Source organism: Mus musculus, chromosome 15 (genome assembly GCF_000001635.26).
Source record: "Mus musculus strain C57BL/6J chromosome 15, GRCm38.p6 C57BL/6J".
Taxonomy (NCBI): Eukaryota; Metazoa; Chordata; class Mammalia; order Rodentia; family Muridae; genus Mus; species Mus musculus.
Genome location: NC_000081.6, coordinates 63,395,390 through 63,539,568, shown reverse-complemented (window position 1 = coordinate 63,539,568; position 144,179 = coordinate 63,395,390). Strand labels below are relative to the sequence as shown.

At 39.3% G+C, this 144,179-nt stretch overlaps 1 long non-coding RNA gene, 1 other non-coding gene and 1 pseudogene across 2 annotated transcripts; all 3 read left to right on the top strand.

Moving 5' to 3' along the window:
* The first annotated feature begins 46,797 nt into the window (after window positions 1-46,797).
* Window positions 46,798-48,805, top strand: Gm4942 (predicted gene 4942; annotated as a pseudogene).
* A 9,487-nt stretch (window positions 48,806-58,292) lies between these two features.
* Window positions 58,293-58,355, top strand: Gm25702. The gene has a single exon (XR_003951668.1). It is a non-coding gene; the product is annotated as a U7 small nuclear RNA (small nuclear RNA).
* A 1,605-nt stretch (window positions 58,356-59,960) lies between these two features.
* Window positions 59,961-125,172, top strand: Gm20740 (predicted gene, 20740). Its single transcript, NR_045279.1, has 6 exons — window positions 59,961-60,005; window positions 90,319-90,495; window positions 122,559-122,619; window positions 123,545-123,597; window positions 124,740-124,786; window positions 124,924-125,172. It is a non-coding gene; the product is annotated as a predicted gene, 20740 (long non-coding RNA).
* Window positions 125,173-144,179: the final 19,007 nt, after the last annotated feature.

Below are 144,179 nucleotides of genomic sequence, written 5' to 3'. Positions count from 1 at the left end.
TCTTTGTCCAATTGTCCTTTATATGCTCTAAGAAGGTAAAGTAAAATGAAATATGCGGATTGGACATATAAAATGAAGTCTATCCACTTCTGTAATCACAGAGTTATTAACTTTTCTGTTTCATGGTGAAATCCCTGACTCTGAGGTCATGTGGGGTGATATTATATGTATAAGTTGTCTGATCATGGGTGGAGGAGTGAAAATCATATTAATAGGTAAACCAGGTGAGAAATGTGTTATGTAGACGATTTTATGCTAGGCACAGGAGTGTGGAGAAAATTCATGTTACTACATGTTCTTGTTGGGTGATGGGGTTTCTAAATTTGGAAAGACTATATGTAGCAGACATAATGGAAGTGAGACTTGGGAAGGACTGTCCAAAGTATGGAACAGAGTGCTATAAGGGACCTGAGCAATGACATCTTTGTCATTAAAGAAATTATCTAGCAGTAAAAGAAATTAGGTACCTTAGACTCAGGAAGCTAACCTGACATTAAGGGCTTAAGGAGTTCATGAAACTCATTAGACTTAGGAGATACAGATAGTCTAAGATTCACAAGGCTCTTCCCCAAGGTTATACAATCAGGCAACACTCCATAGAAGTCAGGAGGTTCTTCATTGGAGGAGCTACATACAAGTTGGGCAGTACACTTCAGGGATACAAAGTTTTGGAGTTGTCATCATACTACAATGATTCTTATTGATAAAGATGCCATTGAGTCTTCAATTCTCTTGTAAATATCTCCTTAGCCATGATCCTAAAAGTAACCCTAATAAATGAATTTGTTCACCAAGTTAGATTTGAATAGATAATGTGGAGAAAATATACACTTATTTATGCCTTTCCAGGGAATGTCACATAACAGGAAGGATGGGCTCTCTACTGAGATGTGGGGATTTCTAAAGATACTGTTCTATAATGTGAAGACATAAAGTCCATAGGTATTGGGAGATAGTGTCTTGATGCTACACAGCATGTCCACATATGAGACAGCCTTTTGCATGTAAGAGGCTCTCAAAGTTTGTTAAATGAGTAAATATATGAAGGGATTTGATTTGAAAATAAGAACCAAACAAGTGGTGATGGGAATCCATTAAGTTGAGTAATTTCAAAGTACTATGTGGGTCATGAGATCGTTAAGTGCTTTCATAGGCAGTTCTGTCCTCATTGCAAAGAACAGACGTTGATTTAATGACTACACTGACTATGATTTTGTATATTAGTTCACCTAGACAGCATCATTACCTTACTTGGGTTTCTGAAGAATATTTGAATTTGAATTAAAATATGGATTAAAGAGAGCTGGGAAAAGTTAATAACTTTTCTATTACCACCAAGGATACTAACCTGGTAGCACGTGTGTATGAGTGTGTGTGTGTTTACTTTGATTCAAACTGTAACAAATAAATGATCAGACAATTCAAATGATCTACCTTTATGATACATGTCCAAGTCACAGGTTTTTTGATTGGGCATTGACTATGCTTTTGATTGTTCATATTAAAAGTAAAAATTCAAGTAGGTCCTAAGTAAATACTAAATATTAACTAGCCAAGTGTTGTATTCTTATTTTCCTATGGTTCCTAGTTGTTATATAGGGTGACTGGTGAATAACAGAGCATGATAGAGCAAGACACAAGGAAAGGGGAGGGGTAAACAACAGGATACACATCTGGAGAGTTTCTTTGAAGGTCTATATTTCTTGTGGTGTTCCGCAGGGCTGCATACAGCTACTGAAGGATCAGACTTCTCACTGTTGGGAAGAGTTTCTCCAGGCTAAGTTTCCATAATTTTACCCTTAGTTCCATGTGCATAGCTGTTGTTAAAGCAGTGAAGTGTTTTGTTTTTGTTTTTGTTTTTGTTTTTGTTTTGTGTGTGTGTGTCTGTGTGTGTGTGTGTTATTTAAAGGGATGGAAACATTCACATTCATATTTACATCTCCCGTGGTGACAGACTTGATGATTCACATCATTAGAACTGATGCAAGGACTTTACTTTTATGGAAGAGTTCAGACCTGACATTGGTTGTATCAAGTTATGGGTTATGTAGGTGTAGGTCTAAAACCCAGGCTTCCAATCCTCACTCATGAATAACAGGGCCATTGTCCTGGAAAGGGTCAAAGTGAGGTGCACAGAGGTCAGATGGCTTGTCTAAATGATGTATTGGTTTCTGTGACCTGGAATGAATTTGTTGTAGGTTGTGACCTATTGGTCTTCCCTTCCCCACCCCACCATGGCCATCTAATGGCTTATCATGAGATCAGCTCATGCCTACTAGACATGTATCCATAGTACAAATTATTGGAAACAACTTAAACCCTAGGCTTCTCAGGCTGAGCTGGTCTTTGTATGCATACATATTCTATGCTGTAGCCCACGCCTATAGAACTGGTGTTCCTGACATTGGCTGTTTAAAAGCACCTCAGCCCTCTAGTTCTGATCTTAGTGAGAACATGCTTTGTGATATGGTTAAAAAAAGAAATAATAGAGTTAAAGTATGTTGGAAATTTGGGTAGAGTTGACCTATGGTTCTTTACTCATCATCAGGTTGAAATGACTAGGTATATGCTTTGGTCTATCTGAGAGCATTCCAGATAGACATAGTACTTTAAAGAACCCAGGAACATTGACTTTGTTTACACACCAGGAAGAAGAAACATGGGTGGCTCTTTAACATCTTTATGTTCAAATATGTACGGTCATTGATCATAACCCACATGTACTGCAGACCACCCAATATGTAGTGAGTATCAATGGAGACAAAGAAAGTTTCATGAAATGAAGACTCGAAAAGCATTACTGAGATAGTTTGTGCCCACAAATATATAGGCTCTCAGGAGGGAGACGGAAAGACCTGGATTTTCAATCAATGACTATAGAGGCAAATTAGAAGAGTTGTGTGTAACAATTACATGTACAGGACAAAGCCAAAGGGATTGAAACCTAACTTTGAAGTGCCTGTGACCTCAGTTTTCTCATTTTCACAAATGGAGATGCTGATGCTGTTTGCATTAGGTGCTGAGAGAACTAATGAACTATATTGTGCACAGCTCCCATATTCAATAATTGTTAGCTATCAACAGTGCTGCTTTACCCAATGTGATGGCTTTCAGAATAATGAAATGACTTTGCTTGCATGCTACATTGGGTGGGAAAGTGTACTCTGATTTTGAAATTATTGATTCTTAGCACAAAGCCACAAGTTGATACTCTGGTGGCACTGTGACATTAGACTCCATAGGCCCCACTTCTTCTCTGCTAGCGACTTTATGTCAGTTTCCATTTATGAGGGCATGAAAAAGTGACCAGAGTGCAAGAACACGAGAGTTAAGTCTACTTTGCCTTCAGTGTGTTGCTGTGCCTGTTAGTGGCAGTGACCCTTCATAGCAGCACCAAGTCACGGTTTCTAGCTCTTTCCAGGATTCTACTTTTCATTGTCAGAGGAAACCTGGGCATATCCTTCCTTAGAGGAGTGGAGTCCTGTTCTGAAGAACTCTTCCTGGAAGATTCCAAAGCATACTACCTTCCCTTCCTCACAAAGCCTTACCTCTTTAGAGTCACTTCTCAATGCCTTGTGTTTCAACAATCCTAAATTCTTGCCTTTGTCCAGCTCTAGGGTAGATTTTTTTTGGTCATATTTTTGTTGTATTATATGATGAGTCCTATGTGATTGCTTAAGTATATTTCACTTTATATTGAGACAAGACCTGCTATGAATTCTAGGTGGGATTTGTACTCATAATCCTCCCATTTCTGCTTCCTAAATGCTGGGATTATAGGTTAGACCCATTCAGTTAGACCTTAAATGCTAGGGTTATAGGTTATAATTATAGATTATGGGTCAGGCCACATTCAGTTCTGGAAACTCTAAAAGTAATTTCTCATATTAAGTTTTCTCTGTTAAAAATAACTAGTATGGGTGTGTTTCCCTAGCGACTTATATGGACAAAACTGCATACCTAGAAGGCATCCTTGAGGAGTTATGTTAGTCTGGCTGTAATCCATGACACCCTTCTCTGCCACCCTTCTTTCCTTACCAAGGTTGCTGTCTCTTTTACTGCTGAAATTTTTGCAGAGTTGATCATTTAAGTATATATATATATATATATATATATATATATATATATATATATCATTTCTGACAATTATAAAGCATTTTCTTGTATTAAAGGTGGGTAGAATGAGGTGACAATTCCTTGTGATGTTTCATGAGTTATGCTCATTACCAGCTTGCTTTTGCTTGGCTCCAGGATTACAGTAGATTGGTCTTAACTATTCTTAGTTCTCCCATCTATGAATTATATACTTATAGCTCACAAAACTCTTGCTGCTGTAACAAAATCCTTCCCTGAAGAAGAGATTCTTTAAAACAGAAAAGCCTAGTGCATTTGATTGAAGCACAGGTGAATATTAAATATTTCCAGGGGTCCTTGTATCATGCACTTGTCCTAAACTGAATGGAAAGAAACACTGTGATTGGCTATATCTTGGCTACAACACTGAGATTATAAAAGGATGCTTCATTAAAGCGAAGTCAGGATGGTATATTCAGGATAAAGAAGGCTTGATTCTGGGCAGGGCAAGATGTTTACTGTCAATGACTATTGGTTATACTATCCAAAGAATTTGAGTATCAGCCCTGTATCTTGGAGACTTTGCTTGCAAGATGGGATACTTTGCTCTGCAGGATTGGAACGGTCACACTAGGAACAACTCCTAAAGACAGCTCACTAGTACTTTTTTTCTCAGCAAGATTCTTGACTTCTAGTTTCCTTTCTGGCATATATTATAGAGATTGACTGACCATCAGTGTTGACTCTGACTTGAGTTTAAATCTTGGCTTTCATCTGTCCACTCTTGAGAGTTTGAGAAAGTTGTTTACTTTCTGTGTGTATCTGGCCAAGAATACCTTCCTTCATCAGTCTTTCTTCTACCATCTAACCGTCTTCATCAGGTTTTATAGTCACCTTTTTTTCCATTATAAAATACTGGAGTTTGAAGTTCTAAAATAGTGCCTGACATATTACAAGTCACTAGTGGGCATTGGTTGGTTATTATCACTCTCACCCCATGGCAGAGATGATTTCCAAAGAGCAGAACCACCATGCACTAGATTTATTGTACAAACGATGGACCAGATTTGTCTAAATCTTCCAAATTGTCTCCCATTGTTCCTCTTTCCTTTCAGGAATGAGTCAAGAGTATACGTTTAGGAGAGAAAAGAAGAAAGGGCACAGAGTCGGGAGGCTTAGAAGATGGAAGGTTCTGGAAGGAGTTGGGAGAGGGAAAAGTATGATCAGAATATATTGTATGCAAATTTCATTTTCAATTAAGAAAAAGAGAGTTCAAGGAGTTTAGGCTGAGGATGCTGGCACTTATATACCCTGAATCTCAACATGTGCAAGGCTGAGCCAGAAGGATCATGAGTTTGAATTCAGTATGTAGTACATAGTGAAAATTAGTCTCAAACTATCATAAACAAATAAGTAAATACTGATAAGTTATTCTCTACCAGTGAAACAAGCCAATTCAAGCCAAATTAAAATATATAAAGGCAGGTTTATTGGGAGGCAGATCTTGGGCAGATTTACTGGTCCCAAGGAACAAGGCCAGAGAAGTTGCCATGGGAAGGGAGACAGAAAGGAGGGGCAAGAGAAATCGAGAAAGAGCATGTACAAGCAGGGAGAGAGAGAAAATGCAGAGGCGTATGGGAGACCACAGTGTGTGGATTATATAAGGAGAAGCTTCTGGGAGAGGGGAAGCCCAGCCCCTGGACTGGAAGGAACTGTTAACAGGCAAAGGCACTGTGCTTAATTAAAAGATGGTTTTCACAGTATGCCAGACATGCTTGTAACATGTAGGGACTGAGGAATCCTGGGAGAACCTGGAGCCAGGTCCTCTTTGACATGTTAAATAGGCACTTCAGCATCCTTTCTGGGTCTGAAACCCAATATAGGGAAAGAAGGTAAGATCAGGAGTCAGGTATTCCTTGGACTCAATCCATATCAAAAACAGTACTAAAATAGTTGTTCTATCAAGTGTTTGGACATTGGCTCAAGCCACGAAGCAGAAACTTCTAGTTTTTGGTTGTATCAGGTGTTAGCCATTGACTTAGTGCGTCATGGGAATGTCAAGCCCTTCTGGTTTAGGGAGATAAGTAGATGTGCGCCTAGTGGGTTTGCACAGAACACAGAGACCTGAGGGCAGCAGCTTTGCTGCTCATATTCTCACTCCATATGCCTCATGGTTATTAATCTGGAGTGTTCATTTAATATGCCATCTCCAAGGGTCACTTATTCTTTTATTCCCCATGTATATATTTTACTTCAATCAGCATTAAATAGGTTATTATATGCAAGTACCAGTAAAAACAGTCTATTGTTAAAATAAGTCTCCCCCCCCCCCCATCCTCAGTGTGTTTCGACTTGGGCTTAAATCCTGTTTCCCTTGACATTCTTGCACCAGATGTCTTAGGTTTTACCTTAAACAGAAAAGAATTGCTCTTCAGTGGGGCAATTGAGTCTTCAGAAATAGGAGCTTATGTTCAGCTTATCAAATTTGGATCCAGCTCCTCCTCCATGATAATTAACATGCAATGATATTCCCGAGTCTTTTTCCCCTGGCAGGGTCCTGGCAGACTTTTCAAGGTTCAAGCTGGTTCTAAATAACACTAAGATAAATCTTTGCTTTTGTCACACTGTTGAGTCGCTAATAAAGAGAGCAGGCAGGCATTGTGGCGGGCTTTCTTTGGTCAGAGAGCCCTTAATGGTGTGTCAGGATTATATAATTCACCCTCCAAGAGCATCCAAAAGAGAGATAAATTGTTTGGTTGGGAGAAATTAACCGCGGATTGATCCTATCTGTTTTAATTTAACACAGGATGGCTTAGACTACTCCTAGGAGCAGATGGGCTATTGATCTGACAATAGGATAATCAGAGCATCAAAGCTGGGGTGGGAGAGCGAAGGGAGGGGCTTCCGAAGCGCTTGGGACTTTGCCAGAGTATTCCTCTTGGAACGAAAGCCATCTTTTAATTGGGCACGCGCCTTTGCCTGCTAACAGTCCTTATGATCAGTAAGAGCTCCCAAGGACTGGACCTGCATGGAGTTTTCCTGTAAAGAGCTTATGCTGGGCGTGCTGCTTGGCAGAGGGATGCAACTTGGCAGTGGAAGGGTGTAAACTGTGGGGGAAGGAAGGGAGCAAGGAGTTGGATACTGTGCTCTGGGAAGCCGCTGCTGAAAAAAGATGGAGACAGAGATAGCAGAGTTGGAATTAGAATCATCTGGTTAAACTCAGAGGCTACACAGTCTTCCTTTCTGCCTTTTTTTTTTCTTTAAATAAACATTCTATTTTCCTGCTACCAATTTGTTTTACTTCTGCCTAATTTACACATACTACACTTATCAATAATCTTCTCCCTGATCTCAAGGGTGAGGTTTCTTTGGGAGCCAGGTAAAGGTGTATATGGAAGCTGAGTGTCTCCAGGGTGTTAGGGTTGGGGCCATGCCCTTCTTTTGTACCTGCAGTTTTGCTTGTGAGTTAGGTGTCTCCTCTGGCTCGTGGACACTCAGTTAAAAGCTCATGGCCCCAGATGCTCCCAGATGGGTCAGGCAGAGTTCTTGGGATGCTATGGTGACTACTAGGTCAGGATGCCCTGACACATAACCCAGTTGAAGACCCAGCCAAGGCCAAGTATCAAAGGGCAAATGCAGTCCAGGGGGTCAGGGAAAGGGCAAATAAGTCTTGTGAGGGACACTTGGGACTTTGACAAGCTGAGTCTGCCTGACTTTGAGAAGAGCCTGCGTCATTCATGTCAAGGGTCCTCTTTGGGGATGAAGTAGTAGTAGTGGCTGACCATGGAGAATCCTAGTTTGCCCTGGGGTTTGGTCCATTAGTAAAGCTCTGAGGGGTGTCCAATGCAGCAGGAATGTGCAGATCTCTCTCTCTCTCTCTCTCTCTCTCTCTCTCTCTCAATCTCTCTCTCTCTTTCTCTCTCTCTCTAGGTGACAGCAAGTCTTAAAAAACAAACTTGAACTGCTCTTGGTAAGGGCAATAAACGGCAACAGTGACATGTACTTAGGTCTTTTAGTTGGGGACAAGGGGAAATGGTGGTGTAGTTTCTCCCTACTCTCTTCTACCTCTCCTGCTGTCCTACCTTTCACCCTTCCAATCTCAGATTTCCAGTGATCCTCCTTATGATTTAGAGCTAGAAAGGCCTTATGTCTCATCAGGATACCCACCAACATCTCCTAAGTGCTCTCTCCACCATGGGAACCTGGAGAGACTGATAACCATATATCAGGTCACATCTATCTGGAGAGAATTTCCTAACTGTGCTGGCAACAACCACACCCACCCTACTATTGCTGAAAACATCTTGGATGTATGAGGAGAGGCAGAGGGCAGAGAAGCCTTTAAGAGAAAGGAAATCATTTATTATTCATTCAACTGGAGGATCTATTACTATAAACTTCTAGGCTCTGTGGAGTTGGTAGTGATTCTGCTGAGTTTGCATCCCAGAAAAGTGAGAGCAGCTACAAGAATCCATTTGAGATATTGTGTGCTAGGAAGATTTATTTTTTTCAGTTTTTGGTTTCTTAAATGTTTTTAACTGAGATAAACTACATTACCTTTTCCCTTCATTTTTTTTCCCACCTGCCCCTACCAGATACCCTCCTTTGAACCTCTCCACATCACCCAACTCAGGTTGATTGGTTCTTTTATTATTCTCATATACATACATATTTATGTGTGTGTATATTCATAAATACATTTAAATACAATCCACAAAGCCCATTTTTGTTGTTTGTGTGTATATGGCCTTAGGGATGACTGCTCTGTGTCAGACAACCAATAAGGGAGCTTGTCCCTAGAAGAGGCTAATTAGTTCCTTGTATTCCTTTGTCTAGGGGTGTGATTCTGCAAAAAAATTTCCTTCCCCTGTTATGATTTCCACTGATATTACTACTGTTCCTTTCTTCTTTATGCAGCTATTTCTAGGAGAGACTATTTTACAGCAGACTTCCTGGTATTCTGGCTCTAACAGTCTTCTGTAATGTTCCATGAACACTGGAGCTGTGATGTAGCTTTACCCATTCGGACTGAGTTCTTCACCATTAGTTGAGCTCTACATTGTTTCCAGTTGTGGTTCCCTGGGATGGCCTTCATTTTCTGTCAAGACAAGTTTCTTTGAATGAGGGATGGTAGCTATGCTTATCTTTGGGTATAAGGACAAGACTTGGAGTGCATATCATGGTGGCAGAAGCTGATTCTTTTCAGAAGTACATGATCTCACTTGCCCTGGGAAGCTGGCTAGGTTACCAGTACTAGATATGATTTACCTCCTGTTGAGTGTCGACAGCTGTTGGGTGTTGAGTGTGTGTGAATGTGAGTGTGTGTATGTACATGCCACTTAACTGAACCTTTTTGCTCATCTTGTCTAGGAAGACTTTTTAAAGTCCTCATTATAATAAGATTTGAGATCTTCATTTCTATGTCAAAATGAAGCTTTAAAAATAAACAAAGCCCCCCCCCCCCCACACCAAGTACTTCATATATTTCTCTTATTCAGCATCAGTTGGTAGGGGGAGTTTATAAATTTGTCTTTTATGATTTTAATTCAGTTTTAAAGGTATGACAAAAGGCCTCTGATTTAACTCAAATATTTCATTTAGATTTTTTTTTTTCATTCAGCTAAGCCTCCTTTTGCTTTCCTTTTAAAGATGCTCATCTTAGGAAAAGCGTATTTTTTTGATGGCTAAAATGATAATGACTTCTTTTTTCCACCTAAGAGAAATACCAGCTAGAGGAATGCGAGACTCTTGCCATAGTGGAAAAATAATAAAGTATATTAATAGCTGAGCAAATGGATCTTGCTGGGAAACATTTTAGACTTTCAATGGTCTCACAGAGATAGAATGGTCCTTGAACTGAAAGTCTTTTCTTCATTATTACCTTTTAGTTCTTTTTGAAAGAGGACAAAAATGCCTTTCAATTAAAATTGCCAAATCATTTGAAGTTGCGCTTGCGAATGCCTGAGGATCAGAGGCCCCTAGTGTGGGGAGTACCTGAGGCCACATGTTGGTGTGTCTTGTTAGAAATCCAGCTTGCCCCCCCCCCCCTGCTTGCCCTGCAATTTCAGTGTGGTCATGCTAACTGGGCTCAGGACTTCGGCAATAAAATTTACACATGTGTGGTAGATGAAGAGATAAAGACTACATTGGATGGTAAGCTAAGAATGAAGAGATTTTCTATTTGCCGATCCCAAGCAGTTTAATTTAGTGGCAAAGGACATTCAAATCTAATCACAGACCTTTGCACAGAGGTTTCTTGTGCAAATGGAGGAAATGGAGAGCTAGGTACAAGGGGCATAGCAGTTTGGACTCAACTAGGTTCCTTTTGTGTTCCAGCTTTGGACTTGCTGGCTAGGTGGCTTGAGCTGTCTGACCTCACACAGGCTGCCTAACTTGGGTGTCTCCATCTACTCTCTTTAATGAGGAAAATTTAGTACCTGGTGAGTTCCTGGGGCTGGTTTTAAGGTTAATGAGGTCATATATTTAAAGCAAATTGCAGTGACTACTGAATGTTAAACATTATGTAAGGTGGGCTGTTACTAACCCTGGATCTTATTTTTTTTCCTCAAGGAAAGAGATTGATTAACATTAATATCTTACACAACCCATGCTGTTCAATGCTGAGAGATAGTGTAGTGTTTTCTGAATATTGATAGAATGAGCAAATGGAAATTAATTTAGTCCATGTAATTTTTTAAAGTTTGAAAATTTCAATTTAGCTGTTCTGATTTTTTCCACTAATTTAATCACAATTCAATTAGTTAAAAAAGATCACTCTCAAACCAAGCCTCAATTTGTAACATTTTAATGTTACTTGTGGCTGGCACTGAGAGTCTCTGGAAAGGATTTGTTATGAAAAATGCTATGCAAAAATCAATACATTGCATTAAAAACAATTATGAAAAATATGACAAATGAGAAAAAACAGCTCATTATTTATTAGTAGACCTGGAAGTTATGGGAGGCCCTTTAGAGATACTTAGAGTTGGACAAAATGGGCAATCCAGTGCCATGTGAACCAGTGTGGCTGAAATATCTATTGTGTCTTTATGAAGTATCAGGGCCTGTACCAGCCTAGGAGCAGAGGAGAGGCTCTGCTTCTATTCTCCCTCCACAGTGACTGCTCAGCTTCAGAGCAAGATTAGAGAATTGCATGTATAGCTATAATGAAGGCAGAATATGAAGGGGTCTACTTCTCAGTGGGGTATCTAGTCTCGGGTTGTTAATATGGAGGAAACTTTAAAAGTGTTTCCACTTAACCTTTCACGCAATCAGAATTTTGTTCCATAACAAGATTCATTTCCAATTTCATGACCCAATTGTTTGTTTGATTTTTTTTTTTTTCTGTGAGTACTCACTGTAGGTCACAGTTGTGGGGGAAACTCAGTTAGCAGGGCATCCTATCAGTCACATGCATTGTTCCTAAGGGAGAGGGATCTTTCTATGCCAGGTCTTCAGCTGATTGGATAGAGTCTGCCTATAGCTTGGATAATAGTCTGCTTTATCCAAATATGTTAATTTAACCTAAAAACCATTTTTGTAAAATAATTATTGAGTGAAATCTTGCTATTATGATCCCCGGCCACTGTTGTTGCTCCTCCAAGCTTCATCACCTAGAATGAGACGTGGAAGTACAAATAGCTTACCGCCTTCTGTAATTGCTATTAAGGATACAGGAGAATTTTGGGTGGTGGAGGTGGGGAAGAGGAAGCAGATAATCTAGCCTGAGGATAATAGAGAGGAGATTTCACAGAGCACAGATATCCAAATTGATCCTGCATGTCATTAGCGCATACAGTTTTTGTCAGATTAAGGGGAACCCCCCACACAACATATGGAGAAAAAAAAAAGAGCTGATGGGGAAGTTTCTCTCTCTCTCTCTCTCTCTCTCTCTCTCTCTCTCACACACACACACACACACACATGCATGCACACACTTGCATATGCAATGCACATATGCTCTTGCACACACACATATGCACTATAATCACAGATCAAATGTTGAAAGTTTCCAGAAACAGCCTGGCTACGGTGATGTGCTGCTATTTTTACTTTAGTTCACATGTAAACTCTAGCAGCAAGTAAGTAGTATTCCATATAGATAATGTTGTCTGTATTGAAATGGCTTTCCCCCATTGCCCAGTTTTCTATTTTTAGCTGTTATCTTCCTTTTAACAGTTTTATGATATGTATACCAATTCAAACAATATGGCATCTTTAAATGACTCCATCTATGTCTAATACACATATATGACATTGTATAAATATTATATTTAGCTCACTAGAATCTACATATCAGATTATTTTGTGTTCATATCAAGAAGTGTGAAGACTGAGAGGCTAATTGTGTGTCCACAGTTACATGGGCATCCTACGGAAATGGCATAATGCCAACCTAGGATTTCTCTCACTCTGAGTATTTCAGCTACAGCAGGAATGCCACAAGAATGTCAGAGTCTGGACTCACACCAAGAAATGAGTGACTGAGCATGTGTGAAGGCACACTAAGCTATGAAAGGCAGGGATGATAGCAAACTGTGTAGTTCATGTCTCATCGGAAAGGGCAGGTGTTACTCCACTCCAGCCAAGTGTTTCTGCTTAGGAGAATAAACTTCTGTTACAAAATCTCCAAGTTCCAAGAGACACTGGAATTCTATTTTTCTTTTTCATTTCTTTCTTCAAAAGTATAAAATATATTTATTTTTAAGTACTGGCTCCAATACATGCAAATACCATCCAGGCCAAATTAAACACATTTTCTGACTGGGTGGTTCCCACGAGTCACCAGTTTTTGAATTTTGGTCTATGCTCTTATTACTCCTGATATGTAAATATTTCTAACACCTTAATATTGTACCACCTCAGTGTGTTTAAATATGTAGCAATAATATTTGTGAAGCTAAATGTGGTCCCATATGACTTTCATCAAACTGTATGAGGTCAAGAGAGAAGAGGTCATTATATTCTTTGAAGAAACAGAGGTTGTGGGATTAACATACCTACCCATCCCAGGGGATGCTCAGATGGAAAAAGAACTTGGACCATCTACCCGAATGAATCCTGTCCTCTTTGTTATGTAACTGCCTTCAGCACTAGCTGAGTTAAAAGTATTAAACTAATGAGAGATCTAGGTTACTGGAAGGGAGAAGTATCAGCTGTGTTTTATAAGCTGGCGTTCAAGGAAATTAAGCTTCTAGAAATGTGGAGCTGGTCAGGAATCAGAACTAAGCTGGAAAGCCAGGCCTTGGGTATTCTCGGCCTTTGGAGGCACAAAATCAGAGGCTCCCTAATGCTGGGCATCAATCATGATTACAATGACATTGGATTGAGAGATATCCTAGAGTCATCTATGATTTATCTGTTGGATATGCAATTACCAAGTACTTGTCATCTTCCACATAACATGTGGCTTCCTACATCTCTCTACTCCTTTCTTTCCACTCTGAAATGATAGCTGGAAGCAAGAGTCCTAAGACAATGGCATGATCAAAAGTGATTTATTCATTTGAAAATATAATACAATTCCTTGCTGTCTTGAATCTAGTCATGGAAATGATTGTTTTGGGGAGGAAATGAAAACATAGGAATTGCATTCTGAAAGCCATCCAATCTTCTTTAGATACTGTAGTACCTCTAGCATCTTTTCATTGACTCTGATGGATTCAAATGAACATATGAGTGTCTCAAAACTTTGAAGACTACATCAAGGACAAATAATTGACTCTACTAATGGAAATTAACTCTAACTCCTGCCTTCTATATAATGTAATTCAGTATTTTATGATGTCATACCAAATAATACAAGATAATATAACAAGGGTTTTGAAGTTCAAAGATATTCTGGGGTCCTACAGGATTGAATTTAGATAAATCTCTCTCTCTCTCTCTCTCTCTCTCTCTCTCTCTCTCTCTCTCTCTCGTGTGTGTTTGTGTGTATTTATATGTGCAGGGATATATGTGTATGTTGAGGACAAAAGTCAGCCTTTGTTGTCATTTCTCAGGTGCTGTCCACATTGTCTCTGAGATAGGGTTTCTCATTGACTTAGAACTTGCCAAATAGGCTAGATTGATGGTCTAGGGAGAACCACGCATCCACCTATCTCTGCCTCTGCTATTCTAGGATTATAAATGTACCACCACACTCATTTGTTTTAACAACATGAGTTTTAGAGGACTAAATTCAGGTCCACATACTTGCAAGACAACATTTCACCCACTGAGCTAACATTCCAGCCCTTAGACTTTTTAGGTGACATTTACTTGGTAGCTTATGTGCTCTGTTCTTGAGTAGGAGTAGACAATAAAGCCTAGTAGGCAAAACACCATGTTATGTGAACTTTTAAAAAGCATAAGCCTGTTGCTGGTTTCTGGGATGCTGGTGGAGCTTCAAGAGCAAGATAAAATGTACAGATTTAACTGTCATTATTTGGTGCCAAGATGTCTGTGTATGTTCCTATGGGTAATGATTCTTGTAGGAGAGAGGAGGGTAGGATGCTGGGCCAGGGAATGGATGTCAGTGGAAGCAAATAAGAGAGATACAGGCATAAGAAAGGGTGAGAGGTTTTGGAATAGTGATGAGCAGGCAGCAGGCAGGGGCTGGGGAGGAGGTGTGGAGATCAAGTGCATTAAGGGAGGGCAGAGGGAGAATAATGTTTCAACAGTAAAGTGACAGACAGCAAGCAAGAAGCCAGGGTCTTCAGATCCCAGAAATGAGAATCTGTGACAGGAACAGAATCCACGACTACAAATAAACAGAATAGCCATCTACAAATGAAGTGGCGCCTGCTGACATCTCCAGAGAAGTGTTCCTTTCTTTACTCCCCTCAGTAGAAGAGAGGAGGAGAGAATCTCTTAGCTCATATGGAGGCTGGTGGGAGCACCTGGGTAACTGGCATCAGGACAAGCACAAGGTAGAATAAAGTGCCCAGTGTTCTTTACCTAGCTTTATTCGAGGCCATGTGAAACACTGTGTGACCAAATGTTTTAGTCAATGACTAGTTTTCTCCTTTAATTCATTGTCACACAGCATGGGCTGTATTCATAATCTACAATACTCAAGCTCAATCTTAAGCATACCTATCTGTCTATCTATCTATCTATCTATCTATCTATCTATCTATCTATCTATCTATCTATCTATCTATCTATCATCTCTCAGTATCTGTAAACAACCCAAAAAATCATGGAAGACCTCTTGGCCTAAGGGTCACTGTTTTCAATTATGGTTCTTGCTTATTGCTCTGCAAAGTCGACTAACAGTCCTCTTCCTGTGTTACTGTAGAGAAAAATGATAGGAACTATACTGGGAAAAATCTTAAAATCTTAAAGTGTGACCAGAGGAGGCAGAGTCCACAACAAACCATGCCTCAATTCTAGCCTCAAGTGTAGTTTTTGTTATATTTAGGCATCTTTCTCTGTGTTGGTGGTAGGAAATCAAAAAGTTGGGGAATGATTAAAATACATTTAGGTGTCTTGAAATCCTTTCTTAGGAAAAATATCCTTTACACAATTAGTGTAAAAACCAGATGCAAATTTTGCATCATTATGCATGTGCTCTGGATGAGGAGGCTCAAGCCCTGAGGATGAATGGAAACAGTACAGCATGGAAGCACTCTGGGATCTGAACTCCCATGAACTGAAGACTCATCTCTATTACTTCTCGAGGTATCATTCTGGGTAATTTGTAGATGTATCTATAACTCTGGGTAATTTCCACTTAGCTTGGGCCATCTTTCCTCCTGTCCTTGGTCCTCCTTCTACCTTTTATCTATCCAGTATATTCAATGTTAGTAAATGAAATCACAATAACCCAGTTGCTCAACTCTGGTCCTCAGATGTCCCTTTTGCCTTTTCTATGTTTTTTTTTCTAATTTTTCCATGATACTCATCAAGTCTTGCTATTTCTTTGCCCAATGAGGTTCGAATATGCTCCCTTCTCTCTATCTCCATCACTTCTAGCATGATCTGTCTTCTTACTTCTCAACACTTTGTGTCATTTTCTGCCTACTAAGTTTCAAAAAATAATATCTAGATTTAGCCACAGGGACCTTTCTAAAGTTCTAACTTAATACTAGCATCTTAAACATAGTCTTTTTTAAAAATAGGTTTTATAATGAAGATAAAGTGAAATCTTTCTTATTTTGACATAAACCTGTTGCTACAGTCTTATATCCATATCCTTCTTTTACATGTTTAAGGAGGCATTCTGGAGTTCTTCCTGTATCATAATTGTGCCATTCACTCTTCCTTACCATGTAATGGTCTCATTTTCTCTTTTATCTATACAGAATGTTCTCCCCATCTTCTTCCTCCTCTTTTCCCACCTCCTCTCCTTTTTCTTTCTCTTAACTAAATTCTATTCATCTCTTGGACCTTATTTTAATCTCAGACTTCAGAGCATCTTCCCCAACTTTCAGCTTGCTTAGGTGTCCCTGTTTTATAATCTGATGGAACTATGAAGTTTTCCTTCCTGATAGTCACTGAACTAAATGGATCACACACCCCAGGCTCAGTGCTTACAGCAGAATATTTACTCAGAACATATTTACTTAGTGGATACATACTTAAATGTGCGTTATTTGAAAACGGGATGGGTAAAAGGGTTGTCTACAAAACAGCATTTGACAGAAGCAGCTCTTACATATACAAAATCAAAGTGCATAGTTAAGATGGTAAACCTGCTTTCTCCAGTTCAAGAAAGTGTGTTCTTTCTACTGCAGTTCCTTATTTATACTTTCTAATCAGAAGTTTGAGTGCCACAGTTTTAATATTCCAAACCTAGTAGATCATAAGCCTCTGATTGATGAGGGCTTTTAATGAGTTAGTTTTTTTTAAGACACAAGGGATCTACTTTTAAATAAACTTCAACAAATTGATTCACCCAGGTCAAGATGACTGGATGCTCAGACAGGCATAGGGAATGACATTGGTGTTTCAAAGTGAGGATGCTGGATGCTGGGGTCATTGGGCCAGTAAAAGTCAAGTCTGAATGTTAAAGTCCATCCCAACAGGCAAAGGTTTTGGTGCAGACCCTAAAGTGAGTGCAATGTTAATTTAGACAGAGCTTGGTGTGTCTGTTCTGTTAATCCCAGCAAGGCTACTTCTCTGACCAGCCTTTTGATTACTTAATTTTTCCATCAAATCTGGCCTTTTATCTACTAGACAAATGTGATATTTGCTAACAAGCAATACCTTAGTTCACCCAGATTCTTCAGGCATAGTCATACTTTTGCTCTATCCTGGTACATAGACATCTGAAAGGATTGGGGCGAGCATATTCTCTCACATGTATTCAGCATTTTAAGCTTATAAATAACCTTTAACACTTCCAAAAAGTTTAAATTATAGAGTAAGGGTGATTTATAATGGCACAGTATTGGTTCATGGCAGACAGAGACAATGGAGCGAATTTGCCATTTGGGAATAAAAACATTTAAAAGAAAGACTGAAGTCATGTTTAACTTCTTAAGAGGTAAGCAGGTCTCAGAGATGATTTCCCCTCTCTGAACATCAACTTCTTCCTCTACCCTGAGCACCTAACTTCCCTAATAACCAAACCAAACCATTTTGAGATTTGGAAAAGTTAATGTATGGGAACTATTTCATAATATTAAAGTAATAACTTAACATCGGACTTTGTGTTTTAGTGATTGTTAAAATTACAAATGATATTCAATGAAATGGTGATGTTATTGTTAGCTAATAGCAATGTGGTGGAATACTACAATCATGAAGGTTAACCCATATTAATCATTCATTCTCATAGAAGAGAGCAGAAGATTACAGCGATCTCCCTTCTAGTATTCAGCAGCCCTTTTAGGCAGGTGTCCCTGGCTCCAGAAAAAAGAAGAGGTTGCCTTAACTGTGGACACTTTGCCTGAATAGTATTATCTGCCTGTGTAAGATCTTGAGCTATCTCATAGCACTCCTGACTTGGGGAGGGTTTTCCTTATAGGCTCTCAAAACAGTGACAAGCAGTGCTTCTGTGAGGGAGAAAATATAAGCCTGATTTTCCTGCACTTACTCCTTTTATTGCATTGGTGGGAGTAGTGGGAAGGGTAGACAGAGATCAGAACCATCACAACTTACATCCTTTCTCATTGAAGGACACAGGGAACTGGAGCTTGGAACACTCCTGAAACCCCTGCTAGTGTTAGTTCACAGTTTAAAAATCCTCTTCTGTTTACATTATAATAATCAGCTTTGGAATTGATTTCATGGGTGATTAGAAATCACATAAACTTTAGTAAGTGGCTCTGGAAAATGTTACTTTCCTGACACCTTTCCCTTCTCTCTCCATCCTTCTTTTTCTTCCTACCTTCCTCTCTCATTTTGAATCCTTTCTTCTTTCTCGCCTACCTTCTTCATTCTCTTGTCTCTCTCTTCTTTCTTTATTTTCAACATAATTTCACATTAATTTGGCCCTAGTGACATCCCCAGTGAGGAGAAATTGTAGGGACACTGTCTTCATTTCTACAGGAGAAGAAAATGAGACACAGAAATGAGTGATTTGCCTCAGATCATAGAAAGTGACCATGGCCAGTTTGCAACAAGACTATAAATCTCTGGCTCTTGGTCCAGGGTCCTTCTCAGTAATCGTTATTTCTCAAACAGTTTGTGGAGTGATGCTTTGAAAGTGAAGCATTCCGTTACTGGAAGTCATGTGGATCTGAAGTAACCTTGATCTTCCCAAGTTTTCATTTACATGCACAGTTTATCTTTGGACCAGAAGATTGCAGCCCCCGGGGTTTGCATCCTCATGTCAGGAGACGAGCTAGAGCTGGATGGCTTAGGGAACTACAGATTCTTGTAACCTATATCACCCTCACTCAAGGGAAATGAATTTTTGGAGTAAATGAAAGGCAGAGCCATTATGACAGCAAACACTTAGAATTTCTTATTGTGTTACAGGGCCAGCTCTAAACAAGTCTGCATGCATTGTCTCACTTAATTATCACAATCACTTGAAAATGCATCTACTTAATTGGTTACATGAGGGGGTTGAGGCAGAGGAGGTTAGGTGTTTGCCACATGTTACATAATTAGCACTCAGAGGGGTGGCATTTGAATCCAAAAACATCTGGCCTTAGGCTTATTTATACATAACCATTGTGCATGAATGTGGCATGCATATGCCTATATGTATATGTGTACAGTTGAGTGATTCTTAGTGTGTAGTTGTAAACCGCCCACAGCCTACATGAACCGGGTACTCCTGGAAGGCAGGCTGGGGCTGAAAGAGAGACTAGAGAGACTAGAGAAATAATGAAGCCAAGACAAATTTTCTCTGATCAAGGTCTGAGAGTTTACTAAGAGACTGTGCTTAAAAGGGGAAAGGCCCATCCCTTCCACCCCCCTGTCAGTCCATCCTTGGTGCTTTGTTGCCATGCTGTCAGCACTTGGTCGCCAGGCTGTTGCTTATTCAGGAATGTCCCAGGAAGACAGGTTCAGCCTTTTGGCAGGTAGCAGCATCTCAGAGAAGAGCAGGGCAGTTGTCACTTCAAAAGGAGCCAGCCAAGTCAGAAAGCTGCACTGCAGGTGGCCCCACCTCAGTGGCTACAAGGTCTGCACTAACCCGCTTCAGACTGGGGGAGGCTACATTAGTGTGTTTGAATTCAACAAATTTTAATGTACTTATTTTACTGTCTATCTCATCATTTTCCAATTCAAAACATAGTTTTGGGATCTTTGAATCTCCCTGAAGGTAACTGTAGTTTTTCTGTATCAGAATTTCCACTATAGGGCTGAAGTAACCTCTCATTTACTTCTGCAACCCTGACAATTCCAGAACTTTTGACATTGTTTTTCTTCTGTCATCTCCTCCCCCAGTCATTAAAGAAAGTTCATAGACACATTTCTGAGATGCCTCGATTGCTGGTAGCAAGCTTGGTTCAAAGGAAGCCAGACTCTCTAAGAAGAGATATGTAACGGATCTCTGACATGGTATTGTTACCTCTGGGTAGTACAGACTATTTTGGAATAAGCAAATGAATTATTAATGTTGTCAGAAAAATCAAATAAATCATCATTGAAGATTCCCATGTCTCAGTTTACTTTCTCAACTGTAAAATAAGAACTTTAGATGGGATGACACTTAACTTTTCATGATCTTAGTTCATATAGATCTTTTAGTCACTCCCAGTTTTGGTATCATGAAGTTTAATATTTGGATAAGGAATAGGCTTCCCCTATTTTTTGCTTCCTTTATTAATGAAGTTTCTGTCTAAGGAGGCATCCAATGTGACTTCTGCCTGGATGCAGACTAATGGCCATTCTTCTACACCCAGGTCTTTTGTCCTCTAATTTGGAAAGTCCCTCATATTGTTCATTCCTTAAATCCATGTACCCACCACTGAATTCTTTACCTAGAATAGGTTTCTTATCACTTCAAGTGTCAGTGCTCCATAAACTTGTCTTTGTTGTTGAACTCACATTTTTGATTACTAATATTTAAAAAATCATACTTACACACTTATCTATCATCTATCGATATAACATCTATCTATTATCTTTCTATGTACCTATGTATTTATCAATCTATGTATCTATTATATATGTATGCATGTACCTGTCTATTTATCTGTCTATATCATCTATTTATTTGTATGTGTGTGTGTGCGCACTTTGGGGGTGGAGAGCACATAACCTGCTGTGCCTGTGGAGATCAGAGAACAACTTGAAAGCATCAGTTTTTCTCTCCTATCATGTGGAGCTTAGTGACTGAACTCAGGTGGTCAGGCTTAGTGGCAAGTGCTTGGACCTGCTGAGTCCTCTCAGTGACTGCGTGAGTAATTGTTTGTTTAACCTGTCTTCCCTATCAGTATGTGTTCATCTGGGAAAGAAGATAGGTCTTTCCTTGAGATAGTTAGGCTTACTGCTTTCATTTCTTAATAATGAGTCTGAGCAAAGTAGGGTCAATGGAAGGAAAGTATTGGCAGCATTGTTTGAATACTTGGGCCCAGCTGTGTTCGAAGCTCCGAACTTCTTGTTTTAATTAACTGAGTCCAACTCACCCTCTTCTTTTTGGTTCATTCTAGATTCAACTGAATTTTTGTTACTTGCAAGTGGAAGACTTCTTGTTTCTGACTTCAAGTAGACCTATTTAGCCCCATAATTAGGCATTTGCAAAGGGATTCTGGAGCAGCTCAAGTCAGGGAGTACAATCAAACCTCAGGAGATATCCTTACCTGCAGGGTACTCAAAGGATGAATATATTGGTCAGCATATTGGCAGCACCTGAAACTCAGTCCCATTAAATGTGAACCTGTATGTTTATAAGTTACCTAGGAAATGTGCTTAACAACATGCTAGGGGAATAGCTGCTAAAAGGACACAGGCAAGGATATTGGTAGGGCCATAAAAGGAGATACCAAAAATATATTTGGAGGGATATCAGAATTATGGAAGTAGAAGGAGGGGCTGTGAGATTCCAGTAAGATAAAGGCTTAGAGGTCAGTGTACAGGGAACTTTGCACACAAGGTTAGAAGAGAACTGTGGGATGAGGCTCAATAAGATAAGATGTGGTATGTGTGTGTGTGTGTGTGTGTGTGTGTGTGTGTGTGAGAGAGAGAGAGAGAGAGAGAGAGAGAAAGAGAGAGAGAGAGAGAAAGAGAAAGAGAGACAGAGAGAGAGACACAGAGAGAGACAGAGACAGAGAGAGACAGAGAGAGAATCACAGGAGACATTTACAGTAGCAACACATTATTTTGAGGGGTCTCCAGTCACATGACATCAGTGACTGGAAACCCATGACAAAGGAAGAATTACTATATGACTTTCAATAGCCATCACCTCAGGGAATGATTTGCTTCCTGGATTTGCTGTGGGTATGGATAGAAAGTGTTACAAATGACCACCAATGTCTCAAAAACACGGGGCTCACATCACAGTCAAATTCCTCCTTTTCCATAATTGCTGGTCTTTACCTTTTAAGGGCTTGCTTTGAATTGATTCATGGACTCAATGGCAAACCTCCATCCTTTCCCTGACGACCATTTCCAAGGGTGTGCTGATGTGAATGTCGGCCAGTGACTGCATTTTTCTGAGTCATCCTCACCATTTTGCAAAGAGATGGTTTGGCAGCAGAGCCCTGTCTCTTTTTCAGTTTCTCTGAACACCACTTCTGAGTCCATGCTGGGATAGGAGAAGATGGAACTTGGTATAAAAATGAAGCAAGATAAGATTACATAAAATTTATTATGTGACAGGGCAGGCTCATTTTGCTTCATGAATAATGGTTAATCACTGTTTGAATCAGAGACTATTTACTAGCTGGTTCTCATAAATCAGGCCAGAGGAATAGAAATATTTATCATGGGCTACTATCATGTGACTGTAATATGGCCAAATATTTTAATAAGATTGAAGATGCTTAGACAGGAATGGTTAAAATGATGGCAGATCTTAAGACATTACGAGAAGAACCTAAAATTGTGAAGGCAAGCACTGCCCTTTAAACATGAAGCTCGAATGGTGCCTGCAGAGTTTGCTAACCTGCCTGCTGTGCCCCTGGCACCTGAGATGTAGCCCAGATTTATGGTGCCTGGGTCATTTTCCTGACTACCTTTTCCATTTTATAAAAGCTATTAAAGATAATTTATGAGAATGAAGAATACGTTCTAAATGTGAGCACATTTACAACTGTGGGGGTGGGTCAAATGAAGGTGGGAGCTTGAGGCAGAGGAGAAAGCCCTGACTGATAAGTCTATAATCATCAAATGCAGTATCAATCCTAAAGCTACCATGTGACCTTGATCGAGTCATTGCTCCTTTATAATCAGTATCTTTAAAATGGAAGGGTCTTATAGTTCTGTTTCCTATTCAACCCCCTATACACTTTGAACACTATCAGGAGACTAAGTTTTAAGTATACACACACACACACACACACACACACACACACACACACTCACATACATGAGGAAGTGGGGTTGGGGATCAAACAAAAGACTTTCTTGGATAGCCTGCAAAATATATTGCTTAGATTTGTAGGGGGAAATGGCTGATATTAGGAAAACTTTCATGGTGAATGTGATGACTGATATACTCACTGTTCAATATCTATCTATCTATATATCTCTGAATACCTGCCTGTTACCTGTAGAGTACATTATAAAGCACTCTAGATCATGATGCGTGTTAACATAGGACCTTTGCTGTAGTAGCATCTACTTTAACAGAAGTCTTCCGGGACTAGAACTAATTCTTCCCTTGAAAAATCAGCAAAGTGCTGTGCACTTGGGTTCTTGAAGGAACTGCTAGCGGGTCAGTTGTCAAGCTAGTAGCTGAAACTCTCTTGCCCAGAAACTATCCCTAGTTTCGGGGAGATCTAACTGTAGAAAGGGATTCCTGGTTTTGTCTTGATAAAATGTAAAGTGTTAGGCAAATGAAATTTATACCCCTAAACACAACAAAAACCACTACTCTTCAGCTGCAGAAAGCCTGAAGAATTCAGAAATTTCTGATTCCTTTGGGATGAGAAAAGCATCTTGGACAGGGTGATGGAAATAGATGTTACTGAGTAACTTTCAAAGCTGCTAGTCATGGCAGAAATAGCATTCCTTTGTTGTTATTTTCAGAAGTATGAAAAAAAGTGGATTTCTAAATCCTCATCAAACGAATCATCACAATAATTCACCTATCCTCCCCTACTGGTAAAGCGATGGTTGTTCATTCATTCTATGCCTGATCCCAGATGTGTCCATCTCAGAAGCATCATAGATAGCATCATGTCCACAGTCAGTGTACATACAAAATCTACACAAATTTTAGAAAAGGTCAGGTATGAATAGGAATGATAATAGGTCTTTCTTGGAAGGTTGAGTGGTGTTGGAATACTATTTTTCAAAGATGGGATATATCAGTGTCTATTCAAATACTAATGGGAAAGATCCCAGGATGAGAAATTATATGTACAGAGAAAGCTTGTAGTTGAGTGTAAAAGCTCCCAATGGGGAGGAAGGAAGATCCAGAATATCAGGATGGGGAATGGTCTTGGATGAGAGGGACTTCTCATTGCGCTTGTGGGGATAGAGTTGAAGGTTAGCCTTACAAAACTTTTGCAGATTCAGATAAAGGAAGCTGAGGGTGTTCTTATAGCTCCTGCTACCCCTCCCCTTGCTAATGATAAAGTGGAGAAAAGGACAGGGAGTGGGATTTTAAAGACAATAGTAGAATTTTGAATTCGTTCTGGAAAGCAGGAGGAAGTTGGAGAAAGTATTAGCGCAATGTACAGGTATTTTCCAGGTTCAGTTGATGTCAGTAATTACTAATTTAGAGTTGTGGTTTTCTCTGTGTTCACTCTGCTTGGCACTGTGCTCCTCATGGACCATTCTCAAGCCTCTTGACACTGACCATGAGACCATGTTAACTACCTCTATTGTTTGTAGTATTATTCAATTGATCCCTTAATTAGAAGCATACCCATATTGGGTTCATTCTAGCTATGCTTAGATTATATGATTAAAGGAAATTGTTGGCTTTGTGTAACTCCTTGTCTTTTATCTCCTCTCAGACCTTGTGGTAGTAAAATCATCTTGGATGTTGCTAATACTTCTTGATTATTTGTGTGTTTCCCAATGTGCTATGCAAAGGTTTTTTTTTTTTTTTAATTACGTGTATTAAAAATTTTCAAATTTGCTCATTTGGAATTGGTGTTATTTTTCTTACAGAGATCTAAATTATTCATCTTTATTATGTCTTTCTCTCCAGAAATGTTCACCTATACATTTATAGACAAAAAAAAAAACATTTAAAATTAGTCTTCTTTCTAGTTAAAAAAGAAGGAGACATGGAAGTGGGGACATTGGTTCACCCAAAATATATTTAAATGGTGGTGAATATGAGTTGTGTAGAGTAAGGAATTAGTGGGAAGAAGTGGCATACAATTTGGAGAACTGGCAGCAGCTTATAACAAATTTCAATGCGAAAAAGGGTAATAAGAAGTTACAGCAAGAATTAAAAGATAATGTGTTCATAGAGTTCCACAGTAGAAGGATGATAAGTGATAGCCCCAAGCTTTTTAGCAGCCAATGGGCATCAAAGGAAGAAGCTTGAAATGGAACTTTAACCATGTGAGAAATCAGTTTCTTGGGAGTTTACTTATGATGTCACTGAAGGTGACAAGTGAGGGCCAGGGTTGGAATTTGAGTGAAAATACTGTTGGGTATCAAATTGTTTGCTAATGAGATGCACCAATTATGAGCTTAACAGAAGACAGAAACTGGGAGTGAGAAGTAGTCAAAGCAAATATCTTCAGCCTTAAAGGGAAAGGATTTCAGACAAGCACTAAGAGAATGTAATGTACTTCACAACTGTGAAAAAAAAATGGCCATGTAGAAATGTTGTCCTCAGAGGAAAGCCAGGTTCCACCAAGGCGGGAAGGTCATAGAGGATGCTTTGATTATGTTGCTGTATTTATAGTGTCTAGAATGGAAGTACGTGAGAGGAATAAGAACCACGCTTGGTGTTTCAGCAAGACACTGATCTCAGGAACAGGATGGGTCGTTGGCATGTGTGGGCTATTGATAGCAGGTGAGCACTGGGCTTAGTGGGGAAGGCTCTGGGAACCTAGGGTTAGATCATTCTTCCAGTTTGTGTTGCTGTACCTCCAGGAATGAAAGCACTCAGCCACTCAGCCTTGGGTTTCAGTGCTCCTGCACCAGGTCACTTATTCAGCAGATCTACTTGGTGACTGTGGTTCGCAAGTGATCATAGGCACCATATTCTTAGGAGTCACAAGAAGTTTGTCTTTGATTCAACTAAAGCCTGTCCAGAAAATGCCCGCAACTTTATCTAAACTAGATTTCTTTCCTGCCCCCACTGAATAAATAAATTCAAACTAGTTCTCATTTTCAGTTTTAATGTCTGCTTTACCATCTATCTGAAATGTGCTTCTCTTCAAGACTAAGTATAGTTTATTTCTTCCCTGAAGTTGACATTTCTGCTTAAATTCCTTGGCAGGGGATGTTTCTTGACTAGTCCATGAAAGCTCTTATCTTCTACTCTCTTCTTTTACAATGACTTACTTCTTTTTCTTTTTAAAACATTTATTTATTTGCATCCCAAATGCTGTCCTCTCCCAAACCCCTCCTCATGTTGTCCCTCCTCCATTCCCCCTTCACCTCTGAAAGGGTGGCCCCCATATCTTTTCACCCTGGAACTTCAAGTCTCTGCAGGATTAGGAGCATCCTCTTCAACTGAGGCAGGACAAGGCAGCCCTCTGCTACACATGTGCCCTTTGTCTTGTCCAGCCCCTTTATGTTCTTTGGTTTGTGGCTCAGTCTCTGAGACCCCCCCAGGACTCCAAGTTAGTTGATACTTTTGGTCTTCCTGTGCAGTTTCTAACCCCTCCAGGGTCTTCAATCATTTCCCCAACTCTTCCATAGGAGCCCAAGACCTCCATCCAACTGTTTGACTGTGGATATCTGCATTTGTTTGTCAGTTGATGGGTAGAGCCTCCCAGAGGTCAATTATGCTAGGCTCCTGTCTGTAAGCATAATGGAGTATTATTAATATTGTCAGGGAATGGTGCTTACCCACAGGATGGATCTCAAGTTGGGCTGGTTATTGGTTGGCAATTCCTTTAGTCTCTGCTCCATATTGGCCCCTGACTTTCTTTTAGACAAGGCAAATTTTGAGTCAAAGGTTTTGTGGGTGGGGTAGTGTCCTTACTCCTTCACTGCAGGTCCTGCCTGGAAACAGGAGATGGCCTCTTCAGGTTCCATGTTCCCACTCTTAGGCATCACTGCTAAGGTCATCTGCATTGATTCATGGGAGTTTCCCCCATCCTAGGTCTTTGGGACTGCATGGAGATTCCTCCCAATCCCCCACCTCCAGCAGTTGCATTTTCAAATCATTCTCCTGGCCCCATGGGCCTCTCCTTTTTCCCACACTCGATCCTGCCCTCCTATTCCCCTCCTGGCTTCTACTCAGGTCCCTCTCTCCCTCTGCCTTTCAGCACAATTTTGTTCCCCCTTCTAAGTGGTATTCAAGAATCTTCACTTGGGTCTTCCTTCTCCTTTAACTTCTTTGGGTTTACGGGGTGTATAATGGGCATTCTGTATTTTATGAGTAATATCCACTTATAAGTAAATACATGTCATGTATGTCCTTTTGGGTCTGGGTTACCACACTTAGAATGATATTTTCTAGTTCCATCCATTTGCTTGCAAAAATTATGATGCCCTTGTTTTTAATAGCTGAATAAGCATTCCATTGTGTAAATGAACCACATTTTCTGTATCCATTCTTCAAATGGGGAACATTTGGATTGTTTCCAGTCTCTGAGTATTACAAATAAGGCTACTGTGAACATCCTGGGGCACCTGTCTTTGTGGTATGGTAGAGCATCTTTGAGGTAAATACTCAGGAACCATATAGCCGGGACTTCAGGTAGAACTATTTACACTTTTCTGAGTAACAGCCATATTGATTTCCAGGGTTATTGTACAATTTTGCAATCCCACCAGCAATGGAGGAATGTTCCTCTTTCTCCACATCCTTGCCATTCTTGTGTTGTCCCTTGAGTTTTTGATCTTAGTCATTCTGGTTGGTATAAGATGAAATCTCAAGGTTATTCCCCATGACTAAGGATGCTGAACATTTCTTTTAAGTGCTTCTTAGCCATTCTAGATTCCTCTGCTGAGAATTTTCTGTTTAGCTCTGTACCCCATTTTTAAATTGGGTTTCTAGGTTTTCCATTTCCAGGGGTGCCTCCATTTGTGTTTTCTTTATTGCTTCTATGTCTGTTTTTAGATGTTGGACCATTTTATTCATTTCCTTCACCTGTTTGATTGTGTTTTCCTGTATTTCTTTAAGGGAATTATTTGTATCCTCTTTAAAGGTCTCTACCATCTTCATGAGATGGGATTTAAGGTCACACTCTTGCTCTTCATGTGCGTTAGCCTATCTAGGGTTTGCTGTAGTAGGAGAGATGGGTTCTTTTGGTGCCATATTGCATTGGCTTCTGATGATTATCTTCTTGCACTTGCCTTTTGCTATTTGGTTGTCTCTGGTTTTGGTTGGTCTGGGTATCCAGGGTTGGAGCAGGCCTCACAGGAGGCAAATGAATCTGTGTTCCCTGGTTAGAGCAGGTCTCTTGGGAGCCAGGCAAAGCTGTGGAATGGAGGGCAACAAGTTGATCCAGGGCTGTAGACCAGTAGGAAGATGGAGAACTGATATAACAGGGCAAAGCCAAGGCTACTGTGCTTGCTGGGATCCTAGAAGGCAAGGAGATTGTGGTAGGGAGCTCATCTGTGCCTCTGGTTAGAGCAAGCCTCCTAGGAGGTGGGTGGAGTGAGGGGTGGGATTCAAAGTGCTAATCCAAAACTACAGGTCTTATTTCTCTTTTCTTTTTGTTGCATATTTATCAATTGATCAATTGATCTGCTGATCATGTGTGACACATATCCGAATATAAGTTTGTGAAGAAAGAGACTCTATATTGCTCTTCTGTAATGTCCAAGGGTGTCATATTTATTTATTTATTTTTTAGCAGAAGCTTAATTGTTTTTGATTCATTGCGAAATGAATTAAGTGTTGTTTTATAAAGTAGATACTAAGTTATCTTCTTCTGTAGCTATCCAAAACTTTATGTGGTTGTGTATGACATTTATTTCAAGATGATTTTGCATTGAGTGAGAGATTAGAAGTCCATTTCCATTCTAGTTTTTCTGATAGTTTTTTTTTTGCCCATTACTTAGGTTATTTCTTGGACAAATAATTGTGTGAATTATAAGAAATACTCAAGAAATTTTACCAAAAAAATTCTCACTAAAACTTTTACAATCCAAATTAAAGAACATATTTTGACAATTATATAGCAAGATGAATCTCACTTCATTCCAGGGCTACGAGGTTAGCCCATACATGAAAACTAACACATGCAATGTAGCAAAAAAAATAGACTGCAGGGTAGAAATCATGAATAATAATCAATGTGGAGAAGACCTTTGACATATTCCCCATCCAGCATGGGTCTCCCATCTAAGATAATCTAATTACAAAGTTCTTCTCAGACCTACATATAGATTTGTCTCTATGGTCATTCTAAGTTTGTCAAATTGACAACCAATATTAGCTGTGACATGTCAGCTCTTTGTCAACTTTACACCCAAGGAAATAATTGTCAAGTCATGAATTTCACCTTTTGTTCCCATTTGCTTGTTGCTCTCTCAAAATGCCAAATCTACTCAATTCAACCTCCAAAGTCCTCATAATCTTTATTAGTTACAGAGCTGTTTAAAGGTCCAAGCTCTCCTTTTAGATTCAAAGCAACCTCTTAGTTGTGAGCCCCTGCATTTAAAAAAGTAAATGGTATACTTTCAATACTCAGTGACATTGAGTAAATATTCCCATTTCCAAATGAAAAAAGAATCAAAGCCAGGAAAGATGGGACCAAAGGAAGATGGAAATTCAGCAGAACAAGTATAAAACCTCATTGTTCCATCTTGGACTTCTGGGACCTATGATGGAATTACTTGGACTCTAAGAGCTAGGAAAGCTACCCATAGAACATATAACATTTCTTAGGACAGCTCTACTCCTTGCATGCAGTTTTCTTCAGTAGATTTTCCATGGCTCTGAAATCTACCAAACGTTGGACTCTCTATTAAAACTTAGGTTTCACCTGTGTGGCTTCATGCAATGACCCTTCAGAACTTCCTTGTGGGGAATATAACTATACCTCACATTGCCTGGCTTCAACAGCATCTGGAACCTTGTCACAAGGCTCTATGTCTATCTACCTCACTCTTGTATTTTGTGTGTGTGTGTGTGTGTGTGTGTGTGTGTGTGTGTGTGTATCTATAAAACTATTTCATGTGGCTGCAGATGCTAAGATCTACTGCCAGGACAAGAATCCTTGGAAGCCACTTTACATGGCTTTTGTCTACCCAAATAGTTACTTTGGAGGAGAGAATTCTTTCAGGCTATTTGATTTTTCATAGATTTATTTTTTTTTCACATTTTAGAGTCTTTAATGGGTTGTGGTCTTGCTCATATTCTCATATTTCTTTTTTTTGTTTGTTTGTTTGTTTGTTTTTCGAGACAGGGTTTCTCTGTGTAGCCCTGGCTGTCCTGGAGCTCACTTTGTAGACCAGGCTGGCCTCGAACTCAGAAATCCGCCTGCCTCTGCCTCCCAAGTGCTGGGATTAAAGGCGTGTGCCACCACAACTCTAAACTAGTTCAAGCACATTTACTTGTCAAGCATCACCCTTTTTATATCTTTTTGCTCTCTCTTACTGTAGACTGGAATGAGCCACACCCATGACAGAGATTGAATGCTATACTGTCTTGAAATTTTCTCCATCAAAGTTTAATCCATTACTTTTGAATTACAGCTCATGCAAGTTCCCAAGACATGGGGGAAATAAAGCTGGATTCTTTGCCAGAATGTAGCAAGATTTGTCTCTTAGCATTTGAAGCGTATAGCTCTGGGCTCTTCTGGCTTTTACAATTTCTATTGAGAAACTAGCTGTCATTCTGATGGGTTTCCCTTTATATATGATGTGTTTTTCTATATTTTTCTTGCTGCTTTTACTACCTTCTCTTTGTTTTGAATATTTAGTGTTTTAACTTTAATGTTTCCTGGGGAGTTTCTTTTCTGGCCTCCTCTGTTCAGAGTTCTCTGTGCTTCTTGTATTTGTATGAGTCTGCCCTCTACTTCATTTCTCCATAAAATCCATCCTGCCCCCAATCTCAGTAGCCACAATCAACACAATGTGTACACAGCACATAATGAACAATGAGTATTTTTGTTCAGTCTTTTTTTTTTTTTAATATAATTTGATCTGGAACCCCGTGGAATGGTGCCACTAATATTTAGGGTGTATTTCTCAGCTCAATTTATTGAATCTAGTAACTCCCTTACAAACATGCCTAGAGATTTTCCTCAAAGGTAGTTTTAGATCTTGTCAACAAACAATATAAACCATCACAATATCTGAACAAAATAATGGCTATATGAACAACTGATAACCAACATTAGAGCAAACATGGAACAACTGAGTGCATTTCCTCTAAAAATCTATCATGAAATAGTGTGTCCAATTCTCTCCACTCTTATTTAGGATAGTGCTCAAAGTTTTAGCTAGAGTAATAAGAGAAAATAAATAAATCAAAAAGGGATATAAATGGTAAAGAAAATAGTAAAAATATCCGTATTTGCAGAATCAATATTTTTCTCCATGAAAAAAAGAAAGAAAAAATAGTTTTATCAGACCTCCATTTTCTGCAGATATCATGACCTATTGTGGACAATTTGAAGTATCCAATGCGATAAATGAAAATATTTTGTAAGTGATGGTTCAGGGATGATCCCCATTTTATTGTTCTGGAAAAAACTAGGATCATAACCTCTACCAACAGGTAGCTACTTGTTAGACATTCAAGTGAGGTTTATCAGTGGCCAGAGTACTACTAGTGCCCATGTAAGCAGGCCAACCGCATGTGGAACTGAGGTGGGATATCTCAGGTGAATCCTATGAAACTTGCCAAATTATTAAGCCACAAGTGCCAAGGATAAGCCTGAGAGAGTTCTGAGAGAAAGAGTGTCTAAGATTGGTGAAAACAAATGATTCAAAGTCAAATTGTGGGTCCAAGCTGATGACCTAAATCTCTTTATCTCCTTCTCTATTATCTTTCTGACAAGTTGGCTCACAGTGCCGCTGCTTTTGTTCCTTTAGATTCGTGAAGCCCCTCATAATTCATACTGCATCCTTATATTTAGCATAGTTAAGAAATTATGTGTATTTGAACTCATGGTTTTAGAGTTCTTTTCCACAGCCTTAACATCTGTCCTGAAGGTCCCAGAATTTATCATTTTGATGAGACATGAGCTACACCTTTGCCTCCTGGACTTGTGTCTCTGATTATCATGGAGTTATTAACATTAAGAAGGGGGGCATTTCTTGAAGGAGGAACATAAAATATGTACATTATTATACAAACAAGCTTTACACCCACAGCTTCCATCAACACTCATGGAGGCTCATGCCTCCTGGCTATATCCCAGGGACAAGAACTGTGTAATTTGACCCTACCAAAGCCAGGAAGGACCCAATACAGAACCAAAACCAAAACCAACCAACCAACCAACTAACCAATCAACCAAAACAAAAAAAAAAAAAACAACAAAAACAGACCACTCAAATAGTAACAAAGCTAATTGACGCTTTAGCCATTAATTTTTTTATAGTCCAGAAGGGACCCAAAGAAGTAAAACGAGACCCTGAAAAGGTTGGATGTATCAGTGCTGAATGTAAACAATTTGCTTGGCATCTGTCTTATCTATGTCTAATTAAAAATAAACCAAACCATCTGAAAAATATTATTTTAATGAAAATCTAAAGCTACTAAATAAAATAAATTAAAATACTTTAATATAATTCCAGGACTATAGGATGCTTGCAATTTTGAAGACATGTTGTTTATAAGCCCACATTATTAATGTTAAGAGCAAACTGCTGAATGAAAGTATAATGTACTTGTAGAAGCAGAAATGCTTGCTGCTTGCAGAGTCTGCTCAGCAAAATGATGTGAGATAATATAGACATGCATGTACCACTTTTAAAGTAGCAGAGTTAGGATTTACTCAAGCAATCTTCTGAATGGGTCATCTGAAATATTTTCTTTCTCTGCACTGTCAACTGCACACAATATGACAGTGGGAAGAAAATCTTTCTCTTTGCTCCAATGTGACTTTTTAATGGATGGGTCAAGAACCAGACACATAGATATACCTGATTGTAACTGTGACTTCATCATGTCTGCAAAACACCCTATTTTTACTCAGTTTAAAAAAAGAGATTAACATGTATTATGAAACACTTTTTAACTGAGAACTGTTCAGCTACCTGTGATATATCAGGCTCCTGATTCCTGATCCTTCCTCTTGCATTATTCTCCATGTCTCTGTTTCCTGAAGTGTTAAATGAAGGTGATAGTAACTTACCTTGCATGGTGGTAGATTGATTGAACAAATGAGATAATAGATACACAAACATGTAACTACACAGCAGACATTATTATGAGATATATAATTGGTCTTCATTGCCAATCAACACTGTTCTTAACATTATCATTCCTAGATATGGTGATGGTTATTTCTGTCTAGAAACATGTATTGATGAGTGTCAATAATACAAAATATTTAATCTTTATGGATCTTTACAAATAGCATATTAAACATTGTCCTTGTTATAGATATAGAATGAGAAGCTAAAAAATTATTTTAGATGAGGTCACTTTGTGGATCTGGGGCTAAGCCGAGACTAGGTGTTGAGGTCACAAATTACTGTATTTATTTTAGTATTTATCCTCAACTGGAAGCTTAGATTATGAAATATACTCAGAAAACCAAAGCTTCTGTTCATGACTGGTTTGGCAGTGAAAGTGACATGTCCCATAATTGTTACACGCCCTCACTGAAACTAGAACATAGGCCACCAGGCTTAGAAAAGGCCACATGTCAACAACTTCCTATTTTTCCTTTTTCCAAGATAAAATCTTTCACATTATATATCACCCCGGAAAGGCCATCTGTCTACAATTGCTTAGCTGGGGGAAAGAGGTTTTCAGGTTAGATGTATTACTATGGCTTTGTTTGAACTTTATTTTTCTCTCTCCTCTGTGGATCTGGGACTCAGTGATCTCTGCTGTAATTTATGATACCAAGAAAGTTTCAGGTAGAGGGGATCTTGCCAAGTAATAACCAAGAAGCAGGGCCTTTAAGTGGGGGACTTTGATGTTGATCATTAGGGAGAGCCAACATGGAAGGCTGGGTCATCTTCAGTAGTGAGGAGGATGGAGAGGATTTTTGTGGCCTGAATGGATGTTTCTATTGCTATCCAAGCAGCTGTGTTCTGAAAGCTTCTGCCTTGCCATCCCATAATAACATGAACCCTCAGAGTTCCTTATGAGCTTTCCACCCACTTTTATTATTATTAATTGCGTGTCTTTGTGATTTGTGTGAGGGTGTGGGTCTACCATAGCATACGTAAAGTTTCTAGGACAATATTGAGATTTGAGTCTTCACCTTCCACATTATTTTAGACAAGGGATCTTCTCCCTGAATAAGTGAGGCTAGCTGTCCCAATAACATCATTTTATTCTCTTGTCTCCACTTCCCATCTCCATGAAAAGGGTGCTAGGACTACAGGTAAACTTCTGCAACTCCCTCAGGATGTTATGTGGATTCTGGAGATCCAAACTCAGGTAATTAAACTTGTGTGGCAAGCACTTTTATTCACTAAAGGTATCTCACTCACCCATTATCCACTTTTGCAGTTCTAGCTACCCAGATTAAGGCAGGTTATTGGTTTGGGATGACCTTTCCCAGTCTTTCCCCTGGGAAGTTGAGATTCCTTGGGAGTCAAAATGCTAGCTAGTTTTTACTGATTGCTTGAGAGGAGAAGCTGTGAGCCACCTGCCTTCTTATAGAGTGAAGAAGCAGAAAAAGCTGATTAGCATAGGGAACAGTCAATGTACTTCTTAGGTAGGATACAGTTAGTGCATTCTGTAATGCAGATAGAGGAAACTGTGTTTTCAAATAAGCATATCTCTATTCTATTTTAAGGAAATCTTCTCATGTATCTAAGGGTAGACTTGAACTATCTGTATATACAAGAATGTGGTTGAACTCTGATTCTCCTGCCTCTACCAGTTACTGCTAGGATTACAGGCTTATGCCACCATCTGGTTAGCATACTTTTATTTATAACCCAATAACTCCAAATCTAGCTATGTATTCAATGTAAAATTATGTGTATAAAAATTGGAAAGTGAATGAAATAAAAATAAATGAATACATAAATTGTCATGTTGTTGGATTACCATGAAGCAGTAAGGTTATCCAAAAGTAACACTATTAACATACATTCATATGACAAGTATCATTTTGGAAATCAATATAGGATGTGGGAGTCTTTGATAATCCTATGGCCTGTGGAGGAATGCTCTGCACGAAGCAAGAAGGAAACACAACACAAATAGTCGGTGTTGACTCAAACTTCTAGAGTCTGACCCCAAGCACTTAATTTTTGACATGCTTAAGCACAGGCAAAAAGGAAACAATATGTTCTGAAAGACTCTACCTTGCCAGAAAATAGTCACAGCAAAACTTAAGGTACCACTACATAGAAACTCCTGTGCAAAGTATGTGTCTTTTGCAGATTACCTGTGACCTCTTCCATAAGAACCAGTTTTATTGGCTGAGCAATGATGCTCAGTATAAAGTTCTAGGGAGGAGGGTCTGGAATAAGCACAATAGTAGACTCTTTTGTAAGGCACATGGCACCTCTTTCCTAAGAATGATTTCTATTGGCTGAGATACAGTGCTCAGGAGTCTGGGATAAACATAGTCTGGGGGATTCAGATAGAGCTTGACCCAACAGATAGCAAAGATCACCAGGTTATCAACTGCATCCAATTGCAGCTTTCCAGGCAGAAACAGGTGTAAATCCCTTCCAATGAGAAAAGCCTTCTAATTTAATGTTCCTGATTTCCCTAGAGCTCTCTGTGAGCACAAGGACCTCCTGCCCTCTACAACAGGAAGACGCATTAATATGCTAATTATACCTCATTTTGGAAATATGAGGAACAAATATCCCACAGTGTTACACTGATAAAATGAGTGATATCGACATGGCACCACTTCAAACATTTTTCACTTTAAAAAGGGATCCTGTAGGGCTGGGGAGACAGCTCAGTTGCTTAAGTGTTTGCAGTCTAAGAATGAGGGCCTGGGGGGGGGCGGGAATTGCACCTCTGTAACCCCAACAATAGGTATGGGGTGGGGATGTGGTAGTGGTAAAGAATGGTGCATTTTTGGAACTTGCAGGTCAGCCAACATAGAGCACTGGTGCTCCAAGTTATTTGAGTGCCACAAGAAACAAAGCGGATAGTGACTGTGCAAGGTACCTGATGTTGATCTCTGATGTCCACACACATAGGTGCACACGTGTGTGCACATGTGTATCTCTTTCTCCCTGCCCCCTCTCTTTCACAAATACATGCACACACACTGACAAAATAAAATTATTCTTAATACTTCAACATACTCATCCTCTTTTACACTATTACTTGAAGGCAACTCTACTTACATCTGGATCAATAATTTTGACATTTATAGTTATATTTTCTAATGATTTTCGGTATTTAGGTTTATTCCTGGAACCACACAGATCTTGGTAGAGGCTCACATAGTTTAACAAGTATTTATCAACTTTCTTACCACCTCATAGTTTCAATTATATCACCATCTCATAGAATAAACTGAAAACCAAATGTTGATGAATAAACAGAAATATATAAAAACTACACATTGGGGCTGGAGAGATGGCTCAGCGGTTAAGAGCACTGACTGCTCTTCCGAAGGTCCTGAGTTCAAATCCCAGCAACCACATGGTGGCTCACAACCATCTGTAACAAGATCTGGTGCCCTCTTCTGGAGTGTCTGAAGACAGCTACAGTGTACTTTCATTAAATAAATAAATAAATAAATAAATAAATAAATAAATCTTTAAAAAAAAAACCTACGTATTGCATACAGTGTGGCACATTTAGTGAAATAATATATGGTAGATGAAAGATGGGTATTTCTTTTGTTCTCCTAAATTTATAATAGGAGTATTTTGTTGTGTTATTAAAATTGTTTCTTAACTGTTTTAAAATTTTCATAAAAATTTGTTGAATAAATATTAGCCATTTAAAAATTGTTTGGAATACTTTATTTACAACATTTAGTATTATAAACTGCTAACTAGAGGGCATTTTGATGTAAATAGTTTTTTCTATAGCTTATGTATGAGCTATATAAACATTAAATTTGGGCCAAAGGTCACTTGTATTTTAAAACTCAGCCCTCAACCCTTAGGTAATTTTTTTTTCATCTTATAGCCAGCCTTGAAAACCATAGCTATATCTTTTATGATCTTGACCATTGCACAGCTTCAGAGGGACCACATAAGGCCACACAGTTCCACATGAGATTTATTGTCAAGATGACAGTGTAAAGAGAAGGGGGAAAGAGGGATGGAGGAAGGGAGGGAGAAGGGGAAGGGGAAGGGGAGGGAGAGGGAGAGAGGGAGAGGGGGAGGGGGAAGGAGAGGGAGAGAAGGAGAGGGAGAGGGATAGAGATAGAGATCAGGGGGCCTTTCTTTATATGTGGATGATGACATAATCACAGGTAAATCTGGGAGGTGAGCCAAATGGATTCTGGGAATAGGATGGCTGTTGCCTTGGCAACAGGTGTACTGGTCCCACCTACGTGATATCTCGGGTTTCTGAGATCCTGATACCAACAATATCACAGGCTGTGAGACTATTACACTATGAAAACATATGCAGAGCATTTATGGTAGCTCTTAAGACATAGCGCCCAGGAAATGCCATTTTATGAATTCTATGCTCTGAAAAGTAGTGTGGCTTTTACACTGCTTTTAAACTAATCTAACTGGACAAAGCAATGTTACTTTAATTTTAACTTGTATCCCTCTGACAAAAGGGAGAGTGTACTTTTCATTGTCTTTTATTTTTTATTTTCATTGTTTTATTTACATACCAAATGTTGCCCCCCTTCCCACATCCCCCTCCAAGAGTTCTTCACCCCAGCACCCCTCCCCTTTGCCTCTGAGAGGGTGTTGCCTACTTCACCCCTCACCTGGCTTCCCTCATCCCCTTTCCTTGGAACATCAATTCTCTACATGGTTAGTTACATCCTCTCCCACTGAGGCCAGACAAGGCAGTCCTCTGCTATATATGTACTATGGATCGTAGACCAGCCTATGTACGCTCTTTGATTGGTGGCTTAGTCTCTGGATGTTTGGGTGAGAACTTATACAAACATTTCATGGATTTGAAATTTATATTTATTTAGCTACCAAGGCTTTATGGGTTTACTTGATTGACTCTAAGCTGCTTTTTAATATATGAACCCATGGAGATGTTGTTAGTTGTGATAACTTAACCCCCCCCCCACCCACACACAGAATATAGTTTAGACTTAGAAAGTCTAAGATAATTTAAAACTTACAGGAGATCACAACTAGAAGGAAACAACATTAATGCACTAAGTTTTGATTTCCAGAGGCTAGCTGAAGTTTCAAAGCACTGAGGACCTCACTGTGGTCAGTCAGTTTCTTCCCTGGGTCATGTTTCACTCTTGCTTCTGCTACTTCATTAATCAGCCTTGCTATTCTACCTCAGAAGGGGAATAAAGGGACTTTTCTTATCACATTGTGGTTTGAACACACAAGGTTTACCTAGATGTTTCTCTTTTACATAGGTTCCCAGGGATAAGTCTGCGGAAGTCTATTCTAATAAGGCAGTTGAGATGGTCCCTTGTCACATGTGAAAACTCATGTCCACCAAGTCTTACATTCCCTCCCTGCTGTCTCCAGGACAGAGATCTGCAATGCTACCATCAATGATAGGAGAAGAACGGCGCTGAGACTGAAAGCCTAGAATAAAGTCGGGCTCAAGTTTAAAGACTGTACTTTGGAGTTAGAATGGCTGGGATTCAAGTCCTGGTCTGTCTTGCTCTAAGCTCTTTGTCCTCCAGGGCTGCAGGCAGGCACAAGTCCGGCTCACTATCTTTACTTTCCATTTTACAAGGATGTTGTGAGGAATCTGTAGCTTTAGATAAACCTACCATTTATCTATAAACAAAGAAACAGACATTCTACAGAAAATCCAGAGCAATTTCTGTGCACCAGGCACAGAGTCACACATGAGAAGAGAGGCTGATCTTTCTCTGTTGAAAAGCTGGTTGAAGGGGTAGGAGACCAGTGATGTAATTGTGCTGCTTACTCCTTGTGATGGGGGAAGAACAATGAACTGTGACAATGGATGGGAAATGGGAAGTCAGTGGGGCCTGACCTTTCAAGAATAGGACCCAGGGAGGAAATTGAGTATCCTCTGTGCTGCTGAGTCGCTAAATCTTTTAATAGAGCCATATTCTAGGAAAGAGCATTAGAGTGGGGAAGTTCAACTGGGACCCTGAAGCATTTCAGCAGTAGGTTTGGAAAGCAGTGATTCTTTGCTTTTGTGGCAGATTGTGACAGCACAGGCTGCACGATCTATCTCTTCTCCTTGGAAGGCTTTTCCTCTTTCTCTTGCCATCGCCATATAGTCACGTGTAACATTAAGAATTTACTACACACTGGACACAGGAAGGTAGCACTCTAAATTGATTCATTCACTGAAGATACACTTACTCTGTACTGACTGCATCCCAGGCATTGTTCAGTTGAGGATGCAGCAGAGAGAACAAAGAGAGAAATAGAAGGGAGAGAGATGATAGATAGATATGTGGATGATTGATGAGTATTTCTATTATCGTTGTGTGTATTGCTCAGAAACTCAAACTGTCACATGTATAAATAAGTAAATAAGATAAAACATTACACTTATTAATGCTTTCTTTTATATTAAGACAAAGATCAACGATGTGTTACATGATCACAGAGGACACCATTGCATTTATGCATTACAATTCATTTAACCACTGCCTTACTGTTGGAGAGGGAAAAGAAAATTTTCTTTTGTTTGTTTCTTGTCACCATAGACCATGCTGTATTCAATATGCCTATATTTCTTTGCACACACTGGGGTCTTTATTGTCACATGACATGCCATCATTTGTATTCCACAAGTCCTGGCCCTGAAAAGGAGTTATATTTATTTCCCATTGAAGGCTTAAATGGCTTCTTTGCATTTTGAACTATCTCTGTATACTCCCAGATGTAACAACTACTTTTAAAAAACGTAATTTATTTAAGACAACACTTCATTTACATATCTGTTTGACATGCTTAGAGTTCTAAGGGGCAAAGTGCTTTCCCCTGCCCTAGAGCCTGTTTATTCAATATCACTGACTTCATTGCTACCATCAGCAGTATCAGAATGTAAATCTATCTGACAATTCTTGTGGAGTTTTTGCTACTATATTGTAGATAACTGCATCTTATACTATGTCTGGTTGCTCTTGGGATGTAGGAAAATCTTCAATCTCACTGGAGCCTCTTATTTTGACAGTAGAACACTTTAGTGGATATTTTGAAGGTTTCTGGTTATACGAACATAGTTGTGATCTAGGCCAATAGTGCTAATCTTGCCCCTTTTCCTTTGAGCTTTGCATTTTGTTCTTCTGCCAATGATGTCCTTATCAGAGATAAGCAGTTGGGCAGAGTAGCACCGAATTAGTGTAACTGTGGGAAGGTTGTGAAGTCCAGCTTGAGTCCATTTGGAACTTGGAATGGGGTGGGGGGAGATAGCATTTCTCCTAAGGCTTTAAGAATTTGGAGATAAATAGTCCAACAATTTGGAAAGTCTGCATGTCTAAAAAAGTGTTCCACATGCAAAACAACTTTGGCAAGAGATGAGACACCTTTACTTGGTGTTCCCCTCTCTGTTATGGCTTTGTATAATTTTGTCATTAGGCTTCCACATGGTCCTGCAGCCATTTTTTTCCCCATCCATCAGTGTTTTAACCATCATCTGCTCAACTGGCCACTGACCTCCCTGAGGGTAGGAACTGTTTTCTTACTCTCTATGTCTGGAGTTGCTAGAAGAATGCCTGGAAAACCACTGGCCCTTAACAAATGCCTGCTAAACAAGCTACTAGATTTCCAAGTGTACAAATGGATGCATGCATATCTATTCATTTTTGTTGCATGTTGAACAAATGACCAGGTAGTCATGCCTCCAGCTTCACACAGAAGCACTAAATGAGGCTAAAGCCCAACTTCTCCTTCCCTGGGTTCAGAATTGAGGCAAATGCGGGTAGAATGAGCTGGCTCAGTTCCTCTGTTTCTTTGTGGGATTGATGATATGGTAGAAACATGATTGAGCAAGAATACTTCCTTCACATAATTCTCAGGAACTGTGGGTCTAGAGGTCGAGTCAAATATGGACGATTTCTTAATTATCTTACTTGTAGATCTTACTTGCTAATACCTGTGAATATCTGTTGGTTTTTAGCAGGAATAGATCATCAGCATGGAAACAGTAGGTCTGAAAAGACATTCTCTCTTGCTGTTTGTGAAGATTACTGGATAATGATTTTGCCAGTACCTATATTTTTGATCTCTCTCTCTCTCTCATATATCTGTCTCCATCTCTCTCTCTTTCTCTCTCTCCTTATCTTTCTATCTCTCTATCATCTATCTAGTTATTTTTATCAGTCAACCTATCATTTATCTACTTATCTTCATCTATCATCTATCTATCTATCTATCTATCTATCTATCTATCTATCTATCTATCTATCTATCTATCATCCACCTGTCTGTCTCTATCACATGCATATGAAGAGAGAAAGAAAAGAGAGAGGTAAGAGGAAAAGGAAGGAGAAAGGAGGTACAGACATAGAAAAATAGTACTTAAATTGGATCCTTATGAATCTCATCAGGTAGTAACTTTATTTCATTATCATTTTTTTTCCTATGAGAGAGATCAATACATTGAGTCTCTTCAATGCCTTGTATATTCAACTTTTTTTGTTTTGTTTTTGTTTTTTGAGACAGGGTTTCTCTGTATAGCCCTGGGTGTCCTGGAACTCACTTTGTAGACCAGACTAGCCTCGAACTCAGAAATCCACCTGCCTCTGCCTTCTGAGTGCTGGGATTAAAAGCATGCACCACCATGGCCGGCAAAAGTTACTATTCTGCATATTTTCATTCATTCTTCTGGCCCTCTGGGTTTCTTTCCTGTCTCCACCCATACCTGATCCTGCCTCCCTTTTCTCCTCCTCCTCCTCCTCCTCCTCCTTCCTCTTCTTTCGAGACACAGTTTCTCTGTGTAGCCCTGGCTGTCCTAGAACTCACTCTGTAGACCAAGATGGCCTCGAACTCAGAAATCTGCCTGCTTCTGCCTCCCAAGTGCAGGGATTAAAGGCGTGCACCACCACTGCCTTCAACTTTCAGTATAGGCTTGGAGAATATAGTCTCTCTTGCTGTTAAATGTGACTGTCATTGCACACTGGTCTGTTTTGAAAGGTATTGGTGTCATACCTGGGCTTACTGCAAAAATCATTCCGTTATGTATGTTGAGGAAGGTGTGGCTTATGTGCCATATGTCTGTCTGCCCTTTGTGCCCTAGCATTTGAGGAAAGGAAGTATTTCCCAATTCAACCCTACCCTTTCTTAATCTTCTGTCTTACCCTGCTTCACATGATGCCACTTTTTTTTTTTTTTTTTTTTTGAGAAACCATGTGGCTTGTACTGTCTGACCCACCCAGCCCCAGCTTCTTAGGGGATTTTCAGCAAGCTGGTAAAATACGAATAATTTTTCTCTTTCTTTTTTTCTTTTTCTTTTCCTTTTTCTCTTTCTTTTTCTCTTTTTCTCTCTTCTTTCTTTCTTTTTTTCTTTTTCTCTTTTCTCTCTCTCCCCTTCTTCTTCTTCTTCTTCTTCTTCTTCTTCTTCTTCTTCTTCTTCTTCTTCTTCTTCTTCTTCTTCTTCTTCTTCTTCTTCTTCTTCTTCTCTCTCTCCATTTTATTTTATTTTATTTTATTTTATTTTATTTTATTTTATTTTATTTTATTGAGACAGAGTCTTACTATGTAGTTTCAGGCTGCCTTGAAACTCACTAGATTAACTAAGCTGGGTTTAAACTCACCCAAATATGCCTACCTTTTCTCAGTGTGCACAACCATTCCCAGCCTAAATATGAGTAATTGTTCCTTGCAAGTTGATGGTATTAGGAATGAACTCCCAATGGCTGTCTTAAATATACTTCAAATGACTTAAGTAGATAGAATCTTCATTTTATCCTCTAATGCTATCTTCACTGGGCTGGGTCATTTACTGTCTTTAAGACCCCATTCAAAAATAAGCAGAGAAATAAACAAAACTAGTCCCAAATTCTTGTGTGATTGATAAATGAGATTATCTAAGCACTGAGCCCATAGTAGGCTCTAAAAACAAAACAAAACAAAACAAAACAAAACCTGCCATGACCCCGTTGAAACAATGTAGTAAACAGTATGAGACAGGACAGGCTGGTCAGGAGAAATGATTTCAGTGCAATTGTCTAGATGGTAGAACAAAGGGTCTCAACATGTGGGCCATGACCCCTTTGGTGGTTTTATACTAGATATCCTGAATATCAGATATTTACATTACGATTCATAACAGTAGCAAAATTATAGTTATGAAGTAGCAACCAAATAATTTTATGGTTGGGGGTCACCACAACATGAGGAACTGTATTAAAGTGTTGCAGCATTAGGAAGGCTGAGAACCACTGCTCTAGAGGAACAAAGGGAACTAATAGGAAGGGGAAGGGGTGAGAAATTTGAGGGTGGGGGGCGTGGGAATAACATGCCCCACATACACTATGTACTTGTATGGAAATGTCCTTGTATGTAGCTCAGTGCCATGTAAAACAAGTATATATAATGAAATATTTAAAAGAGAAAAGAAATAAAGAAAATGAATGCTGTAATTTCTGTAATGGTAATTTCTTTACAAATTAGCCAAGGGTCATTTTTATACTTTTACAATCTTGGTAAATGTATAGTCCCAACTATCAGTTGGACAAGATGTGATCATGACTTATTTGCATAGAAACTGGAAACGAAATGGGAAATGCTGTCTAGGAGATAATATGTAGTTAATGGCCTTTGATTATTTTGGTTCTTACAATGAGCCTATTGGTAAGGTGGTAAAGTGTGTTGCCCATTTTGTTCCCATTGTCATATGTGTCCCATGAGAGAGGATGAGCCTGGCATTCTTCATGACGTTCCATTAATCATTTCACCTATAGCTTTTAAAAATCCTATTGCAGGCTTACCCGACTCTGTACACTATGATTTCTTGTACCAAGAGAAATATTCTCATGATGGGGACATGGATGTGCTGGCCACCATGACAGTTATTAGTAACTGTAAATTGCTAAATTGCTAAAGTAGAACAGACTGGGCATGAGAAGTGACAATTGTAGTTTCTGTAATAGTAATTTCTCATACATTACGCCGCTATCTTTATTCTAACACTTTAACAATCTCTGCTAATGTAGTCTTTGAATGATGAATTTTCTTTCTCTTTTTCTTTTCCTTTTTAGATAATCTATAAAGATGTGACTCAAAGCCTGAACTAAGGTATGTTTACAAGGGTACTAACTTTAGTACTGGGAGACTATAGTCTATAGTACTAGTGCAGACTATAGCATCTTCGAAGTGGAGTCATTGGAAGACTTTATTGAAATTCTGTCTTTCATATTTTGAAACTCAAAATTCTAGGAGATCCTGGGCTGGATGTGTATTCTCTGGGCATTTACTTCCATTGCTGGTGTATTTCCCTTCTACCTTTGTTCTTCAATTTGGACATTTATTCAGATTCAATATCTAAATTAATGATCAAAATTCCATTCCATCTTACAAAGACTTACAGGAATATAGATAGGAGGGACAATTTCTCACTGTTTTCGAAGCTGATATTTTAAAAAGTTACACATGGAAGTTTTTGCATTTCCTAGAATATTCTTTTTTTTTTCCAGGAAATAGAGGCATTTTTATTAAAAGACTGACCGGAGCCAACAAAGAGAGAATTCTCTAGATAAGGCCAGGGCTATTAGTAGTTAAAGGATTATATAGGCAAAACCTACAAAGTAACAATTTTGGGAAGCCAAAGTAACTCATATCTTCTCCCAGAGCAGGCAAGACTTGATTTAGTGACACGTCCAACAGATGCTTCAGACATACAAGCAAGCGGGCAGTTTGTAAAAAGCAAAACTAAACCATTAGCCTGTTTAATCTTGTGACCCATCACTTTGTAGGAACAGCTGTGGCACTGAAATATTTTGCAACATTCAGCAATTTTTTTAAGAGTACCTCAACGGTACCAGGAAGTGGTCCATCTCAGGCTACCTGACAGGGTACATTCAAGATAATTTCCTCAGGGCTTATGCAACCTAAAAACAATTTTATTTTTTCAAGCCTAGCACAATAAATGTATCCTCTAAACACAGTGTTAACCATCACAAAGGCAGTCCTGCAAAGTTACTCAGCAATATAAGACCAATGTGGTAGTTTCAAGATTTTTTCTTGGTATAGGAACAAATCCTTCAAAGGTGTAATTAGAAAGAAGAGAAAGAAGCCTGGTACAAACAAAATGATACCTGGGGAAATAACAATCACAAGAAATTCAAACCTTTTACAGAAAAAAATAAGTACATTTTTTTTCCTTAGAGTAAATCATTGCTGTAGGTATATGTGCACATTTTGCTAATATTTTCAGTGGAAAAAACCAAATAGTATGTGTCTCAATTATTTTCTCACATTTTTGTAAAAATATCTTCATACCTTTGAGAGTAGATCAAAGACATGCTCAAGGTGGGGGGTGGTTGAAATGGACAAGAAGGTAAAGTGCTTGCTGTTTAATCATGGTGGCTGGAGTTCAGATTCTAGGACCCACAGAAAACACCCTCCTCTGTAACTACAGCTACAGTTGAATTCTTCCTACTGTTTTCTAGAGAGGAGTTCAGGGCTTGTGTTATTGGTAGGATTGTAACTGAAGTAGTGGTGTATCTTTCTCAATGGATCCTATTGATAATGGTGAGATTTTATTTATTCTCTTTGGGATTGATCCTTGGTAAATTGGTACCATTTTCTCAAGTTTCCTCCAATATTGAAACACTGAACCATTCCACCCTTCATTTGGTCTGAAAGGAAGCCCCTCAGGCAGGAAGGCAACAAAAGTTCTCAAAATGGTCCCTGAAATTGATCAGATTCACTAGGCTCCTTCCCTGCCAGAGAGCAATAAAAGCTGAGAGTCCTTCTCAGATGAAAGGAAGTTGAGCTGCAAAGAAGACTCTCAAAAGAGCCACCCTCATACCAACTGTCTGGAAGAAGTTTAGACCAACTGAGGTTACTGGGAAGGACATTCTTCAGCCCTTTGATCTATCTATGTGCCGTGCAGTTTCTCCAGGTTCCCAGCTTTTGTGAGCTGTCACCTACACTGGGTAGGCTTTGGCAATGCAGCTGTCTTTGAGTCATTTCTGCTCCTGTAACTAGCCCCTCACCCATATTCCTATAAGTAACCCCAATAAAACTTATTGGTTCATCAAGTAGGACTTTGGTGGTATGGGCACTTTGGTCTTTCCTGGGCTCCTTATGCAGAGGAGAAAGAAATTTTGTCACACAACACTACCTACTAGGTTTTATAACTGTAAAATTCTATTTATTCGTTGTAATTAGCAAGCATATTAAGTGTGAGAAGATATTTTGAAGGGCACTTAAATTTCTATAATTGACCATGATGGGACAGCTTCCTAAAAGACAAATGTACTAGTTATGTCCAGCTGAACTATGCTGAGAGCATTTAGGTAAGTAACCCTGTGTTCTGCCAAAGAACTGTGATATATATCAATACATTCAAACCTGCCACTCAGGCAAAGGAGTGCTTTGAAACCATGGACCAAGTTGGAGTTGGGGAGGGCTTCCACCCTCCAAAAATGTTGCTTAGCATCCTTTCAGGTGACATCACAACCAGCTATGGAACCTTGAAGGCTATGTCTAGGGGCAACTCTCTGAGTTAAACATCATTCGTGAGGTTGCCTCCGATGTGTTAACTGCTAGGTTTAGGCCCGGTGTCTTACTAGTGGTTAACTAGGACGATTTGTCCGATTTTGAGATTTTCGCTATTTAGCTGGTTACAGCACCCAAGAAGGATACTTCTGAGGAAGTATCCTTAGAACTCCTCCGAGTTTTCCAGAGTGGACCCCTGGTGAACTGCCAAGCTCTGACTATTCACCAATCGGTCTGCTTAATTATCTCCATTCTTTGATTGACCCTGACCTGCAAAGTCAACTGTTTATAAAGGAGCCTCCTAGGTTCGCGACCTTGGACCAACCATCTACTGGAAGAAGCGATTCTTCGGACATCAGATTGAACGACCAAAAAGTAACACCCTCTAAAAAGCAGTCCAACCTAAGCCACCTGGGTTGGAGATGAAGCCCGAAGCTTCAGAAAAAGGGCAAAAACGAAAGTACCAACATGAAAACGGGACAGAGATAGAGTCTGAAGCTTTGGGACAAGGTCCAAAAAAGAAATGCCAGGATGGAAGAGGGACCGTATTTAAAGAGCCTGGCAAGGCTCAGAACAAGACCCCTCAGGAGCCTCAAGACCTAGAGCTTCCAAGAGAACAGCCTAGCAAGGGTCAGGTACGGAAACCCCAGGGAGAGTCTCCAAAACAACTAGAGTTGACCGAAGGCCCTCCAGAGCCGGATGTGACTGGGAGGAAGCCTGCTGATGGTGGCCAGGGTCGTAAGCGGCACTATTCCTCCACGGAGGAAAACGTACAAAGCCCCCAAAAGGAAAAGAACAGAAAGTTGCTTCAAAACCTTCAGCGAATCATTAACGAGAAGAAAGGTTGTGTAAAGAGTGAAGGAAGAAGGGAGAACATCTTGGAGCCTGATTTAACAGGAACACAGGCTCAGAACATCCTGGATAGTGGCAGAGGCGATAGCTTACTCTCCAAAAGAAGGTTGCTTCAAAACCTTCAGCGAATCATTACCAACGCCCAGAAGATCAAAGGGGGCCAGTCAGAAGACAGTCACGGATCAGAATCATCTCAAAGAGAAGAAGAGCCATGTACTGTTGATCCGCTAAAAGAATATCCTTCACCAGAGGAGAGAGACAAGTGGTGTTCTGAGGAGAAATCTGTTACAGAGAAGAAAGGTTGTGTAAAGGTTGAAGGAAGAAGGGGGTACATCTTGGAGCCTGATTTAACAGGAACACAGGCTCAGGTCATCCTGGATAGTGGCAGAGGCGATAGCTTACTCCCCAACAAGATGGCAGTACTTGCAGCAGAGAAAAAGCCTCCCACAGACCAAGAAAAGGGCAGAGAAATGGATCAAATCCTTGATATTACAGAGGACATGGAGAAGGAAATTGAGAATGCACTGGGTCCAGGACCCCAAGACGAAATCCTAATTTCCAGATTTAAGTTGCAAATCAGCAGAGGAGATATCCAGACCCTGGAGAACGGTCAGTGGCTCAATGATGAGGTCATCAATTTCTACATGAACCTTCTGGTTGAAAGAAATGAAAACCAAGGCTACCCGGCTCTGCATGTCTTTAGCACTTTCTTTTACCCCAAGCTAAAGCATGGCGGTTACAGTTCCGTGAAAAGATGGTCTCGAGGCATCAATCTCTTTGAAAAAGAACTCATCTTGGTGCCTATTCACCAGAGGGTACACTGGAGCCTGGTGGTAATCGATTTAAGAAAACGAAGTATCGTATACCTCGATTCCATGGGACAGACAGGGAAGTCTATCTGTGAGACCATCTTCCAATATTTACAAAATGAGAGCAAGACACGCAGGAACATTGAGCTGGACCCTTTGGAGTGGAAGCAGCACAGTTTGACATCAGAGGAGATTCCTCTGCAACTGAATGGGAGTGACTGTGGAATGTTTACCTGTAAATATGCAGATTACATCGCTAGGGACCAGCCTGTGACCTTTTCTCAGCAACACATGCCCACCTTCAGGAAGAGGATGGTCTGGGAAATCCTGCACAGTCAATTACTGTAACAACATCCACCTGGTTGCTATGGTCCCCATCCCTGTACTTTCCCATCCCTGTTTCTAATATACCTCAGGTAGGATGAGGTGAAGAGATTAAAAACAGGTACTGAGCTGTCTCACTGGATGAAGCCCACTCTCTTCAATATAGTCCTCACGTGGGATGTGGGACTGATGCCCTAATGCCATCTCTAGGATGCATGCAACTATTGCAAGCTTAGAATCTGCTGCTGCCCAACCCACAGGAGACCACGTGTTCAAGAAATACTGTTTTAGTGCTGGAATTAAATGAATTCATGTTTTTTGTTTTATTTTGCTTGATTTATTTTTGTTTTTTGTTTGTGTGTGTTTTTTTGTTTGTTTGTTTGTTTAATGTTTCATTGAGTGTTTGGGTTTTTTGTTTTTTTTTCTGTTTTTTGTTTTGTTTCTGTTTTTTTGTTTTTTTGTTTTTTGTGTTTTCTTAGTGATTTCTTGTTTGTTTTTTTGTTTTTTGTTTTATATTTTTTGTTTGTGCTTTTTGTCCTTTGTTGTTTTGTGTTCGTGTGTTTTGAGGTTTGGTTTCTTTTGTTTGTGGTTTTATTTTTGGTTTATGTTGGTTTTTTTATGTTTTGGTTTTGTTGTTTGTGTTTTTGGTTTTGTTGTTTGTTTTGTTTTGTTTTTTGTTTGTGTTTTTTTGTTTGTTTGTTTTTGTCTTCCTGACCCCACTCCACTGATTGTTTTCCTTAACTCACTTGCAAACCTTGGCCATTGTCATTTCCCATCCTCCAGTCCTTGTTTGAAGTGTCTATTTCTGAAATGATGGCTCATCACAGTGCCAGGAGGGACATGAGCAGGAAGAGGCTGAAGCTCTTCACTAGCATCTCTAATGCTGGACTTGTATGCTGTTAAATTGAAGCAGGAGATAGTGGTGGTGTTTTTGTTTTGTTTTAATGTTTTTTTTTAATTTGAAAATAGTATGAGAAATGAAAATGAGTTGCACTGCCTGGTGCTGTTTTGCACCAACGTATTTTACTAGACCTGTATAGGATGTAGAACTACAGCCAAACTACTGACTGGACTCCAGGACTAGTAAGGGAAGCACCATGGTCATTTAAAGACTCATTGTTTCCCAGACATGTCTTAGTTTTGGAAGTTGACTTGAAGTAACTATAATGGCAAAAGTTCATTTCTATCTCAGGTCTCACTGAATACAAACCCCATCTATTGCTGTATTGAACTGTTACTTGTTTTGAAAAGTTCAATTCAATTTAAAATTTTTTCTTAAAAATTTTGGTATATATTAAGATGAAATTGAGATTTTTTTCTCATTAGATTAATATTCCCACTGTGGAAAATTGGGGATTTAGTATTTACGGTTGAATCCACAAGTTATATAATAATCTATTTTACATGTGATACTTTGTATTTAACTTTTCTATTCATTATCTTATGCTTGTGCTTATGCAATTTTTACTTAATAAAGTTTAAAGCCATTTAAACATTTCACAAGATCTGGGGTCTCCTGTTTCTTTTATGGCATAGTAATAAAGCCTGGTTTGTGAGGTGACCTGAGAAGCAGGTGTTGAGGGTGTGACTCATCAGCTTAAGCCTTAGAAACATGGTGCACACCAGTGATTGTTACTCTGTTCTGGGCCTCTGCAGTGGAGTTGGAATGTTCCAGAGAACATCCACTCCTTTATCGTGGGTTGTAGAGGGAGAATATATGTGCAGCTCAGTTGAGCAGTGCCCAACTGAGCTGTAGAGTGGGAGCAATGGAGAAACCTATTGATGTCCATGGGGCCATTTGTCATTGAAGCTACTCTGCATTACTGTAAATGGGAAGCCAGGCAGGTCCACTCCTGACCCCTGTCACAGACTGAGACTGACACTGGAAAGGGAAGCAGTATCTTCATAGTTTGGCCCAGATTTAGGGAGAGAAAATGTCTCACTTCTCTTTTGTCTATAGCAGCTTGAGGATGTATAGAAAAGACAACACAGAGTTGGGGGATGGCTCAGTTGGCCAAGTACTTGCCAGTAAGTGTAAGGATCCAAGCTGCACCCAGGGCCCCATTAAGAGGAGCCATGATGGGTGGCTGTGAGCCAGAAGAGCCCAGGTCCTTTATGGCAGAGTGGTTTCCATCTTATCTCTTTCTTCCTGCCCAACTCCTCCCTTGGGAGTATGTTTTGTCCTAATCAGCCATTCTTGCTTTTTTTTCTGCAAGTAGAAGTCTGTAATGGATTCCTTGAGGACAGAAGATCCTAGAAATCCTCTGGAAGGTCTTCTGAACCTTGCTATCATCCAATATCAGTAGTTTCTATTTTCAAATGCTTAATGTGTATGCTGGAGAGATGGCTGAAAAATCTGAATCTCGGGGGTAAATGGGAGAGGTTACCCATGTATGTATGATGTGTGAGTCCATGTGTTCAGTTCTCAGCACTCAGCATGCATAGAGTCCTGGGATTGGTCCTCAGCACACATGAACCAGGCTCGGCTGTGCATTCTTACGAATCCAGTCATTGGGGGGTGGGGGGGGGGGCAGGGCCAGGGATACCACAAGTTAAAGCAATCCCCAGGAACATGTAAGTGTGAAGCTAACCTAGGGTACATGTGTGTGTGTGTCTCTGAGTTTTTCCATTGACAACAATACTGCTATTGATCCAAATACTGCCCACAGATCCAAAGTCAGTAGTGCCAGGAGCTTTAAAATGTTTGTGGATCTTCTACTTCACAGGGAGCATGTAGCAGACAGCCAAGCTCAGTAAGAAGATGACCTTTCCAAACAGCAGTTGTGTTGCAAATGGCTCTGTTCCTTCATAGGACGACTCATCAGATTCACATGGTGTGCCAGCAACAAGCACCACTCCTCAGACTGCTGGCCCATGCCCGGGCTCTGCCTCCTGCTCTCCTAAATTCTGCCCTTGGCCTGTTGCTTCCTAGGATATTCTTTAAGTATAGCTGTTGTTGAGATTTAGCTTTTCTCACTCAGTTCAAAAGTTGGATTTCTGAGGTTACCACCAAATATAAATATACTGAAATTCCTGCATTTATTTTAAAAGGAAAGCCAAAATTAGGGTTTTGAACATATTCTTACAGCTTCTCTTTTAAATTTCATTAAAATACCAGGCGTGGAGGCACACACCTTAAATCCCAGTACTTGGGAGGCAGAGGCAGGCGGATTTCTGAGTTCTAGGCCAGCCTGGTCTACAAAGTGAGTTCCAGGACAGCCAAGGCTACACAGAGAAACCCTGTCTCAAAAAAACAAAACAAAACAAAACAAAAAAAACAAAAAACAAAACAAAAAAAAAAAAACAAAAAACAAAAAACCACCACCACCAACAACAAAAATTCATTAAAGATGAGAATACTGCCTGGTACTCAGTAAGTCATAGGCATCAAACCCAGCTCTCATAAGCTTTGGAAATGCTGCCAAATATTTTCAGCATAGTTGAAGGGTGAGATTTCAATTCTACTATGGTCATTGACCCAACTGTTTGAAAAAATCACACAAACCAATTTTCATTTCACACACAGGATTCTGCATAGGGAACAAATAGCAATTGAAATCATACTGACTATAATTAATAAGTGCTTGAGCAGCCTTAGGGAAAGGTCATCTGGTCAAAGCTAGAGTGAAGTTGGAGATTTAGGATTGCAGTTGGCATAGAATTTGTTATACTCAGTAGCCCAGGTATTCTCACGTGCTAATAGAAGAACAAAGATGGTCTTTATTTGTATATACAGATAACAGATAAAAGTCAGATCTCATAAACATCTCTCAATTAGAAAACCCTCTTATCCAGAGAAAAGGTGAATGGGAGAGAGAAAATATAATTGCTAACTATCTACCTTGACTATCACTGACCTAAGTCTGAGACAAGAAAGCTAAAAGATTTGCAGTGCTTGGGTGCTATAATTCTAATAACTACCCACATAATCACAGTTGCATACTAACCTTCTGTGGGGACAGTGCACCAGTACTGAATTTGTGGCACAGAGAAGTCACTAAGTTAGACAAGTGTAAATTGAAATAAATAACCCACTAAATATTAAATCAGAACAACCTTAATGATTAAAAAACAATTTATTTATTTATTTATTTATTTATTTATTTATTTATGTGTCTGTATATGTACATGTATATGTTTGTTTGTTTATGTGTCTGTATATGTACATGTACATGCTGTTTGCTATGTAACATTTGTGGAGGTCAGAGGACAACTGCCTTGAGTCATTTTCTTCTTTGACCCACGTGCATCCTAAGATCAAACCTAAGTAGCCAGACTCAGTGGCAAGTGCTTTTACCCATTCAACCACCTTGCTACCTCTCTGGCTAAAATTTTTATAAAGAGGATTATATTCCGTTGCGGTTACAAAGTATCAACAAAAATCAACTTCGTGGAGCAAAGGGAATATTTTAGTTCACAATTCCTATCGTCCATCAATATGGTGAGGTTAAGTCAGGAACTTCAAACAGCTGTGCCCAACACATCTACAGTCAAGGACAGAGAGAAAGGAACGAACAGTTGTCTCCCTGCTTGCCTTCTCTGTGTTTTGCATCGTTCAGGGCCTGCTGCCTAGGGATGGAAGTCCTAAAATGGTCTCGGTCTTCTCCCACATCAGTTAAATTAATTAAGATAATACTTCATAGACATGTTCATAGGCCAACCTGATGGAGACAATCGTTCATTGAGGTCTTCTTTCCAAATGGTTCTTGGTTGTGTCAGGTTGAGAATGTAAAGGAACCTTCACTGAGATAAATGTCATCACCTTCACGTAGTGTGACTGAAAGAAAAAACAAACACATTCAGAGAGAGGAGGAAAGTACAAATCTGCAAGAAACCTTGAGTCACTGAAAGAGAATGCCTGTCAATGAATGAATTTCATTCAAGGTAACCTCTGGCATGGACAAAGAAGGAATCTGCCGAGAAATTTAAGTGCCTCAGGATTTTTGACTTCCCATGCCCATTTTAGACTCACTCTTTATGCTTGGTATTCAGCAAAGAAACCTTTATTAAAAATCATTTGATAAGATGGGTCATCTGCTTTTAAGTCTCCATAGTAGCTGGCTGGGCAGGAAAGATGTTAAAGTTGTATGTCAGAGAAAGAGAAAAAGAGAGAGAGAGAGAGAGAGAGAGAGAGAGAGAGAGAGAGAGAGAGAGACAGAGACAGAGACAGAGAGACAGAAAGACAGAAACAGACACAAGAGAGACAGAGAGAGACACAAGAGAGACAAAGAGAGATAGAGAGAAAGAGACATGGAGAAACAGAAAGAGACAGAGAGACAGGTAGGGAGATAGACAGACAGGTAGAGAGACAGAGATAGACAGGAACATAGACTGAGACACAGAGACAGCCAGAGTCAGAGAACAGAGGGACAGAGACAGAGAGAGCTAGAGATAGAGAAATTAGAAGATAACAATTTTATATTCCTGAATGGGACACACTATTCCTTCTTCATCATCCCTTTCTCCAGTTCATTCAGTTACCAGATATTCAACCACTTACTCAAGTCATAAATGTCAATTTCTGGTCTAAATATGGGTATTTGTTGATTTGTTCAATTTGGGGTGGTAAAGAAGGTTCTTTTAAAAAAATAGCCATGTTGAGAGGTAGCTAACTTACTAAGACAAACACTTAAAGAACACAACCCAATAGTTTTATTATATTCACAGAGTCATACAGCCATTTCTAGAGTATTTTTATCATCTCCTCAAACAGACCCCACTTTCATCAGTAATCATGCCTCACATGATTATGCAGTAGCCCTCTACAAAGCTTGTTGAAATCTCTGGGAAGTAAATGCTCTAGGATTGGACACCTCAGTGAGCTACGCAATATGTAAACTATTATGAGCGAAACATTTTCCAGGCGCTAGCAATAGGGGGAGAACCACAAGAGATGGCCAACCAATCTCATCTCTCTGGGAACTGATGTTGTATGCTGGAGTAGACAGATGGATTCCACGTGAAAAACAAAGTCCAGGAAAAAAAAACAAAACAAAACAAAAAAAAAAAAAACCTCTTGTTAGTGACAGAGTGAGCCAGGCTTTCTGCCACGTTACTAGTAAGTTGGGGATTGACATGTGTGTGATTTCAAAGCCTGTGTTTGCTAAAGGAGAACCTGACATTAAAATCTCAGCTGAATAAAACTTCTGGATGCTTTACTATAGCCAGCTGTGCATATCTCTGGATTTGTTGCCTTCCTAGCCAGCTGCCTTCTAAGAGTTTTCATGGTGTTTCCAAAGAAAATGTAAAGTAAACAACTCAAGGATCCTTGGTTATCAGCAGCCAATGCAAAGGCTTTTCTGCCCTGGATACCGTCAGCTTAACCAATAGTATCTTTGTTAGCAGAATTATGGGGGTGGGAGTTGGGAGAGAAGAGTCAAAGGGTAATTAAAGTGACTTACATTTCTCTTTCTTCCTGCTATAATCCTGAGGATTTGAGTTCTTCAACAAATCAAATTCAGTTTGAGTTTTAACCTTCTTACATGAAAAGCCAGGTTTAAAAATAGCCTTTCATGCCCCGGTGACTGTAAACAAACATTGGTGTGTGGAGTCGACTGAAGGGCAGCAGACATTACATAGCCCTGCAGGAATGTGGAATTTAATATAAATGGAGTGACTCTCCTACATATGTTCAGTGTCTTTGCTCTGTATTGCCGGCAGAGTTCTTTGGGGGAAGGGAGAAGAATCATCATTAAATGTTGGAGCTGAAAAGAACTTTAGAAATCATGGAGACTTTGTTGCTACATTTCTGAAGTGGAGTGACCAAGAACCGGATAGTGCTAGTGAACTAGTTTTAGTGAGAGCCAGAAACTGGGGCAGAATCAGCTCCTCCCCTATTTCTTTGAGGCCTCCGTGGTCCGATATCAACAGAATACTTGACCAATATATACTATGATATTTAAAAAACAGGGACCATCCATTCATATATCTGTGAATAGACTCCCGATTGCCATGGATATGGGATATGTCTATTTGCTGGGTTTGGGATCTTGGAGAGCTACTTTACACTGTCTGGTAAATTACAACAAAGTAGTCAATTTAACTTTTGAGAAACAAGTGTAGATCTTCTATGTTGAGTTGTTGGGACAGCCTCGTGCAATAAGTAAATAAATGTTTCAGATCTTAGTTGATATTTAAGTTGTATACACTTTCTTTTCTTTTTACCGCCTCCTTTCTCTTCAGAATGTTTCCACATTCCTTTGAGGTTTTAAAGACATTGGTGGAAAACTACCATTTCTCTGTACAACTGTAGGAGTTACTTTCCTCTTGCTGTGATAAAACACCATGATCAAGGTAAGTTATAGAAGAAAGAGTTTATTGTACTTTCTGTTCCAGAGAGGTAAGAGTCTAGGATGGCAGAGTGGAAGGATGGAAGCTGGATCAGGAAGTTCAGAGCTTACATCAGTAAAAGAAAGCACAAGCAAAAAGAAAGCAATGGCACATGGCATGGGCTTTTAAACCCCTTATACCTACCTCCAATGACATACTTCCTCCAACAAGTCTATACCTCTTAAACTTGCCCACAAAACACCACCAAATGGAGACCATGATTCTTTGCGGGGACATTCTCATCTAAATTCTGATATGGTCCAAGGTGATCATTATGGTAATTACAGCTGTTCCCATTTACTGAATGCCTTACTATATTTGAGACACTTTGTGAACATTGACTCTTATTTTCATGGAAATCTTATTATTATCCTTTCCTTGTTAGGGCTGAATAAAAGCAAGTTCAGAAGGGATGACTAATTTGAGGACCTCACGCCACATGTCTTTAAAGCCTGTGCTCACCTCTATTCTTATGTCACCTCACTGGGTATGATGACAAACATACCTTTTAGTGCTCACCATAAAGTCTTGAGAAAATAATGAGCATGGAAATACCAAATGAAACAAAATCTACTTGGGATTCTTAAACCATGGGTATAAGGAAAGAAAGGTAGACATATTCAGATAGCATAAAGAGCTATCACGAACAGAGTATAGATACAGTTTAAGTGCTAGAAATAAAAATGGACTGATTTTGGAGTTGTAGAGCAATATTCAAGTCACAACTTTGCCATGTCTGCCATGTAGCATTGAGAAGGCTTGGAGACTTCTTTCTGTACCCTTCACCTGGATGAGATCAGCAGTAAACAACAGAGATAATAAAAGGTAGGAGCTGTCAAATGAGTATTGTTGAAAGGTGATGAGTTCAACATTCACTAGCACTAATTCATTAATAATAGCATTAATTAGTTCATTCTCCTTTCAATGACTAGGTGGAATAGAAGCACTTCAGAGTCTCCCATGTATGACCAAGTCTTGATTTGACTACTGCCTACACCTGTTAAAAACAGGTGATATACTGATACTGCACAATAAAACAAAATCTACTTGTGATACTGATAAAGGTAGAAAGGGTAAAAATATGCCGGTAGCAAAAAAAGCAAAACAAAAGAAAAACCTATCATTAGCAGAGTATAGATGCAGCTTAAGTCAAGAGGAAAAATTTCAGGCTTTTCTGTAAGTGCTCATTACACTAAAGGTTGTATATTTATAATTACCACCAAGAACATTAACACACACACACATATATATATATACTCATTCTGTCAGTTGTTTGTGGAGAAATTTGCCAATAAAAATGTTACCATTATATTTATTTTTGTTACTTTACTCAATTGTGAGTCAGGAAATGGACCAAGACAATCCTGTCGAAGTCATCCCACCTTTCTACTAGATGCCTTGCCTAATACCTGTTTGAAAGGTAGCGACTAAATAATAATGATGGCTTAAGGCACACGGTCATTATGTAGTAGATATTGTGTTCAGAGTTCATATTAATACTCATATTTAATTCTGACGGTATCCTTTATTTGCTTGTTTGAGATAGTGCTGTGTCTTGCATGCCCATGCAGAAGGGATAGAGTGGTACCGTTCCTACCCCTGAAGCAGAGTTAGCAGGCTGTGGGTCTCCATGTGTGTTGGTGGTTGCTAAGAATAAGGCTTGTTTGTATAGTTTACTTTATGTCCCACCTTTGGGGGAATGTCTTCTTTGCCAAGGTTTATGACTTAATGATAATCAGAGACAGCATGAATCTGGGAGGTGAGGGTGTGTCTAATGTCCTTAGCAAGATGGTAAATGATGTGATCTTCAGCACAGCCTTCAAGGCTGTGGGAAAGAACTCGGAAAACATGCATTTAAGAAAGTCTAATTTCTCAATTACGCAAAATATAAGAATGAAATATGAATTATATAAGGGGCTTCATAGATCTAAAAGAACAGAGGCAGCTGCACTATGAGTCAGCTAGTCAGAAAGATACTAAAAAAGGAGGTGAAAAGATTTAGGGGATGGTGATCTTGGGGCAAGATGCCACCCAGGTAAGTTTATTGTTTGTGCTTACAAAGGCAGGCAGATTTCTGAGTTCAAGGTCAGCCTGGGACACAGTGAGTTTAGTCCCAGGCCTGGTGGGAATAGAAATATCAGTGTTAGATCCTGCCCAGCTAGCTTATTTTCTGTGCTTACAAAGGGAGGCAGATCTCTGAATTTGTTGCCAATTTTTAAAAAGTACTTGCTGTCTTCTAAGAATTAAGGGGCTAAGATCATATAATGCTGATTTATGGGATAATAAAACAGTAACCTGGATAAATGATTGAATTGATATGTAAATAAAAGACTGGGCTTTGGTCTGCAAGAGAGAGCTACCCAGAGAGAGCTGCTTGGAGAGTGAACACAGCTCTTTTAGAATGTTTCTAGCAGGATTTCTGACTCTAGTTGGAAAATCTAAGATTTTTTTTTTCCTAGCAGCTTTTCTGTCTTTGGTCACAAAACCCATGAGCTTTTAGAATTTTTTACAAGATTATTTATACCTTTTGTAGATGAAGAAACTAAAAAATAGAGAGATCAAGTTATGATATGTCAGGGAGCCCATATTCTCAGTGTGAGGTAGAAAAAGGAATAATTGAACAAATGAAATGACATCTCATGTGTGATGCCAGAAGATGAGTAGTTGAGAAATTAGCAGGGTACAGATAGACTGGAGCAAAAGAGTTACCTAAAAATCCAAAGAGCTTTTAGATTTTTTTTTCCTAGCAGGAGAGAGTTGTCTTCAATAGAAAGCTATCTTGAGCAGACTACAGAGCTATCTACAGAGATCCCTGGTGAGCTGTTGTGAGCAGAACAAGAGACTGTCAGCTTGTACCCACAATAGACTTTGAGTCAGTCTTTTGAGCTGAGGTGTTCCTTGGTAAGACAGAGTGTCATACATCTCATCTTGGCCGCTAATGTGTAGGCAAGTATGGCCCTGAATTTCTGATCTTCTTGCCTACACATTCTGGTACGTGCTTTATGTAGTATTAAGACTCAAATAATTGGGTCTTAGGTACATCAGGTAAGCACAAGCTGTAGGTGACAGCTACACCTACAATTCCCTCACAATCATATAATAAGCAAATAATTAACAATATTATTTATACCTTTTCTAGATGAAGAAACTAAAAAATAGAGAGGTCAAGTTATGATGTGTCAGGGAGCCCATATTCTCAGTGTGAGGTAGAAAAAGGAATAATTGAACAAATGAAATGACATCTCATGTGTGATGCCAGAAGACGAGTAGTTGAGAAATTAGCAGGGTACAGATAGACTGGAGCAAAAGAGTTACCTAATATCTGTGGTCCTTATGTAAATGGCAGGGGGCATCAGGGCTGGTAATTTCTTAGTCAGAGTTGTTCTTATGAACATTAGAAATAAGACTAGAATGGTCAATAAAAGCTGATGTTTTAAATTTCTCTTGTCTTCCTGACCAGTTTGGGCTATTACAACTCTTCTATATATGCAGCAACTCATAGTATTATTGTCTTCAGGGTAGCAACTGTAGACTCACTTCTCAAGTCTAGGCTTTCGATCACTGCTACATTTCAGTGAGGCTGTGGGTTTTTGAGAAGCATAGTTAATTGTTGTTCAATTGTTGTTAATCTTAGGTAATCCATTTATCCAGGGGACCATAAATGACATTAAAATTTTAAAAATGGATATAAAAATGAATGTCATAGCACCTGGTTTGAGATTTCCTATCCCTTCTGCTGTTCTGTTTTAATTTTACAATCACAATGTTGCAGTGTTCAATTGGTGCTCTCAATACCAGGCTCACATTTCTGCTCACAGCAGAACAGCACAGTTTATAATCAGCACACAGCCTCGGTGCATACCTTTGTGCTCTACAGAACAGAGTGTCATTTAGTGAGAGAGGAGTGATTCTGACTCTCAGGGTCATGGCTGTGGTTTGGGAGTCATTGTTTGCCACAAGCAAATGGAACACCTTGAAACTCTACAATCACTTGCAGCTCAGTCACCTTGCTTTAGTGCTTCTGTCTACAGTAACCCATCAGAACATATTGTGTGAAAACACTTCCTCTCTCTCAGATCCCCAAGCCATCTGGTGAGTCTTTTGTCTATTGCTTTTACAAATGGAAGGCTGGCTGGTGAGAAAATTGTCCTGGGAGAAAGAAACTGACAGTACTTAGAGGACTCTTAGATCTCTTGCTGCATTAAACTGGATAACATATGTGAGAGTGCCTAACTGGAAGTCTGGTGGAGCAGGTAGTGGAATTATTGGTGGGATGGATGGGCAGCATCTATGACTCTTTGTAAGATTAAGCTCAAAGACAAAACAGTTTTTCACTGAACTCTGTACATCTTCCCTGTACCAATTCATAGTCAAAATTCTATGACAATTTCTATTTGTGGCAAGGTCACAGGGTTAAATCCTTGCTGATGCTGACCTTCAGCTTATAAAGGCAGGTGTGTGGCACCATTTCTTTCTAGCCACATCTCTTGATATTAACAAAAGAGTCACATATGCAGTTGAGGGTTTTCTCAATGTAAAGATGTGAAGCTGGGCACTTTTGTCACAAGTAATTATTTAAAGCGATGCTGGACTCCTCTGGGGGTGGGGGGAGTCCCAGGCTCTTTGCAGGGAAGGGGTATACTTTCCATTTTCATAGGTGTTCTATAGTGCTAATGAGATGCTCGACAGAGGAGAATGAAGAAACTTTCCCATCTGCCTTCTCTCCATGTTTTCTGCTAATGACAGAAGGCAAGCAGAGCCCCACTGAGCAGAGGGGAAGCTTCTGGGGTATCCTCTATTATCCACTGGTGAGGGTATTAAATGAGGACATTCATAGAGGAATTAATCCTACAGAACACAGGTTCTGGAATCAGGAAAGACAGTTTGAATATTGGGTTTCTTTGCTTATTAAGGGTGGTGCTCACCTCTGTTACTATGTGAGTATTGGCTTCCATTGAAAATAAATATGATGCTATCTGTCTGGCTAGCAATAACCTCATTACTTGATTCCTGTATAATGGATGCATTTGCCATTCTCCCCTTTCTTGGGTATTCAGATGCTCATTCTATATCCTACAATTTGATGGCTAAGAATTCACAGTTACATAGCACCATTCTTTGCTGATATTACCCCAACTTGGGAATTTCTGGTGGGATTTTTTTTCTTGTAGTATGTTTGTAGCAGCCTTCAGTGGATACGTAACTCTTGCTTCTTGGCAATGTTGATATGTCAGACAAAACACCAAACTCCATATCAGGGGAACCAGAGGTTAACCCTCCACTCAGCTCATCCTGGTGCTGGTTTTCTTGATTTTGTAGCAGTCTCTGATCAGAAAGCATTTGAATTCTCCTCTCAGGCTCTGTACTGTACCTGAGCAACTTTATCCAGAATTTGTAAAGTGCCATCCAGAGGCAGCAGCTCAGAAGTCTTAGGTCAATTCTCTTCCTTTTTCTTCAGCAATTGTTCCTGAGTTCTTCATTTGGTTTCCCTGTTAGAATGTTACTCTAAAACTTACACAAAGTTGAGAAAGGTCTTTAGGGAAAAGGTAAGCAATGAACTTGATGACATTATTTACCATGCAAATAGCAGATTTGTATTCAATATAAAGAACCATTAAAGAAAATTAAAAACATACTGACAAAATGGAGGAGATGGTCTTGGGATTCACAGAAGAGGGAACTATATTGGTCAATATGTAAATGAAATGTTATCTAATCACAGTTGGAAAACATGAGATGTTGAACCATTCCATAACAAAATGAAAACATCTAATAATATTAATGCTGGAAAAATGTGAAGCAACAAAAACATGCATACTTCCAGGCAGAAATTTTCTCAGTTTCTCCAGTCATCAATTTTAGACATAAATTATTCAATATCATGTATGATTAAGGATATTCACATTGATGATTGATTGATTAATTATAGTTCTAAGACTATTTCAGCCACACTTGTTGCACATGTACAAAAATATGGCACATTTATATATAGAACAAGAACCAAAAATAGACCAACAAAACCTGAAAACAATTATGCTACTCATTGTCAGGAAAATGAATGAAATAATGGTAGTGTATCTATGGGGTGAATATTAGAAAGCTTAAAAATGTATGAATTAGCATGATATAGATCAATATGGGAAATTTGGAAGCATAATAAAGAACAAAGGGACACAGTCAGTAATTTTATTACTTTAACTACTTCAGAATATTCCTATGCATTTTCTTCTTTTTTTCATTTTTCAAAATGCTTACAAACACCATAAATGAATAAATTTAAACTTCAGCCCTAGCCTTATAAGACATTGGCTTGGATTTAGGAAGTCTCATCAGGTCAGAGTTAGAAAAGATGTAGGATTCAAGTGTATGTGGTTTGTTTTAGTTGTGTAAAATATTACAATTCTGATACAAATGTAAGAAAATATGCTTTATCTGCTGCGAAAACTTTAAAGATTCCATGGTTTTCTTTTAGCCTTGTGCGAGTTATCTTTCTTGTTGCTATGACAAAATAATTGAATAAATTTAAGATAGGACAGACTTAGTTCATGCTTTGAGGGTATAGTCCAACATTACAGGGAAATCATGACAGTCCAAGAATGAGGAAGCTGTTCACATCACATGTATAGTCAGGAAGGAGTAGGGAAGAAGAAGGACAGACAGGGCAATATAGGAAAGGGGGAAGGAGAGGAAAAGGAAATGGGAGGAGAGAATGAGATTCACACACAGTGAGAGAGACAGATGGAGAGACAGAGAGAAGAGAAGGGAAGAGAAGAGAAGAGAAGAGAAGAGAAGAGAAGAGAAGAGAAGAGAAGAGAAGAGAAGAGAAGAGAAGAGGAGGGGAGTGGGGGAGGAGAGAAAAGAAGAGAAAGAGAAGAGAAGAAAGAGGAGGAGCCAGAGAGGGGAGAGAATTAGTTTTAGCTTACTTTCTCATTTTCATTCCTTACCAACCATACCAGGACCTTGTCTCCTAGGTGATTTAAGATTTTCTCAAACTGACAGTACTAACCATCACTTGCCTTTTCTCATTTGGAATATTTTATTGAAATAGAGTAAAACAAAAATGTAGTTTTCAAGATCTGTTTGTGAATGCCAGACTTACAATCATGCAGAGATATTTAATGTCCTTGCTAATGACACACAGTAGATTTTAGGTTATGTTCAGCCCAGTCCTCTACCTATCCTGGACATACAAATCTTAGAAGTCTCACAGGAACCATTTGTTTCATAGAACCTTCTAGATGATCACAAACAATACTTATCTTTTCATGAGCTGGAGTAATTTTTACTATATGTGAACAATATAATATATATATGATTATTATAAATCTTGTGGGTTTTTTACCTTGTTAATTTTAATGTCTCTAAGTATTAAAATATCTATTTTTAATTCAGGGAAGTTGGTTACTTTTGTGATTCTCATAAAACCATCTTCTATATGCACTTCTAAACTTAGAAGTGATGATTGACCCAATTTATTTCAGGTTAATTTTCAGTAATTATAATTAGTTAATTCAGCATATTATAAGCCGGTTATCAAGAATACTCAAAGGCAATAAAAAGACTTGAGTTCCTATCTGAAATTTTACATCTAAATTTAATTCCTGGTTATATATGTATGGTTTTAGTTTTATATTAATTTAGTTATTTAACCAATAACTATTAAAAACCAAGTTAAAACAGTTCCCTCATTTGAAAGAATAGACATATTTCTTTTGAATGTATGATTGAGCCTGACTTGAGCTAAAAATGCTATCAGATTCTGACAAAAACCAGCTAGGTTGTATCTGTCATGAAAGTCCATTTGGATTGTATCTTCTAAATCAAAATTAATGTAATTTCCAGTCCATGCTAGTAACACAGAGGACTATTATGCATCATGATCTTGCTCTGGACGATCTGGGGAACATGGCTGTAGTAATCACACATGTAGCTAAGTCTGATTTCCTTTCATATCATTTTTCTTTGTCAGTGAACTCAGGGAACTCTGGAATCACATTAATGGCTTCTTGAATTCTCAAATAGACTTTAGCTATCTATACCTAATCTTATTAGAGTTATGGGGAAAATGGGACAGACCTTGCTATTTCTCTAACATTGAGGAAGCTCCTGAGGATCAGAAAGTGAGTTGGTCAAAGCCATGATAACTTAAGTGAGAACCATGAATTTCTGGCTCTTTGGTAGAACTTCTTGCTTAGGAAGGGACTGCTCCCTTCCTGTGTTTCAGAAGCCCATGGAATGGGAGAGAGCACAAGGCATCTTAGCCTCAGAAGCTTTGACAGTTTTGTTTACGTACTTCTATTTTGCAAGGGGGAGAGTAGGTATCTCAAATGTAGTGGAAAAAACACTAGCCATCATCTTTATCCATTGGATGTCAAAGTAACTTCCCAATGGTGACAACCAGAAGTCTCTTTGGTATGGTGAAGTGTATACTTGGGGGAAAATTGCTTCTAGTTGGGCACTCCTTTAAAGTATTATTTAACAGATATTTGGTTTGTTTATTTTTTTAATGACCATGCAAAGACAGTGCAAATACTCACCAATCCTGTATACAGAGGATTGCAGACCTTGGTCTGCAGATAAGGATCCTATAATCACTTATGATCAATGAAATTGAAACATTACTATCCGTTGACAACCAAGCAATACCTTTCCATACGCAACAAACTCGGAGAGCATATTTTAAAGATGAGTGAGGCAGGAGATGGATAACCCAGAATTCTGGGTAACAAGGGATTATGGCATGATTGTCAGACTGTGAACTAACTATGAAAAAGAGAACTTCAGTGGACAAAGTGACCAAAATGTAGGGATATTTACAGAAGCTAGCATGCCTTACGAATTAAAACCATGTTTTTATTTTTAAATATTTATATAATTCAAACTATTGTCTTCAATTTTCAATAGTAGAGGGTATGTTTGTAAATTATATTAATTTTGGGTTCTTTTCATTCTGTGGTGGTTGATTACTGAAAAATGCAGCTTAAGGGATAAAGAACTTATTTGGATTCATGGTTCAAATGCATGTAATACTGTCATAACTTCCCTTTTCATTTTCCTGTCATTTGAGTCACTAGGTACTGAGCCTGTGGGGCCTCGTGTGTGCTTGTTAACAGCTCCATCACAGAGCTCCATCTCCTGCCCTTTGTATCCTCTCTCTTCTCCCTGCTCATTAGACAAGCAAATGCCTGTTTAATTTTATTATAAAGTATGTATATATCATGAAAACTTCAAAAAGTGCAGAAAAGCACAAAGTTGTTGCCATTTGCCTAATAAATTCCCCCAAGAGCTTTGTGAACCTGACACATCCATATGTTGACACACACACTTATATAAAAGCATGAACCTGTTGACACATTTGCATGTTGACACACACATGCACTTACATAAAAAGCATGAAGTAGTAGCAATAATAAGGATGGTGATTTGAAAGTATGTTGTGTCAGAAGCACAGATAGCCATGTTTTTTTGTCTTTCTATGATGTTGGGATTTATCGACTAACAGTAAACTTACAAGTTACTTCAATGCTTTAATTTACAAGTACCATCAATTCACTTGGTACATATGGTCGCTGGAGACTACAATTTTTTTTACTCTAATATTGATCAGCAATATTAATACAAATATCACACAATTTGTCTCACATACAGTATGTGTGTGTAGAAGTGTATGTATGTATGTATGTATGTATGCATGTATGGTGTTCCAGAATGTTAAAGAAATTGTTAATAAGATTCCAGAGTTCAAAGTGGACCTGGATATTGGCAAAGAATTAACCCTGATTATAGGAAAAGTTTACAGGTGCTGGGGTGTTCATAGAGCAGAGTTATTAAATGAATGTTCAGGGAGAGGATAGTTTTGAGTCTGCTGTGCATCAGAATCTCTGAGTGAAAGCCGAGGGATGGAAATAGAGGGTCTTTTGCTGCAGATTTTTTTTTTTTTGAGGCTTGTAAGGAATGACTGGGTGATAGGTCAGTGCTATCTTTCAGTGTTGGGATTCACCCCCTTTTATGAATACAGGTTGGGGGCTCCTATGATATGATTGATAAGCTCACGTATCTGTTGTTTCTGATATGATTAGATTTATCACAGAGGTAATTATTTCCTGGAATGAATGATTTATCAGCTGTATCTCCTGGTGTGCTGCCAGATGGTGATTATTTACTTGTATACACAAGATGTAGAGTTATTCTGTCCTGGCACTTGCATTTAGAATGGAATAACTCAGGTCAAGGCTGTTCTTTTACGGAGTAGAATAATGCAAGGCAAGCTCCACTCTGAAAGATGACATCCTATTCAAGACAAGAGTAACTTATCATGGGCCCAGTGTGTTCTCAAAGCTAATTTCATTTGAGGTTTATAATATACTAGGGATACACAGAGTGACTTAAGTGTTTCACTCCGTAGACATTGTTAGTGAGAGAAAAATAGGTATTTCTTGCACATAAATGTTAGGATTGTATACATACATGCACATATATTATTTTTATTTATTCTTTTTTGTTTTGTTTCATCATATACATTATCAATTCTCTTTGCAAAAGTCAGGAAAATTTAAACAGCACATAGTAACTTCTTAGGCAGATAATTACAAGATGTGTGATCTTGAGTAAGTCACTTTTTTATTACATTTTTTCAGTAAAATGTTTATTTCTTATTTTTAAAATATTTATATCTATCTATCTTCTATCTATCTACCTATCTATCCACCCATCTATCATTTATCTACCGATCCATTATCTATCTATCTATCTATCTATCTATCTATCATCTGTCTATCCATTCATCATTTATTTCTTACCTATCTACCTACCTAGTTACTTATCGTGTGTGTGTGTGTGTGTGTGTGTGTGTGTGTGTGTGTCATTGATGTGGGAGGACCCAGATCTCTGTGGGTGGACCCAGCCCTAGGCAGGAGATCCTGAGGGCTATAAGAAAGCAGGCTGAATAAGCCACAAGAGGCAAAGCTAGTGTGTAACAGTCCTCCATGGCTCTGTTTTAGTCTCTGCCTTCAGGCTCCCTCCCTGACTCCTTTCTGTGTGGAAGTGTCAGCAAAATGAACACTTTCTTCAAGTTTATTTTGGTCATGTTCTTTTATCACAGCAACAGAAATTCTAAATAGCTTCAGGATACTTTTCTTTGTTTCTCTGGATGGTCCTTCCTTCTGTCTCAGCTCCAAACTTTGTCTTTTATAACTCCTTCCATGGATATTTCATTCCCCATTCTAAGAAAGAATGAAGTATTCACACTTTGGTCTTCCTTCTTGAGTTTCATGAGTTTTTCAAATTATATCTTGGGTATTCTAAGTTTCTGGGCTAATATCCACTTATCAATGAATGCATATCATGTGTGTTCTTTTGTGATTGGGTTACCTCACTCAGGATGATATCCTCCAGATCCATCTATTTGACTTAGGTGATTGTTAAATCCAGTCAATTGACAGTGATTCCTTCCTTCCTTCCTTCCTTCCTTCCTTCCTTCCTTCCTTCCTTCCTTCCTTCCTTCCTTCCTCATCTCCCTTTTTTTTCTATTCACATTTCCAACATTTATTGAGAACTTAATATGTATTATGTTGATTCTTTGAGTTAACATTTGTTATAAACATATGAAAAGCAGCAATGGCAGATTCAGAAAAGTTCCACTGTATACCTTCTCCATTAGATAGTGTAAAAATAAACTAATGTGGATAGAAAAGTTATGTGTATGCTTTGGCATGCTATTGAGACATGAAGGATTATTATTATCCAATCTTTAATATCATTTCTTTGTAACCCAAAGTTCTGGTATTTTTCAACCCATTGACAGTCACAAATATTTCCCAGGACTCCACAGGCCTGCAATTAAGAAACTGGAAACATTCATAAATATACAAGTTGACTAATTAGTCCCTAATTAGCTAGCAGATTGAATATCATAATCACCCTAAGATAGATTGGTTAATGTCATGGAGGGGAAAGAGGAGTTTGGCTACATTATATTATGTCAAAATTTACATAAATATTTCATTAAAATATTTAATGGAATCTGCTAGTCTGAGCCATAGCTAGCCAGGCAATCAGTGGCATTTATGAGATCTTGGTCTTCTTTGTCAGTTTGGATATGAAATTAACAAATGATCTCTTAATGTGTGTGAAGAACACTTGAACATTTTTATTGTTCACTCTATCTCTGTAGTCTATCATCTATCTATCTATCTATCTATCTATCATCTATCATCTATCTTCTATGTATTCATGCTATTAAAACATGAGGGTCATTTTTATCTAGTTCTTATTACCAATTTTACATATCACATATTATTTATATACTCATATATATATATATAATATACATGTAGGCAGCCTGAGTATGAAATTGGCGGATGATCTCTTAATCATTTGAAGAAAGTGGATCTTCATTGTTCACTCAATAAAATATTCAGCATAATTAACAACTCTTGCATTTGAAGAAACTACCCTGAAATGATTCAGATAAAGTCGAGTATGATGAACACAGTTCACCTATATTTCTTGAAGGAAACTTAGTTATTCTTGCCTTTGAACTTATGTATTTATTCCAGGCTTCCCCGAGTTAAACCACTGATCCTCTAGTTAAGGCTCAATGGTGCTGTGGTTCAGTTTTCACTGTTCTATGGCGTTTGAGCAATCACAGACCTGGCAAAATTCCCTAATAGCAGATCATCATCTAGATCTGTGGCCCAACCACTCGTCTTCTCAAGAGGAGGTATGTAATGATGCCTTTTTTTTTTTTTTTTTTTTTTTGGTCAGAGATTCTAGTTCTTGTGTTTCCACGTTTGGAAACTGAGCTTATTTGTAACACGTGCCCATGATAACTAATGAAAACACTGAGATAGGCATTTATCAATTTAAAATAAAAAATACCCAATGTCAAGCTAATATATGATTCCTGAAGTCTGTTGGTTAATGTATTTCTTGGTTAAATAGTAAGACAAACAATCCTGGGGATACCTTAATACAGTTAGTATGTCTTAATAACTCTTGGTGGTAAAAAACCAAAAACAAACCCAAAATGTAATTTAAAACTGAAAAGATGTACATTGAAGGCACTGGATAGTTAACCTTTGGCTCAGAAGCCCTTTCTTTGGATAGGGCTGGAAGCTGTCAGTTATTGTTGTTAGTTCTGTATGAACAACATCGGCACTGTGGTGATGATGGCATAGAGGATCATGAAGTGGGGAAATCTAAAAGGACTGCTGGCATATAATTCTTTTTCTTTTCAGTTTTTTTTTAATTAGGTATTTTCCTCATTTACATTTTCAATGCTATCCCAAAGGTCCCCCATACCCACCCCCCCAATCCCCTACCCACCCACTCCCCCTTTTTGGCCCTGGCGTTCCCCTGTACTGGGGCATATAATTCTTATGAGTTTTTATACATGTGCATTTTGTTTTCTGCTTAATACTTTGGTTGATAGGGTCTTTGCATTCATTTGTTGTTGTTGTTTTTAAAGCTCTATTCTTTGCTCTCAGTAACCTTAAGTCTTTGAAATACTATTTTCATCAAGTACTGCCCTTGATTTCATCAGGGATGTTCTAACTTCACCTGCAGTAACTTAAGTCATAGGCCACACTTGAAGCCACTTTGTTGGAAGAGGCAAGAATTTATTACTTTCTTCCTCACAAGCTTCTCTATGCACAAACCCAAGCTTTTAGGTGGTTTTCTCACTTGAAATATATCATGTGTTGAAGGGTTGGACTGCCAGTGGTGGGCCCACTCATTGAGGGGTGACTGGAGAGTCAATTGGTTAATTATTTCAAGGATTCACAATTTGATGGCATTATTGAAAGATAGAAAGTTTTCAGAAGCAGGGAGTAGTTGGAATTTGTAGGTCACTGAGAAAATGACAATGGTGGATATATCTTGTCCTTAGCCCCTTCATCTGACAAAGTTCAGATCTATTTCCTGGTTGCTATGCAGTAAATAACAACTTCTCTCACTGTTATTTCTATCATAGTATTCTGATTTGCCTCAGGTTAAAGTACTGGATTTATCTGAACTTGGAGAAGCATCTTAAATCATATAAAGCCATTAATGCTGATATGAGAGGTCTCCTATAGGCTCCTGTGTTTACTACATTATCCCAGTTTCTGTAATTTTTGAGGTGGTGGAAACTATGAAGGGGAGACTACTTTGAGGAGCCAGGTCAATTTAGAGTTGCCTTTGAAGCTTTGAAGAGTATCCTAGTTCTGCTCTCTCTCTCTCTCTCTCTCCCCTTTCCAGCACACAGTAGGTGGTCTTTGCCACAAAACTCTGCCATGATGCTTTGTCTCACTGTGGACTCCAAATCTATACAATCAAGAGTATGGACTAAATCCTTTTTGATCATGAGCCAAAATATATAATTCATCCCTTTAAAAGGTTTACATCATTACTTTAAGATGTTTTGTCATAGCCATAAAAATCAACTAATGCAAAATATTCATAATTTCCACAATAATGTCTCTTTTATGTCATAATTTTAAAATAATATGTTTTTAATAAAGTCTTAGGGATTTTTTTATCATAACCCTTCTCCTTCTCCTAAACTCCTCCCATATGTCCCTCCCCACTTTTAAATTATTATTATTCTTTAATCTTTTTTCTTGGATATTCTCTTTATTTACATTTCAAATGTTATCCCCTTTCCCAGTTTTCCCCCCTCCCAGGAGCCCCCTATCCCATCCTCCTTCCCCCCTGCTTCCATTATCCCCCTCCAGGTCCATGTTCTGACTGTTCCTCATCCCAACCCCTTCCATCTTCAAGAGGGTGTTCCCTCACCCAACCTCCACCCCATCAGACTTCTCTACTCCTTGGGTCTCAAGTCTCCCAAAAACTAGATGTTTCTTCCCTCACTGAAGCCAGACCAGGCAGTCCTCTGCTGTATATGTGTCAGGGGACTCATATCAGCTAGTGTATGCTGCCTTGTTGGTGGCTCAGTGTCTGAGAAATCTCAGGGGTCCTGGTTAATTGAGACTTCTGGCCTTTCTATGTGGTTGCCCTCTTCTTCAGCTTGTAATCCAACACAGGGGTCCCCCAGCTTCTGTCCATTGGTTAGGTGTAAGTATCTGCATCTGACTCTTTTTATTTGATATTTTATTTATTTACATTTCAAATGTTATCCCCTTTCCCGGTTTCCCCCTAGAAATCCCCTACCCTATCCTCCCTCTTTCACCTGCTTGTTGGGCATCTCAGAGGGAAGCCATGCCAGACTCCTGTCTGTAAGCACACCATAGCATCAGTAATGGTGTCAGGCCTCAGTGCCTGAACTTCCTTTCTCTCACTTTCTTCTCCATTTTTGTCTCTGAAGTTCTTTTAAACAGGAACAATTCTGGGTCAGAGTTTTTGACTGTGGGATGGCAACCCCATCCCTCCACTTGATGCTTTCTACTGGAGGTGGACTCTACAATTTTCCTTTCCCCACTGTTGGGCATTTCATCTAAGGTCCCTCCCTTTGAGTCTTGACCTCACTGGTCTCTGGTACATTCTAGAGGGTCCCCCCACTTTCTACCTCCCAAGGTTGCCTGTTTTCATTCTTTCTGCTGGCCCTCAGGGCTTTACTCCTGTTTACCCCCATTCCCCACACCCCCCAGTACCTGATCATGTTCCCCTTTCCTCTTCCCTGTCCATTCTCCCACCCAGCTCTCTTTCTCCCTCCCCACCACCATGATTGTTTTTGATTCCCTCCCAAGTAAAATTGAGGCATCCTTACTTGGGCCCTTTGGCTTGGCAACCTAATTGAGTTCTGTGGATTGTATCCTGGGTATTCTGTACTTTTTTTTTTTTTGGCTAATATCCACTTATTAGTGAGTACATGCTATACATGTCCTTTTGGGTCTGAGTTACCTCACTCAGGATGATATTCTCTAGTTCCATCCATTTGCCTGCAAAACTCACGATGTCCTTGTTCTTTTTTACTATATATATATTAATATATATATATTACATATATATATAATTTTTAAAGCAATGGGAGGAAAAGGTTTACTTCATCTTAGAGGTTACAGTCCATCAGCAAGGGAAGCCAAGGAAGAGACTCAAGGCAGGAGCTTGAAGCAGAAGCCATAGAGGACTGCTGCTTATTGGACCTAATTTGACAGCTGTGTTGTGCAGGGAACAGCTGTGACAAGTCGAGGGAGAAGGGATAAAAGTAGTTATCATACCAGAGCAGACACAAAGATTTATTAAAGAGAATATAGTGTGAGGTGAGGGAGACAATTATTATTATTTTATTTTTTAAATTATCTTTAATTTTTTTCCTCTTACAGTCTGATCATTATCATCCCCCATCTGCCCTCCGACAGTTCCTCATCTCATTCCTTTCCCTCCCCACCATCTCAAAGAGGATGCCCGTCCCTCCAGGTCTCCCTTGGGCTTCAAGTCTCTGGAGGATTAGGTGCATCTTCTCTTACTGAGGCCCTAGTGGTCTGTTGTCACATCACCTATTGTGCCACAGGCATCCTGTTCTGCTCTTCATGCCTCTGCAAGTGCTTCTCAAAAGAAATTTTTCTTCAACAGTTGGCACCTGGCTTTGATGGTTGCTGTGACAAGCCTGTGCTGCCATTTGCACACCTGGGCCTCCATCAGGCAGCTGCTTCCTCTGCCAGGACTTCTTAAGATTCTGTGGCATTCCCTCCAGTTCAGGTCCCCAGCTCAGCTGTATCAATTGGCCTTAGCTTTGGCAAAGAGTGTTGAGAGACTATTGCTGCCTTCCTGTCTTAGTTAGGGTTTGTGTTGCTGCAACAAAACACCGTGAACCAAAAAAGCAAGTTGGGGAAGATAGGGTTTATTCAGTTTACATTTCCACATTGCTGTTCTTCACCAAAGGAAATCAGTTCAGGAGCTCAAACAAAGTAGGATCCTGGAGGCAGGAACTGATGCAGAGGGCATAGAGGGGTGCTGCTTGTGGGCTTATTTCCTCTGGCTTGCTCAGCTTGCTTTCTTATAAAACCCAGGACCAGAAGCTCAGGGATGACACCACCCATAATGGGTTGGGCCCTGCCCACCTGATCACTATGCCTTATAGCTGAATCTCATGGAAGCATTTCTTCAACTGAGGCTCCTTCCTCTCTGATGACTCTTGCTTGTGTCAACTGGAAACAAACCCAGCAGTACACTCTCCAAGGCAGCTAATACTTTACCACCTATATACAGCTCTGAATGATGGTCTTGCCACTTTGTTTCTCCTCTTTGTTTTCCATATTCACAAGCATTCTGCTTGTTATGGTTTGAATCTGACATGTTGCCCTCAGACTCCTGCTATGAATACTCATGGTACTATTTTGGGAATTTGGTTTAGATGGAAAGAGGTTCCACATCTTGTTCCAAAGGCAAACCGGAGAAGACTACTGTTTTCCAGGAAGTACTGAGTGAAGATTCTTGGGTTATTCATCATCTTTCTGTTGCTGACTTTGCTTCCTGGCTCATCATGATGGGTTCTGTTTTGTTCTGTCATGACCCTCTTGCTGTGCTACACTGAACCCCCCAAAACAGTGATCTGAGATACTTTGTCTTAAAAGATATGGGACATTGACTATAGCAATGAAAACAGCAGCAGCAGCAGCAGCAACAACACAACAACAAACTAACACATTGTTTATAAAAATATTAACAAATAAACAAGCCCTTTGTTACACCATGTTCCTGCTCACACATCTTTAATGGCTTGCCATTTGTCTTAGGGTTTCCATCACTATGAAGAGATACCATGAACATGTCAACTCTTATAAAGGAAAGCATTTAAGTGAGGATGGCTTACAGATTCAAAGGTTTAGTCCGTTATAATCATGGACAGAAGCATGGCAGCATCCAGGCAGGCATGATGCTGGAGGAGCTGAGGGTTCTACAGCTTGTTCTAAAGGCAAACTGGAGAAGACTACTGTTTTTCAGGCAGCTACGAAAGGGTCCCACTCCCACAGTGACACACTTCCTCCCACAAAGACACATCTACTTCATCAAAGACACACCTATTAATAATGCCACTCCCTGGGCCAAGCATATTCAAACCACCACACCACTGTTTTAGATGTCAGGCTCAGCAACAATTGTTGACAGCACATAGTCTGAACTTTTCCTTCAGCACTTGCTAAATTTGTGTGGTGCTTCTGTGTATGAACATTCCCTGCTGCCTGACTTTAATATTCTGGAGGGCTTGGTATTTGTGTTCATATTCAACTGAATCCAATATTTCTCATAGTGCCAGCTAGACCTCCAGCCCCAGAGAATATTTGCTGCATAAAGTAAAGAATGAGTGATTTTTTTTTCAGAATAACATATTTGGTCTAAGCAAAGCAGGATTTTTCATCAATCTTTCTATCTGTCTTAGTTAGGGTTTCTATTCCTGCACAAACATCATGACCAAGAAGCAATTTGGGGAGGAAAGGGTTTATTCAGCTTACACTTCCATACTGCTGTTCATCACCAAAGGAAGTCAGGACTGGAACTCAAGCAGGTCAGGGAGCAAGAGCTGATGCAGAGGCCATGGAGGGATGTTCTTTACTGGCTTGCTTCTCCTGGCTTGCTCAGCCTGCTCTCTTATAGAACCAAGACTACCAGCCCAGAGATGGTCCCACCCACAAGGGGCCTTTCCCCCTTGATCACTAATTGAGGAAATGCCTTACAGTTGGATCTCATGGAGGCATTTCCTCAACTGAAGCTCCTTTCTCTGTGATAACTCCAGCTGTGTCAAGTTGACACAAAACTAGCCAGTACATTATCTATCTATCTATCTATCTATCTATCTATCTATCTATCTATAAATATAGATATATGAGAGAGAAAATTTATTAAATCAGAAAAATGTGAAAGCAAATCATAATATTTTTGTCTTGTCTCCAACTATACATTGGTCATATATTGTAAAATACTTTCCTTAAATCTGCAACAAAAGAAATAAGGCTTTCTGAAGAAACAGGTCCTTAGATTTATATTCTCTTCCTATTCTGATCATTAGAGGTAAGTATTATGATGAATCTTCAGAGCATGCATTTTATCTTTCCTTATACTTTTATGTGCAAATACATGAATCAATCCTACCTGGTAAGACTCAACAGTCAGCTTATGGGACAAATCCAGTCCATGACTTATTTCTGTAGTGACTATAGTCCAATAATACTTCTAAGACTATATGAAGTTGAAAGCAAACAAAATTAGTTTTGTTGGTAAGAAAATGTGGCTCACAAAGTCTATAGCCTTTACATTTGTCCCTTATAGAAAATGCATGCCAACCCCTGATATATAGTGTGGGTTTGATTTAAGTTACGAAGTAGTATAATATCTTATTTATGTAATTATTTTCAGAATTAATTAATTAACTAATTTCTGTAATTAATTTTCAGAAACACATTTTTTTAAATCATACCTGGATATGTTTTCCTGTCTGTTTGCTTCAATTCTTTTAATAGCTGTATAGTGTTTCATAAGATTCGCATAGCAGAAGGAATAAAGTCATTACCCAAGGAGATGAACAGTTACCTTACTTCTGTATCTTTTTCTGTAACAGAACTATATTTTTGTAACAGAGAGAACAGTAGCCCTTAAGGACCCTAGCACACTGACAAAGTGACATTGCTCTGAAGGGGTTGCTTGCGACGATGCTAAGGAGGGTGTCTACCAGCCAGAGGAGAAATGACAGAGGAAGAAGGCTTTCTCCAAAGGGGTTTGTTGAAAGAAGGCTGGAAAATACCTGACTTGAAAGCAATGTCTGGAAACAGGTGTTCTGTTTGTCTGTAGACAATGTGGTCCTCCACATGCTTTCTGCAGATGTTGTTGTTGATGCTGTGGTCAGGGACCACTTCCCTCTGGGTACACAACTCTAAGATCTCACTGACAAAAAGGTCATTTATACCAACTGTAAATGCAATAAAGAAGAAATTATTTAGTAGTCATAGTAAACTCATCCTGAGCCATAGACCTGGGACAAGGCAGAGGAAAAGAAATAGTAAAAAGATAATAAAGAACCTTGCTTCATATTATTATTGGAGTCCTTAGTGTTTGGAGTGAGATCCCATAGGCATAGAGATTTTCCAAGTTCTCCATAATCAATGTGATCTAAAACATTATACATGATATAGTCAAACTGACTGAACACACGTGACTTTAGATCCTTTGAGTGTGTTTCCTTGGATGTTGTGATTATTCCTCTCACCTGCAAAATGAAAAGATTTACTAAATACAGAATGTGTTCCTTCTTTTGCCATGACTTTTGCCTCAGCTTGCAGTCCATATCCTTCTATCTTGAATATTGTTAAGAAGTATTAACTAGTTTCTATATCTCTAGTCTCTACAGTATTGTCAAAGCAATATTCTTACATTTGGAGTTGAACCTTTAAAAAGATCTTTGGTGGCCGTTAAAGTTCATTCACAGAAATGGAGAAGGTAGTTTGCATCACCCCTTTATGGCCTTCTGGATTCAAGTCAACTCCTTCACAAATGCCTGTCCTAAACTGTGTTCTGTACATCTTTGCTTCTCACATTTCTACAGTTAGGAATTTGCACTCAGAGCAGGGAATAACCCATAAAAGTTCTTGAAGCTTATTTAACTAGTAGAATAGGTAGCACCTGTTGGTGCTATAAAGTCCATTTTGTTCCTACATTATGAAGGCATGAAGGTCTGCATGTAATTATGTAAACACTTCTTAGATGCTTTGCTGTACATGGAACTTAGGACATAGTTTTGCTAAGTGCAGCTGCTGTTTGGGTGGAAACATCTTGTTTAGAGACTAATCAATCAGAATTTCATAAAGGTACCTTTAATTAGGAGGGGCTTGGAGAAAAAGTACAGCCATAGAAGAATTGCAAGGACAGCCATGATGCAGAGAAAAGTCAAATGGGGACCATATGACAATTTAGAGACACGATGTACATAAAGCATGAGAAGGTGCAACATTTTTTTATAATAAGACATGGCTTCTCAGGAATAAGCAGGAAGACAAATAAAATCCAATGTCTTGAACACCATTTCCACACATCTGCCAAGCACTGAGAAAAACGGAATTTACCAGAGATCCTACTGGCATATCATTCTTTGAGTGCTAACAATTTGTGTGATAGGGAGAAGAGCTGATCTAGAAATTGAAAGATGTGAGTGCCAGAATCACATGTACCAGCGATTGTCCTGTGACCATGAGGCTACCACTACACTGTTACCTACTTGTTAAAATAACAGGCTGGAACTGAATCAATGCTTTGTTCCCGTGTCCTACCTTCTTGGCAGACATCAGTAAATGACTCATGGACTCTTCCCATGAAGCAAATACAAACCGGATGGAGATGGCTCCTGAGGTCATCCAACCTGAGTGTCCTCACATCTCAGGCACCCTGCAAATCTCATGAAAAAACAACAGAAGCTTAACCATGCCATGATTTCTCTGATTCTCTTTCCTTCTATGTTGATAAGCAGATGACTTGTCTCTAAATTGTCACTCAAATGTCACATTAGAGTGACAGAGGAGGGGCTGCTGGGAAGCTTAGCACAGTTTTCTATCAGGCACAATTTATGATGTTCACAGTGTGGACAGCTGATTCAGAAATGATATCATCATCTAGGAGATGTTAAAATACTGAGAAAGAAAACAACCCAGCTGCTCAAGTCAGTAAATCCCAAATCACCCAAAATTCAGACATATTTTAACAATGTTACTCAGGTTATAGTTTGATACTTTAACTAATATTAACAGATGATTTGAAAAGACCGCTTGCAGGTTTCATCATTGATAATACTAAGTAACCTGCATGCTCATTATAATTTCTCTTGGGATTCTGCCTTCAGCATCTAACCTGTCATAGGCTCTGGGAAGTGTTAACACATCATGAGACTGAAGCAAGTAGAGATAGGAGAGAACAGGCCAGTGTTCTAATTTAGACTCATTCTTCCCAGAGAAGCAATATTTCTCAGGAGAGTATTAGACAATTTCCCAGCACTTTCCAAATAATTGACATTTGTAACACCCTGGCGAGGTGGGCAGAGTGAAGAACGTGTCCCTGTTAGAGAAAATTGGTTCTCCATTTCCTCAGGAAAATTGTTGGAGGTTTGCTATGTGTTGAGCTCTGTCTGAGACTGCATATATAAACAAGACCAGTCTCTACAGTGGCATCACCTGAGGGAAAAGGTATGAAGTTCTTCTGGTAAACACAGGTACATATCCCTGTGTTGAGAATTCTGGTTATGATCTGTTCAAATTCCTGCCACACCTGCTTACAATTCTTTGTGATACCCAACTACAGATGAGCCAGTGGTGGTAACATAATCAGCGAGAATTTCCAGGGTATGTAGGACGGTGTGTAGTGAGACTGTGGTGTGTAATTCAGAGAAGGTCACCAAAGGAAACTAGGCAGAATAGAATCATAAAGGAGGGAAGAGCTCTATAAAGTTTGCCAAGCAGGGAAGAATGGCCTAAGGAGTCTATAATGATATGCAGAGTCTGTTTGTAGGATCATGTTGCAGCTTTACTGAAACTTGTACCACATTCCTATAGTAGGGTACATCTTATCTTCTTGTGAAGAGCACAAGTGTTAAGAGGGCAGTGTTATGCAGACAGGGATGAAGAGCTGGAGGTGATGCACGCTATTATTTCATGTCTTAGGTTTTACTGCTGTGATCAGACACTGTGACCAAGGCAACCCTTATAAGGACAACATTCAATTGGGTCTGGTTTACAAGTTCAGAGGTTCAATCCATTATCATCAAGGCAGGAACATGGCAACATCCAGGTAGGCATGGTGCTGGAGTAGCTGAGCATTCTACATCTTCATTTGAAGGCTGCTAGCAGAATACAACTTCCAGGCAGCTAGGATGAGGGTCTTAAAGCCCACACCCACAGTGACATACTACTCCAACAAGACCACTTACTCCAAAAGGGCCACACCTTTTAATAATGCCACTCCCTGGGCAGAGCACACACAAACCATCACAGGGTATTTGAGATATCGATGGACCAATAAAATGGAGACTGAAGAGTATAAACACAATGCCAAAGACAAGGACTCCAGCATCAATCTCCTCACTAAGACTCTTGCTCCTTAGTGTGTATTGTGAGACATTTTCTCCCCATTTAATTCCTTCTGACTATATTTCTGTCTGGTCCTAACACTTTTATCACTATGGTGAATTCTTTCTGGTCCCTATATCTGCTCAGATTCCTCTCGTTTTTAATACACCTGAGTTATTACCTCACTGCCCAATCCCAACTCTCATGCTAGATATTGAGGATTTTGTTGAGCACTTGTCATACCCAATATAGCCTTCTGCCCTAGAATCATCTAAAGCTAGAGTTTATTATTCTGGATTCCTTATTTTATAATGGGTCTTTGAAGCTGGGGGTTATGCCATATCCAAGTTAATAATAAACTTCATTAACAACAAAGTACTTGATTATTTCAGTTATATCTATACACACATATGAATATCTACATGTATACAGATGTATGTAAGAATACACACATGTGCATTCTTATGTACATTACAGGGAAAGAACCTACAAGTTGGTGATCGGGTCATTTTCAATTTTCATGATTTTTCAAGGTGCCTGTGAGTGGTTCTCCGTTTACTGATGGTGGAGCTAGAAAGCCGGAAATAGCAATGATCTTAATTAAATTTTAAAGTTTCCTGAGGATATTCGTGAGAGAATAATCTTCCTTGTGTTTGACTCTAAACTACTTGCATGTCTTACATGTACCACCGAGAGAGGCTTCTTTTGGAACAAGAGCAGATTTCAAAAACAAGCTGTAAGCCTAGAGATTTTACATTGTTAGGAGAGACTCAGCATGAAAATTTCTTTTCTGTCAGTTCAGAGAGCTGTTATGTGGGAAGTCCCATCTCAGCTCAAAAATTGCGTTTTCATGTGTTATTGAAAAGAGGGAGTCAGGGGCAAGAGGGGAAACTAAACCCTTCGTATCTTCTAGCTCTTCTCATGGACCTAGTCCTTCCCACATTTCTTTTCTGTCCCACAGAAATGGGAGGAAATCTTTTCTGACAGTCTTCTTCACTAAAAAGATGGTACTGATGTGTGCTGGCTCCTGTGTCTTTCGGGAAATAGCATTCATGGCTCATACAAGTGTTTATTTTTTATTTTTTATTTTAGGCCACGTGGAACCTAAAGGTTTTTAAGGCAATCGTCATTCAATAGGGTGTTCATGAAAAGGAAATAATTCTGAATCTATGGCCTTAATTATTGTGGGTTCTTAGAAGAGCTGTTTGATTTAGTCATGTGAGGTTGCCTATACATATACACATACACATATGCATCATATACATATATGCATATACAAATACATATGTAATTTTGTTCATTCATACATTACATCTGACTGCAGTTTCCCCTCCCTTCACTCCAAGTACATCTTCCAAACACCCTCTCCCCACCCCTTCCCTCAGATCCACTCCTCCTGTTTCCCTTCCGGAAAGAGCAGGCCTCTCAGGCATGTCAACCAAAGGCTGCTTAAGAAGTTACAATAAGACTAGGCACATACCCTCATACCAAGGCGGGATGAGGCAACCCAGTGGGAGAAAAAAGGTCTTAGGAGCAGGCAAAAGAGTAAGAGACACCTCCATGCCCACTATTAGGAGTCCCATGAGGACAACAAGCTATGCAACCATAATGTATATGTAGAGGACCTAGATTGTCTGTGAGCTCCTGTGAACCTTGGTTAGCTGATTTTGTGGGCCAGATTCTCATGGTGTCCTCATCCCCTCTGGAATGTGCCTGTTTGTAAAGACTGAAAAATGGTAAAATATTTGGAGCATTTTATAGTTCCATTTTACAGATATTAAACAACTTAGACTCATGCACCAGAATCCTCTGGAGAATATGCAGATCAGATCTCTGTCATTTCTCTGTAACGGATGTGGATGTGGTAGTTAGGTTTTAACTTTATTTTATTTTTTTTTTTTATTTTTTTTTCCATTTTTTATTAGGTATTTAGCTCATTTACATTTGCAATGCTATACCAAAAGTCCCCCTTACCCACCCACCCCCACTCCCCTACCCACCCACTCCCCCCCTTTGGCCCTGGCGTTCCCCTGTACCGGGGCACACAAAGTCTGCGTGTCCAATGGGCCTCTCTTTCCAGTGATGGCCGACTAGGCCATCTTTTGATACATATGCAGCTAGAGTCAAGAGCTCAGGGGTACTGGTTAGTTCATAATGTTGTTCCACCTATAGGGTTGAAGATCCCTTTAGCTCCTTGGGTACTTTCTCTAGCTCCTCCATTGGGAGCCCTGTGATCCATCCATTAGCTGACTGTGAGCATCCACTTCTGTGTTTGCTAGGCCCCGGCATAGTCTCACAAGAGACAGCTACATCTGGGTCCTTTCGATAAAATCTTGCTAGTATATGCAATGGTGTCAGCGTTTGGATGCTGATTATGGGGTGGATCCCTGGATATGGCAGTCTCTACATGGTCCATCCTTTCATCTCAGCTCCAAACTTTGTTTCTGTAACTCCTTCCATGGGTGTTTTGTTCCCACTTCTAAGGAGGGGCATAGAGGTTTTAACTTTAAAGTATTAACTATCATTCACTTTCCTCATGGTGCTTGTAAAACCATACGCTGTTATCTCTTCAAACTTGGTCAGACATGAATTCGTTTTCAAGAGTACCAAGGTAGTTATCATTTTCAGGAGATCGAGTTTATAACTGTATGGTTTGCTGTCATTAGAAATGTCTGATTTCATGCTGAATCAATGTGTTCATAAAGGATTGCATACTGCTAAATGGTGTCATTGGAGAACTGGTACACATCATTGCAAACACCAACACCCAACATTCATTTATGCTTCATGTGGTAGCACCATGACTTACAATAGGGAAAAATCTTCAGCCTCCAGGAATGTCTGGCATTTAGAGGTACTTTTAATTGTTACAACTTGGGGAAGGGTTGTATTTAGATATTATAACCTAGAGTGCTGGTTTACACCGCATAGGGCAGCCTCCCATAACAAAGAACTTACTCAGACTAAGTATGTCAACATTATTAAACTTGTAGGACTCTGAGTTAAATACATCTCATAGACTTTTTCTATGAAACATATAGGTAGCATTTATTATTAGTGACAGAAATTGGAAATGGCACTTTGCAAGATATTTCACACCTGTACACTTTGGAACAAGAGCTTGCCAGAGGTTGGATTTCTTTGGAAGTAAATTCTAAGATACGGCGTAGAAGATAGGCAGTATTAGGCCATGCCCTTGGGATCCCTGGGTGGAGGGAGAAGTGGAACTATCTGGACTGGATTCTAGAGCAATGCTGTTAGAAAACACCAAAGCTAAGATGACCCGCCAGAATAGTCTCCAATTGGAGTGTGAGGACCTGAGTTCAACTTTACTCAAAGGAACCTTATTTTAAAGGGACTTAAAGCACAGTGAAGATGACTCACAGGCAAGGCACCTTCCTACAGCTTAAGGTGGCACTGCTGGTGCAGCAGAACCTTCTCCACAGGACTGAAGAGAGGTGGAGCTGCTCCCTGCTTTACAAAACCCAGGAAATCACTTGAACGTTTTTATTTTATTTTATTTTATTTTATTTTATTTTATTTTATTTTATTTTATTCTATTCTATTCTATTCTATTCTATTCTATTCTATTCTATTCTATTGATTTCTACAAAAATCCACTTAAGGCCCATCTGCTACTAGTAGTGAGACTTTTTATGTATAAGGAGACTGAAGAAGACAGTAGTTAATTTGCTCAAGGCTACATAGAATGTGGTGAGGTGGAATTTTAGTGGACCTCAGATTTCTGGCTCCAGTCTCTACCACGCCATCATTTTTTTCCTCCTACCACCGCCATACTTCCTCTTCCCTTTCTCCTTCTCTGCCTTCCTTTTGAGGCATGATCTTACTATACAGCCCTGGCTGTCCTCAAAGTGACTATGTAGGCCTTCCATGGGAACTGGGATTCCAGGTGTGTGTCTCCATGCCTAGCCTTTTTTTCTTTTCTTTCTTTTCCTCTTCTTTTCTTTTAATGATTCTTAGAGTAAAATCTATTAATAACGTGATCTATTTCATTTGGATATTACTTTTGTTTCAAAATGCCCACATTTGACACAGATATTGCACAGAACTTTGCCATATGGCTCGAAGCAGAGCAAACCTGCCCCACTTGCATTTTGGCTAATGGTGATATTTTCACTCTATTACCTAGTAAAGAAAATGAGACTTCCTAAATACTTTAACCCTCCTTTGGTAGGATCTTTACAACTTTATTCCTGCTTACCTCTGTTCTCATTATTTCCATTTTTCTCTAGTTGGCATTTTGGAAACCCCATCACTACCTCTAAATTCACCTCCACTGGGTTCTGGTTTGCATGACTAGGTAGCATCTTCTAAAGGACTGGCTTGGTGTGCATACCTCTTCTTTGTAAATAGAATAAATATAGCTAATTTGACTGTATCAGAAAAGGAAGGATTTAGATATTCCTTTAAGCAACAATTTCTTCTACTTCTCAATGCAATGAGCCAGGGAGAGATACCTCTATCCTTGGAGTTGGGTATACTTTAAAACACCAGTGTTAGCTCATGTGCATTAATGTTATAAATTTACATAGTTTTTACCTTAGAAAACTCTTGAGTCTCTCTTTAATAAAGTCATGCTCTCTGGGTGTTATGGTGAAATGTAAAGATGAAGCCACAAAGCTTGGCTTCCAAGGAGCTTCATAAACCACACAAGGACCCCCCCGTCCCGCTCCCTGCTAATGGGAGACCTTGCAGTGTCTTTCCCAGAAATGGTATCCTTGGAATAAAGCTCCGAGAAGATGAGGAGTGTGAGGCCATCAAGGAAATTTAGGCAATTTCCTCCAAGAAACAGAGCCTAGAATTTGAAATCACAACTCTTAAATTCAAGTATTGAGCTAACAATTTGATGTTGTATGTTAGACAACCGAACTTTTAACTTCTCTCTGTGTTATTTTACTCACTAGCAACGTGTAACAGTGCATACTTCCTTAATCAACTTATGAAAGAATTAGATGAGAAACCCATTACAGATGTCCAGGATAATGACTGTTACATACGCACGCCACAGAGCTGGGTCCTAACCTCTCATAAGGCTTTAGAATTTGTCCACTTGGCAAAATAGAACTCTTCAAAACTGAAATCACTCCATAAATATTAGGTATTCTTCATACATACATGATGTCAAGGAGAAAGTCCATCCATTCAAGTTTGCTTTAGATGAAACCAAACACATACGTAGGTCTTGATTGAGATTCTGCTCAAGCTAATACGAGAAAATAAGAAGCCCTGGGAATGTTTTTCTTGAATTTGCTCAGCTATAATATTGTGTCTCATAGATTTTCTCCCTTTAGAGTTACTTTTGACACTGTATCCTAAAGAGGAAGGAACTTCAAATTAATTCTTAATCCTGCTTGGCATAGGGTATATAGTTATTTAAACATAGCACTCATTAGGGTCAATACATATATTAATTGGGTGTTAAATTATAACAGTGATTATTTTGTTAGAGAACACAGCTCAGGCCATATAGAAAGTTCAGGTCACCAAGCATCCCCTCCCATCCCTTAGACCTTTCCTCTTTATCTAACGTGTCTGGATCTGTGGATTATAGTGTATTATCTTTAATAGTTAATAGCCACTAATATGTGAGTACATATAATGTTTGTCTCTCCCAGTGAAGGGGAAATAGAAAAGATTTTGTGGGTAGACTGGGGAATAGGTGGGATGGGAACAGGAGAGGTCTGGTGAGGTGGGGGGAGGAATGGAAGGGTAAAGTATGGAGAGAGACTACTGAAGCAGGTGAGTATTTATGGGGTGATATGGAACCCTACTTCAGCGGAAACTTCCTGGAACCTATAAAGCTGACTCTAAGTAATAGAGGAAATGGACAGGTCATCTTCTGGTAACCAGGCTAGGTTCTCAATGGTGTGACTGATACATCAAAGCAGTATGTCCCACAACCTGCCCTGCCTGCAAGATATATGGGGCAGTTGTGGCTCAGAGCTTGTGAAAGTGGCCAACCAATGACTGGTCTAACCTGAGATCCATGCCACCATGAGAGGGAATGCATGCCTGGATGGTCATTATCCAGAAGCTGTATGGCTCTGGGATAGAGGGTAGAATCAAAAAGACTGGCAAAACCCACAAAACCAAAACCAAAACACAAGTACTACAACAACAACAGCAACAACTGAAAAAGAAGCAAAAAAGTCATGAAATAATTCCTAAGGATAGTCTGCTATACTCATAGATAGGTTCCTAGCCCAGTCATCAGAGAAATTTCCTCCTGTAGATATGGGAACAAATGCAGAGACTCACAGCAAACATTAGGCAGAGATCAGGGAACTCTGCAGGAGGTGGGGAGGAAGGATTGTAGAAGTCAGAAGGGTTGACACCAGGAGAATATGACCGACCCGCAGAAACAATAAGCAGGGCTCGTAGGGACTGAAGCAACAGCCGTAGGGCCTGCATGGGTCTTCACCAGGCCTTCTGCATATATGCTGTAGTTCTTTAGCTTGAGGTTTTTGCTGAACTCCTTCCTAACAGTGGAAGTAGGGTTATCTCTGACTCTTTACCTGGTCAGGAGACCTACTGGGTTGCCTTGTCCAGCTTTGATATGAGAATTTATGTCTAGTCTTGTTATGCTGAGTTCAGTTGATATTACTGAAGGTCTGTACTTTTTCAGAAGGGAAGAACTATGGATCTGGGATAGAGAGTGAAATGAAGGATGACTGCAGTTGGGATATATTGTATCAGAGAAGAATAAGGAAAATTAAAGAAATGAATGAATGAGGTGCAGGTAACATATGAAGTCTAAAATTCCATTCCTAGAGAACATCCCAGTGTGTCAGGAATTAATGTATGCCCATGCTCCACCTCCTCCTGGAATGAGGAATAGAAGGACCATGACCATACTTTAAATCCTGACACACTGTGGTTTTTAGTGAATCTTCATAGGAATACTGCAGGGTAGATGTTAGTGTCTTAATTATACCAATGTAGGATCTAGAGAAAGTACCCAAGAGCTAAAGGGGTCTGCAACCCTATAGGAGGAACAACAATATGAACTAATCAGAACTCGTGTCTCTAGCTGCATATGTACCAGAAGATGGCCTAGTCGGACATCATTGGGAAGAGAGGCCCCTTGGTCTAGCAAACTTTATATGCCCCAGTACAGGGGAACGCCAGGGCCAAGAAGTGGGAGTGGGTGGGTAGGGGAGCAGGGCAGGGGGAGGGTATAGGGAACTTTTGGGATAGCATTTGAAATGTAAATGAAAATATCTAATAATTTTTTAAAAATTATGCCATGTTAAGGTAGTGGGTTGATTTTCCTTAATTTCTGTGCTTAGTAGGAGACAAACTACGAGGCAATCTCTAAAGGTCTATTTTGTTAGGAAGCTGTAGATGTGAGGTCTCAACTCAGTAATTTTCTGAGTGTAATCCTTGGCTCCAGTGTACCAGGCATTCTGATCTCATGCATGCTCAGGGAAAGACCCTAGAGGCACGTGCTAGTAAAGTAGTGTTTCTCCATGCAACATTTCTGGGTTTTTGTGTTATAATATTCTGGTTTGGAACATGAAGTCAGTGTATTTTCTCTTATTTTTACTTGAAAAATCAAAACCAGTTTAACATGTGGGTTGTACAGAGAAAAGATGGAGGTAGTATGTAGTTATATGTGCATGTGTCTGGAAATGCATGTGCCTCTGTGTGTGTGTGTGTGTGTGTGTGTGTGTGTGTGTATTAGTGTATATGCACATGTTGGAGTGATGTTGAAGTTATATATGTTTTACAAAGCATGGGGTTGGGGTTGAAGCTATAGCAGAGAAAAGCTATTATATTTATTATATTATATTCCCTGAGTGTCAGCATTTTTGTCCTTATGTGGGAACTCCAAGGCCTTGCCTGTGCCTTATCTACCCCCACTTGACCACCTGTTCATAAAATCTCAATGACCACTCATTTAAGAGTTGTAACTGAGAACCTTTAAGTCTGAGAGGTTTTAGTGAGCTTACAGGGCTCCTTAAAGGTACATTGAGTAAACATGACGTCAGCTCTTGATCCCTTCAGTCAAGGTTGTAAGCCTCAGAAAATCAGACAGGAGGGACACATTTCAAAGGCTGGATCTCACTTGATAGGCACCAAGGGGAATTCCGGGGTGACATCGCTCAATTTAAGATGCAACTATTTACTATAAATTGTGAACCCCAAATCAGCAATTTACAAGTACCAGTTTTATTAACTTTATTTTTGGCAGAACAAACTATGAGATACATGTGGGCTGAAAAATCACAGCAGCCACACATTAGCTACAGTCTCTGTGAATGAGGCAAGGTGTTCGTTTGTAGTTAAGATGCAAAGCAGTTCTTGGCCAGCCTGAGTTTTCTTTTAGATGTCCTCCGATGACCAACTCACATTGTAGACAGTATTCAGTTGTGTGTGTGTGTGTGGTGGTAGGATTAAGGTCAGTGCTTCCCATATGGAAGTGGTCTACAGAATGGTTTCCTTTTCAGAGACAGCAGAAAAACTATGCTATATGAAAACTAGACACTGATGATATTTGTAGATGCATTTGTGAAAAAGAAAGAACAATGAGTTTAAATGCTAACCGGAAGGTCTATGCAAAAGAATTGCTTTTGATCACGGAGATAGCTGATGAGAGACTCAGTTATGCTTGCAAATTCCATAGCATTTACCACATTTTATTGGTTAGTCCCTTCTGAGGTCACTTAGTCATCATCACAGGCTAAATTTGAAAACTCAGAGTGTCTCCCTTTCCTGTTTTCAATCTTTTTTTTTAATAGGAAAACTTGTAAAATGGAAATAATTTTTGTGCAATATTTTGCTTAATGAAGTTGTAAATCAAGACAATATAAAATATTGATCGGTCAATCCCTTTATGGTAGATTTTTATATGTTGTAAATATTGCATGATTTTAAATATTTATTTTCCATATTACCTTTGTAACATTTTCTACGTAGTAACTGATGTTCACTCTACCTTCTAAAACTGAGTTTCACAAGTAGAAAGAAGTAGAGTGTCTGTGCTGTGCACAGTTTCCCAACTCAACAACAAAGGTGGAAGTATAGAAATTACTGCTGGAGGAGAAATGGGGTACAGCTTTTCTTCTGAGTTAAGTTTGAGCAAGGGTAGGGGTTCATGATGCCAAGTGGGCTGTTTTTCACCTTTTAGAAATAAATAGCAGAGGATAATCCCCAGCCCTAGAAATAGTAGGGTGAAAGGAAAAATAGAATCCATAACCAGGATCCTGAGTCTCAGAGCCAGAGTCAAGTTCAGCAGAGGCTGCACAAATCCCAGGTCTTGGCTTCTTGCAATGGCTCCCTAGCAGCCTCTACCCCTCTTTCCAAGTCCTATCGTGATGAAGAGAACCAACCCAGGTAGATGAATTCTGTTTCCATCACACACAAGCTTTGCCTTTTTGCACAACATACATTTTGAGATTTTTACTCATTAAAATGAAAGCAACATCTAATTCCTTAACTGTGTAAACTGTATTGCTGAGGCAATTTGCTTATTAAACATCCTAAGTAAGAAATGTCAGACTTCTTTCTATCATTCAGACAATATTTAATAACTGATTTATTCAATCAGTGCAAGCTAATTACTAGCCACAAAACTTAAATTGTGATTCTGTGATGCATGAAGGAAGGGGTTATTATTATTTAGAATTAAATCCAGCAAGAAAAGACAGCCTATAATTGAAAGCTAATTCACTTAAAGGAAACAAAATCTGGCCATATGGATGAGATCACTTTCTATAGGTCCAAAGAATAAGCAGTTTTGAATCTACTGTGTGTGAAGGGAGAAGTGGGAATGTAAATTTAAAACATTATTATGCCCAGTTTCCAGTTTAGAGCGTGTTGTCAGTCAAGTAAAACACTCTAATTATTTAGCCTTAAAAGACACATTTTGTTGTATGGTTTTCTGTTTAGAATATGCTTGTAATAAATTTAGACTTTTATAATTATTTTATGTGATTCTTTAAAGAACAGGACCTCTATCTTAGCTCCTATTTTATGATTCTTTTGAAATGATAAAAGTTCTGCTAAGTAAAATATGTCTAAAACACTCACTATAAATGGAATTGATGTTATCTGCTTACATAAGTCTTAGCACAGCTCTGATCCTAACAAGATATTTGTTTCTTTTAGCAAATTCTCTGTCAGTGTCCTCTTATGTCCTCAGTAAAATTTCTTTTATATGTTAAATGCCAAGAGCTTGAAATTAAAGTGCTGGGCCTAGTGAGCTTGTTGGTGTCTCTCATGTAACATGTGAGAGAATAGTTCAAGGGACTGATCATCAACAGAAATGACAGTGGTAGTGAAATCCATGCCAGATGATATATACAAATTTTTGTGTGTTTATGTGTGTATATATGTGTCAGAGTTTAGCTTCTATATGTGGTTGTACATGTATGTGTGTATGTGTGCTTGTGTGTACATGTGTGTTTGTGTGTACATGTGTGCACAAGTGTGCATGTGAAAGTGTGTATTTGTACATGTGCTTATGCGTGTATGCAACATGAATGTGTATGTAAGTATGTATGTATGTATGTATGTATGTATGTATGTATGTATGTTTTTGTTCTCACAACTGTCTACCATAGACAGATGAGGTCTCCTATTAGCAGACTTCTCCAGCCACTAAGAAGTACTGCCATGTCTCTTCAGTCTGAGAAAGCCCCATGTCTCTATTCTTGAGCACTTTTGAAGTACTAGGGTGCTTGACTCTAGGACACCTGTTACAGCTACACAAAACCAACAGGTATGGGGACTTTAGTAGTAGATAATACAGAATGTGAATTTGTGCAATTGTCAGGCACAGAGATCAAGGTCAGTTTTACTTTGCTTTGCAAGTTCTGAGCAGAAAAGACCTCGTCTTGTTGACTGGACCATATCATCCAGAAACACTAACCAGAGAGACAAAAACAACCATCTACAAAATTGTAATGATATTTACTCCATTTTCAAATGTTTCTTTGTCTTTTTTAATTAATTATTTTATTCACTTTACATCCCAATCACCCCCCCCTCCCAGCCTCCTAACCTCTCCTTACACATCCCTCCCGCCATTACCTCTCCTTCTCCCCAGAGAAGGGAAGCCCTCCTTGGGTACTGCTCCACCCTTTGACATCCAGTGACAGTAGGACTAAGCACACCCTGTCCCACTGAAGCCCAAGTAGGCAGTCTAGTTAGAGGAAGGGGATCCAGGGGCAGGTAGCAGAGTCAGAGTTATCCCCTGCTCCAATTGTTAGGAACCCACATGAAGACTAAGCTGCACATCTGCTACAAATGTGTAAGGGGCCTAGATCCACTTCCTGTGTATTTTTTGGTCGGTGGTTCAGTCTCTGAGCCCCCATAGGCCCATTAGTTAACTCTGGGGGTCTTTTGTGGTGTTTTTGACCCCTCCAGTTCTCTCAGTTCTGTCCTCCATTCTTCCACAGGACTCCCTGAGGACTGTCTGATGTCTGGCTGTGGGTCTCTTTCATCTGTTTCCACCTGCTTCTGGAAAAGCCTCTCAGGAGACAATTATGCTAGGCTTCTGTCTGAAAACATATCGTTAATAGTGTCAGAGATTGGTTCTCTTACATGGAATGTGTCTCAAGTTGGGCCAATCATTGGTGAGTTGTTCTCTCAATCTCTGCTCCATCTTTATCCTTGTACATCTTGTAGGCAGGACAAATTTTATGTTGAAAGTTTTGTGTGTGGGTTGATGCCCCCTGTCCTCTACTTGAAGTCCTAGCTACAGGAGGTGACCACTTCAGCCTCCATTTCCCCTCCTGGTAGGAGTCTCAGCTAAGGTCATACCTGCTTCCCTTTCTGAGTGAGATTCACATATCCTTTCTGAGCCCTCCTTATTACCTAGTTTCTTTGGGTTTGTGGACTATAGCATGGATATTCTATACACTATAGTTACTCCTCAGTTGTACATGAATATATACTATTTGTGTCTTTCTGGGTTTAGGTTACCTCACTCAGGATGATATTTTCAATTGAAGACTTATCATTTTGTAACTCAGCCAATTTGATTTAAATTTAAATTAATTTATGTTAGAAACCTAAATGAACTCTATGAACTGTGTGTGAAGCTGGAAGGAGAAAATGAGAGGAAGCTAGAGAAGAAAGAATGACAAGTGTATTATACACACACACACACACACACATCATATATCATATATATGTACATATATATGATAAAATGCTTAATAATAATAATAATAATAATAATAATAATAATAATAACAAACAAAAGCTTGGACCTCAGATAGTGGTACTATTGGAAGATAGCTTTATCAGATAGAGGAAACATTATTGGGTACTTCGAAGTGCGCACTTAGAGAGGATGCTAGGATACTGCTTCCACCCAATTTCTCTCTTTTTCTCTCTTACCTCTTGAGTGTGTGATCATCCACTGGAGCATGGTCAGTTAACCAGGGGCCACATTCATAAGGAAAACTGACTCCCCTTCTCCAAAAGCTATCATTTGCCAATAGTCTTTCAGGCAGTGATTTTGTCTGGTTCCACCTTGAGCATGTTTTATGCATGTGGTTATAACTTCTGTGAGTTTGTAGGTGCAGCTACCCACTTGGTCCAGAAAATGCTTGTAGCCATCTACTGCCTTTGAATCCTACACTCTTTCTATGTTCTTTCTCAATGATCCCAAGCCTTGGAAGAAGATATGCTATATATGTCCCATTTACGGATGAACAATCTGTAGTTTCTTATTCTCTTCATCTTGACCAGCTGTATGTTGCTATGTTAATTGCCATTCTCTGATGAGGGATTCACTAATCTATAGATATAACAATAAGTAATTAGAGGTCGGTTACATATTATGTTCATTCAACAGAATCATAGTAGTAGGTTCTCAGCTATGGCTCATGACCATTTAGCCACAGGTTCTTGGTCCCAGTGATGTTGTCAGATATGGATTTCACTTGTGGGAGTGGGTCTTGGATCCAATCAGAAAGTGGTTGGTTAGTCCTATGATATTCATGCCACTATTGCAGAAGTGGTCATGACTGGCTATAGGACATTATTTTAACTCACAGGGATGACTTAAGTCTGGGTAAGATTGATGATTCCTTTTCTACTCTCAGAGTATACAAATTTTTTTTTTCAGAACTATGAAAGCTAGCCATCAGGGAAGAACTATCCATATTAATAGAAGCTTAATTTTTTTATGTTCTATAACTCAAGTATGTGATATCTTCAACAACAGGGTCTTGGCAAGTTGTAGAAGGTTATCAAGAGCAGTGTTAATAGATTTGATGTTTGGCAACCTTTGAAAGCTTACTGGCCTTAAACTCTAAATGTAGTAATCTGTTCTCGGCACTGGGGATTTTATGGGCTAGCCTGAGCTGTCTGTTAGGGACACCGTTACCCCATTACAGAAGAATGCCATTTACATATGTATATATTAAGCTTCTATAGTAATGGGTTTCTATATGACTTTTTCAAAATATCTTTAGAGTTAGTTATCCCATTCTCTTCCTTACTGTACTCTGTGCTTTCATCCCCAGTCCCATTTAACTCTTACTGTTTCATTATTCCCATCTACCACTTTATATCATTACTTTCTTTTCTCCCTCATCACCCCTTACTTACGCTTGTACGTGTTCACAATGAAACACAGACATACCTGAAGATTTAATACTAGCACCCACATATAAGAGAAACAAACAAAATTATATATTAGACAAATGTATGATATTATTAATTCTGTGTTATATATATCTATTACCATATTTCACAAAAATTAGTAAGATGAACTCTATGTCCTGCTCCAGTGAAAGTGACTGCGGGCACTTACAAGAAGAAATTTATTTTGCACTTGCAGTCATATGTATACACATATGTATGTAATTGAAATAAAACATTTCTAAAGCCAATCAGAGTATTTTTCTTTCATTCTATTCTATTCTATTCTATTCTATTCTATTCTATTCTATTCTATCTAAAGAAATGCTGATCAAAGCTCTCCCCACTGATTGGCAGACCCACTAATGGGCAGTGCTCTCAATTTGAAAAAGATCTAGGATTAAACTAGGAAATGGATTGAGCTCGTGGGTCCCCTTTTCCCAGGTGGGGGTACTTCTTAGATTACATTTCAAGTGTATTTGAAACAGAGCCTTCTCTAGTCTTCAAAATGCTGGTGGGTGGGAAAGCATTAGCTAGGACAGGTCATGTTGCCTGGCTTGAGGAGAGGCAGCTGCTGATGCCCAGGCTTAGGAGGGGGAAATATAAGGGACGCCATGCCTCCTGTGAATGAGGCCCACCGAGAGTAAACAAAAGGGTTTGGAGGCCATGCCTCTAGCTGGGAAGTTTGGGTGGCTTTTTATCCAATAGCTTTGCAAATCTTTGTATAGTCAGCCCATTCCCATTACAAATTTCGTCCAGTCTACTCATGTCCTGGTAATCAGTCTTTAGTTTCTTTGGTCTCAGCGTTTTATATGTGGAAGTTTCCCCGCACGCCCTTCTCTCTCTCAGTTCCTTTTGACAGCAAAAGCCTGATTTAAACAGGCTTTTATTCTCTGTCCATCTTCTCCCAAACATCTCTTACCAGGTCCTAATATTAATTCTCATATCAAAGAGGTATGATGATCCTCCCCATCCAATGACCCTCTTCCACATGCTCTCCACTGCCATGTGTTACAGTGTATCTGGATTAATTATTCATATTTTATCTTAATGTGCACGCTCACATAGAACAAGCATTTGCATCTTAGTGTTTTAACTCTCCTAACACATTTATTCATTTATTTGCTGAATAAGTAAAGTCATATAAAACACAGTTTTATAAAAACAAAGTATTTTGTAAATGCTCATTTTGTGCTGATATTATATATTATTAAACTTTTTTTGAACCACCCTCTTCAACCACAAGAAGGTTTGTGGGTTAAAAGCAAATTTGTTATTTGTTATATATTATGATATTGAAGTTCTGAGTGGGTGAGGAAGCTATTTGGGTTCACATTGCTGGTAGGGAAGGGCAAGTACCCAGGTTTTGATTTTAAGTAGTCCATAGTTCATGGGATGTGTAGGAACTCTTCTAACCTTGTCTTCATTATGACCTCCAAGCACTTCACTGAGTTGTGATTATTTTTTTTTATAAATAATAATAGAAATCGTATCCTCTGAGGCTTTTAGATACTCTGAATATAGTAATAGGATTCAGGAATAGGATATTTCCTTAGACTTTGTTTAACCATACCATCTGATCATATAGAATTTGAACCACAATGCCTAAATATATCAAGGAGATGACATGTGTTTGTGTCGACACACATCCTGCAGCTGAGAAATTCATATACATTAAGAGCTGGTTCTGTATAATTCACGTTATTTACTAGTGCAATTTTACCGGCCCTCCAAACATCATTGAGTGCTCTACTATAAATATGCCTTCAGACCTTTTCCAAACCACTAGTCATTTGCCCAGCGGGCCATAAAAGCAATGTATCATGTAACCATGTATTGGATGAAATTTCAAAAGCTCTCCATTTAGACAGCAGGCCTTAGTGGGTTTGGGGGTCTGTAACATTATCCATTTAATTATACATTTGGGCACACAGAAAAAAAACCTGTATTATTTACACAATTGCCTAGAATATTCCCTCCAAGCTGTTAGACCTGAGTCAGAAACCATTAGAATGCTAATCAAGAGAAGGATATGAAATAGATTTCCTTGGTGCAACTGCAGCAAGCTTTCTAGACACTTTTATTTCAGGCATATGTTCTCCCCAGACCCTAGCAGCTTTTCTCCCTTTCATAGTCCTAATAGGGTTACTAAGCTTCTCATTTGAGAATTCAGTGCAGTTTGGAAATATTCTACTTCTCAAAAACAGTACCTGTAATATACACAGCCCTGTATTTGAGGCAAATTGAATATTCAAAATAATAAAGTTATTCTACCTGGGGGTGAGGAGGGGGAAGTTGCTGGAGATATTTCTTCCAGGAATGGCCAGAATGTGGGGCCATTTATATTAACTACATGAGAGAGACATAGATTGTAGAAAGAAAGAGGGTAGAATGGATACAAGAAACCCAGAGCATCTGTCTTCTTCATCAATGTTTTTGAGTAACTATGCCATTCTCTGTGCTGTACAGTAATGCCTGACCCAGAGGCAAGCTAGGAATTGTTTCTGCTTTCTACACAGCTGTTTATGATGAAGCAGCCGACAGAAAGCCATCATTTGATGAACAATGTGACAAGAGAATCAAGGCACTAATTGGCCTACAAAATCCCAGTCTTTGAATGGGTCCTACTTTTCCCACAGCTTTCAATCTCTATTTCCTCTATCCTTGCCCACTCCAGAAGGTCATTATCTTGGATTTATAGCTCAGATACAATATGTACTACTTGGTCCTATATCAGACCACAACTCTTACCTGATTCATCTTTCACTGCAAGTGTTTAGCTTTATGGTTTCTATACCTTCCCCAAAGAGGGTTCTGTGCACTTAGGCTTGATTCTACTAGAGACTCAAGCTTATTCAGTCTTGAGATTTACTCCTCAAAGTAAATTTATTAAATATTGTCAGTTTATTCACTTGCATTAAACCACATGTTATGACAAGAAAAGAAGAAAACATGTTATCTCCCCCTCCAAATAATAGACTAATGGTCGTTATATTAGCTGATAATATTTTTCCTTTCTGAAGCTTCTTAAACTGGCCTTCCAAAGTTTGCATTATTCTGAATACTATTGTCTTCCAGTGATCCTGCTATGGTGACCTATTAAACTTTGCTTGTAGCAGAAAGAAAGAAAGAAAGAAAGAAAGAAAGAAAGAAAGAAAGAAAGAAAGAAAGAAAGAAAGAAAGAAAGGAAGGAAGGAAGAAAGAAAGAAAGAAAGAAAGAAAGAAAGAAAGAAAGAAAGAAAGAGAAAGAAAGAAAGGAAAAAGAAAGGTGGGATTAAATACACGTAAAGTTAGAGAATACTTCAATGTGTAATGCTATGCAATGTGGTGGATACTTTTCACTCAATACATAGAGAAACTTCCACTGACAAGTAACATTAAGTGAGTTGCTTGGTTAATGCTCCACGGCTGTCTCTGGAAACTCCTGGAATGCAAGAAGAGACACAGTGCTAGTATAATATTCTGATATTAGTATATATCAGAAACCCTTCTTCATGTAATCACTACTACTTGAATTGATCAGTGGTATTGCCCCCAAAATGCTCTGAACATTGAAAACGGTAAATGTTGCCTTCAGTATTATGGATAGCAAAACTTTGTAGAATATACTATTTATATTACCCAGCATAATGGCCATTGTCATTACATATGGAATATGCCCTGCTATGAAGTCTAGAATACAATGGGTCCGTCTTTCCTGGAATCTTTTTTGAACTCAAGTGGCTTCTAGTTATTGCTTTATGGAGATTTTAGGGCTCTGAAAATCAATCAATAAACCATTAAATATATTCTTCACTCTTGCCAAATGTATATGAATATTCTATAACTGTGTGATATAATGAAAATCCAGTGACTTCTTTTGGTATCAGTTTCTCCATCTATGTGACAGAAATAGTAATGAGTACCTTGAAAATTAGAAGTAAATGAAGTGTCTTTGGCTAAGATTCAAGTCTGGTTTGGCACATGTCAGGTATTGGTTAAATATTTGGCACTGTTGCACACTTACCAAAGCATTCACAAAGTTCATTTGATGGTTATAGGAGGTTTGTCTCTTTGAAACATTTTTCTTCTGCTCTACAGAAAGGGGACAGAGAGAGGGAGGGGGAGGGGGCAAGGGAGAAAGGGAGGGGAAGGGGGAGGGGGAGGGGGAAGGGAGAGAAAAGGAGAGGAAGAAAAGGGTCGGTGAAGAAAGATAGAAAAGAAGGATAGAAAGATGAGATTACATACACATAAAGACAGAGAATACTCCAGTGTGTGAAATACAAATGGGAAAGGGCACATTTCTTTGCATAGAAATAAGATCTGTCTATCTTCTTGACTCTTGAGCCTGGCAGGCCAGGTAGTAGGGTTCAGTCCTCAATGTTTATTTGTGCAGTCCTCACTTTAGCCGGCAGCTGCTTCAGTCCAGAAATTTTATGGCAGGAAATATAAAGTGCTGTTGAATCTAGGTGCTTTAGAGTCCTAGGTAGAATTATTTCTTCTTGGGGGGGCGGGGAGGTGACAATCAGCCAAGGACTGTTAAGCTTCATGAGCTTGATCTTATCTTCTTACATCTACCCTTACCAGTTCTTAATCACGGCAGTGTAATAACACTTTTAAAATTTATGGAGACAATTAGAAGCAAACAGTTCTTTTGACCCCCGGCTCTTTCAAAGGCACATGATACTGCAAAAGAAAGTGGAGCCAGGAGACTGCAGTGCTCTTCAAGGTGTTAGCAGTTTGATGCCCATTGTAGATTCCAACACGCCAGCCAGATCTGTGGACTAGGACACTCACCCTCATCTTTTAGTTTTCCAACTGATGTGTGAGGTCATCTGAGGGCTGCTCTCTGCGTCATACCACATCATATTTGAAGGGGGGAGGACTTAAGGCCCTTCTTCCCCTGCAAAAATCCTTTAAAAAATTCCACTGGGCCATTGATGGGCCATCAATGACTTCCTTAAAGTCTTTGCCTCTTTCTTTGATCTCATCTGGTTCTGTGAGGATTGGCATGTGACTACTTTTTTTCTGACTCAAGCTCCTTGGAATTGAATTGTTAGGACCTGGTCATTTTTCTTCTTTCTTTGAGAATCTCATACATACACACAGTGTGTCTTGATTTAATTAACCCTGGCTCTCCCTCCTGTTCCTCTCCTTAACTACATGTCCTCTTTTCATAACTCAGTGAGTCTATCAGTGGTATAGGATCAGGCTTTAGCAGTGTTCTCCTGTATTTCTTTAAGTGAGTTACTAAAGTCCTTCTTGATGTTCTTTATCATCATCATGAGATATGCTTTTAAATCCAGGTCTAGCTTTTCGGGTGTGTTGGGGTGCCCAGGACTGGCTGAGGTGGGAGTGCTAGGTTCTGATGATGGTGAGTGGTCTTGGTTTCTGTTAGTAAGATTCTTACATTTGCCTTTTGCCAACTGGTAGTCTCTGGAGTTAGTTGTTATAGTTGTCTCTGGTTAGAGCTTGTTCCTTGTGTGATTCTGTTAGCCTCTATCAGCAGACCTGGTAGACTAGATCTCTCCTGAGTTTCAGTGGTTAGAGCACTCTCTGCAGGCAAGCTCTCTTCTTGCAGGGAAGGTGGACAGATATCTGGCATTCGGACCTGTCTCCTGGCAGAAGATGAAGGCCTGAAATATGGCTTGTCCCAGAATCTGTGTAGCTTCTGCAGTCCACACTTTCACCTGCGCAGACTAGTCTTGACGGAGTCCCGGAACTAAGATGACTCCCCCAGATGTTGTGTCAAAGTCCTCCCAGGCAGGGTGGATATCTCTCCTTTGGCAGAGAGGGTGCCCGGGCGTGTGTAGCCCGAAATGCAGTCTGTCTCAGAAGCTCTGTGGCTTCTGCCTGTCCCAGAAGCTGTTAGCGTCTGCAGTCCTCACACTCACTCATCTGTGCAGACCAGTCTCAGAGGAATCCGGGAACCCAAGATGGGTCCCCCAGATGCTGTGGTAAAGCAATTGATAATGATAAAAGCTTTACCCTAATTATTCTAACCTTGTGAAAATCTTAGTTCCTTGTGGCTGTTTAAAACCACCCTGGATCAGGATCTTCTTCCTGACCATCAACATCTGTTGCGGGCCAAGCAGCAGCTCGCAAGGAACAGTTCAACTGAGATGGCAGCTCGGGCTGAAAGAGAGGAACTAAACGGACAGAAGAAAGAATGGAGCCAAGTCAAAGCCAACTCTGATCAAAGCTCAATTTTAATATATCAGCACACAGTTATGAAGGAGGGGAAGGAGGGGGGGCAATTCCCGCCAAATAGTCCTGGGGACCAGTAGCAGGGTGACCACGTGTATAGCTCCGAACAGCAAAGCGGCAGGTTCCAGCAGTGGGCATGGCAGAATGATTGAGCGGCAAGCTCCATCCAGGTGTAAACAATGGAACCATGGAGGCTGGGGGAGGAGAGGCTACAAACATCCATGTTGGCTTCTCCTCCTGCGACTTCTCTGTCTCCCGAACTCCTAGCTCCACTTTCCTTTTCCTGTTCAATCACAGGCTTCCCACTGCCCTTATGTGATTGGACAGGGAAAATCCTGCAACACTGGGAAAGTGGTTGAGAGCTGTATAGAAAAAAATGTAGTGGAGTGAGCTATGGGCACAGTTCAGTAAGCCACATTCTTCTGTGGTCTCTGCTTTAGTCCTGCCTCCAGGTTCCTATCCTGCTTGAGTTTATGCCTTGCATTCCTTCACAAATGTCCTCCATGATGGGGACATGGAGGTCAAACAAACCTTTCTTTCCCATATTCTTTCTGGTCATGGTCTTTATTATTGCAACAGAAAAAAAAAAGGGCAAATAGGTATTTGTGCAACAGATGACTTTAGTAGCTGCCTAGCTTGAAGAGTTTCTACCATGTCTGTTTTCTTCTTAACCTTCACTCCTCTGCCCTTCATATTCACATGCTAGGTGGAGAATACATGCAGAAATAAAAGGAGGGTTATTCTATTATATTTCAAACAAATATTTATGATAAATACATAGCCCCATGTCTCCTAGAAGAAAGTAGAAACAGACTGTGTCAACGTCAGTTCGCTGTAACTGCTTTAGCTTTTCCACTGGACATTGAGGTTCTCATTTTTGATAGGTTGACCTAAAAGGTCCTACCATCACAAATGGCCTCATTCTCTCAAACACCCCTGTCTCTCCAGTCCCCCTTCCTCCCTCCCCCCCTTTTTTGTTTGTTTGAAGGTAGTATAACCTCTGTTATCCTGAAAGCAGATACCATCATTTCCCAAATGGGAGAATTAAATTCATTACTAATGCTTCATACTCCATTCAGGCAAGCTCAGCTACCAACCCGAGTGCTGAAGTGAGACAACTATAATCATCCCTTTATTGTTTGCTCATTTTATGAGGCCTTTTCCTCCCTTCTCACATCCTTGCCGATATCAGGAATTCACATTGTGGAGGCTCCTTGGCGGCCTTGTGGGCAAGCATCTCAATTTCCAAACATCTGGCTGGTTTCAATCAATGAGACTCTAACACACGGCTCTTGGGGCTGCAGTGGTACTTGCGGGGGTCGTTGAATTCGGGATTCAGGGCCTATAATAAGCATCCAGACGGTCTCTGAATCCTTTTGTTCATGGAAAACTACTGAAACTGGGTTAGATGAAGTGAAAAATGAAAAAAAAATCTAACAGAGCTAATAGGTTTGACAGCAAGCTCAGAAAGTTTGGGAAAAACATATTTGACTCAAAACCAAAATTCTAGTTACTGGTGACCAGACAACAGACTCTAAAATGATTTTTTAAAGCAATCAGGGGAAAGTGGGTGTCCAAAGCATAGGAAACATGCCTGTTCTTAATGAGAGGCAGATAACCAGACATTCTGTTACTTGAGTTGTGTTTTATAGCTTCAAAGTGTTAGCACACCTGTGGACAGAGGATAATAAGCAGAGACTTTGTGGGCTCATAATTGGGTCCATATCTAATTCTTTCCAATTATTAGTTGAATGAACTTGATCAAGTCATTCAGTCTGTTGGCACACATTTTCAGGGGTAGTAAATGTTACTGCTACCTTCCTATGAAATGAAATCAAGTAAAATGTGAAAAGAGCTTGCATGCAATGTAGGCATAGACTTATGCTGTAATCTCATTTATACTCTATACTGAGTCTACTGAGAAGGTAGAATAAATGTCACCTGGACTGGAAATTTACTTGGGATCATGCTAGTAATAAATTGCTGAGTCACATTGTAAACCCAGCCTGAATTTCCCACCCCTGATTTTTCTATACCATTAAATGGCTTTGAGTAAGCCTTTTATGTCAACCCATAAATGTGGTCCCATTGCACATTCATAGTGCCCTTTGGATTCCATTTTGTGAGTCATTGGGTGTTTGGGTCAAGACTCATAGAGCTCTGGAAACCCCAAACCACATCATCATCATCATCATCATCATCTTCATCATCATCATCACCATCATCATCATCAGTGACTTAGTGATCCCTGAGGTCAACCCCAGCTCTGATATGCCACAATGTACTTTCTATGGCTGGAGTCTGCATTATGTGAACCATGGAGAATATTGATCCTCTGCTGTACACAGATGAGATGTTTTGTCTAGAAAGCAGCATGTCTTACGAGAATTTCTAAACAGTGGCATAGGAATCCTGAAGTGTTCTATATACAGGATTTGATGGTCGCGTTAGGAGCTGACCTCAGAAGACTTTAGAATCCAAATACTTGTTAAGTCTCAAAGCAGGTATGAGTAACCATGTTCATAACCACAGGCAAATCCTTCTCACTAAAAACTAACCTTGGGTTTAGTTTCTGAAAACTTCAACATTTGATTTCCAAGAATTTTTACTAGCCAATTTTCTCCCCTTTGGAAGTGGTCTTCAAGAGATTCTATTTTTCTTTAGAGGAAGGTAGGATTTTTTTTATTAGATATTTTCTTCATTTACATTTCAAATGGTATCCCTTTTCCTAGTTTCCTCCCCCCAAATCCCCTATACCCTCCCCCCCTGTCCTGTTCCTCAATCCACCCACTCCCACTTCCTGGCCCTGGCATTCCTCTGTACTGGGGCATATAATCTTCACAAGACCAAGGGCCTCTCCTCCCATTGAAGGCCGACTAGGCCATCCTCTGCTACATATGCAGCTAGAGACACGAGCTCTGTGGGTACTGGTTAGTTCATTTTGTTTTTTCTCCTATAGGCCTGCAGACCCCTTAAGCTCCTTGGGTACTTTTTCTATCTCCTTCATTGGGGGCCCTGTGTTCCATCCAATGGATAACTGTGAACATCCACTTCTGTATTTGCCAGGCACTGGCATAGCCTCACAAGAGATAGCTATATCAGGGTCCTGTCAGCAAAACCTTGTTGGCATATGCAATAGTGTCTGGGTTTGGTGGTTTTTATGGGATGGACCCCCAGGTGGGGCAGTCTCTGGATGGTCCTTCTTTCTGTCTCAGCTCCAAACTTTGTAACTCCTTCCATGGGTATTTCATTCCCCATTCTAAGAAGGAATTAAGTATCTATACTTCGGTCTTCCTTCTTGTGTTTCATTTGTTTTGCAAATTATATCTAGGGTATTCTAGGTTTCTGGGCTAATATCACTTATCAGTGAGTGCATATCATTTGTGTTCTTTTGTGATTGGGTTACCTCATTCAGAATGATATCCTCCAGGTCCATCCATTTGCCTAAGAATTTCATAAATTCATTGTTTTTAATAGCTGAGTAGTACCCATTGTGTAAATGTACCACATTTTTTGGTATCCATTCCTCTGTTGAAGGACATCTGGGTTCTATACAGCTATTATAAATAAGACTGCTATGTACATAGTGGAACATGTATCATTATTACCAGTTGGAACATCTTCTGGGTATATGTCCAGGAGAGGTATTGCTGGATCTTCCGGTAGTATTATGTTCAGTTTCTAAGGAACCACCAAACTGATTTCCAGAGTGGTTTGTATCCTGCCTTCCAAAGACACCGTCAACAAGACAAAAAGCCCACCAACAGATTGGGAAAGGATCTTTACCAACCCTAAATCCAATAGGGGACTAATATCCAATATATACAAAGAATTCAAGAAGCAGGACTCCAGAAAACCAAATAAGCCTATTAAAAATGGGGTACAGAGCTAAAGAATTCTCAACTAAGGAATACCGAATGGATGAAAAGTACCTGAAAAAATGTTCAACATTCATAATCATCAGGGAAATGCAAATCAAAACAACCCTGAGATTCCATCTCATACCAGTCAGGATATTTATAAAGGTGAAAGTTCAGTGGTATATACCAAGAACAATGCCAATCTCTTATGTTCCAGTGTGTTATAATTTATCTAACAGTTTTATTTATTTTATCTGTTTATTTAGTGTGTATGTGTAGGGGAGTCAGGTCAGAGTCCAATGTTTCAAGAGTTATTTCCCACCTCCTATCATGTGTGTTGTGGGGCTTAAACTTAACTCATCAGGCTTGGCAGTAAGTGCTTTTACCTGCTGAGCTACCTTAAAAGCCCCTGAGAGACTTTGATACATTAGCTCTGTGATAAAACCCAGAAAGCATAGCAATTCTTAATAATTAGTCAATGTGAGGACCTTTATTTTAATGGAAAACATGTTTTAATGGAAAACATGCAGCTCCGACTAGCCACATATTCATTGACACATGTGGTCTCACTGCAACACTGTCACACTTTGCCCTAAACACCTGGACTCTAGAAAAAAAATGCAGTCACAGTGACACTTCCTCTCATGTATTCTTGAAATGCATGCAAGCTCAGGGTATATCTCCCAGTACTGTTAGCATGCGTGCAGGCTGGCTCACTACCCACAGCCTTCTACCTGCCACACTGGGACAGGCAATGTTGGATGGAGAAGAAAACAAAGCTGTTCTATTCAGAACACTATCCCATAGACTTCCTCTGAGAGATTCGTACCAGGCAGAGAACACAACACATTCTAACAATCAAGTATCAGTGGTGAGTGATTGGAATGAAAAGAAGTATATGGAAGCTAAATGCAAGAAGCCGTACATGGAAAGCAACATCAAATGCTGCCTTATAGCAAAATATCACATGCAAGATAGTTAGTCCAAACAAGTGAAGAGAAGCAGCATACTTATCAAGTGGAAACACAAATTTTGGAGTAAGATCTTACGTTCACTAGTGAAGTATAAGCAGCAGACATGAACCTGTGCTCTCTCTACACTGTGTGCCTTTAGGTGGTCTGCCTACGGGAAACATGACTGCCTCTCTGCTCTCCCCGTTAATGTACTCATGATTCTAGATATCAGGTAAACTTCTGCCCTAGAATTTTGTCTACAAAATGGGTCTAGTTATAGCCCCCCTCTCCCAGGATTTCTTTGTGGTCAGTATGCTACGCATCACGTGCAAATTGACTTAGATTGGTGATTGGCACATAGTAAATTTTTAACAAGAATAGAGCTTCCATTTTTAATATTTTTCATTTATATTCCCCCCTATGGTGTTCAACACAAGACCTTCAATAGGTATTAAATAAATATATTGAAATGTTTGTATCAGATGGAATGGGGGGCAAAATTTAAATATGATAAATGCTCATTTCATGCATAGTCCTCATTTGACTTTGATTAATTGCATGTAATTGTCAGCACAGTCAAAATATAAAACAGTCTTTACACCCTAAATGCCCTCTGTTGGGATCCCTCAGCTCTGGGCTCAAGGCCCTTACAAATCTGCCTTCTGTCACTGTAGTTGATTTACTCAGTCTCTAGAATTTGTATCAGTAGATCATGGATTTCATACTAATTTCACATGCAATCATGTGCTTTTTTTTTTCTGGCTCTTCTGCACAATGTGAATGGGTATAAGAGCCCATTTTTTTGAATTTTTCCTTGTATTTTATTTTTTTCCTGTGTTTATAATTGATTTGGATTACTGAGTAATATATCACGACAAAGATATATTAAGATTTATTCATCTATTTACTTGTGAATGGAATCTTTTACTCCTCTTCAATTTTGGCTGTAGTAAAGCTAGAATGATAATTCACATGTACATATTCATTTGGACATATGTTTTCATTCATGGCTGGTAACTATGTAGTTATGTAATTCTGGAACTGCATAACAAACAATACTTATTCAGAGTCATATATAAACATATTCCTGCATGAACATTTCCCACAATAGCTATAGCATTTTGCTTTACCAATATTGTATGTGTTGTCAGTTATATTCATTCTCAATAAAAAAAATGGTCTTGATATTAGAAAACATATTTCTATGAAATATGTAGTGGCATATTCTGCTTGATTTTTATTTCTCTCATGACTGATCTTGTACTGGGGTGAACTTCAGGATTTTTTACACATTAGGTACTGCCACTGAGCTACAAGTATGCCTTTTTCATTTATTTAGATTTTTTTTATTATCATATAGTTATATTATACAAATAGTAAGGTTCATAGTGGCACTCCAGAAAATTGCTTATTTGACAGTGTTTATCACCACCCCATTATTTCTTGTTTTCCCACCTTCTGCTCACCCCTTCTTCTTTCCAGTCCCCTTAATACATTCATGTCTCATATGCTTACGTGTATATAAATATTTATTAAACATAATCTAGGCTCCACCGGTGAAGGAAAACAAGTAGCATCTGCCTCCTAAGGCCTGTCTTTCTTTGCTTGTGATGATATCTGGTTCCATCCATTTTCCTGCCAATTACATAATTTCATTCTTTATGACTGAATGAAGCTCCCTTGTGTATACCTTTCACATTTTCTTCATCTGTTTATTTCTTGGTAGACTCTCATACTGATCATATAGCTTGGCTTTTCATCTTTTCTGTGTCTTTTGCTCTCCGTTATTTAAAAAAATATGTTCATTTCCCTGATAGTTTCATATTTTATATTACTTAATATTTTTGTTGTCTTTTAATGAATGGTGTTTAACTTTGCCCTGCCTGGTGGCTAAGATTTGGCTCATTTTAAGCCTTTCTGATAAATTGACTTTTACTGTAGCTAGTTTCAAGCTTGTGAGAACTAACTGTAGTTTTGTGATCATTTCCACATGCTGTAGAAACACTTTAGAGGAATCTTCATTACAATTGGTTAGATTATGAACACTTGTAATGTTTTGCAGCTCTTAGCTTCCTGGTAATTGTACAGTTTGCTTCTTGTATTGTTGAATATATTTGTCTATCACTACAAGTCATGTCTTTTGAATTAGTGAGTATACGTTTGCCTTTATATTTAGCCATTGACTCAGAGGAACAGTTACAGATGCCTTTAACATTTAACATTCTCAACTCTGTAGTTTGCTTCTCTAATTCTAGCAATATAAACCTCTTTGAACTCTAGTGTCAATCTCTTCAACTTACTAAGAATGCCTTGCTTACTTTAGGGCCCCTTTCTTATACGATAGACTGAAGAGTAGATCTGGTAGAAATTTTGGACAGTTGCAGGGTGTTTCTTGCAGGGTTTCTATTACTGCAATGGAACATCATGACCAAATAAGAAAGTTGAAGAGAAAAGGGTTTATTTGGCTTATACTTCCACATCACAGTTCATCAAAGGAAGTTAGGGCAGGAACCCAAACACAGCAAAAACCTGGAGGCAGGCTCTGATGCAGAGGCCATGGAGGGGTGCTGCTTACTTGCCCCATGGCTTGTTCAGCTTGCCTTCTATGAAACCTAAAACCACCCATAATGGGTTGGGCCATCCCTGATCAATCAGTAATTAAGAAAACTGTCTTATAGCTGTGTCTTATGGAGGCATTTTTCTCCATCAAGGTTCCATTCTTTCTGATAATTCTAGCATGTGTCAAGTTGACATAACACTAGCCAGCACACAGGGATTGCATTTAATTTCCACCCAAATTCAGAAGAAAGAAAATCCTGGGTATTTTTTGTTGTAATACATGTTTCACATATTTTTCTAGCCATTTTAGCAAAGGGCACAGATCTGTTCTCAACCATATATCATGACTGCATGAGAAAGCTGATGGAGTCCTTAAGAGAGTAGGTGGCATTATCAACATCAGATGATTCCATCAGAAAACGGAATTAAAGCATTTGCCACTGGTCAAGGTCATTCTATTGCTGTTTCTACCACAGGTCAAAACTTCTTACCTCACTAGGACTTTGTAATGGCTTCTTCCTCTAGTTAATGTATTTAGGGCAAGTCTGTGGGCAGTCGCCAATTGAATTGTTATTGCTCCACTTTGAAAACTACTTACTTAGATTCAAGCTCCTTTGTCCTTTGCATCATACCTACACGGTTAGTATACAGCTGGTGAATTTGAATGAAGGAATTTTTGTGCCTCATAGAATATTCTACCTGTATCTGAACTGAGCTGAACTGTGGTCTCTTTGAGGGAAAGGTCAAACCTTAAATGTTGTCAGTATTCACACCATTCAGCATAACGCAATTCACACTATGCCTTCAGTGCCAATTAGTTGGATAAGTAAAAACACCCCACTATAAGCTATTAGAGTAGAAATCAACATAATCAAATTATATTGAGTCACATTCTCCCTCCACCACCCACTTTTGTCTTTAAAACAATTGCATAAAATATATGATACCAATGGTCAGTGTATGTGGGAAACTGATCCCAAAATACCCAAAGAAATCATGACCATTGTATAAAGTGACATTGCATTTGTATCTGACCTGTGCCATCCTCTTTTATAATTTCAATAATCTCTAAAGGTTCAAGTCTAGCATTTACATGAGAGAAGACATGTGGTAAGTGTCTCCTTTCTGTGTCTGGATTACTTTGCTCAGAATGATTGTGTCTGTCTCCACCCATGTACTTATGAGCATCTTTTTTTTCATAGATGAATAATTTTCCATTGTATATATGTGCCACATTTTGGCAATTTCTTTACATGTTGAGGGGTATTTAGGCTGTTTATATACCATAGCAGTAGTGAACATGAATGAGCAAGTAGTTCTCACAGGATACAGAGTCCTTTGGGACAATATCTACCGATGGTATAGCTAGATTTTGTATTATATGGATGCAATGTAAATAGTGCCAACATAATTGTTATTCTGAATTGTTTAGGGAATATTTAAAACTAAGTTTATATCAGAATGAAAATAGTTGTCATATATATTTTATCAATTAGGTTTGAGTGAATCCGCAAGCATAAGGAAATGCAGGTACAAGCGCATCTGCATAGAAATCTGGGTGTATTTCATTAACTTTATAATTCTAAAATTGAAAACAAAAAACTTAAGTTTTAGTTATTTTTTTTTCCATTTTTTATTAGGTATTTCGCTCATTTAATTTGCAATGCTATACCAAAAGTCCCCCATAGCCACCCACCCCCTCTCCCCTACCCACCCACTCCCCTTTTATGGCCCTGGCGTTCCCCTGTACTGGGGCATATAAAGTTTGCATGTCCAATGGGCCTCTCTTTCCAGTGATGGCCGACTAGGCCATCTTTTGATGCATATGCAGCTAGAGTCAAGAGCTCCGGGGTACTGGTTAGTTCATAATGTTGTTCCACCTATAGAGTTGCAGATCCCTTTAGCTTCTTTGGTACTTTCTCTAGCTCCTTCATTGGGGGCCATGTGATCCATCCAATAGCCGACTGTGAGCATCCACTTCTATGTTTGCTAGGCCCAGGCATACTCTGACAAGAGACAGCTATATCAGGGTCCTTTCAGCATAATCTTGCTAGTGTATGCAATGGTGTCAGCATTTGGAAGCTGATTATGGGATGGATCCCCGGATATGCTAGTGTCTACATGGTCCATCCTTTTATCTCAGCTCCAAACTTTGTCTCTGTAACTCCTTCCAAGGGTGTTTTGTTCCCTCTTCTAAGGAGGGGCATAGTGTTCACACTTCAGTCTTCATTTTTCTTGAGTTTCATGTGTTTAGGAAATTGTATCTTATATCTTGGGTATCTTAGGTTTTGGGCTAATATCCACTTATCAGTGAGTACATATTGTGTGAGTTCCTCTGTGAATGTGTTACCTCACTCAGGATGATGCCCTCCAGGTCCATCCATTTGGCTAGGAATTTCATAAATTCATTCTTTTTAATAGCTGAGTAGTACTCCATTGTGTAGATGTACCACATTTTCTGTATCCATTCCTCTGTGAGGGGCATCTGGGTTCCTTCCAGCTTCTGGCTATTATAAATAAGGCTGCTATGAACATAGTGGAGCATGTGTCCTTCTTACCAGTTGGGGCATCTTCTGGATATATGCCCAGGAGAGGTATTGCTGGATCCTCCGGTAGTACTATATCCAGTTTTCTGAGGAACCGCCAGACTGATTTCCATAGTGGTTGTACAAGCCTGCAATCCCACCAACAATGGAGGAGTGTTCCTCTTTCTCCACATCCACGCCAGCATCTGCTGTCACCTGAATTTTTGATCTTAGCCATTCTGACTGGTGTGAGGTGGAATCTCAGGGTTGTTTTGATTTGCATTTCCCTGATGATTAAGGATGTTGAGCATTTTTTCAGGTGCTTCTCTGCCATTCGGTATTCCTCAGGTGAGAATTCTTTGTTCAGTTCTGAGCCCCATTTTTTAATGGGGTTATTTGATTTTCTGAAGTCCACCTTCTTGAGTTCTTTATATATGTTGGATATTAGTCCCCTATCTGATTTAGGATAGGTAAAGATCCTTTCCCAATCTGTTGGTGGTCTTTTTGTCTTATTGACGGTGTCTTTTGCTTTGCAGAAACTTTGGAGTTTCATTAGGTCCCATTTGTCAATTCTCGATCTTACAGAGCAAGCCATTGCTGTTCTGTTCAGGAATTTTTCCCCTGTACCCATATCTTCAAGGCTTTTCCCCACTTTCTCCTCTATAAGTTTCAGTGTCTCTGGTTTTATGTGAAGTTCCTTGATCCACTTAGATTTGACCTTAGTACAAGGAGATAAGTATGGATCGATTCGCATTCTTCTACATGATAACAACCAGTTGTGCCAGCACCAATTGTTGAAAATGCTGTCTTTCTTCCACTGGATGGTTTTAGCTCCCTTGTCGAAGATCAAGTGACCATAGGTGTGTGGGTTCATTTCTGGGTCTTCAATTCTATTCCATTGGTCTACTTGTCTGTCTCTATACCAGTACCATGCAGTTTTTATCACAATTGCCCTGTAGTAAAGCTTTAGGTCAGGCATGGTGATTCCACCAGAGGTTCTTTTATCCTTGAGAAGAGTTTTTGCTATCCTAGGTTTTTTGTTATTCCAGATGAATTTGCAAATTGCTCCTTCTAATTCGTTGAAGAATTGAGTTGGAATTTTGATGGGGATTGCATTGAATCTGTAGATTGCTTTTGGCAAGATAGCCATTTTTACAATGTTGATCCTGCCAATCCATGAGCATGGGAGATCTTTCCATCTTCTGAGATCTTCTTTAATTTCTTTCTTCAGAGACTTGAAGTTTTTATCATACAGATCTTTTACTTCCTTAGTTAGAGTCACGCCGAGATATTTTATATTATTTGTGACTATTGAGAAGGGTGTTGTTTCCCTAATTTCTTTCTCAGCCTGTTTATTCTTTGTGTAGAGAAAGGCCATTGACTTGTTTGAGTTAATTTTATATCCAGCTACTTCACCGAAGCTGTTTATCAGGTTTAGGAGTTCTCTGGTGAAATTTTTAGGGTCACTTATATATACTATCATATCATCTGCAAAAAGTGATATTTTGACTTCCTCTTTTCCAATTTGTATCCCCTTGATCTCCTTTTGTTGTCGAATTGCTCTGGCTAATACTTCAAGTACTATGTTGAAAAGGTAGGGAGAAAGTGGGCAACCTTGTCTAGTCCCTGATTTTAGTGGGATTGCTTCCAGCTTCTCTCCATTTACTTTGATGTTGGCTACTGGTTTGCTGTAGATTGCTTTTATTATGTTTAGGTATGGGCCTTGAATTCCTGATCTTTCCAAAACTTTTATCATGAATGGGTGTTGGATCTTGTCAAATGCTTTTTCTGCATCTAACGAGATGATCATGTGGTTTTTGTCTTTGAGTTTGTTTATATAATGGATTACATTGATGGATTTTCGTATATTAAACCATCCCTGCATCCCTGGAATAAAACCTACTTGGTCAGGATGGATGATTTCTTTAATGTGTTCTTGGATTCGGTTAGCGAGAATTTTATTAAGGATTTTTGCATCGATATTCATAAGAGAAATTGGTCTGAAGTTCTCTATCTTTGTTGGATCTTTCTGTGGTTTAGGTATCAGAGTAATAGTGGCTTCATAAAATGAGTTGGGTAGAGTACCTTCTACTTCTATCTTGTGAAATAGTTTGTGCAAAACTGGAATTAGATCTTCTTTGAAGGTCTGATAGAACTCTGCACTAAACCCATCTGGTCCTGGGCTTTTTTTGGCTGGGAGACTATTAATAACTGCTTCTATTTCTTTAGGGGATATGGGACTGTTTAGAAGGTCAACTTGATCCTGATTCAACTTTGGTACCTGGTATCTGTCCAGAAATTTGTCCATTTCGTCCAGGTTTTCCAGTTTTGTTGAGTATAAGCTTTTGTAGAAGAATCTGATGGTGTTTTGGATTTCTTCAGGATCTGTTGTTATGTCTCCCTTTTCATTTCTGATTTTGTTGATTAGGATTTTGTCCCTTTGCCCTCTTGTGAGTCTAGCTAAGGGCTTATCTATCTTGTTGATTTTCTCAAAGAACCAACTCCTCGTTTGGTTAATTCTTTGAATAGTTCTTCTTGTTTCCACTTGGTTAATTTCACCCCTGAGTTTGATTATTTCCTGCCGTCTACTCCTCTTGGGTGAATTTGCTTCCTTTTTTTCTAGAGCTTTTAGATGTGTTGTCAAGCTGCTAGTATGTGCTCTCTCCCGTTTCTTCTTGGAGGTACTCAGAGCTATGAGTTTCCCTCTTAGAAATGCTTTCATTGTGTCCCAAAGGTTTGGGTACGTTGTGGCTTCATTTTCATTAAACTCTAAAAAGTCTTTAATTTCTTTCTTTATTCCTTCCTTGACCAAGGTATCATTGAGAAGAGTGTTGTTCAGTTTCCACGTGAATGTTGGCTTTCCATTCTTAATGTTGTTATTGAGGATCAGTCTTAGGCCATGGTGGTCTGATAGGATACATGGGACAATTTCAATATTTTTGTATCTGTTGAGGCCTATTTTGTGACCAATTATATGGTCAATTTTGGAGAAGGTCCCGTGAGGTGCTGAGAAGAAGGTATATCCTTTTGTTTTAGGATTAAATATTCTGTAGATATCTGTCAGGTCCATTTGTTTCATAACTTCTGTTAGTTTCACTGTGTCCCTGTTTAGTTTCTGTTTCCACGATATGTCCATTGATGAAAGTGGTGTGTTGAGGTCTCCCACTATTATTGTGTGAGGTGCAATGTGTGCTTTGAGCTTTACTAAAGTGTCTTTAATGAATGTGGCTGCCCTTGCATTTGGAGCGTAGATATTCAGAATTGAGAGTTCCTCTTGGAGGATTTTACCTTTGATGAGTATGAAGTGTCCCTCCTTGTCTTTTTTGATAACTTTGGGTTGGAAGTCGATTTTATCCGATATTAGAATGGCTACTCCAGCCTGTTTCTTCAGACCATTTGCTTGGAAAATTGTTTTCCAGCCTTTCACTCTGAGGTAGTGTCTGTCTTTTTCCCTGAGATGGGTTTCCTGTAAGCAGCAGAATGTTGGGTCCTGTTTGTGTAGCCAGTCTGTTAGTCTATGTCTTTTTATTGGGGAATTGAGTCCATTGATATTAAGAGATATTAAGGAAAGGTAATTGTTGCTTCCTGTTATTTTTGTTGTTAAAGTTGACATTCTGTTCTTGTGGCTGTCTTCTTTTAGGTTTGTTGAGGGATTATCTTCTTGTTTTTTCTAGGGCGTGGTTCCCGTCCTTGTATTGGTTTTTTTTCTGTTATTATCCTTTGAAGGGCTGGATTCGTGGAGAGATAATGGGTGAATTTAGTTTTGTCGTGGAATACTTTGGTTTCTCCATCTATGGTAATTGAGAGTTTGGCTGGGTATAGTAGCCTGGGCTGGCATTTGTGTTCTCTTAGTGTCTGTATAACATCTGTCCAGGCTCTTCTGGCTTTCATAGTCTCTGGTGAAAAATCTGGTGTAATTCTGATAGGCTTGCCTTTATATGTTACTTGACCTTTTTCCCTTACTGCTTTTAGTATTCTATCTTTATTTAGTGCATTTGTTGTTCTGATTATTATGTGTCGGGAGGAATTTCTTTTCTGGTCCAGTCTATTTGGAGTTCTGTAGGCTTCTTGTATGTTCATGGGCATCTCTTTCTTTAGATTTGGGAAGTTTTCTTCAATAATTTTGTTGAAGATGTTTGCTGGTCCTTTGAGTTGAAAATCTTCATTCTCATCCACTCCTATTATCCGTAGGTTTGGTCTTCTCATTGTGTCCTGGATTTCCTGGATGTTTTGAGTTAGGATCTTTTTGCATTTTCCATTTTCTTTGATTGTTGTGCCGATGTTCTCTATGGAGTCTTCTGCACCTGAGATTCTCTCTTCCATCTCTTGTATTCTGTTGCTGATGCTGGCATCTATGGTTCCAGATTTCTTTCCTAGGGTTTCTATCTCCAGCGTCGCCTCACTTTGGGTTTTCTTTATTGTGTCTACTTCCCTTTTTAGGTCTAGTATGGTTTTGTTCATTTCCATCACCTGTTTGGATGTGTTTTCCTGTTTTTCTATAAGGACTTCTACCTGTTTGGTTGTGTTTTCCTGTTTTTCTTTAAGGACTTGTAACTCTTTAGCAGTGTTTTCCTGTTTTTCTTTAAGGACTTGTAACTCTTTAGCAGTGTTCTCCTGTATTTCTTTAAGTGAGTTATTGAATTCCTTCTTTATGTCCTCTACCATCATCATGAGATATGCTTTTAAATCCAGGTCTACCTTTTCAGGTGTGTTAGGGTGTCCTGGATTGGGCGAAGTGGGCGTTCTGGGTTCTGATGATGGTGAGTGGTCCTGGCTTCTGTTAGTAGGATTCTTACGTTTACCTTTCGCCATCTGGCAATCTCTGGAGTTAGTTGTTATAGTTGTCTTTGTTAAGAGATTGTTCCTCTGTTGATTTTGTTACCCTCTATCAGCAGGCGTGGGAGACAAGCTCTCTTCTCTGAGTTTCAGTGGTCAGAGCAGTCTCTGTAGGCAAGCTCTCCTCTTTCAGGGAAGGTGTACAGTTATCTGGTGTTTGGACCTCCTCCTGGCTGAAGGTGAAGGCCCAAAACAGGATCTTTCCCAGAAGCTGTGTTGCTTTGGCCAGGAAGGTGGCCAGTTGTCTGGAGTCGAAGATGTCGCCGCCTGAGAAGCTCTGTGGCTCTTGTCCGGAAGGAGGCTGGCCGTCTGGAGCTGAGGATGGCGCTGCCTCAGAAGCTCTGTGGCTCTTGCCGGGAAGGTGGCTGGTTGTCTGGAGCTGAAGATGGCGCCGCCCAAAAGCTCTGCGACTCTCGCCCGTCCCAGAAATGGCTGGCACTCTGTATTCCACACGGTCACCCGTGCAGCCTGCCCTCCGCGGAGTCCCGGAGCCAAGAAGGCTCCCGCCGGCGCCTGTGCCACAAACCTCTCAGGCCTGGCAGACCCCCGTGCTCTCACCAGGAAGGTGGCCGGCTATCTGGAGCTGAAGATGGCGCTGCCTTAGTTATTTTTAATACCAATTTTAACTTTCTATTAGGCCTGAGAGGTCATATTCTAGCTCATTCCGTACAAGAGTGAATTGTGTATATCCGATCTATATATTAAATCCGTTCCTTGGGCTTCAATCTAAAAACTTCCATTTGAAAATGTGTCGTTTTAGGGTCCTGTCAGCAAAATCTTGTTGGTATATGCAATAGTGGTGGGGCAGTCCCTGGATGGTCCTTCCTTCAGTCTCAGCTCTGAACTTTGTTTCTGTAACTCCTTTCATGGGTATTTTGTTCCCTCTTCTAAGAAGGAATGAAATATGAAGTGTCCACACTTTGGTCTTTCTTTTTTTTTTTTTTTTTTTTTGGTTTTGTTGTTTCAAGACAGGGTTTCTCTGTATAGCCCTGGCTGTCCTGGAACTCACTTTGTAGACCAGGTTGGCCTCAAACTCAGAAATCTTCCTGCCTCTGCCTCCCAAGTGCTGGGATTAAAGGCGTGCACCACCACTGGCTGGTCTTCCTTCTTGGGTTCTTTCCAGCTTCTGGCTATTATAAATAAGCCTGCTATGAACATAGTGGAGCATGTGTCCTTATTACCAGTTGGGGCATCTTCTGGGTATATCCCAGGAGAGGTATTGCTGGATCTTCTGGTAGTACTATGTCCAATTTTCTGAGGAACCACCAAACTGTGAGGCTATGCCAGTGCCTGGCAAATACAGAAGTGGATGCTCACAGTCATCTATAGGATGGAACACAGGGTCCCCAGTGAAGAAGCTAGAGAAAGCACCCAAGGAGCTGAAGGGGTCTGTAGCCCTATAGGAGGAACAACAGTATGAACTAACCAGTACCCCCAGAGCTCGTGTCTCTAGCTGTTTATGTAGCAGAGAATGGCCTTCTTGGCAATCAATGGGAGGAGAGGCCCTTGGTCTTGTGAAGATTCTATGCCCCAGTATAGGGGAATGCTAGGGCCATGAAGTGGGAGTGGGTGGGGTGGGGAGCAGGGGGAGGGGGAGGGGATAGGGGATTTTCAAAGAGGAAACTAGGAAAGGGGATAGCATTTTAAATATAAATGAAGAAAACATCTAATAAAAAAGGTAATAAAAAAGAATCTGTTCTTAATAAATAGATAATTTAAATAAAAATGTGTCTTATATGTTAAGATATCTCATATTTATATTAAAAAGAGACACTGATAGTTTTTCTTAATTAAAAATTCTTTCACTGGCTTTTCTATTGTGCCTTTGAGAAAATATCTACAACTTTTACTCCAGCATAAAGTCCTCCAGCTTGCAATCCCTAGTGCTTTCAACTTTATTGCCAAATCTTCCTTATCCCCAAACTCTACATAACTATTTAAATTTATTACATAGATTAATTTGTTTCTTACACTCTTTTTTGTCTTACCAAAGGCAGATTTCCTCTGATCACTTTAGATTTTTTTTTTAACCTCTTTTACGTGTCCTGTGTCTACAGTGCTGTTTTGTTTGTGACAAATAACAGAATTCTTTGTCTCTGATATCTAATTGACTTTTCTGGGGAGAGTGGGGGAGAGTATTAACGAAAGCTATGTCCTTTCTACTAATCTATGTGTCCAAATGCCCATTTAAATTGGACCATGGAATAGGACTTTGTTGGCCACTCTGGATAAACAACATTAACTGAGTCATCTGCTGTAGAAGAAAATGATACTTTTTTATGCAGGGAAGAACTTAGTTTTCCTAGCTTCTGGGAGTGTTCATACCTAGATGGCTTTGAACTCTTTTCAAGATCTTTCCTTGGTAGAGGCAAGCCACATCTAAGAATAAACTCCTTCCATAGAGCATCCCTCTCCAGTGACAGATTGATTTATAAGTATAGGGGCTTGCTTCCCCATTCCAAAATTGGAATAATATGAAGGAGCCATCATGACTTCAGGACTTCTCATTCCTATGTGACAGGTATAACTGTGGGGAAAAAGGTTAGGGTATTGTTTGCTTTACATTAATGTATTCTGTATTTCAGCTATATTTACAATTCTTTGAAGAGTTATACCCTATCAACATACCTTGATGATTATATATTATTTTTCTGCTTTGTATTTATAATATATTATTATACAACAAATATCAGAATTATTCCTTGTCAGTATAACATGACAAATGAATAAAAAGATGAGAAATATATTTTTGGTGAATGAATATGTGTGTGTGTAAATTATATTTTTATAAAAAATAAACATATCATCCATAGAGTGCTATATCCTAATCTCCTTCACTTAATAATGTATCATGTGCTTTAAAGCACATCAATAAATAAGCATTTACATGATTTTTTAGATACTGCTGAGGAGCTGACATTTTACCTCTATGGACTTATAATGCTTTATTAAAAACAATTCTTCATTTCCTTATCTTCAAGTTGTTCCCTTTTCTGCATTGGTGAATGCAGCAATACAATGAAAACTTTTGAAAATAGTTTTGCAATTTTTCTTGGGATAACTTTGTAGAAGTAGAGCTGTAGATTATAAATGGCATATTGTTAGTCTTTTAATTCATAATGCCAAATATCCTTCCAAACACATTGAATGAATTTGATTTCCTACCAGCTGCATAAACAAATATATTCTTAGCCTTGATGTGATATGGATATTAATCTTTCAAAGCAGTATTTTCTGACTGTCAGAAAATAGTCCTTTTTCAATGTTAGCTTTCATTTTCTCTTTCTCCTCTACATCTTTTCTTATTGACTTTTAGGTGTCCTCTATATGGTGTGAACATTAGTATTTACCTCATCTTATATGTTCCAAATATCATCTATATTCGTGTCACTTGTCTTGATAAGGATGGCAATAGTGACAGTAGTTAGGCTAGTCCAGTTTGTGTCTTGTTATCGCTATCCTTGGTAGTACTGTTTTTGCTGTTACGTTTGATGGTGGTGTTGGTCCTGATGATGCTGTAGTTTACAGTAGTCATGGTGATGATGCTTTATTTTATTTCACTAAAGTTTAATTCTATCATTATGTTAAAAATAATTTTTACATGTAACCCCATGTGACAAAAGACCATTGCATTTATACATACACCTTTAAAATTACATCTGTTAATATATACATATATATAAACATATATGCATATATCAATATATATTATATTTTATGAGACTATATGATCATATATTATATGTTCTAGTATATATTAGATATATGTATGTGTGGTGTGTGTGTATACTCATGTACCCTTTAATCTTTATCTCGGATTAATTCGATATATAGCTTGTATTAGTGTGAAAACTTCTTGAGACATTTACAAGATGAGGCTGAGCTTACTGCTCCCAATTAGAGACAGCTACACTGTATCGTGAAGTGTCCTGAAGAGGTAGAGAGTGGATCTAACATGGGGTGCTGAGAGAGTGTGTCATCAGCGACAGATGGGTATCTAGGGGCATGGATTGCCTGTGTCTGCGTAGGGGCTCATGGAGAAGCTTGTTGCTGATCGTCTGACACTGAGGGATGTGCTTATGGGGGATGCAAGTAAGTGGTAAGCTGTTTTTCCAAAGCTAGGCACTGGTGATGGCTGACTGACTGGTAAAAGCAGATTCACTGAAAGGAATTGGTGATCAACTGAACAGGCACAAAGCAGTTCTAGCATTCACTGTTAGAAAGGTTACAGAAAAACAAAACAAAAAAAAAATAAACAAATAAAAAAAAACCCCAGATGTTTCCCAGTATCATGGGGCTTTAAAAATTCTGAAACTTATAGAGGAGAAAGTAGGGAAAAGCCTCGAAGATATGGGTTCAGGGGAAAAATTCCTGAATAGAACAGCAATGGCTTGTGCTGTAAGATCGAGAATCGATAAATGGGACCTCATAAAATTGCAAAGCTTCTGCAAAGCAAAAGACACCGTCAATAAGACAAAAAGGCCACCAACAGATTGGGAAAGGATCTTTACCTATCCCAAATTGGATAGGGGACTAATATCCAATATATATAAAGAACTCAAGAAGGTGGACTCCAGAAAATCAAATAACCCCATTAAAAATGGGGCTCAGAGCTGAACAAAGAATTCTCACCTGAGGAATACAGAATGGCTGAGAAGCACCTGAAAAAATGTTCAACATCCTTAATCATCAGGGAAATGCAAATCAAAACAACCCTGAGATTCCACTTCACTCCAGTCAGAATGGCTAAGATCAAAAATTCAGGTGACAGCAGATGCTGGCGAGTATATGGAGAAAGGGGAACACTCCTCCATTGTTGGTGGAATTGCAAGCTTGTACAACCACTCTGGAAATCAGTCTGGCGGTTCCTCAGAAAATTGGACATAGTACTACCGGAGGATCCCGCAATACCTCTCCTGGGCATATATCCAGAAGATGTTCCAACGGGTAAGAAGGACACATGCTCCACTATGTTCATAGCAGCCTTATTTATAATAGCCAGAAGCTGGAAAGAACCCAGATGCCCCTCAACAGAGGAATGGATACAGAAAATGTGGTACATTTACACAATGGAGTACTACTCAGCTATTAAAAAGAATGAATTTATGAAATTCCTAGCCAAATGGATGGACCTGGAGGGCATCATCCTGAGTGAGGTAACCCAATCACAAAGGAACTCGCACAATATGTACTCACTGATAAGTGGATATTAGCCCAGAAACTTAGGATACCCAAGATAGAAGATACAATTTGCTAAACGCATGAAATTCAAGAAGAACAAAGACCAAAGTGTGGACACTTTGCCCCTTCTTAGAAATGGGAACAAAACACTCATGGAAGGAGTTACAGAGACAAAATTTGGAGCTGCAACGAAAGGATGGACCATCTAGTGATTGCCATACGCAGGGATCCATCCCATAATCAGCTTCCAAACGCTGACACCATTGCATACACTAGCAAGATTTTGCTGAAAGGACCCAGATATAGCTGTCTCTTGTGAGGCTATGCCGGGGCCTAGCAAACACAGAAGTGGATGATCACAGTCAGCTATTGGATGGATCACAGGGCCCCCAATGAAGGAGCTAGAGAAATTACCCAAGGAGCTAAAGGGAACTGCAACCCTATAGGTGGAACAACAATATGAACTAACCAGTACCCCTGAGCTCTTGTCTCTAGCTGCATATGTATCAAAAGATGGCCTAGTCGGCCATCACTGCAAAGAGAGGCCCATTGGACTTGCAAACTTTATATGCCCCAGTACAGGGGAACTCCAGGGTCAAAAAGGGGGAGTGGGTGGGTAGGGGATTGGGGGGGGTGGGTATGGGGGACTTTTGGGATAGCATTGAAAATGTAAACGAGGAAAATACCTAATAAAAAATAAATTAAAAAAAAAAAGAAAAAAAATTCTCAGTAGGGATCCACGCCCTGAGAGCAATGAGTAGGGAAGAATTTGATTGGATTTTTTTCATATTTATTCACTTTGCATTCTGTTCACTGCTCCCTCCCCCCTCCTCCCAGTTCTACCTTCACATACCTCTCTCCCATTACCTCTTCCTGAAGAAGCCCTGCCCTGGGCCCTACTCTAGCACAAGAAGTTGCAGCAGGACTAAGCCCATCCTCTCCCCCTGAGGCCAGACAATGCAGCCTAGCTAGGGAAAAGGTAACTATCCAAAGGTAGGCAACAGAGTCAGAGATAGCCACTGCTCCAATTGTTAAGGGACCCACAGGAAGACCAAGTTGCACTTCCGCTACAAATGTGTAGGGAGCCTAAGTCTATCCCCGTCGTGGTCTTTGAATTTTGATGTGTTTATTTCTTTCTAAATTGTGAATTCCTTGAGAACAGAAACCTATTTCTCCTCTTTACCCCCAGTTCTAAAACTGCGGCTGGGATATGAAAATGTTTAATATCTTGAAATCAGGAGCTTGGCTTTCAAGCCCAGCTAAGGCCAAGGCCAAATGCTACAAAGCACCATTTAAGTGACAGTAGACTCACAGGTTCTTTGGAATTTGCTTCTTGAAAGATTCCCTGAAATCACCAACTACCACTTATTGACACCCCCTTTGTGGCTCTCAGGTTCATATTCTAGAAGGCTGGCATAAGACAACAGAAACATCTCCACCTGGGATATTCCATACCTGGTACTAGAATTTTTGCTTAAGAGCCCACTGCATGAAGGTTCATCAGTAGTATATCCATGCAGGGAATCTCCATTCAAACTCTGAATTATATTTGACATTTTGGTAACAATAGAGCTCCTCATATCTTTTTCATGTACTTTTCATTTTGGTTAAAATTCTTCTCTCTCATTCCCTATTCCATCCCTGTTTACACTCTTCTGATCCCAATATTAGGATCTCTACTTTCATTTTTACCTATGTACTACCCCATTAGTTACTTTTCTGTTGTTGCGGTAAAATATCGGAACTAAAAGAAAAACCTTACAGAAGAAAGGTTGATTTTAGCTTACAGTTCATTTTGAGAGGATTAGTCCACACATGGTAGGAGAGGCATGAGTTGGAACCTAGATGATCATATATCAATCTATTCACAGGCAACAAGGATAAAACATGAAATAATGTGTGGTTACCGCATCCTGCATCCTCCACTACTCCTGTAGCAACACCACTAAGCAAGGACCAAGTGTTCAAATACATGAAGCCCTGAAGGACATTTTTTTTTCATTCAAATTCCCACATTCCCCTTCAACCCTCTTTGGTTAGACCTTTCTGTCCCCAGCATTCCCCCTTCCTACTTTCATTTTACTTATATTCTATCCTTCTTCTTAAAGTATCACACCAGTGGCCCTTTTATTGCCTCCTTGCTTCTATAGATGCTCTAAGTCAGACATACAAAAATAAGATTCAAAGCCCAGATTCACATAGTCTGGATTGCCTCACTGAAGATAATTTTCTCCAGTTCTGTCCATTTGTCTGCAATTTTCCTGATTTTGTATTTCTTTACAACTGAATAAATTCCATTGTATGCAACGCACCATATTTATTTATTACTCATTTAAATGTTGATAGAAATCTAAGCTTATTGGGAACAGAGCAGCAGTGAGCATGAATGGGCAGGTGGTACTGTGGAAACTGAGAGTCCTGTTTGTGTTTGCCCAGGAGTGCTGTGGGTCATGTGATAATTGTATTGCTAGCTTCTCGAGAAGCCTCCAGACTGTTTTCTGATCTGAATACACGCGTTTATGCTTCCACAGATAGTATGTGAGGGTTTCCCTTGACTCTATGCACATCAGCACTTGCTGCAATTTGTAGTCATGATATTGGCCATTCTAACTGGTGGGATGGAGTCATAAAGTGCTTTTAAATCTGACTTTCCCTGGAAGGATTAGCATGTTGAACTATTTTTAAGTGTTTGATAGATATTTGTATGTCTCCCTTAGAAAACTCTTTGTTTAGTTCAATGGCCCATTAAAATACTTATTTTTATTATTTTTAAGTTTCACATATGTGTGTGTGTGTGTGTGTGTGTATGAATGTGTGTATGCACATGAGTATGTGTGTGTGTGCATGCATGTGTGTATGTATGTGTGTGTAAGTATGTGTGTGTTTGTGTGTGAATGTGTATCTGACAGGAGATTCAAGTGCCTGTGGAGATCTAGGCATCTGATTTACTGATCAGGAGTTACAGGTAGGCATGAGTCCTCCAGCAGAGATGCTGGGAACTGAGAGCAGGTCCTCTGCAGGGGCATCATGCATACTTAATCACTAAGTCATATCTCTGGTGCCCATAGAGTGAATTTTTTTTTTTTTGCTTGATGATGTTTATTGCTTTGCTTGATGTTTATACGTTTTGTTGAGGTTTTGTGGCCTCACCACACTTCCTGCTTTCTCCTTGTTTCATATGTGTGCCTGGACATATGATCATTCGTTTCCCTGTTCTTCCTGCCATGCCATGTCTTCTCTGCCGTGCATGGAGATTAGATGGTGCCTAGTCTTTCTATTCTAGGCATTAGAGTTGGTAAAGGTATTCCTCTCATTTTATTGACTGCTCCTCCACCTGATTGACAGTTTTTTTTGTGCTACAGAAACTTTTCAGCTTTATGAGATCCCATTTATTATTCTTTGTCTTGCTTTCTGTGCCACGGGAGGCCTGCTCACAAAGTCCTTGCCTATGTCTAGGTGTTGAAGCATATCCTCTACTTCTTCCTCTTTGATGTTATTAGTTTTGATCCATTTGGACTTAAGTTTTATGAAGGATGATAGATGAGGCTCCAGTTTCATCTTTCTAATGTTGATGTCTAATTTTCCCAGTACCATTTGTTAAATAGACAATGTTTATCTATGGCATCTTTTTCAAAAATCAGGTAGTTATAGTTGCATGGACTCTTGTCTAGGACAGCTCTTTTATTTATTCCATTCTTCCTCATGGTGTTTTTGGGACAGTACCACTCTGCTTTTGTTACTATAGCTTCATAGTATAACTTGAAATCAGAAATGCGACATTGCCAGCAGGCTTCTGTTAATTCAGGGTTACTTTGGCTCTCATTGGTCATTCGTGATTCTGTATAAGTTTTAATAACCCTGGACTTTTGATTATGATTGCATTGCATCTGTAGATTCCTTTTGGCAGGAGGATCATTTTCACAATATTGATTCTTCAATCCAGGAACATGGGAAGTGATTGGATTTGAAGCCCACTCCACAGGAGGGAATCTATGCCTAGCAATGTAAGCCCTGTCAAAACTCCCATAGGCCTAGGAAGGAACTTGCTACTGTTGTTTACATAAATTGCCTTAATATAAAATTGCTCTCTAAATAACAATGGTTATAGATATTAAAAATATTACTCCCAGTTTTAATCAGAGAATCCTCTCTTTGACATGAATACTGGTTAATTCAGAGAATCATATCTTCTTCAAGATGCTGAGAGAAGTGGCTCATAAAGGTTCAGTCCTAAACATGACATACTACTTTCCTCTGAAGTTCAGGAAACATTGTAGAAGGGCGGGGGTTGGGGGGCAGACAGAATGAAAGGTAGAAGATGTGGCGTGGGCTAAGACGTGCTGCTGTCTTTAGAGCCTGACACAGCCATGCAATCACAATCTCACAGCAGATATACCTGTCTTCCCTAGATCTGTAAAAACCAGAGGGCTTCAATGGTTAATCAGGGAGCAGAGAGGAACTCATAGAGCCCTATATCTCCCAAATGAACTGGTGACTACCGATGGATGAGATGGTCACTGTGTTCAGTTGTATGGTCACTGAGAAGCTCATAATTCTTCAGTGAATAGTTTTTAAGTCATGGTCACACAGATAGATATGTCTAAAATTAATGAGTCACAAAATAAAAATGCCTGACTGTAGTGATTTTTAAGGAAAGATCAGACTGGGCTAAAACTGAAGAGAGGGGGATAACTAAGAGACAATGGAGGTGAGAGTAATCATAATGGATAATATATGTATATGAAATGTCAGAGGTGAATGTAATTGTTGTGAACCCCCAAATTATTACAATAAAATGTTTCAGCATCAGTTCAGCTAACATTACTTTATACTTCTATATAAATCAGTATGAAATACTTTCTGTGGAGTACTTTAGGGAGTCTTTATACAATCCTTTGGAGAATCTACCATATTTGTCTCCTTTTACAGATGAGAAGAGCATGAAGCTTGGGAAGTCCTGAGTGAATTACATGCATGTTGGGGTGAGGGTTGGAGGAGTTGTTTACCACCCTATACTTGATAGAGCTTTTCAAAATATTTCTCAATATGGAGTATCTTACAATGACCTAGAATTGAGAAGGGAGTGATTTTAAAACACATTGGAGACTAATGTCAACAGATATTGTGTGGCAAGCACCATTGTATCCAAATATAAATTAGTCTGCTCAGTGCCTTGGCCTGGCAACTGTTCTGGCTTTCTGTCTTTAACAAATGTATATCTTGAAGTTAAGAGAAATGAAGTCTCTGCTTCTCTCAGCTGGTAACTGGCTGAAAAGATTTTAGACACTGCGTGGTGCCGTTAGGTTCCAGTTGTGATTACATTGCCCAACCCCTGCCTCCTGTGTTTCAAATCAGTGACCCAAATAGGCCTGGTTTTTGATAAAGCGACTTAATTATGAGCTCTTTCGGTGAGAGAACTTTAGGTATAGTTTCTAAAACTTTGCTCTTTTCCTTTGAAACTTTAACCTGTAATATGAATTTGAGTAATCCAAGAAAGATTGTGACTAATCTGAAATCCATTCCTGTGCAACCCAATCCCTCACACTGTGGCTTTGATTGCTCTGAAGAGAGTGATGAGTTTTCCCATTCAACATTACATTATTTTCTAGCTCGCTCACAGTCTTAGGGTGATTAATTATGGGATGCAAAAATAGGAGGGAGGTGTGATGAGTCTGCAGGAGCAGCCTGGGCAGAGGAGTGGAAGCACAGCCCCACCCTTAAGAAGAATCAGACTTGCAACTGGGGGCTCACCAGATTCTCTTTCCATCCTACAAGTGATTTCCCAATTAACTCTGAATGACCAGAAATTTATTTAAATACACAGGTGCTTTTGCCTGATGGCACAATGAATTATCAAAAAAAAGACACTAAAATTCTGTTAATGTGGTGGTTTTCTCTAATTTTAGTTTAGACAATTTAAAACTCATTATGGAATACCTTTATTGTATTTCAATTTGTCTTGGCAAAATTAAATAAACATTTATTCCCACAAGGCTTTTAAGAGCAATGGTGATTATGCTTAGGAAGAGAAACACATAGAAAAAGCATTGTAGGCAAATAATAAGCTAATTAGTTAATAGTTATTACAGAATAGCTTTTGTCTCACTAAACTCCTTTCACCCAGGAAGAACAAACTCCTTACAGATTTGCTGAGTGACTGCATCACAGAGGGTAAAGTGTGCTGAGTTCTTTCTCTGGGTCAGTAAGAGTTCTTCACCTGTATAGATACTTTGTGATTTTATATGGAAAATAAAAAGAGGTTGATTAGCATTTATTCAATACCCATTAATATTGTCACCATCTTTCAGACGCTTCTCGGGGATGGCAAACCAAGATGAATGGATTCCTGTCCGCAGGTCTAAAGGTTGGGGCATGTAAATAAACCAATACAGTCATCGCTGCGTCAGGCACATACACAAGTTTCAAGGTAGAAGAGACGCCTTGTTTCCTGACATTTCAACTGAAGACCTTCCTGTAGAGAGTGATATTTGAGTTATTGTTGAAGGAAGAGATGCATCAGATTAATTTTCCTTAATATAATAATTTCTGCTTCTATACTCCTTATTGTTCATGTTTTCTTTTTAAAAAACACATTTAGATTTATTTTTACTCATGCATATGTGTGTGTGTGTGTGTCTGGGTCTTTGTGGCATGCATTCAGAGGTCCACAGAGGCCAGAAAATGGTACTAAATCCCTTAGGTCTGGGGTTACAGGTGATTGTGAGCATTCAGCACGGGTGAATTCAGCTAGGAACTGAACTCCACTCTCACGGAAAAGCAGCAAGTGTTCTTAGATGCTGAGTCATCTTCCTAGACTCAGTTTTAGTTTTCTTTATGGCTAAATGCAATTCTATCATGTATGCATACTGCATCTCCTACATTTAAAACCATGTGTTTATGAGTGCATTTGTGTCCATGTCATGAAATTAGAAAGGGCATTCTGAGAGAGGAGGAAGAAATCTCAAGTAGGGTAAAGGAAAGGGTATTGGAAGACATGTGACAAGAGGGCACAAAGGAGGCCATATTGAGAAGGGATGGGCCAGTTGGAAACAGGAGCACCAGGGAGTTCAGTAATGGGTAGATATAAATAACAACCAAATTTAATAAATATATGAAAATGTCATAATGATACCATTAATGTATAATATATTAAATTAAATTGTAAAAAAATTAAAAGGAAGAGATGAAAAGTACAGTTTCTTCTCAATAGTGATGTACTCTAGAAACAATGAGAATGTAGGAAGGAAGATGTGAAGAGACAGAACAAAGGGGAAGGGCCATTGTCTAGAATATCAATGAGTGATAATCTCTCTCTTTAATGGATAACCCACTGATATTTATTGGACGTTGATTTTTGGAAGTCATACTGCTAAGCACTGAGCCTATCTGAAGTTAAAGTGGCATACCTGCATTTGCCCTCATAAATATTCTTCTGGTTTGGAGTATAAAATGATGATTTAATTACCAGCCATGCAGGAGACTGGGGACAGTGGGATACTGTGCTTTGGGATTACACAGCCTGGAGATTTAGCCTAACATTCTTTTTTTTTTTTTGGTCTGAGGAGTTAAGAAAGGGAAGAAGGCAGACTTGTATAGGAGTCAAAGCCAGCCAGGCTAGGGAACAGCATCAACCACAGGAAACATAAGTATTCAAGGAGACATGAAGTCAACCAGACGATAGCCTTTAAAGTAGGAGATGTGAAAGATGAATCTGAGGAGATGAGTGAGGGTCACCTCATAAAAGATATTAGCTAAGAATTAGCGAATGTCATATGGAGGGCTGTAGGTGTTGGGGAGGCCAGCTGAGGACAATCAGCAGGGGAAGAACATTAATTCTGCATTTCCATGGATTGCAAAATTTAGAGTGGTTGGACTTCTGCACATAGCTTTTGGAATTAAGTTATGGAGTGCTCGGGAAGGACACATTCAGGTCATAGAATGCCTAGGCTCTTAACACCAGACTCATCATGTGGCAACTAGAACTGGCTTGCCTGTATTCCAAATGCCTCTTGCTCTGTGATCTCTGGCTGTAGTCAGGAAGTCAAGGGTGAATGTTCCTACCCACTGGATGGATGAAGAGGCTACATCTCTGACTGATTCAGACACGTGGCCACAATTACGTGTTGTGTGATGGTTTTGTAGTTGAGGCAGCCCCAGACTTCTGGCTCACTGCCCTGGTGCACTGCCTTTGCCTCAGAATTTACTGTGTGGGTTTTCATGGACCATTCAAAGCCAAGTAGTTCCCGAAAACAAAAATTGATTACTTTTCTCTATTTCAGTCTTCAGAATGGCACAGTGTTTCAACCATGACTGCCCAGACTTTCCTTTGTAATACTCCTACCATGCTGTAAATTACAACAATGTGTGCAATTGTGGGATTATCACAAATGAATTTCTGTGAAGTTCTCACTTTCCTCATAAGCTTTCTAAATTTCTCTCCAATAATTTAAATTCCTTTTACTGCTTTTATTTTTTTATTCATTCGGATGACATAGCAATGACTATAAAAGTAGTCATAGTTACTCGTTTTTAAAATACTTATTAATTTGTTTACATGTATATGTTCCTTGTGAGGATATATGCATGTGGAGGTCACAGAACAACCTTGAGTATTTTATGCCTTCCATCTTTCATGGTTTCTAAGCAGCTGAATACAGGTCAAGTTTGTGCAACAAATACTTTTTCTACTGTGCCATCTCCCCTGCCCATCATGGTCAATTCTTATCACCTATCACCTGTGCCGATGGTCGTTGTTCTCTATGGCCAAGGCCAGAGGATTAATAACTTTCTTAAAGTGATGGTTTTATATAAAGGTTAAGACTTAATATTTATGTTTGAGATTAATAACCATACAGAGTTTAGGAAGAAACTGTGTGTTTAGTGTTCTTGTTAGAAAAAAAAATAAAGATACAGGTGCTAAGGGAGGCTGACTGAACATCCCTAAGGGTAGTGGCACAGTCTAGACAAATGCTCCCTGCCTTTCTCCGGTAGGACTGCGGTGGCATAGTCTATTCTAATCATTGAGGTTGTTGCAGAGAACTTTGTGGAATGACTCATAAAGTAAATAGTAAAGTTTCATGTCTCATGCTGGAGTCAGTAGAAGTTAGATAAAAAAAATTTCTCAGGAATCATTTCGGGGGATGGGAATGGTGAGATGGGAGATGGGGCTATGAGGGTAGCTAACACGATTACCAAGTTTCCTTGAAATTTCCAAAGTCTGGGACATATTTCCCAAATATGATATGTTCGGAATTCCTTTCTAATCACAGCATGTTTGTTATTGTAACCAAAGTGATCTGCTGGAGAGGAGTGTGCTTTCTGGTGTGGAACAGCCATGGTGTGCAGCACTTAATTAACCACTGCTTTATTTATTTCTAGACACAGGGGCCGATTCTGCAGATGACTGGGTTTCACTTTTGTGGGTGGCAAAAAAAAAAAAAAAAAAAAAAAGAGAGAAAGTTTCACGAAGTAAAATATATGTGGCAGCAACTGATGGCCTTACATGTTTTCCTCCTCTGAGTCTTAGGAGTGGAAACTTCTCTTGTCCGCGGTGCACAGAAGCAGGCGTGAGTTATGATTATGGTCTTTGCCTTGTAATTTCTGTGTCATCAAGATGTGCTCTGTTTATTACTGCACTTAGAAAGCCTTGGGATATTAGCCACATAAAGTCTCTGTCTGTGGATTCGATTACCACACCCATCAGTTGTTCCAGGAAAGTGAGACTGGAGAATCATCCTTCCGGGGAGAAGGCATCCCTGCTTGTGCAGTCTACTGGGGACGGTTTGTGAGAGTTCATTATATCAGGAGTGGCCCCTAGGGAGCCCCTGGCTTATCTCTTTGTCTTCTCCCTGAGCATCTGAGGAATTGACACTCAGAAAAAGAATAGTTCAAAACCGTAGCAAAATTGAAGATGTGGCTTTCCAAGAACATATTCTCTGTGCAGTGGATGGGTTATCCTAGAATCTAGCCAGATTCCTTTGAAACTTTTTTTTAATTAAATAAATTTAATTTTTTACACTCTAAAAGTTGCCCACTGTCTTGGTCCCCCCCCCCCCGTCTGAGTTCTCTACCCCCTGCCTCTGCCTCTGAGAGGGTACTCCCCTATCGTTCCACCCACCACCACCTCAACCCACCAGTGTCAAACACATATGAGATGAAAATGCGGGGAGTGAATTACCTAACTGACAAACTTGAAGAAGTATGATGTCTCAGTCTTCATAGAATAAAAAGTGGAGGTGTGTTTGGAGTTTAAAAATGAAAGATGGCACAAAAATAGCTCTGATTTTTGTAAACAGCTCTTTCAAGAGCTTTTTGTATCTCTGTAAGGAAAACAAATGACCCCCAAAGGAGTTCATGGAACATGGGTCCCTTATTAGTAGAAGGGAGACCTGCCTTCAAATAGTTCCATTCTGTGGAATGTAATGAATATTTTCACAAAATTCTAAGGATTAGTATTCCATGTGATATTAAATAGTGTTTACACTAGAAAAAATCATATAAAATTTATATAGACAATGTGGTCATAGTAGGAATCCATAAAGAAAAATTTTTATTAAATTATGATAATAAAAACCAAGTATATGCTCATTGATTTAAAATACTGTTTAAATATGTTTTTACAAAGAAATGGGGCAAGAGATTAGTATACAATAAAATTTTATTTGTTAGAAAATAATACTAAAAACTTTTCTAATAACTATTTGGGAAAACTTTTGCCTCTTTTGTCCCTTCCTTGTTCCATCCCTAAACCCATCCCTGCCTCCTTCTCTCCCCACTACCTCCCTCTCTGTCTCTCCCTTCCTTCCTTCCTTCCTTCCTTCCTTCCTTCCTTCCTTCCTTCCTTCCTTCCTTCCTTCCTTCCCTTCCTTCCTTCCTTCCTTCCTTCCTTCCTTCCTTCCTTCCTTCCTTCCTTCCTTCCTTCCTTTCCTTCCTTCCTTCCTTCCTTCCTTCCTTCCTTCCTTCCTTTCCTTCCTTCCTTCCTTCCTTCCTTCCTTCCTTCCTTCCTTCCTTCCTTTCTTTCTTTCTTTCTTTCTTTCTCTCTCTCTCTTTCTCTCTTTCTTTCTCTCTTTCTCTCTTTCTCTTTCTTTCTCTCCTTTCCTTCCTCCCTCCCTTCCTCCCTTCCTCCCTCTCTCCCTCCCTCCCTCTCTCTCTCTTTCTTTCTTTCCTTCTTTCTCTCTTTCTTTTTCCTTTTCTTCCTCCCTCCCTCCCTCCCTCCCTCCCTCCCTCCCTCCCTCCCTCCTTTTTCCTCCCTCCCTCCCTCTCTCTCTCCCTCCCTCCCTCCCTCCATCCCCCTCCCTCCCTCTTTCTTTCTTTCTTTCTTTCTTTCTTTCTTTCTTTCTTTCTTTCTTTCTTTCTTTCCTTCCTTCCTTCCTTCCTTCCTTCCTTCCTTCTTTCTTTCTTTCTTTCTTTCTTTCTTTCTTTCTTTCTTTCTTTCTTTCTTTCTAGCATGCATGTTTCCCACATGGGAAGAGGTGAAAAGACAACTTGCAGAAGGTATTTCTTTGTCCCTTGATTCTGAGGACCAGACTCTGGTTGTAGTTCTGGTGTTAAGTGCCTTTATCTGTGGCACCATCGTCCAGGATCTTTGTGTCTTGATCAGTGGAAGCATGAGAAGGAAACTTACTATTTTCTCCATGGGAGAAGAACTTGCATCTCCTTTAGTTATTTTTGTGCTGTTGTTCCTGTAATTTTATTTCAATAAATTTTGTCCTTTCATACTTCTCCTGTATTTACTCATTTATTATTATTATTTTTTTTATTTGTCTTCAAGAAACCTGAGGCTCTTTTCACTTATTCTATTTTATATAGAAATAAAAAAGGTCCTGAACCTGATCAGTCCACCCATCCATCCATCCAATCATCTATCCATTGGCTCAACAAAAAGAGTAGGATTCCCTATCCTCTAATGGTCAGTTGAATATAAGGTCCCCATTTAAGACTTTCATTCTATTTTTTCAAAGTTATTTACAGGAAAAGGATAATGGCAGTAATCTGTTCTTTATCTTCATTTCCAAGAAAACCAATCACTTATTTTAGCCACCATTCCTTGTGAAGCATTTGTCTGACTAGACTCTGTTTCTCATAATATCATAAGCCAATGGCTAGCTGAAATTCCTCCACTGTACTAGAATTCAGCATTAGCATTTCTTCAATATCTGGTAAAAATATCCATTCACATAAACAGAATCTCCATAAGAACACATGTGGAAGTTCTGAGGTAATGTCTCCTTTTTCAAAAAGCTCCAATTTGGAATTTTCCAGAGTGACCCATGGAGCAGCTGGTTTTGTCTGAGATTCTCCATTCACACTGTAGAACAGGCAGGAGAGACTCTGACTGTCTGCTATATTTCAATCAATGCAAGACTTTTTGTTTCACAAAGGGTTCTTATTGCATACGGGAAAAAGAATATACTAGAGGTTCTAGGGCTAGGGAGATGGCTCAGTGGGTCAAGTGGTTCCCATGTAAATGTGAGGTACTAAATATAGATTCCCCAGCTCATCCACCCATAAATGCTGGGTATGTGCAGTGTCCCACATATAATCCCAGCAGTCAGGAGGTGGAGACAGGACTCCCATTATAAGCTGGCTTAAGTAGATTGTACAAATTAGTGAGCTCTGCATTAGTGTGAGAGATCTTGTCTCAAATATGTACAACTGAGAGAAATTGATGAAGACATCTGGTGCCAATTTCTGGCTTACACATGCACACCATATATAGACATAGGAGCCTTCAATCTTGGTCATGCTCACATATATGTGAACATGTATATGTATGATGTATGAACATCACTCACGTACAAAATGAAAAGACATAAATGCACTTCACAGGGAGTAGCATTTTCTAAGCATTTTAAATATTACATTGTATTCCAAAAAGCCATTCAGCTTATACATTTATGATTTAAGGTATATTTTATGTATCTATGTACATTTCTACTATCTATCTATCTATCTATCTATCTATCTATCTATCTATCTATCTGTGGGGCTGTAGGTGCGTGGGAAAGAGAGGAGGGGGAGAGAATCCGAGTCCCACCAGAGTTCCTGTGTTCTGGGTGGGTAGATGCGGGAGGATTGCCAGACACTTTCCATGTGGCCCTGGGTGGGCATCTGGTTGTGTTAGGCCACTGACCCCACACAGTGGGTGGTAGACAAGGGGCAGCACCAGGTACCAGGTTTTCAGTCTCTGGCATCCCACAGCTGAATACAGTGGAGAAAGTGAGAACAGAATAGGGGCCCTTGGGCAGCACTCAGTCCCAGAGATAAAGGAAGAGAAGGCAGAAGGAGAGGGGGCGCTGGGTGGTTCCCACGCAGGTGAGAGTCCTTAGTCTGGTCCCTGGCTGCAAAGTAGGAAGGCCTCCTGGCAGGAGGTTAGACATGGCTCCTTAGGAGAAAGCCTATCCCATTGTTCAATCACAGCGGGCCTTCATGATCAGACACAGTCTATGGTTTTAGAGCTTTATTGTAGAAAGGCAGGGAGAAAGGAGAGAAGGTAGAAAGAGAGGGAGAGAGGCTGACCATGGCCATGAGGAGAGAGAGAGAGAGAGAGAGAGAGAGAGAGAGAGAGAGAGAGAGAGAGAAGAGAGAGAAGAAAGGCTAGAGAGTAAGAAAGCTTAAAGATCTTGAGAGCAAGGTGGAACCAAGCAGCCCCACTTACAGTGGGCCTTGTTATCTTGATGTTTCTAGGTAACTGTGGGGAGGAGTCTATCTATCTATCTATCTATCTTCTATCATCACTATAATTTAGATTACCATCATCATCTATTTTTTATTGGTTCTGTTTCTCTGAAGAAATCCAATATAAGCGGGAAGTAAACAAACATTCCCCCTACCCCAGATTACCCTGGAATAAAGTGATAGTTTACAATGGGAGTGCTCTAGGCCACTTTCTCTTGATGTGTGTGTGTGTATATATATATATTCAGATGGATAATTTTGTTCTATGATGAAATATATATTATATAATTATAATTATATTGTAATATATATAATAGTTCATATATATAGTATTTGAGTAATGATATAAGTGTTACAACCATTGAGTCTTGATCTGTAAGCCCCAAACTGTTTATTGTCTGATCTTTACAGAAGTTTGCCAGCCCTCATGCTAAACATCGCTACTTTGATGCCTTATATACCTACACTCATAATTGACACATCCCAAAACATGGATAACAGCCTGGGCACTCATCCAATGGACATCAGCCAATAAGAGACAAACATCTCATGATGTCCCCTGTCCTGAAAACATAGCCATGCACAAGTATTTTTTTTTCTTTTCAAATTTAAAGTAGGTAACATAGAGGGAAACAGATAAGCAAGTAACTACCTACACAATGATGCATAGACAAATGCCCTGAGATAGAGTCATGTTTGGGATGCTCTGAGGCAGGAACCTCTGTGTTAGTCCAGAATGAGAAGCATGAGGGAAAAGGATAAGAAAATGCTCTTGGGAAGCTGAAACCTTGAGACAGTGAGCCAGGGTATCCAAGGCAGGAAGTAGATATAAAACACTGGCAACCCAAATCTCATGGGTCAAAAGAGCTCTTCATCCTGTGAATCATCTCTCAGTTATCATTACTTAGTCTTTATTGCAACCAAATACCAACTATTCAAATTCATCAAATAAAAATTGCTTCACCTCCTTGACAGCACATACAATATAGCAATTCATTAAGGGGCCTTTTACCTCTTGTCTGTGCTCTGAATATGTTTTGATAAACTTGTTGCTATTCCTATGTTGTTTGAGTAGCTTTTGGTTGGGTTACATTTGGATTTCTCAACTGGGTTAGAAGCAAGCCAGTCAGAATCAGTCATGGGAACTTCTTTGTGTCTTTCTTTTCATGGATTACAGCATAGTAATTAGATTGTCAGTGGATATTTGTTGGTTGACCCACAAAGAGATTTTCAAGTCTTTTTCTTTTGTGTTCCAAGAAGGTGTGAGGAGTGCATTCATACAGAACATCTCAAGAAGAGAATAGGAACTTTCACACACACACACACACACACACACACACACACACACACACACACACACCACTCTATCTTAACTAGTTCTTTCCAAAGATGGTATCTTTATGTGATATTTGGAGGCTTTGCTTATCAGTTTTCATCTCTTTGTTGAATTATTTTCCTATTCAACCACTCATAAATTGTCTCTGGGATACAGTTTTGGACTATTATATTTACTTAGATTTCCAGCACTGGTATTAGAGAACCATCTCTTGAAACAGTCCATCAGGGCATGAAATAATATCTTGTGTATCAGTCAGAGACGAAATATTTTTTTCTTGAGAATCAATACATGCAACAGTGACTGTTAATATGCTGAGTACTCATAGCTAGATAGGTATCTTCTGAAGATGATCTGTCTTTAAAGAGCAACATTATCAACTGAGTGTAGTGGTCCATTAGTATTCTTGGGTAAAACAAAGTAGGATGGACTATTTTAAAATTTCCCTGACAAATCAGAGCCAATACCTGGTCCAAATGCATACATTTCTTTGGTACTTTGTTTTTTTTTCTTTTTTTTTTTTTCCTTTGGTACTTTGACCGTAACTCAAGAGAATAAGAGTGTCCTTCTAAGTTCCTATAGCAGTTGGCTTTGCCCATGGCAAGGAACTTTGCTATTCTCTGTGTTCAATCTTATTGTCACCCACTTATTTAGTCAGATAGTTTTTGGGCACATCTAGTGAAAACTGAACCACAAAAATGAACAGTTGCTGTTTATAAAGTTCACACTGTTACATAATCCAGATGACAGCACAAGTGGGAACTGCTGCAGATATTCAATGCTAATTGCGAATTTGACACTTGCAGACAGCAAATGTGTCAGCGAGGTATCCAGTTTTACTTTAAACAAAGTCTTGGTGCAAATGGAAACTTCTGCATGGGTCTATTTCATTGCAGTTTTACATGCTAAGGCCTTGGGTGGGGTGGGGACTAAACTGTGAAACATTGATTTTCTACAAAATTCTTAGTTGATTTCGCCAGTAGTCAATACTCTGGGGGTACTAAGCTATGTGCTTATTATGGTGTGGGTTCATCTTCTAAACATGAAGCTGAATAGATCAGCTATTGGACCATTTATAGAACTAATTTTCATCATTCAAGCAACACATCACAATTACCAGAGATTTCCATTTAAATAGTTAAGGGGAAAAAAAAACACACAAATGAGAATTGACTAAAAACTATCATGAACCTTTGCTTTTGTTTACTTATTATGCTTCATCATTTTTCATCTTGTGGCTTTTACAACGGCACAGTGAAGATATACATTTGGAGCCAAGGAATAGAAACTATGGGATTTTCTCACATAAAAAGAAATGGGTGATTTTTTTTCAGTCGTTTAATTATAGCTGTGTTCTACTATGATTTACTTGGTATTTCTATGTTGGGTCCCGGCAATCACTACACAATGGTCTCTATATTCATGTTCAACTGGGAGAAGAAAACAACCAAAGTTTTATTTTGAATTTTTTTTATTATTGAAAATAGATACTCTTTCCCCTCCCTCTACTCCTCCCAGCGATTCCTCACCTTCCTCCCATCAGGATCTGCCCCTTCTGTCTCTCACTAGAAACCAAGCAGGCTTTGGTATGTAAGGGATAATATAAAATAATAAAATAATAAAATAAAAGGAAAATAGAAAACAACAGCTAACACATTGAAATTGTACATAAAAGAGCAAACAAAATGAAAGAACCCAAAAGAATGCATGCATAAACCACACACACACACACACACACACACACACACACACACACAGAGCCCTGACATGACATTATGAGACAAGGAACCTCCAAAGATGCAGTCAAGCTCACTTTCTGTTGGTCATTAGGAGGCAGAAAGGCTAATGTTTAGAAACAACATGTAAGCATTTCAGAGTTCAAAAATCTAGTTCAACAACCATTGTAACAAGAATGCAAATTCAGAGCTTGCCATTCTAGACTCCATTGTTTTGTGTCTAACTGCCTCCTGCTCTCTTTCTCTCTCTCTCTCCTCTCTCTCTCTCTCTCCTCTCTCTCTCTCTCTCACACACACACACACACACACACATGCACACCCACACGCACACACACCTATCTGTTTTCACGTGTGATTCTTGATTGCTTGCATCTTGCATCATGTATTAATGTTTGCCCAATAAACAGACCGATAGAAATAAAACCTAGGTTAAGACCTGCTAATAAAAGATGTTCCTTCCATTGTTTTACTAAAGCTATGGAACCCTCACATGTTGCTGAAAGGAACTCATCTGCCTTCTGTGGCCAGCTTGATGCTTCCTCTTATCATATATCTTCCCACTTTAATTATCAAATATGAGTAACAGTTGTGCATATTAACTATTTAATCTAGACAAATGGGTCTAAGGGATGAATTAAATAAAGAATCTCTTTAATACCTAGTTGATCTCCCATTGGGTCTGCAATCTCCGTCTTTCTATATTCATTTCTCTGAAAACATCGACCCATTGAGCTGCTCATTTGTCTGTCTGCAGGGATAGGCAAGGGCTCAGTAGGAAGGCAGTAGTAATTAGAATGATGATTAGAATGACAAGGGCTTTGATCAACTGTGCTTCCATAGGAGGTGAAGTGGTTTGTCCAATATAAACTAAGGAGTGGCTGTCACTTTTGGCTGTATAAGCTCACTCTGCAGGACCATTCCTAAAGCAAACATCTGGTACCAAACCTTCCACCTTCATCCTATCCCTAATCAGATGGTCTGCTACAGTCCCCTTATTGTTGATTGATATTCCTTCCCATCTCATCTCCATAGCAGAAGCCTGGTGGTGATATCTCTTTGAGGATTCTTTACTTTCTACACCTAAAACTCAGAGCTGATAATCCTCACATCTCTGTCCCTATCATTTCATGACTGTCATTCCATCAGTCTTCATGACTGACATTTTTATAAGAATGATCTGTTATCTTCAGCACTGAAGATTTCTCTTTAAATGATTCTTCAAGTTTTTCAGACATTAGTTTGTTGAAATAGGGTTTGTTTGGCCAGTGGGGTCATTATTGATTTCTAGGGTTTTCCCTGAACTTAGGAAAAATTCTCAACTCCTTAATAAGATCTTACTCTAGAAATGAGGTCATTTTCTTACCTCTTCATTGTCTCTTCTCCGCTCCTCCTTGGCAAGATGGATGCCGAACACACTCTTAGAGTCTCTGAACTCTAGGAGAAGTTTGGATAAGTTTAGATATTATATATCTGTCTGGAAATAATCTTCTCTTTCAATCTATTGTGACTGGTTGAATCTTAAGGTTTCCGTCTACAAGGGACAAACTCTGAGAAACCTTCCTTGATGTCTAAGGGTCTAGGCTTGCTTTGTCGCTGCATCCTAGCCTACTACCTCATTGAACATTGAACATTACATTGGTAAACTAAGTCATATCTTTGTAGCCTGGCACGTGATAGTTGTTCAATGAATACTCACTGAAGAAATGACAGGCTGAGAAAAAGTGAATTGGGGAAGTAAATAGTTACTTCAAATAAAATATGTAACTTTTTGCCTTAATTATCCAACTATTTTGAACAGAAGCCTGATGTGTGTGTGTGTGTGTGTGTGTGTGTGTGTGTGTACACGCATTCGCATAAATGCACATATGTGCACACATGCCAATATTTGACATAGGATGTAAGTGAGTCCTTAGGCTTAGCTAGATAGCTCAGTCTTGTTCAGAGGCAAGAGAACTTAATGAAATTTCTGTCATTTGCAGCTCTCAAGATATTCATAGCTTTCTATTGATATATGACAAAATTTGCGGCTTAAAACAATACCTAATAATTAATTCTCACGTTTCAGCTCAGAAGTGTACTGTGTCATACATGTCTCAGTTTGCACAGAGCACCACGGTTTTGACATTGAGATGCATTCAAAAGATCCTGTCCCAAACCCATTCTGTTGGAAACATTTCATTTCATTGTAAGATCTAGTCATTATAGGACTGCTAACTAGCTCTTGTTTTCCTGCAGGTCTTCAGCTTCTGTGGACTTCTTTGTTCCTTGTTCTGTATCTATTTTCAGTTCCGAACAAGCATCAGTATGTCAGAACATGTTTTCACTCTCTGACTTTCTTTTCAGATGTCAGCTCCAGGAAACTCTGTGCTTACACAAGGTACAATTGTTTATATTGGGGTCATCTTCCCAGTATCCATGGAAATCGCTCATCAGTGGTACTTGTGTTAGTATTTGACTGCATCAGTGATAAGAAACGTTGCACAGAGGCTAGGAGTCATAGAGATATTTTAAAATCTGCCTGCTGTATTGGCACCTTACAGAAAAATGAAAACAAGTCAAAACAAATGATCAGATAAGTTACCAATTTTGGTGATAGGAGCTGGGTGGTAGGTAGGACATGTACTTTCTTTTATCATCACTGGACGGTCTGTGTTGCCAAACTTGCTATATAGTAGATTAATTAATATAAATGTGAGACAACTATTTGGTTTTTGCTTCAGAACTCATGACTCTTGATCACACAGCCTCCTATAGTGGTGGTTCTCAACCTGTGGTCGTGACCCTCACAGGGCAGATATCTTGAATGTTACATATTTTCATTATGATTCATAGCAAACTTATAGTTATGAAGTAGCAATAAAATAATTTTATAGTTGGGGATCATGAGAACACTGTAAGGAGCTGCATTAAAAGGTTGCAGCATTAGAAAGGTTGAGAATCACTGCTTCAGAGTCTTGGTCACAGTCCTTGATTCATGGCTGCCATTTTCTTCATTGATTTCCAGTTTTGTTATCATGATTAAAATAATAATTATCATTCATTGAACTTTTTCTGTAGCATGTCATAGGTATCTTAGGCTGCTTATTCTTTTAACAACTGTGATCTAATTATTAGTATGTCTAATACATCACTATGCTCATAACCATTTGGGATATGAGTATCCAATACTCTGCTTGTCTGATTCGTAAAGTTTAGTGTTAATATTATATCTGTGTCTTTGGGGAATGTGATAAACCAGGTATAGTCAGAGGGTTGTCTTGGGATGCTTAGAGTTAGTACTCACATCTCTCACTTCCGGCCTTCTCTTTCTAGCATCAGGCAGTGACTAACACCATGCCCTCCCTCCCTTATGAGAAACAGTCCTGGGGGTGAACAACACATTCCATGTCTATTTCCTCCGGCATTAGGAACTAATTGTGAACTAAGTGACCAAACCATCCTAATAGAATTGGCTTCTAAACAGCAAATTGTAAACTTGCATGAATCGGGATCATGTGTCCTCTAAGCCCCTTCCCTTTCTCTTTTAATTGAGTTTCACTCCAGCATTATCTGTTGAAGGGAACAATGGGATGCCCTGTTTTGAGAGTGAGTCAGGCCCAGCTGCTATGAAAATAATATGTTTGAGAAAATGGACTTGACATTTGATGGCCTTATGACTCTTCTGACAGGATATAATCAACTCATTAGGGAGAAACAGAAGCCCTTGTTGTACAACCACGTTATTCTGAGCATGACAGAACTCCTAAGCTGGTGGGTGAGTGTTCAAGGCACATTGGGACTTCGTCTTCTGTGGCCAGCAAGCAGTGTGGCTGCTTTTACTGTCTCTTTCTCTGGCCACTGCCCTCCAGCTGATGAAAGGGAAATGTTACTTTCTAAAGCCCACAGTTCCTTTGTTTGTTTTCTGCTGTTTCACCCCAGAAGACTGAATTTATGAAAAGAACTTGGTTTTTCAGGGATGCTCTCAGCCTTTCTTCCACTCAGACACAGCGGGGGCAGCTCTCCTGGGAGGGTGATTGGAAGCAGGAAGTAGCAGTTGGGATTCCTGATTCCAGTTCCCAGGCCCACCCCTAGTTTTCTGTGGGACTCTCAAGGGTTCATGGTAGACTCTTTGCTTAGTCTCCCACCATAAAACTTCAACCTCCACTGCTTGCTGATTTTGCCTGAGTTTTTGCCTCAGCAGGAATATGAAGGGAAGGAAAGTCAGATTTCCACATGGGAGTAATAGTCACTTTTAGGTATCACAAGCATCAGACAGATAATTCCTGGCATAGTCCTTGGCATGTCTCTTAGGCTTTTTACTAGATTTATTGCCTGGAAGTTGTGGTTCCTTTAAGTTCTCTATTTGATCATTAAATATGTACTAGACATTTTGTTTCTTAAAAATACTTTTAAGTGCAATCGTTTTAAATATCAAATCGAGTCATTACACCAATGATGATGTGTCTGTGTGTGTCAGGAATTCTGGTTTGCAACACTCATTCTTAAGAATGTTCTCAATTATTTCGATTCACTATATTGTAACTTCCACCAGAAAAAAAGACAGTGTCTCTTTCCCACCACGGAGCCTCAAGCATCTTTAACAGGGTCTTTCTCAGCCTTTCTTGCAGGTGTGAAAATGATTGAATGAAGTAATTGACTAATTTTATTTTATTTTTTAGAATTTATTTTATTACATGTGTGAGTGTTTTTTCCTCATGTATGTGTGCCATATGGATGTCTGGTGCCTGTAGAGGTCAGAAGAGGATGTTGGATCTCCTGAAACTGGAGTTACAGTCACCACCATGTGGGTGATGTGAGCCATCTCCAGGGGCTCTATAGAAGTAGCAAATACTCTTAACTATTGAGCCAACTATCCAACCCTTAAATGTTTTCCTGAATATTTTCTGGACATGGTAATCGTCTTCATCCTGGAAACTTTGCCTCGGGAATTAGCAAACTGAAGACCATAGGTCAAACACTGCCTGCTGTCTGTTCCTATAAACTGACTTTTGAATGTATCTATCCACTGTCTTTGCTATTTCCCTAAAGGCACAGCTGAGCTTGTGGTGGGAACTACACTGGCTGAAAGATGCAAGATATTTTATTATCCAGTCCTTTGTTAAATAACTTGCTGACTTCTGCCTTTTACCTGCTACACAAATGTATGAAATAGAAACCTATACACACCCTCTTTTCTGGAAAAGCAATAACTACCAGTCTTCCAAAGAAGTTTAAGAGTTTTTATAATGCAGTATGTACTTTAAATCCTGACAGATCTCTAGAAACTCCTCTGTGCTCACTGTTTTCCTCCTCAACTTCACACTTTTCACACCTGTCAAAGATGCCATACCTTTATATCAGCCACCAGTGGTGCTGATGTCACTGCTTGTTCTACTGTTGCTTTGTAATTTGGATTTATCTTTTAAAACCTTGTTTAAATACCATCACTGTTAAATTGCTTTCTGTGAAGTTTTTCTGCTAGGCTAGATGGCCCCTCTCCCTTTTCAACCCAGCTCAGCACTTCATAAATCATGACACTCAAGCTCACATGGATTATTTGACTTGACCAAAGTTCCGTGAAGAAGTGGGCAGATCGGACTTCAAATTGAAACCTGTTTGAATTCAATGTGTACTTTCTATTATATGACGCTCTGATGAATTCATGTATAAAAAATATTAATTTCATATGTAGCCAGCTCAGGATGGTAAATAGATCTAATAATGCATGATACTGGGATATATACATACATACATACATACATACATACATACATACATATATATATATATAATACATACATACATATATATACATACATATATATATATATATATATATATATATATATATATACACACATATATATTCTCCATCATAGAGATAGTGAAAATGTTAACAATAAATGGAATGTGACAATTTATTTTGTAGTCAAGTGCCAGCATATAAATAGGACACTGTGCAAGTTATATACATTTCTATAACAAACCAGTCCAATTCAGAGTTCCATGAAAGAATAAATTTTATCACAGTTCTACTGATCAGAAATATTGGTGGGTCATAGTCTGGCCCTCTGGGCCTGGCATCTCTCAAGAAGTTCCTATGTTGTTGTCAACCACAGCTACAGTCGCACCTAAGAGTAGACACAACAGACATTTGCTTCTAAGCTTAATATTGCATAATATTATGATTATTTGCTGGCCGATTTCCTTCCAGTGGTTCATTCCACAAAGCTGTATCACCTTATGGCAACTGTCTTTTTTGCAGATAAATGATCTGAAGAAGCAAGAGGGACTCACAACTAACCTGAAGGTCACAGTCTCTGTATAACTTAATCTAAGTGAGTTCTTAGTTCCAGTCCTGACTTGAGAAGGATTATGTAAGGACTTGAAGACACCAAACTCTCCCATCTGTAGACTGAAAATATTAAATAAAGGATTCCAGAAGAGACAACTCATAACTATGAAATTGCATTCTGTCCTGGGTAGTGTGACAACACTTACAACATCTTACAAAATCTTACAACATCCTGGCTCAGTATCTTCAGGAACATAACAGCCTGTTGACTCATCATTAAGCACATACCATTCACCTTAGTTCATCCCATTCCCTGGAATGTGTGCATGTGTGCGTGTGCGTGTGTGTGATCTATACGTCTGTCCACATGTATGTGCAGATACATGTTCCCATGGAGGACAGAGAAGAATTTTGGGTGTCCTCCTCTATCATTTTCTGTTTTATTCCCTTAAAATAGACTATCACCAGCTTAATCTCCCCATGTTTGGTGGCATAAATATGTGATGTTTTCAACAGTAATGTGTTATCAGTCAGGTTGTGCAGAGTAACCAATAACATTTGAAAAAGCATGTAAAAATAGGGACAGGGAGTTTGTAAGACCTTTTTGGCCATTCACTGAAATGTAACCCATGTCTGGTCCTGGCTAAATCCTCATGAGAGGAGCTTCTTGTAATAAACGGTAATTACCCTGGAGACCTACAATTACACAGTGTTCAGAGAAGGAGAGACCATGGAACACTCAGTTCTAAATGTGATTTCTTTATCATAGTCCTCCCCTCCGTGCTCTGCGTTCTATATAGAAGAGGAGCATAAAGAGTCTAAAAGGCAGGGGTGGTTGATGATGTCAAGGAAAGAATGTTTTCCAGGCACAACAGTATTGATGCACATGTAAACTCACAGATGGTGACAGCATCCATGACATGCACAAGATCTGCAAAGGTTTGAGCCCAATAAAGGTCCAGCATAGTGAAGGGGAATTGGGCATACAACATCATCCCTAGACAATAATGTAGTTGCAATTGATTGATTCTGGTAAAGGGAAAAGAAAACACAATTTTCTTTAATAGAGACCTTGGGTATATCAAGCACATTCCAAGGCAAGTCTCAAGCTCAGATGTGCTTGGCCAACACAAATTTGACACACACACACACACACACACACACATATATATATATATGTGTGTGTGTGTGTGTGTGTTTGTGTATGTGTGTATGTATATATATATATATATTTATTTTGTGGGGGCAGCACAGAATTTTTTGTCTTGATTTGTTTTTTAAGGAGAGTAAACATGAAGACTAGTAGGTAGGAGGGATGAGAATCAAAGAGAAATTGGAATAGGCAAAAGACTATACTTAGATCTATTTTATGAAATTAATAAACTGAAAACAAAAGAAATGATTGACTCTCTCATTAAACCTGAAGCTTGTCATGGGGTTAGGCTGGCTGGTCAACTCACTCCAAGGAACTGCCTGCACTTGGGTTACATGCCATGTTTTTCATGGTGGTACTGTTGATTAAAATTTGATTCTTTATTTTTGCATGGCAAGCATTCTTGCCCACTGAGCCATCTACCCAACCCAAGGACATAGTTTTCTTTCAGTAAAATTTAAACAAAATGTAGAAGGCTGAATACGTAAGGAATTTTGAAGAGTTATTTATATACTTTCTTATAAATTATTAAAATGGTTATACAATTATTTATTGTTTCTCTTTCCTTATCTTTTCAAAGAGATGTTTAGCACAGGTATGCATGCACAGAAATACTTATATTTATAAGCACATACCTATAGATAGTGTGATTTGGTACTACTTACAGTTTCATATGTCTACTGGGAGTCTTGGAAACTGTTCCTTGCATAAAAGGAAACCTCTATCCTAGGAAGTGAAGACATTGCTGTCCAACCTAGAGCTTGAAGATCGTGTTTTCACCACACTGCATTTCACCATGGAACTTTCGCATCAACACACCCTTCCTAATTTAATTGCAATCATAAGTTTATGTTTCTTAACAGGATGATATGGAAATTTTATGTGTTGGTTCGTGGCCTGAATAATTCCTAGTTATTGTAGACTATTTTCACATTTGTTGTCCACATTTAGAAACATTCCTGGTCTTTTTCCATTAGATTCCAGTTGCATTTCTTAACCTGGTCTTAATAAGCCAATCATCTCTAGCTACCCATTTAGCCTAATCAGGAGTTGTCACTCTTGCGAATGGAGGCTTAGTGAGGAATGTTGAAAATCTCAATAAAAAGGCTTCCTCTATGAGAGAATATAAACAAATGTCAGGCAGGCAACTAGCCATATCTTTTAAGGCATTTTAAAACCAGATATATATTTTAGGTAAATGGATAACAGGACATCCATGCAAGGTAGTAAAGCATTAGGTCTTTTCTAAATTGTGACAAAGAAGGTACGAAGGCATGAAAAATAAAACCAGTCTATAAATGCACTCAAAATTTGAAATCATAAAAAGAAATTCTGACTTAAACTTAGTTTTTCAACACATAACATTTAATTTCTTTTAGGACTATCCC